The following is a 144,179-nucleotide window of genomic DNA, read 5'->3' on the forward strand; positions in this document are numbered from 1 at the left end:
ATGTGAAGGGATACCAATGGCAAGATAGCAATGTCTTCTACCTGGCTTTAGATTGTGGTTAAGTCTGACTCTGACAACAGAGACAAAGAAATATACTTGACTGGAAAAAGTTTACTTCAAAAGCATTTATAGGCAGATAAATCAATAGTGCAAATTTGAGGGCATTATGTCTAAAAATTCTAATTCACTAAAGCTTACCAAGCCTTTTTGTTTTGGCCACTACAGCATCAATTAGTGTAACATTTTTTCGTTAGTTTCTCATGTGCACTGATTCTTAATTGGCAGCATTGAAAAGGAGTTGAAAGACTGGTGGAGTTAAAGTTTTGGATTTCTGGTTTGCGCTGCACCTTTCTCTTGGTCTGATCTTGATCTTCTGCTCTGCATTTTTTTTTTTTTTTTTTTTTTTTTTTGGTCCTGGTGCCCAAGGGGCACAGCTAGGGAGAATCTGATTTCTTTGGATTTTTCAGAGATATGCATTTACTAGACAAGCACATTTTCCTCTTATGATATTGACTTTCATGGCATATCTTTGGCGGATGATTAAGCTAACAAACATTTGGTCCTTTTATTGTTCTTCCCGACACCCACTCTCCATAGGAGGTAAAGGTAGGAGTTGAGAGGTTGTGGGAGTGCGGTTTGGGATGGAGGGGATAAAGGATTGGAAAGAGAAAGTTTCATCATTCCAAATCTGCTTCAAAAATTCTATGTTTTTGACACCACTCATTTAACTATTAAACTGCTGATTTTAGATCATGGTCTGACCTGCGATGAGTGCATGAGAGTGTGTCTATGAAAGTTGTTGCCTGAAATTTCATACCAGAAGAGTTGAGCGGAAAGAACACGGGGCCAGCAAACATGAAACATGAGTTTTACTCCCGGCTGTTTACCAAGTATCACCTTCTGTGCTTTAGTTTTGGCTGTTGTCGTTGAATAGGCATTAAAATAAATGGTCACTAAGAATTTTCGGTGACATAAGAAAATGCTCATGTAAGTACAATATAAATGAAAAATAAAAAACAGGTTAGTAACTCGATGAAGAAACATGCCTAATATCATCAGACTAGTAACTGCTCAGCAGAGTCTTAACCCCAGGTCCATTGCTTGTCAAAACTCATGACTTTAATCCCTATGTACCTTAACATCAATGTGGTGGAAACCAGATGCTACATCTCAAATTACTTTTCATCACTAATTTTCTGACACCTAGTAAACTATTAGACAGCAGGGAAGTTGTTTTTGCTATAGTCCACCATTGTCACATAGCTCACACCTTTAAATATTCCATATCTTTAGGCCCTTAAGTACCCGATTTCACTGTGTTGATCAAATTGATTCACCGGAAGGAAAGCTGTATAAGGGGAAGGGGAAAAAATATATATATAGCTTACTGTTTGGCAAGAGGAAAGATGAAACTGCTAACTTAAAAGAAAAAAATGCATGTTATTTAGTTCTTTTCCTGTTTTCAATGTTTTCTTCCCCTTCCAGAAGAGTTTGCCTTGAGGTAGGAAATTCTTAACACATTGTGGATTTCTTTCCTCCTATAATCTAAATGCATATTAACTAGCACATTGAGGCAGGGTTTTTTTTTTGTAAGTCTCAATTTCAGATCTGTCATAACTAAAGGTGGTGTTTATTTGTAATTTGATTCGAATGATCAGTCTAACTCTTCAAAAGTGAAAATAAATACCAAATTTTGATAGACAGAGTAATGGCCCCCCAAGATGTCTATGACCTAACTTCTGAAACTTGTAAGTAGGTAAATTACATAGGAAAAGGGACTTTGAAGATGTAGTTTGAAGATGTAGTTAAGTTAAGGATTTTGAGATGGGTGATTATCCTGGGTTAATCACAAGAGTTTTTATCAGAGGGAGGTAGGAAGGTTACAATCAGAGAAAATGACGATGGAACAGAAGTTAGGAATGATGCAGCTACAAGCCAAGGAATACTGGTGGCCTCTAGAACCTGGGAAAGTCAATGTGTTCGGGAAGAACATAGCCCTGCTGGCCCCTTGATTTGAGTTCCGTAAGATCCTTTATGCACTTCTGACCTCTAGAACTGCAAGATACATTTGTGTTGTTTTAAGCCACTCGGTTCGTGATAATTCGTTACAGTAGCAATAGGAAAGTAACACAGGTAGGATGTTTGTTTCTAGAGTTGTAAATATTATAGACAATAATTTTATGCAAGAATTTTTAAGGGAGAATATTTTATTATAAACTTTATTACTGAGGCTTTTCACCTCTTTAAGCTAAAGAAAGCTAAAAATTATCATGACTGGAAAGTTTAAAGGGATGGACCAAAAATAGGTCCATGGTTTGCTTTTTAATCCAAGTTTAGACAAATCCGTTAATCTCGGGCACATTCAGTGCCCTACTGTAAAGTTTATCTGTGCACAACAGAAGTGAGAGGAGGACCAATGAGCTGAAAGAGAATTCAATCAATCTGCTTCCTCTATCTTTGCTTCAGTGCTTCATACAGGAAATATAATGCTGTGTCAAGTTCCAGAGAAGAGTTTCTTCTGTTCCAAGTTACTAATCCGGCTAAAACAGAAAGAGTTAAAGAAGGGGCCAGGAGAAAAGGAGTGGCCCACTGATGATGGGCTAAGAGGATTCAGCACAGAGAAGTCAACCAGAGGGAGCCTCACCATGCCCACAGCTCCTTTTATACCTGTGTGGAGAAGTACTGAGTGAAGGGCAGAAAACAAGAGAACAGAAATGCCCTGTGCTTTGAGAACTTCTGAGCTACAGCTACTACTGATTTTGAGTGTCTTCTTAGTGGCTGGTAAGTTTGAATTATCTTTGTGAGAGTCACAGGAGAATGACTGGTGAGAAACCTGGTCTCAGCTTTTCTTGAGCGTTCTTTGCCTTTCTTATGGAGCAATATAAGATAAATGCAATCACAGAGAACAGGGAGAGAAGTTGCTTCCAGATTTGTTCCACTTTATAATCCTGATTTTCCTCTTTGTCTTACTTATTTTACTTTGTGTCCTACTGAAGTACACACATCTCTATAAGTTGCTTCACTGCCACTACCATATTTTCCCTCCTTTTTTGAATGAGGCAGAATAAGTTAAATAATTTCTAGTAGCAATCTAAGTCATCTGGGTTCTCTTTATCTTCTTGTCTCTTTATATAAAAAAAAAAATAATTTCAACACATTTAGGTCAATCTTGGTGGCAGTATAAATTAGGGAAGTCGATAGCTTTCTATAACTCTCTATGACCAGGTGCTTTTAAAAATATACTCACAGTTTGGAGGTGCATTTGTGATATATGTCTTATTATTTTTAAAATGTGTATCCTGTAAAAGACACTTTCTGTGCTGGAGGACCCACTCTTTAACATCTAGGTCCCTGTGGGTGTTGCAGAGAACTTTGGGACTATTGTGGGGGTGTCCTGGTTTCACTATAGAGGGTAAAGTGTTGGTAGTCAATGTGCGAAGGAGTTTTCAGGTTTCACTTTAAGTAGATGGAAGCAGTAGCAAGGAAGTTGTGTAGTTGGTTTAATTTTTGTTTAATTTTAGAATTAAAAAAAGATATAATTTTTTTCTCAAATGAACAACTTGAAAATGTCTATCTAACAGCAAAAAGTCTGTTTTCCATATGATAATCTTGCTGGTTAACGCACACAAAATAACCATACTCTGTCACTGTACCTATTATGCAAAATTTTCACACATTTTTTTTCCTTTGATCTGCACAGTCACCCAGTGAAATAGGCACGGAAGACATTTCTTCATTTTATGAAGGTAGAAACAGAAGCTTAGAGAGATGAAATGATTTGTCCAACGCTACTAGTACACTAGAGTCACATCCCATCACATCTATAAGCATCACTACACATTTGAATAGATTAATTTCCTCGATATTTAGCTATTATGCTTTTCATTAAGGAGCACCACTATTTATAACACCACTGAAAAAAAGTTAAGCCAGTACTTGGTTATAAACTTAATGGACTATTTACTCATTAAAAAAAAAAATCAAGTAATTTGAATCTTTCAGTAGTTGAGATCTTGTTGTAGAAAGCTCTATAGAAATCTGTGGAGGGCTCAACTTGTCAGAGAAGCAGGCAAGGGGTATTTACATCAAACTGCACTATGACTTTTAGGTAAAATATAATCAATAATTTTGGATTTTAATGGTTTAAAGGTTTGAACTTTAAAACTATTTCTAATTACATTTAGGAGACACTACATACATCGAATCTCTAAGGTCTGTGCTTGTATAATTGTAAAGTTATCTAAATGTTTAGAATCAAGATATAGAAAAGCAAATTACTTTATGTGCAGTGATTTGGCATGATAAATTCACCATGAAATCATTTAGAATAATAAGAAGCAAGCCACTTGGGGCATAAATTTATGCCTCTAGTACCGCTTTGTTATTCATACTGCCAAAATTAAAGAACTCACTTTAATATACAAAAATAAATTAATAAAGGAGCAAGGGAGCTAGTGATTTCAATGTAAAACATAACATTTAAAAAAATCTATTTACTTCTTTCTTTACTAATTTGATTATAAATTCAAGCAATGTGGTAGTCGATAGATAAAGTTTATTGGGAAAACAGCTGAGGGGAATAATTAAAACACCCTAAGTTGTCTACTACAGAGCAAACTCACAACTCTGTGCCTGGTCTGCCTTCTTAGCATTCCTTTCACTCCACACCACTTCTTCCTTATTTTAGCCACTTATCTAGTTTTTCTTGTGTTCAAATTATATTTTGCTATTCAATCAATATGATTCTATCTTTTATAAAAGTCACTGATATCGATATTATGAATTACTGAAAAGGAATCCACTACTCTTTTTTTCTTCCTTGGGCTAATTTTGACCATTTATCATTATCTTCCACTAGGGGGCAGGCAGTAACAAGAAGAGATAAAAATCAAGACAAGGCTGTTTGGTTAGCTTCAGCAGGTTCACAAAAGGTGGAAAAAGAGATTAAAATGCAATTGTGAAAGAAAAAGGTGTTCTTATTAATTCCAGCCATACCTTCCTTTTTTAGTTTGTGATAGTTGCTAATTTACAAATTATAGTAATTCTTATGTGTGTTTTCTCTAAACATCCATCTTTAAGCGATCAAGAAATTAATCAGAAATCTTTATTAAGAACACTGAGTGTGCAAGGAGGAGTTTGTGTGTGCATGTGAATAGTGCCTAAAAGTTATTAGCAATCTAAATTAGAGGAATCAAGCTAAGATGACAATTTAAGAGAAAATTTTAAATCATTCAGTCTTGAAATTGTCTATGACCCTAGTAAAAATCCCCAGATGGGAGAAATTATGGTGGGTTAGAATTGACAAAGGCTTTATAGAAGAGACGGGTCTTGAGCTGGGCCTTGAATGATAGAAAAGGGACAGATACAAATTGGGAGGAGGGGACATGCAGTGTGAACAAAGGCAGAGTGGTTTGGGGAGAGAAAGAACTCTAAGCTTGCTGGAATGGAGACAGTATGTTATATGATCATAGAAAATAAGGTTGAATCTCAGGGGCCCTTGACAGCTAAACAGAGGAACTTGGATACTGTGCAGTAAACATTGAGGGGCCGTCTGTTGTATTGTGAACAGGAAAAAAATATAATAAAGCAATAATTTTTGAGAATAATATGGGAGCAGTTTTCTGTTCAGTGGGAATGACACTTGGTAAGATATTTATTTTGAAGCAGGAGAGAAGAGCTCCTACCCTTGGGTTTCTATTTTAGGAGATCCTATGATTCCACTGTGAGACATTGGTGGCTGAGAAGAGAAGTTTCTTTGCAGAGGAAGTTGTTAAATTGAGTATAGCAAGGGATGACAACTAGGAGGAAAATTCCTATAGGTTCCTGGAAATGTAGCACAATTCAGGGTTTGTGAATCATTCGTGGAGCGGAGGATCTCACAAAGAGAGTACTAACAGAGATAAATGTAGTAAATTAGGTACTAGAGATTTTTGTGATTGGGTCCTGGGAGTGATAATTCTCTCTCTCTCTCTCTCTCTCTCTTTCTCTCTCTCTCTCTCTCTCTTCCTCTATAATGAAAAGCAAGATCTGAGAAGAGCTGGGAAGAAAGACAATCTTGGATATAAATAGAGTTCTTAAACTTAAGTAAGAGGAAGGAAACCTCTGAAATTGAGAAGTAAGATGAAAAGTTAAGTAAGGGATGTTAATAAATTGAGAATAGGAATAAAGAGATGAGAGAGCTCCATAGTAGATAAGTTGTCTCCCAATAAGGTCATAAATATTTCAGTTGATGGTGCTAGTGAATAAAATAACTTAGTTATCACTTGGTTTCATGTTGTATCTGAAAAATCAGTCTGCACAATGACTAACATTGAGTAATTATCAATATACTTTCCCTCTTCCTCCTTGCTATCACTGACGCACATTTAGTAACTTCTGACTGGGATTAGGAAGCAGGCTTGAGGTTATGAAATAGCTTTGGACTGTATAACAAAACTCATGTAACAGTCACAATCAGCTAACTGTTTCTATGAAGTAACACATTATTTACGCATTAACAATGAACAAACAATTTTGAGATTTTCTTAGCTAAATTAGTTTATATGACTTGTCTGCCCCCCAAACCTGGAAACCATCTTAAGAACAAAATCCTATTTGTGTTTAAGGAAGCAGTGTAGAAAAGTACCAAAAACATGACTATAAGTTTTTAGAAGCAAACCATTTTCTTTAAAAATATTTGTTCCTTTGAGTTGTTGATGCCGTTGCAAGCTCTCCAGAAATTAGACTCTGAAATAGAGTTTAGAGTAGAGAATGTTTATTAGGGAGGACACTTGGAAGGAACATCTGGAAGGAAGGGCAAGTTTTCAGAGGGAGATGATTATCTGCAATCTCAACTCTTGGGACCCTCATCAGATACCCATGGGTAGCTGTGGAGTTAGAATGGCCTTAGAGAGGCACTGCATTGAATCCACATGGCGGGGCCTTTATACATTCATCTCAGTCAGTCATTGTGTATGGGATGCCCTGAGAAGGGTCTGCTTTAGACAAAGTAATTGAGATGATTCCTGAAGATGCTGAGAACTGAAGGGTGTCTGATAGTAGTGTTCCTAGTAGTAAGAGCAAAGAAGTCATTCCTTGAAGGGGATTCTGAGTTTATTCACTATGTCCACTATAGTTGCCATTTCTAATTCTCTTCATTCCTTCCATATTTCTGAGTTTGTTTAGTATTATTATTTCCCTTCAACCTAAAAAATTTCTTTTATTATCATTAGCGCTATAGACCTGCCTGTGAGAAGCTCCCTTAGTTTTCTTTTATCTAAATATGCCTCATTCTTGACCTATATTTTTGCTGGATATAGAATTCTGGGTTTTATTTTCTAGTACTTTAAAAATGTTGTCTTATAATTTCTGGTGAGAGGGCGACAGACATTCAAATCATCACTTCCCTTAATATAATTTATCATTTTTATGTTCTCTTTCAAGATTTTCTCTTTATTGTTGTTTTTAGACATAAAATGTGTGTAAGTATGGTTATTTTCATATTTATCCTGCTTGGGGAATTACTGAGATTCTTGAATCTGTAAACTTATGTTTTTTAGAAATTTTGGTAAAATTTCAATCACTATTTCTTCAAATAAATTTTCTTCCGACTTTGTCTCTCCTCTTCTTTTAGAATCCAGATCACACATATGTTCAAAGAACTTCTGCTACTTCATCACAGGTCCCTGTGGCTATTATGTTTTTTCTTTTCAAAAATTTTTTCTCTTTTATTCAGAGTGGATAATTTTTATTGATATTTCAATTTTGCTAACAATTTCCTGTCTCATCTTTATTCATGTATTAGGTCCTTTCATCTGAATACTTTATTTCAGATATTGTATTTTCAATTTTATGATTACTTTTTTAGTTTATTTTTTTCTGTTAAGATTTTTCTGATCTTTTAAAATTTAATTGTGAGAATATTTTTCTTTACACCACTGAGCATAATTTAACATCTGCTTTAAGATTTTTGTTAATTCCTACGTCTGGGTCACTTTGAATTTGATATCCCTTTAATGTCTTTTTCTTCTAAGAATGGGCCACATTTTTCTAGTTCTCTGAATATTGAGCAATTTTATTTGAATACTGCATCATAGAGATTCCTAATTTTATTACATTGCTCTGTTAAATTTTTTTCCAGAAAGCATTTAACTTTGTTGAACTCAAACTTCAAACTTTGTCTTTTGGATAGTGCTTTAAATCTCAGTGCTTTCACCTTTAGCTTGTCAGCTTCAAGTGTGCCCTACCATGTGTGGTTTAGGGTCAGCCAGAGAGCATTTGGTAGAATTTATACACAGAATTTCTCTCTCTCTCTCTCTCTCTCTTTCAATTTCCAGAGACCAAGGTTGCCCTCAGATTTGTTCTCTTGTTCTTCAGAAAACCGTGGGTTTTCTATTAGAGCGTTTTAGCTGTTCAGTGTGGTGCCAAATGCAACCTTCTCTAAGACTAAAATAGTAAAAATGGGGGAAAAAATAGGAACCCCACCCTTGATCCATTTCCTTCTTTCAAAGATTGACACTTCTTAAGAATTGTCTTGCTTTTTCCACTCTGCAGTGTCTTTAAATAGTTCTTCTTATATTTTTTCCAGAATTTATAGTTATTATTTGTGGGGCCTTACTTTGCCATAAAAGAAGTAGAACTTTGTTCAAATTCATAATTTTTATATCATCGTGCTTTTACTGATTGATACTGATTTGGTTAGTTATATTGTCTTGGACATTGAGATTGAATATATTGCATTATTTAAAACCTTTTTGTTTTCTAACTTTCATTCATGCATTGAATGTTTTTTTTTTTCCACTTTCCCAATGAAATCTCACTCCTCTTTCCTTAAATTCTAGATTCTTATATATGACTTTGTTGGCCTTAATGGTATGTCATGAGATTTAATTCTACCCATGAAGCTATGTCATCTTTAAGAAATTGCTTACTCTTTTTAGAGGTATTACTTAGTCTAATTTTCTTTCAGTCTTTCATATCATTTCCCCATTTTTTCAATTGGGTTGTCCATATCTTTTTTTTTATTGGTTTATATATTCTCTGTATATTTTTGGAGGAAAGTAGCCTTTTGTTTATCTTAACTCTTGCCAATATTCCACAAATTTTTGCTTGTGAACATTATTTTATATGTTTTGTTTTTGTTTTTGTTTTTGTTTTTTGCCCTGCAGAAGTTTTAAATTCTACAGTCAAAATTTTCAATGTTTTCTTTTATGGTTTCCAAGTTTTGTACCAGGTTACAAAGGTTTCTTCACTTAAGGTAACAACAGCCCCAATTTACTTGAGACTTTTCTGGTTTCCAGAACACTGAATGTCTTATGTCCCCAGAAACCCCTCAGTCCCAGGCAAACCAAGATGTTAGTCACCCTAGCTCATGTTTAAGAAAAAAAAATTATCTATAATCTTCTAGTATTTATTTATTTACTTATTTATTTGTTTATATATAAATCTTTGATTCATTTTATTTATTTTTGTGTGAGAAGTGAGATAGGAATCTCATTTTATTTTATTTTATTTTTTTTCCCAAATGGCTAGCTAGTTCTAATATCATTTATTAATGATATAAATAATCATCCTTCCCTTTATAAATTTGAATGGCCACTTTTATTAGATACTAAATTTCTATAAGAGTAGATGAAGCAATGGAAGAGCCAAAAAAATCAGTTAATTTTTTGTTCTAATTTTGATGATTTTTTTCTATTTTTGTCTGCTGAAACTTTGGGATTCCACTCAATATTTTGTTTACTGAATACTCAATTAGGTGTTGTCTGTTAATAAATTAATGTCTTTAAAAATGTAAATCACTTTCATAAATAAAAGTGTAAGAACATGAATATATGCCGTGATATCAGGATCTATTGTTGACATTATTATATTAAAAAAAATATATTAATTGTGCTTCTCATGTTTCTATATACTTATTATTTTAATTTTCTTTTATACTAACACATATAATATATATTTCAGAGTGTATGATATCTATACATTTCAAAGAACAATTATACAGTGACTATGTAAATTAAGAAATAGACGATTGCCTGTTCTAATATATGTGATAGATGGTTACTCAAGTGTCATATGAATGAAAACTACTAGTGAGACACTGATCATCACCTTAGAAGGCAGAAAAAAGAACATTTCTTTTACTTCCCACTTTTATCATTAAATTAATACACTAGTCTTCAGGTAGCTTTAGAAGAGATAAAAAAAATTCCATGGTCTCTTATTCCAATCATTCCTGTTTGCTGTTTAGAATATAACAGAATTTGGGGGAAAATATGATGCTTTCAATTATTTCTACAGGATGCTATTACTTTTTACTCAGACATAAGAAATAAAATTATAAATTAGGCTCCTTTCCTCAAAAGTTACAAAATTTATGGATATGCTGGCTGACTATCATTCATTAACTTTCACTAGTTCTCAGTTTACAACGTGAGAACCACTGCATTAGAGGTCGTCATCCTATCTGGATGACAATTCATCTTTTTATAAGGACCTCTGAAAAAGGAGACGATTTGTTTCCACAACTTTGTGCTTGAATCCTTTCATCACTCTGAAAGATATCAGGAAATAATACTTTTATGTCTAACCTGCATCCACAATATGCAGTTTTAAAAAGTGCAGTGCAAACATTCACTAACTAAAATGTTAGGTTGATATTTTAAGCTTTCTGGAGCCAGTAAGTTATGGTAAAGTTTTCTGTACTGTGTTGACCTTACCACACTGGTGATTAGAAAAAGCTATGTGCTCAGTTTAGCCAAATAAAAATTGTTCTGACAATGTAATTTGAACTTCAGGGCCTTTGTGTGATTAAGATCTCAGTCTCGTAGTTGCATTCATTTTAAATGAAACCTTGGATCTTCAATAGAGATATACTGCTTCATTTTTACTGTGTTTAAAACCTCCGTTTGTAGTGTTCTTTGAATACCTTGCATGAGTTCTTCCTTACTTGTTAAGTAGGAATGATAGTCTATGTTTTGTAGTGGGAACTAGAACACATAAATTGATTTAATTATCTAAAATGATTCAGGGAGGAAGAAGAAGAACTTATCTCTTATATCTTCCAGTCATTGCTTAATTCACAATGGTCTAGCTCTGTATTTGTTGTAATAACTTACAGTTTTGAAGTCTGAAAGTTTGAAACATTGAATGAAGAATGAGTGAATTCTATCATTCGATTTTTCTTATGTAAAATATCAGGATATTTTCACAGATTTCAATGCATTCTGTTTCATTTTTTTTTTAAGTAGTAAGTTCAATAAATGTTAAATAACAATAGAGATGATAAATAAAGATGCAAAGAACATAATAAGCAATAAGAATGACTTCTAATTAGTTCATTACCAGCATAGAGGCCTCAAGTTCTGGAGAGAAATATTTTTAAAAAATGTAAAAATGAAACTCTTCCACATTATTCTTTTTTGCAGCTATATGGTCATCTTATTAGAGCAGAGCCAAATGTTTTATGTTACAGTTTTATCCCAATTTAAAGATGCTTTTAGCTTAAAATTAAATTTATCAGACTCTTTCCTTGTTTGTTTGTATTCTCCTCCAAACATGCAAATGAATGAAAGGGCAGGACATCTGTAACTTTTTTGTTTCCTATTTCCATACATTAGAAATAATAAATAAATATAAGCAGCGATATTAACTTTTTAAGTATAGCGTAATTTAAAAACAGTTACTGAATTAGACGTTTTTATTAGAAAAGGTGAAATATCAGAAATGCCTATCTCTAACTTTGTTAGTCAGTAATGTGCAGCAGAGCATGGGATTTTATAAAGATGAAAAGGGTTTCACATCACAAGAAAACCATGTGCTCTTTCTGAGAAACTTTTTCCCCCTCACTGGAGGAAGTCTTGGGAGTATGGGTTTGCACAGTCATGCCTAGACAATGTCTATTGCGTGGGTGGTATGTGCTTGCTCAGGCATATGACAATGACATTTGGGAAAGGAAACTTGCGCTCAAAGTGAGTAAGAGATTTCATTAGTAGTAAAATCACAAAAACAGTCTTCTACTGATGATTTTGACTTAAATGGAAAAGTTTTTTTTTTCAGTGTCAATGGTTTTCATTTGTATTTTGTTTTGTGTTTATTTGTGTGGATGTACGTCCTAATGTTACATGTATTAAAATTGGATGTTTCTGATGTTATTTTTAATTAAATTGAGTAACAATTTATGTACAATTAACTGCATCAATTCAAATGATATGAATTGATGAGTTTTGACAGTTGTATATACCCTGTGAATCATTACCACAAACAAGATACAAAATGTTTCCATTATTCCCAAAATATTCCTTAATGTTTCTTTGCATCCATCCTTGCCTTCATTTCTGTCTGTAGGCATCCACTGATCGATTATTTATTACTATAGACTAGTTAGCATTTTATGTTAGTAGTACTCTTTTATACAATTATGTGATTCACTCAATGGAATGATTTGAGATTCATCATTGTGTGTTTCTTTTTGTTGCTGAGTAGTTTTCATTGTCTGGATAATTTGTCCATTTATCTAATGATTGGCATCTGGTTTATTTCTAGCTTTTGGCTATTGCAAATGAAATTGCTATGAACTTCATGAACACGTTTTTGTATGGCCATATGTTTTCATTTCTCTTGGGTAAATACCTAGAATTGAAATTGCTAGGTTGTATGATGGGCAGATGTTTGACTTTTGAATAAACTACCAGAAAATGTTCAGTGTAGCTATATTTAGTTTACATATCCCCATTGGTGATATATAATAAGAGTTTCAATTGCTTCACATTTTTGCTGATACATAGTATCAATCTTTTTAGTTTTAGCCATGCTTACAGGTATGTCATCATTATCTCCCTGTGACTTAAATCTATATATCCTTTATGATTACTATTTTTAAACATTTTTTCATGTATTTATTGGCAATTTGAATATCTTTTCTTGTGTTAGATGTTCAATCATTTGTCTATTTAAAAAAATTTTTAAATTGATTTTAAAAGTTATCTCATTGTGAAAATTCTTCACATATTCTACATACCAGTCTTTTATTAGATACATGTGTTGTGAATATTTTCTCCTAGTCTATGGTTTGCCTTTTTATTATCTTAATATTTTTCAAAGAGCAAAGGTTTTTAATTTTTGATAATATCTATTTTATCAAATTTTATGTGATTGTTCTTTATGTATTCTAAAAAACCTTTTTGTATATGCCAAAGTCACAGATTCTCTCCTATGTTTTCCTTTAGAAGTATTACAGTCTTAGCTTTGACATTAAAGTTGATAATATACTTTAACGTAATTTTTGTGTGTAGTGTTAAGTTTAAGGGTTGAAGTTCTTTTTTTATATATGGATATTCAATTATTTCATGATCAGCTGTTGAAAAGACTTCCCTTTTCCTTTAAATTGCCTAAACACCTTTGTTGAAAATCATAGATCATATGTGTGCGAGTGTATTTCTAGGCTCTCTATTCAGTTCCATTGAAGTATGTGTCTTCAGCTAATGGCAGACTGCCTTAATTACTGCAGCTTTTGGATAAAGTTTGATATTAGGTAGCATAAATCTTCCAATGCTATCTGTGTTTTTTTTTAAAACATTACTTTGGCTAGTCTAGCTTTACATTCTCATATAAATGTCAGAAGCAGCTTCCTGAGTTTTATAGAAAATACTATCAGATTTTGATTAAGACTCTATCGAATCTATAGACCAATTTGAGAACTGATCTCTTAACAATTTTGAGTCATTCTGTCCAAGAACAAGATATTTCTCTCCCCTATATAGATATTCTTTAATTTATCTCAGTAATGTTTTGCAGTTTTCAGTATACAAGCCTTGTACATCTTTTAGTAACTTTATTCCTCAAGTTTTTTTCCTACTATTGTAAATGGAATTGTTTGTTTTTAGATTTTAGTTTTCGATTGTTTGCTGCTAGAATATAAAAATATAATTGCTTTAAAATATAATTAGCATTTTATACTATGACCTTGCTATATTCAATTAGTTCTGGGATTTGTTTTATAGATTCCTAATAATCATGTCATCAGCAAATAGTTTTATGTCTTTGTTTCTGATCTATATGCCTTTTCTCCTTGCTTTATTTCAATGGCTACGATCTCTAGTAATATTGAAAAGAAGTAGTAAGAGCAGACATTCTTGCTTTGTTCCTGATTTCAGAGGGGAAATATTTCATTATTAAGCATGATTTAGCTATAGATTTTTATAGATGCCCTTTAACAGTTTTAGAAAGTTTCCTTCTATTTCTAGAGTTTTAAAAATCATAAATGAATGTTAAATTTTGTCAAGTGCTTTTTCTACATCTGTTGAATTGGTCACTTTTTTCTCTCTTTTATTCTCTTGATATTGTGAATTTCATTGATTTTTAAGTGTTCCATCAAACTGTGTTCCTGAAAGAAATGTTATATGATCATGTATTATTCTTTTTATATAGTGCTAGATTTAATTTGCTACTCTTGTAAATTTTTTTGTGTCTTATGTTTATAAGGGTTCTTGGTCTGTTGTTTTTCTTATTTGTAATGGGTTTATCTGGATTTGGTATATGGTTAATTCTACCTTCATAAAATGAGGAGGGAATTGTTCTGTCCTTGTCTATTATCTGAAGGAGTTTGTTTATTTGCTTAAATTTGTCAGTGAGGCCCATTTGGTAGGAATATTTTTATTAAATAAAATACGATTTCTTTAATAGCTATGAGGTTCTTTGGATTATTTGTTTAATTCAAAATGAGCTTTCAAAGCTATTTTTCAATGAATTTGTCCATTTCATCCAAGTTATTGAATTTGATTAGCATAAAATAGTTAATTTTCTTTTATTTTTTCATGAATATAGTATTTATATTAATATTTCTTATTCGATTCCTGATATTAGAGAATTGATTTCTCTGTTTTTTTTCTTGATAAATCTAGTTATTGTTTTATGAAGATTGAAGATCTTTTCAAAACACCAGCTTTTGATTTTGTTAATGTCTGTCTTGCTTGTTTTTCATTTTAATGATTTTTGCTCTTACCATTATTATTCTATTTTTTGTTTGTTTATTTTTAGCTACTTTTTAATTTTGTCTTTTTATTTTGTTTTAAGTGCCTTTGGGTGGATTTAAGATACTTCTTTTCCAAATAACATTTAAAATTCTAATTTTCCTATAAACATTGCTTTAGCTATATATCATGAAGTTTGATATATTTTATTTTTACTATTATTCAGTTCAAAATATTGTCTAACTTCCTTTTAGGTTTTTCTTTAATGAAATGATTATTTAGAAGTATGTTTAATTTCCAAATAGTTGGGATTTTTTTAAATGTCTTATTGTTATTGGTTTCCAATTTAATTCTGTTTTAATATGATTACATTTTTGTACAATTTCGGTTTTTAAAAGCTTTTTGAGACTTGTTTTATGGCACGGAATGTGGTCTAACTTGGTGAATATACCATGTGAACTTGCAAAAAACGTGTATTCTGCAGTTGTTGGGTAAAGAGTTCTAAAAATATCAATTAGGTTAATGCAGTTGGTAGCGATGTTAGTAATTATCTATTGCAATGTGATGAATTATCCCAAAACTTAGCAGCAGCTAGGGAAGATGCATTTTTAAAAATAAAGTACATTATGAGTCGATATTGATACTTTTGACTCAAATTCAGAACTCAGAGTTTTTACTTAAACTTATTCATTTTTATTTCTGTATCTTATCTTCCACACTGCAAAATTGGATGACGACAACATATTAACTCCTTTGATTTATCCCACAAAACATATACAACAGTTTGAAGACAATAACACTTTGTCAGTATGCAAATTACTAAAAATCTGTTACTAGTGTAAGTGCGAAAAATTATTATTTTAAAATAACATTTTATTACAGAAGATGGCAACAAAGAGGGACATTAGATTCAAAATTTCTCCAGAAAAACACTGCGCATTAAATTTTACCCTAAATGTCTCTCTGCTGGTCAGATCCACTAACTGTAGATGCACTAGAAGTATATTGCTTCATTGTGACCACTTGCTAGTTTTTTACCTTCCATAATTAGAGCCTGCCAATATCCAGCCTCGACCTAATCAAACATCCAATTCTCCTCATTTTATGGCAATATTAAACTATTTGTAGTTCTTTGAAAATCCCATATGACTTTATGACTTCTCAACACCATTCTTTCTGTGTGCAATTTTCTTTTTTCTTCCAGCTTCCTGGAAAACTCTTAATCTACTAAGATCTGGTTCGAATTTCATCTGTTGCAGGGAGTCTTCTTTTACCTCTGCTCTCTTAGAATTAAGCATAACTTTTTTTTTAGCTTCCGGACATTATGCATACTTTTATCATCACTCTGAAAACTTTACAGTATTATTGTTTACATAGTTGCTTTCTTTCCTGGACTTCAGCTCTTGGAGAGAAGAGATATTTTTTATTATGACGTTACTATGCCTAGCAAGTACTTTGCCAAGTAGTTGCTATTCAAAATATGTTTATTAGCAATTCTCACTTAGAGCTTGCCCTATAAAATTTGAAGTTAATAGATAAGTTGTTTACACGATGTGATTTCAACAATGCTTCATAAAATCCTTTTTTTTCCATACCAGCATCTAATTAACATAGCGCTTCTAAACCTTTTCTACCTACTCACTGGTGCCTAAAAAGTCTGTAACAGATAGTAAAACCCTTTCTTCCACAGAGATAGACTAAATACATATAAGCCAGGGAGAAGAAATACTTAGATTTGAATATGAAGACAGGAAAGTGACAAGGGACATTCTGGGCCTAAAGTAAAGGTATGACAAAAAGGCAGAAAGATTGGGTCAAAAGTTCATACTGGGGCAAAATTTTTTGATAATTTTGCTTGCTTGTCATAATTTGTGTTTTCGTTGGCAATTAACTAAGAGTCAAGTATACTAATATATATTTCTCTCTCTATCCTATTTCAGAGTGCATAAGCATGGGGGTAGAAGATTCTGTTACAGTAAGCAGCTCAATGCAGATAATGCACGAGGACAATTGCAGTTTGGGTAATGTTCATCTTTTAATAATTTTACTAGGATAGTGCCTGATATTTACATAATTTTTGTGATTTAGAATTTTAAATAGTCTTATATGCATTTATAGAGCATATTGTCTAAAATTCTCTAAAGAAAATACTGCTTAAGTTTAAGAGTGTTGGTAAATTTTTCATTCTGAAATTATTTCTGTGCTTATTTAGTACTTATTTAAAAAATGTGATCAGTAAACAAATCAATTTCCAAAATATTTTTTATTCAATTTTGGAAACATGTTATTACCTTATAAAAAGCTTTAAAAAATAGGTCTTAGCAGATGTTAGTAATTTATTTTTTGTGCCCTACCACCCAGCCCTACTGTCTCTCAAAATTTCCTTTGCATTATAGTTAACTTTTTCCTTATATTTTAAATTGTCATTTCTGTGATATTTCTTCTATTGAATACTTCATGTAAAAATAATTCCAATGATTTCAAAATGCATTCTTGGACTTAATAAATATCTCTTTTAATTACATTCAATTACTCACTACCTAGAAAAATTACAGAATAAACTATATTTACAGCCAACTACAGAATAAAATAAGTAAAATAACTGTATAAACTATAAATCTCAGGTGTAGGGATAATGCATGAGTGTAGTGGGTTAAATGGTGGTCCTTATAAAAGATATGCCTACCTAGAACTTATGAATGTCACTGTATTTGGAAAAAGACTCTTTGAAGATGTAAATATGTTAAGATTCTTGAGATGTGATCATCCTGACTTACAGCTGGTCCTAAATTCAATGACTAGCATCCTTAAGAGACACAGGAGAGAAGGTCATGTGAAGAGGGAGGCAGAGATTGAAATGATACATCTACAAATCAAGGAACACCAAGGATTGTTGGCAGTGACCAAAAACTGGAAGAAGCAAGGAAGGATTCTTCCCTAGTGTCTTTGGAAGCAATATGGCCCTGCTAAAACCTTGATTTCAGACTTCTGGCTTCCAGTGACCAAGTTACATATATTATTTAAAAGGAATTGGATATAATGAGTAATTAAGTTACTTTTCTACTGTAAATATGTTTTAAAAACATAATTCATATTTGTTTCAGTCTATATATGTATATTATGTATAAATGTACATTGTGAAAGAGCTAAATGATTTTTTGATGTTAACAATATAAAACTATAATCTTTCTAAATTTAAAAGAAAACTTGTTTCATATGAAGAAATTAAAGAACAAACACAGGACCATTGATCAGAAGCTTTAAATATTTGTTGTACTACTTTGGTGTATACAAAGCTCCCAACAGGACTGAGTAAGAAGGACACACTTTCTATTGATATGAATTCTATAGCGATTAGCTGCCAATGGAAATAATAAAACTCATGTATTAGCAATTAACAAAGTTTTTAAAAGTGTCCAGTATTTTAAAAATAATCAGAAGAATATTTGAAAAAATAAGCTTAAATATTTTTTCTTCTAAAACGATTTTTGTACACCTAAGAGTAAATTCTAACTCATGAGTTTTATCTCTGATATGAGAAGTTGTAAAGATAATTACTGATTTTCTTAATTTACTGATTCTTAAGGTAGTCTTTAGAAGGTGGATTTTTCTTGATTGTTGGAGAATTTGGTACTTGTTTTGAGAGACAGATTTCTCCCTGGGTCTCCATTCACTGAAAAATTATTAAGCAGAAGGTCTCTTTTACATTCTAACACACTGGGAGATCACTGAAACTGAAAATACTTGAAGAAATTATTTAAGTCATTTATAAAGACACCACTTATTGCAAGACCAGAATCTTCTAAGAGAATCCTGTAGTATCTGGACACTTATTTAGTTATATTTGATAAGTACTAATATGACCAGATTGCCAATATTCCCAGACAAGTTTTCTAAAATGAGAATCCACTAAAATGGCAACAATTTAACAGTTTAGAGCATGAAAATTATTTGCTTTGTCACTAAAAGTAATACTATCTATAGGACATATGGCATAAAATTCAAAAGATAGAAGAAAAACCTTTAAATATCTCCTTAAAGGCATCAATCAGGGCTGAGTTCTTCAAATTTTCCATTGGAAATAGACCATACTTTTAAAAATAGAGAGCAGGTCTCAGGGTTGCAGAGGCCAAAATGCCCATAAAGGAAAGCTGCTATTTGCTAAAGTAACATTTGTCTTCATGGCTACCATCTCTTGATCTTCAGTCAACTACCTTAACCGGAAATGGAGCAGGGCACATTGTAATTTTCTTATTCATCAGAATCCTTTTGGGTACCCTTAATACTTGCCACATTTCACTTAAAGTAAGGAAAGGAAAGAAGGAAAAAAGGAGGAAAAGAGGGAAAGTAAGAAGGAAGGAAGGAAGAAAGGAAGGAAGGAATGGAATTGCTACTTATAATAAAAACAGAATAGGAAATTTATTTTACTTGTGGGAGAACTTGGAGTTGTTAGTAGGAATTTAGTTTATTTTTAAAGCAAAGTAAGCAGAAAAAAATAGACTACCCAATAGGTATTTATTGTTTTTAATTATGGTAAATACGAGAAATTAGAGCAAACAAAACACTATACTTTAAGTCAAGAGTCAGCAAACTATGGCCCATGAGCAAAATCTCGCTAACTGCAATTTTTTTGTAAATAAAATTTCATTGGAATAAGGCCACACTCATTTATTTAAGTATTATCTATTACTGCTTTCTAGATGCAATGGCAAAGTTGAATACTTGCAATGCAGACTATATGGACCGCAAAGCCTTGAATGTTTACTTTTTGGCCCTTCATGGAAATGTTTGCAGACCCTGATTTTTCCCTTCCAGTACTCCTACCCCACTTTACCTACACCTCTTATTCCTAATAAAACTTTAAATTTTCCTCTCAATGTTTCCAAATGAAAACTTCAACAATATCATCACAAAGTACTCATATTCTAAATTTCCTTCTGTTTTAAACTCTCAGTCTTGGTTGTGGTCAATTTGACAATAGAAGTGATCGACAGACTCCAGAACACTTGGAAGCTGGGTGTGTTAGGATGGAAGAGATCTGGAAAGGCTAAGCTATTGTGAGTGCTATGATTTTTAGAGCTTGAGAATCTAGAATACCTAAGTCAAAGCTTGATCTGGGTAAACCTTCTGAGGTCAGCTCTGACTTCTTATCTGCTACTAGAGTATATTCTTGAGCCCAATATGAACTAAATATAATAGAATCTCACTCTTTGCCTTCCTTCTCACCTAAGCCAATAATAGTTAGCTGGCTAGAAAAGTCAAATTATTTCAGAGGTCTATTTGCTGCTCATTTCTAAGGCCTTTACTGAATTTCTTTATTATTATTTTTTTTAATGTGGTAGAACTGTGTGCAAAATTAGAATAGGAGAGCAAGAAATATATTTTTATAATGGAGGGCTTACATGAATGGTGGTCTTATAAACTCAGAGGAAGAACATTTTTAGGCCTTAAAATTATAAAAAAATATTTTTAAATTGTTGTTTTTTTAAAAAACAATAGTACAAAACAGAAGTTTTTCAGAAACCAAACGAAGTAAATTAAGACTACTTTATCAGAAACTCTGTAGAACCCAAGAGAAGGAATGCATTAGGTCTCAAGAGCTATGGAATTGGAAATTTCAGCTAGATAAAGGTTGTCATTTCTGTTTGTCTGTCTGTCTGTCTCTCTGCTTCTGCTTCTTCTTCATTCTTCCCAAGGTAGATGTATTAATTAGGGTTCCTCAGAGAAACAGAGCAACAGAATGTTGCGCGCGCGCGCGCGCGCGTGTGTGTGTGTGTGTGTGTGTGTGTTGAGAGAGAGAGAAAGAGAGAGAGAGAGAAAGATTTTAAGGAATTGTCTCACGTGATTGTGGGGGCTTGGCAAGTCCAAAATCTGCAGAGTGGGCGAGCATCCTGAAGACCCAGGGAAGAGTTACAGTTTGAGTCTGAAAGTGGTCTACTGCCAGAGCTGCCTTTCTGTCTTTGAGTAATTGGGTGAAGCCCACCCACATTATGAAGGGTAATTTGCTTTACTCAAAGTCTACTGATTTAAATGTTAATCTCATCTAAAACTATCTTCACAGAAACATCTAGAATAATGTTTGTCTCAATATCTGAGAACTGTGTCCTAGCCAAGTCAATATATAAAATTAACCATTATAGTAGGAAAAGTGGGAAAAGAAGAGGGATAAATTATTCTTTTTGGTTCTGGTTCCAGAATTCTTGAGAAAGTCTTCTGATTTGTCCAGCTGAGTGAGGCATCCAACACTGAACCAAACCACTTTAATCAGGGGATGGCATCTTGAGACAAGACTTTAATCGGTGCAGCTCACGTGCAATGCTCATGATAGGCCGATCCACTGTGGCTGCGGAAGGAGTGGGGGCAGGGTTACCCTTTGAAAAATGGTTGTCAAGCACCAAACAAGTACCTCATAAATAGGAAATACTGATTAATAGCTTATGAATGCACTTTTCAAATGTTAACATATTTTTCCATTTAGTGATGGACTGATTCTAATTTCTGGTTTGTAAAGCTTTTAATGTTATTCGGTTATGATTAACTTATTTTCTAACATATTTACATAAGTTTTTGTGGAGAACTAGTGGATTCCATCCCATTTAAGTGCCTAAAATTTACTTTTCTCTGAATATTTTTCTAGCTTCATCTATGGACAAGAAGCAGAATCATTTAAAACATCCAGTAGAAGGTAATATATTTTTTTTCTAGAAGTTACTACTGATGGGATAGAATGTTAAACTTCTTTATAAATAAGTTGCTGGTCTGGTCTGAGGGCCAGCCTTGTGCCTAATTGAAGAATATAGTGATCTGAAAGCTGTGGTGTGAAGGACCCTAAATGACCCTGTCTCTCTTTCCCAAAGCAGTTGAATTCCACTAGAAGATTATAGAGCTTTTTCTATCAGGCACTGTACTAGGTTTTATGGGAAACACAAAGATGAGCAAGACTATCAGAAAGCCCTCATGGAGCTTTATTACATAAAGCAGAGGAGATGAGTGCTCACATCAAGTGTATCAGGACTGTAGAGGAAGGAACTGTTAGCATCAGGGCTCAGAGAAGGCTACACATAGGATGCAGCATAAGTTGGGTCCTAGACAAAGAGCAGTGTGAAGGTCATGTCAGAGTCAGGAACTATGTAAGTAAAGACATAGAAATAAAATTGTGTTTGGTGTTCTCTTTCTGAAGTAGGGGGCAATGTAGGGGTTGATAAGATCGGCAAGGTGAGTCAACTTTAAAAAGAGGGCTTTAAAAGCCAACACAAAGACATTTAAACGTTTTCTTCAGGCAGTGAGAGATCTCTAAAGGGTATTAGAGTTGAGCGAATCACATCTGTGTTATAGTATGAAGTAACTGGCTGCAGTGTAAGGTATGAACTGAAATCAGGATAGTTTTGAAACAGAAACAGAAGTTAGGAGGCTTTTGCAATAATCTACATACATGGTGATGGGAACTTAAGATAGGGGATGGTGGTGAGAAAAGAAAGAAAGGAAATGCCCAAAAGCCAATTGGAATTTGTCTGAGTGCACAAGGCTGGATGAGACCAGAAGGTATTTATAGACAAAAGATCCAGAAAAGATGAGCTATGTATGACTACTGGTTTTGGAGCAAATCTGAGAATCTACTCTCTTTCCCCTCAGTGAAGTAAGAAGTGAAATCACCCTGGCTGATCACAGCAGTATATGAGTTATACATATTAGATAGGTGGCAAACCCGTTTAGTGTGGGGTAGTGACTGGACATTGTAAATTATCACCAGTTATAAAAAAAGTAAAAGGAGAGTGAAGAGAGGAAGAAATAATAGCAATATGGTAAGAACTATCATTAAAGGGGAAGGGTGATTGACTGAAGTCCATAGAATGGAGGAAGGTGAAGGAACATAGAATATTCACCGTACTTGGAACCCTCATTATCAGAGTTACTTTCTTGGATACTGTGGCCCTGTCAAAATACACATTATTATTTGACTAGCTAATACTTTCTTGATCTTGAGAATAAATATTAGGCAAACACATTAACATCTTATAGTGTTCACAAGCTCCTCAGACCACAGAGCCTTCACAACTTGCTACCTCACTAGTCTTTTATTTCTAGTTTTATCTTCAGCATCTTTCCCTTATGACACATATGTGCTTACCCACATCCAACTCTGGTTCTCTAAGTCAAGTTCTTGCTTCCTCTAAGCCTTTGTCAAGTTGGAGATACCTTCTGTAAGGGGATGCCACCCGGAGTGGTGGAAAGAGCATGGATTTAATGCCTCTCAGATCTGCTTTAAAATCCTCCCTCTTCCTTCATCCAGTTAAGTGATCTTTATTTAGCTGTGTAATTCAAAGGAGAGGAAGGTGACCAAAAGAGGAAAGGAGAGAAGATATCAAATGTAGAGTTTTGCACAAATAAGCTTCATTCACATAAAAATTTTGCCCTGCTATAGTTGTCTCTGCTCATGTTAAACTGCTGAAGTCATTGACACTCTATTACGGGTGAGTTGAAACAGATATACCTTATCACCTCTCAGTAAACCCTTAACCAGTCATAGACACATTACGTAGGTTTATGGGAAAGCATGGGCTTTCATGTTGAAAAATATTTATAGGTTGCAGGGCTTAATTTTTAAGTTAAAAGTTGGGCAAAAGGAGTCAACTTCTACATTAATCCTCATAATTAGATTGAATGTATGGAAACAAAATCTGTGGGAAAATTTCACGGTTGAATTCTTTGGGACTGTGTGACTGAACAGGAAGGAAGGAAGAAAGATTGGTTGATTTTGTTGACTTTCTGATTCTCCAAATAAAAACTAAACTTAAAAAAAATTTCCAGCTTGCTCAACCCAAATGCCATCTCAGTTATTTTTAACACCATATACTTGCCACATTTTTGTTTGTTTGAAGTGCCACCTTTAGGATTAGGTATTTAGTTCTGATATCATTGATTTATTCTCTCTCATCAGAACTTAGGAGGCCACAACCACATCACTAATTATTCCATTTTCTATACCGAAGAGCATGAGTCATAAAATGAATCTAATGGTCTCTGACCAGAACATTCATTGTCTTTGCCTTTTAGTTGAGAATTGTGTTTTCTTGGTCATTTCATAGATCTCAAAACTCCTGAATTAATTTCAAAATACTTAAAATATTTCTTACACATATAATACATAATACTAATAATACATAATATAGGAGAAAATGAGTTAATCTTTGGATCCGGTGTCATATGTTATATACATTTTGAAAATATTTAATTTTTTTAATGTAAGTCTAACATTTTTGGAATAAGACCACCAGCAAGTTAATATTCTAGTACAACTTCAATGTAATATGTTATGGAAAATTTAATACACTTATTTACCAAGCTTTTTTTTTTTCTTTTCCCAATCATTCGTGTGTGTGTGTGTGTGTGTGTGGTGTGTGTGTATGTGTGTGTGTGTGTGGTGTGTGTGTATGTGTGTGTGTGTGTGCAGTTAATGTTTCCTGGTCTGTACTGGTGAATACAAAGGTCGTGCTCCCTTGCCACCATCCTGACCTGTTGAAAGCAGAATTGATGACATGGGTAATAATCCTCAGAGACAAGCCTCCCTGCACCAGAGCCTACAGGAGAGATAAAAATGAGACCTTGGAACAAAACTGTACTGATAATAGAATAACCTGGACCTTCCGACCTGAACAGAATTTTACCCTTCAGATTGATCCAGTGGCCATCACTCATGATGGGTATTATGGGTGTCAGATCGTTACAACTGATGGGAATTTCCTTCTGGGCTATCACCTCCAAGTGTCAGGTAAGAGGCATCATATATTGTGGTATTTCCAACAACCAGATTTGGGACTGAAATAAATGTCTCTCAATTCCGTATATTATGTATTAAGACAGACGTATTTTTCCCTACATCTCTGCAGTGGCCCCTGAGGTGACCCTGTTTCGAAGCAAGAATAAAACTGTGGTGTGCAAGGCAATTGCAGGGAAGCCAGCTGCACAGATCTCCTGGACCCCAGAAGGAGATTGTGTCACTGAGCAAGAATGTCTAGACAATGGCACAGTGACTGTCCAGAGTACATGCCACTGGGCAGATAGCAATGTGTCTACTGTGTTCTGTTCTGTCTCCCATTGGACCGGCAACAAGAGTCAGTCCATAGAGCTGAGTCAAGGTTAGTAATTCTAGTTTTGTGTCTGATTTTTCCATTCTTTCTGAGGCATTATGGTAAGAAGGAAAAAGAATTGTGCAGAGAATTTCTTTACGTTCTCCCCACCCTCTGTTTTATCCTTTGCTCTTACACTATGTAAAAGGTATATCTAGAAGAATAATATAGACGTTTGTTGTAAGAAGCCATATTTTAGAATGTTTATTCTTCAATAATTGAAATAAAATAGAATTTAATGTTCACTTTTATACTAGTAATGTACTTCAAATAAATAATTGTAGTTTTAGTGGGATAAAGTATACTTTTAAACAGAAACATATACTTTTATTAGAAGGATAAAATCATCCATAAATTTTCTACATAGATTTTTTTGTCTGGTACATTTTTCTTCTCTAGGGTTTTTCTAAAAATTTTAAAAATTTATTATAACATTTATGATTAGTTCACCACTGTTCAGTTTTTCTACTTTCCCATACCATCCTACTCTCATTTCTTGTTATTAAACAATTAAATATTATTTTAATCATCACAAAGTCAAATTGTTCATAAGGTTTATAATGAAAAAGATCAGCCCTTCTGCCTCTTCACCTTTACCTCTCTCACTCTACTCCTTAGAATCAAGAACATTAAAATCTTTAGATGTTTCTTTTTTTTCTGATAATTAGCTTTATTTTTCTAAATAATGTGTTCATACTGATATTTCTTAACATATCAAATTTAGACATTATGTGCCCACCTTTTTTTTAAATGGTAAATGAGTATTTAACTTTACCTTTTCCTTCCTTCATATTTTATTATAGTAATATATAGAAATTTTGGTTATTTAAATAGCCATTGTTTATATTATTTTGAATATGTAATTTTGTTAAGTGCTAAACCAAAAAAATAAACTCATACTTTTTTTTATGAATAATTTTGGTTTACTAATTGCTTTACTCTTTTGTTACATTAATAATATTTGTACCTATTGTTAGTTATCACTAAGCTCACTGACAAAATTAGAAAATATCTATTAATACTATTTACCCAATGGTGAGATTTATTAGGTAATCCATAAATCCCATTTTTTTTTTCTGAAGATATCCTTCTAGAGTTTTTACATGTCCTTATTCTAATCTAGCCTGTTTGGTTACTAGACTGCACAGCTATTGGGTATTTTATTTCTCTTTGTCCTTTGCTTAATTTCATGTCTATTTAATCTGAGTTCCTTCTGCTTCTACACATTTGCTGATTATAATCTTTTTTACATATAAGGTTTTCCTTAACTCTTTGGTAATCCTTCACTATCCACTCATTTCAAATTGGGCATTCAAAAGTTAGCTGATTGGAAGCTATATTATCTGTGGGTGGGCTTGCCAAATAGTTAATTTTAATAGGGTGAAATAGTGGTAAATGAATTTTTTTTTTTTTGAAAAATTGGGGATTCCTTAGTTAGCTGAACATCTTACCTCTGAGGCTGTTTAGGTTCTGGAGAAAATAACTCTCCAGTCTCTTGCCTTAGAGGAATAAGCCTGATTATCAAGTGTTCTGGGAACAGGGAAGAAGAGGGGTGTGTGTGTGTGTGTGTGTGTGTGTGTGTTTGTGTGTGTGTGCGTATGTGTGCGTGTGTGTGTGTGTGTGTGTGTGTGTCCAGAACTCAATTTTTCTTTTAATTCCTCTCTTTAGTTTGGCACTTCATTTCGACCTTCCATTATGTCTGAATCCTTGATTCTGGATTCTCTCCACTTCATCTTCTCTGGGTCAAACTTCCAGTTTTCAGCTGGTTAGGGAAGATGTAGTGACCTGGTTGCACAAGGTAGAGGAGGCTAGAGAGCTACCTGTTCTCATTACAGACTTTAAAAGAAGCCTCTAACTTTTAGCCAACATGTCACCCCCCACATATCCTTTTCTCTATATTTAGTCCCTTCTACTCTAGAGTCCTCCTGGAGTTCTGCGGGCATTAAGGTTTTTACTTACTTGACTTTAAAAATTATTTGCCACTCTTGTTTCTTTTTCACCTAAACACAAGTTGAAGTCTTTCATCTGCTCTTGACTTCATCCATTTCTCTTTGTGTTTGCAAGTTTATACTTATTTTTTTTTACCTGTATTTTAGCAAGGTTTAAGAATGGAGAAGAAACAAACCTATATGCTTGAACTGCCATTTTTCAATATCCATTCTTAAAGTGCTATTAGTTTTTATTTTAAAGAGTTTAGCAGTATTCACAGAGAAGAGTAATTGTGCCCTCATTATGTATGAAATCTGAGTACCTAGTAATATGATATAATGTCATATTTATAGAATCTCAGAACTGAAGGAACTGGCTAGTCCACTCTCACCCAGTGCAGGATCTCCTCCGTATTCCTTATAGGGCAGATGTTCAGCCTCTGCTGGTACACTTCCAATGAAAGAGAGCTCGTTAGTTTGAAAGAGTAGGTTTCAGGACAATGTTGTTATTTTAAAATGTAAAACCACGTGTTTCTTTTTTGAATGAAATACCAAGAAATCCAATGTTTAAAAACAAACTCTTGAAGGAAGATCGTGGGGCTGGACAGATTTCACTTCACCTCACTCTGCTGCCCCCAGCCACCTTCATGGAACATCAAGAGCATGGTCTTAAAACCACTGCCTGGCAATTCCTTTGTTGACTTGTCCTTTTGTCAGATTGAGCTTTGTAATGCTGCCAACATTGATTGGGGTGAAATATATTGGTTAATGAAAATCGTATAGGTTTCGAGTGTAAAATTCAATAATATATCATATGTATATGCATTGTAAGTTCACTACCCAAAATTAAATTTCTTCCTGTCACTATATATTTGACCCCCTTTAATCTTACCAAACCCTCTCCTCTGCTTCCCTCTGGTAACCACCTAAATTGTTGTCTGTGTCCATGAGTCTGTTTGTTTGTCTTGTTTATTGCTGCCAGTTTCATATCCCATATATGGGTGAAATCATATGGGTCTCTATTTTTTCTGAGTTATTTTGCTTAGCATGATAATCTCAAGCTCGTTCATGCTGTTGCAAATGGCAATATTTTATCTTTTCTTATGGCTGGGTAATATTTCATTTTATATATGTACCACATCTTTAGACAATCATCTATTGAAGGGCACTTTGGTTGTTTTCATGTCTTGGCCACTGTGAATAGTACTGCTATGAACATCAGTGTGCAAATATCTTTTTGGATATGGGTTTTCAAGTGTTTGGGGTAAACATTCAGTAGAAGGATTGCTGGGTCATATGGTAGATCAATTCTTAGTTTTTTGAGGAATCTCCATACTGTTTTCTATAGTTGCTGTACCAATATGTAGTCTCATCAGCAGTGTATGAGGGTTTCTTTTTCTCTGCATCCTCTCCAATATTTGTTATTACTTGTTCTGTTGATTATATCTATTCTAAAAGGTGTGAAGTGGTATCCCATTGTGATTTTGTTGTATTTCCCTAATAGCTTAGTGAGGTTGAGCGTCTTTTCATATGTCTGACCATTTGTATGTCTTCTTAGGGGAAGTGTCTGTTCAGGTCCCCTGACCATTTTTAAATTGGATTGTATTTTTTATCGTTTAGTTGTATGAGTTCTTTATATATTTTGAATAGTAGCCCCTTATTGGAGGCATTGATCACAAATATCTTCTCCCATTCAATTGGTTGCCTCTTTCTCTTATTGTTGACATTTTGGCTGCGCTAAAGTTTTTAGTTTTTCATAGTCCCATTCATTTATTTTTGCTTTTACTTCCCTTCTCTTTGAGACCAAATTCATAATTTATCTAAATCTAAGGCCAATGAGTTTAGCATCTATGTTTTCTTCTGTGTAATTTATTGTTTCAGGTCTTATATTTAGGTCTTTGATCTATTTAGAGTTAATTTTAGTGTATAATGACAGCAGTTTAATTTCATTCCTTTTTAAAAATTTTTAATTTTCTTATGGTGACATTGGTTAATGAAATCCAATATGTTTCATCTGTACACTTTAACATTAAGGCATATACATATTTACACCGTGTGTTCACCTCCCATAGTTAGATTTCTTTCTGTCACCATGTATTCGACCCCCTTAACCCCATCTATTTCCCACCCTTCCTCCACCCTCTACCCTCTGGTAACCACTAGACTATAGTCCATATCCATGAGTCTCTGTTTGTTAGTCTTGTTCATTTGTTGCTTGTAGGTTTATATCTCACACATGTGAGTGATATCATGTGATTTTCAACTTTTTCTGTCTGGCTTATTTCGCTTAGCATGATTATCTCAAGTTCCATCCATGTTGTCGCAAATGGCAGTATTTCATCTCTTCTTATGGCTGAGTAATATTCCACTGTATATATGTACCATAGCTTCTTTAGCCAATCATCTATCGTAGGACACTTTGGTTGCTTCCATATCCTGGCCACCATGAATAATGCTGCTATGAACATTGGTGTGCAAATATCTTTTTGGATATGGGTTTTCAACTCTTTGGGGTAAATACCCAGTAGAGGGATTGCTGGATCGTATGGTAAATCAATTCCTAGTTTTTTGAGGAACCTTCATACTGACCAGCAGTGTATGAGGGTTCATTATTCTTTGCATCCTCTCCAACGTTTGTTATTACTTGTCCTGTAGATAACATATATTCTAACGGATGTGAGATGGTATCTCATTGTGGTTTTGATTTGCATTTCCCTCATAGCTAGCGATGTTGAGCATCTTTTCAAATATTTGTTGGCCATTTGTATGTCCTCCAGGGAGAACTTCTGTTCAGGTCCTCTGCCCATTTTTTGATTGGATTGTTTTTTGTTGTTATTGTTATTGAGTTGTATGAGTTTTTTGTATATTTTAGATATTCGGCCTTTATCGGAGGCATTGCTTGCAAATATATTCTCCCATTCAGATGGTTGTCTCTTTACTTTGTTGACAAATTCTTTTGCTGAGTAGAAGCTTTTTAGTTTGATGTAGTCCCATTCATTTATTTTTGCTTCTACTTCCCTTACCTTTGAGGTCAAATTCATAAAATCCCCTTTAAGTCCAAGGTCCTTGAGTTTAATTTTTATGTTTTCTTCTATGTATTTTATTATTTCAGATCCTATATTCAGGTCCTTAATTCAATTTAAGTTAATTTTTGCGTATGGCGATAAACAACAGTTTCATTCTTTTGCAGGTGGCTTTCCAGTTTTTCCAGCATCATTCATTTCCTTTCTCCACTATATGTTTTTTTTTTTTTTTTTTTTTTTGTCGAAAATTATTAGTCGATATAAATACAGGTTTACTTCTGGACCCTCAATTCTGTTCCACTGGTCTGTGTGTCTATTTTTCTGCCAGCACCATGCCGTTTTAATTATTGTAGAATTTGAAGTCAGGCAGTATGATATCTCCAAACTTGTTCTTTTTTCTTAGGATTTCTTTGGCTATTTTGGGTCTTTTGTGATTCCGTACAAATCCAATATTTTTTTTTTGTTCTATTTCTTTGAAAAATGCCATTGGGTTTTTAATGGAGATTGCATTAAATCTGTGTGTTACTTTGTGTAATAAGGTCATTTTAACTATGTTGATTCTTCCAATCCATGAACACAAAATATCTTTCCATTTCCTTGTGCCTCTTTCAATTTCTTTTAATAATGTCTTATAGTTTTCAGTATACAGGTCCTTCATATGCTTTGTTAAGTTTATTCCTAGACATTTTATTCTTTTTGTTGCAATCATGAAAGGAATTTTTTTCTTTTCTTTTTCTGAAAATTTATTGTTAGTGTATAGGAATGCTATGGGTTTTTATATGTTGATTTTGTATTCTAAAACTTTACTGTATTTGTTTATTGTTTCTAGTAGGTTTTTGTTGTTGTCATGGCGTCTTTAGGGTTTTCTATATAGAGAATTATGTCATCTGCAAAAATGACCATTTGACTTCTTCATTCCCAATTTGGATGCCTGTTATTCCTTTCTCTTGCCTGATTGCTCTAGCTAAAACTTCCAACACAGTATTGAATAAGAGTGGTGATTGTGGACAGCCTTGTCTTGTTCTTGATCTTAGAGGGAAGGTTTTTAGTTTTTCACCATTAAATATGATATAAGCTAAGGGTTTGTCATATACGATCTTTATTATGTTGAGATACTTTCCTTTTATATCCATTTTATTAAGTGTTTTAGTCATAAATGAATGCTGTATCAAGATACTGCCAAGCATTCATTTTAGTTCCAATGCTCTAGTAAAAAGGTGACTTCAGAATTAGGGTTATTTTTCCCACTACTTCTATTACAAGTTACTATTTATTTCTGAACATTCTAGATGAGAAATTCTGCTATTATTATAAAAGGGAGATCAAGATTTTACACCTCTCCTATAGGAATTGATCATTTATGAATCTTTAAAGCAACAAAATTCTGCCATAAGATGATGTCGTGCTGGAAGCCATAGAGTTTTAATTGATAAAGAAATTTTATTGTGATAATTATTTGAATAATTAATGGGTCAAAAGTGTTTAAAATAAAATCACATAAGTAAATTTTATGTATTGTGCCATATCATTTAAACATATATATCTATACGTATTTTATTTTTTTAATACACTTTAATTTTTAGAGTTGTTTTAGGGTCACAGAAAAATTGAGTGGAAAGTACAGCAAGTTCCTATACACCCCCTGCCTTAACACATGCACACCTTTCCCTCTCTCTAGGCCTCAAACCACTTGTTATAATAGATGAACCTACATTCACACATCATTATCACCGAAAGTCCATAGTTTACATTAGGGTTTTCTCTAGGTGTACATCCCATGAATTTTAACAAATGTATGAATGACATGTATTCACCATTATAGAATCACACGAAGTAGTTTCATTGCCCTAAAAATCCTCTATGCTCCATCTATTCATTTTTCTCTTTACCCTAACCTCTAGCTACACCTAATCTTTTTACTGTCTCCATAGTTTTTCCCCTTCCAGATATAGTTGGAATCATACAGTATGTAGCTATTCAGATTGGTTCTTGCATTTAGTAATATGCATTTAAGTTTCCTTCATGTTTTTTCATGGCTTGATAGCTCATTACTTTTTAGTGCTGAATAATATTAAATCATATATTTTTGTGTCTATATATGCAGGTTCCCAAATGCTGGAAAGCATAAGTCTTCTATATATCATCTTTTCTATTTTTATTATTTTGGTCATCGTGGGATCCATTTGGTTTTTGAAAATCAGTGGTTGCAGGTATTAACTGATGTTTTTTCTTCTTCGGCATTATTGGGCTAGAAAGGGGCCAGGAATAGGGATTTGACTGGGTAAAATTAAGATGTTAATATCATTTTTTTTTCTCATAATCTGAAGGTGTTAGAATTGGACTACTCTGAATGATGAGAGGAATTTTGCTAGTTTATCATGGCAGGAAAGTATAGTGAATTAGGCCATTTAGGGCAAGATTTTGGGAGAGAGAGAGTGCATGCTAATTTACTATTTGAGAAAAGAATTGCCATAATTTATTTCATGTTCCAAAGAGGGGGTGTCCCATATATTCTATTACATCTATTGCATAATTTTATTTCCTTTTCCAAAATCCAGAATTAGCTTATTTGGGTATTATTAATTACAAGCAGCTTTCTTCACTTTTTTCTGGTAGTTCATGTCTGATTTATCATGGCTTCCACCAAAACAAACAATAATTGTCAATAGTATACTGTTTTGTTTTTCCATTTTCAATATAAATAATAATGTTTCCTGCATTCATTCCAGTTTTTTTTTTTTTTTTACAGAAAATGTAAATTGAAAAAAACAGAAGCTACTCCAGTTGAGGAGGTAAGATAAAATTTAAAAGAATATTTGCAATTATTTTAAGCCATGTAGTCTGAAAATCTAGCCACACAATTTGTAATTTGCTTCAATATTAGTATTTTAGTTTAAAAGAAAAAATTCTGATTTTACAAATGCTAATAGTTAGGTGTACTTATTTTGCTAATTATCTACCAAGTATTATTTGTACACTACTCAAAATCCATATTTTCATTTTATGAACTGCATTTTACAAAACACATAATGTTTGCCTCATTTGGACATGATCTTTGGGGAAACTGAATTGGTGTTTTCTCCCTTATGAAACCATCTCTAATCCTTAACTTTCTTTTTTTAATACTATCATCTTTTCCCTCCACCTCAAGTTTTAAACCTCTTCTACTCAATCTCTTATTACTGTAGCTTACTAAGTCTTCGATCCTCTCCTCTGAAATATTTCTCATATCGCTTCATTCTTCTTCCTACTTTTATCCAAATTTTATCATCTAATATTGGGACTTATGTAATAAATAAATATTTTTTGATAAAATAGTAAAATAAAAATTTTACTCTATGTTCATATAAGGCCGGAGATAAACATATAAACATTATTGGTAGATATTTAAGCTGTGGGCACTTGTTAGAAAAACATGGGTAATTTCTGTAATGATTTTTGACTTTTTTGAATTGATTTTGACTTTGAGATCTTTCTTAGGATGAAATGCAGCCCTATGCTAGCTATACGGAGAAGAATAATCCACTCTATGATACTACAAACACGGTGAAGACACCTCAGGTGTTACAAAGTGAAGTTAATGAGATGGATCTTCATACTTTATAAATTACTAGAATCTAGCACCAGAAGAAATGAATCAAGATACAGTACAGTTATTGTTTTGATTTTCTTAGCATTCTAGAAAGGAAGACCTATTTTTGAAATGAACTTTTCAAAGATTCTTAGAAGATAGAGACATTCTAAAAGATTTGCATTCATATCCTTATGCAATTGAAATTTTAAAATCTTAGCTGCTACCAGCTAGTTCTCTGAAGAACTGATACTATTACAAAGAAAGCACATGTTCATGACAAAATATTCAGATTATTCAGTGTAGTATACAATGAAAACTGAGTTCCTCAAGAAATAACTCTCCAGGAGCAATCATCAACAGTTTTTATGTATTCTTTCAGAAAATTGTATGTGCATGTGACAAGTTTGTATAGCCATGGTATATGTGTACACTTATATGTCTACTTATATATGCATATACATATCCTTGTCAATACAGAAATGGGAACATGTTACAATGCTGTTCTATACTTATAAAAAACTAATAATACAATATGTCTTGAAGATATTTTATCTTTTATCACCAGAAGCAGAGCTACCTCATTCTTTTTGATGGATACATAAAATTTTATTGTATAGTTGTGTCATTATTTAATTAAGCACACATATAGTGATAAGTTAGATTGTTTTAAGTTTTGTTTTGCTATTATAAACAATACCATATAGTATGTTTCTTGTGAATATATGTCTCTGTATTTGTTTGAGTATATTTATAGTGTAATTTCCTTGAGTGGAATTGCTAGGTCAAAGGGTTTGTGCATTTTTAGTATTGAGTGATATGTCAAATTGTATCAATTTGTGTTTGAATGTGCCTTTGCAGTTATTTTAATATCTGCAAGATTCTCACTGTTTTCAATTAATCAGTTAGCTAATATAATGTAAGATTATTATAAGAATCATACTATTTAATAAACCAGACAGATCTTTCTGCCATATTTGAGAGAGAGAAAGAGAGAGATTGTGACAGAGAGAAAGAGAGAATGAGAATATGTATGAAACATTAGCTTCCTCTGAGCTTATTATATCTCTATAGAGGTATTGATATTTAATATCTTATGCTTAAGATGTTGCACATATGATAAACTGGAAACATGTATTTTTATAGTATATGTTCTATTTGTTATATTTATCAAATAACAATTGTTCATTGACTATATAAGCAACTAAATATGCATATGTAGGACTTGTAAATCTATAAAAGATGGTCTTATATATGTCTTATTGCTAATTCGTACACCTGAAACTTACTGGATTTCATTAACCAATTTCAGCATAATTAAAAACAAAAAAGATGGTCCATCCCCTCCATTTTTCTGTGGAATAAAATATTAGGACTGTGTATACCAATCATTTTTTGACATTATAAAAATACATTTTATTTATGCAAAATTATGAAAAAATAAGTCTGGTTTCTTACAGCGGGAAAAACATTAAAATTTTTCATCATGGTAGAAATTAAAACTATCCATTTGTTCTTCAACTATGCATTCAAAACATTGAAGACAGCTATTTTGTCTTATCAATATGTTTTTCTTCCTCCAAGGTTCTGTTGCTCCAGGCTTTACCCTTAAAATAATTTTTAGTCTATTTAGATGTAAAACTAATATAATGATATTTAGCACATGATATTTGACCAAACCATTTTGATACCATTTGACTGGGTCCAAAAAACAACCCATTAAATGTCCCGTGTATATATTACTAAACAGTGTATACAATAGACATCATAACCTGGTCCTTGACCTTTTCTTAATTCTTCAATCATCGTGGTTTGGATGCGACTCAGAGTTAGTTAAGTTCAAGAATATCTGTTTAAATATTACTGAAAAACAAAAACAAAAAAGCTACGTTTACATTTTTATTTTGATAGCGTCAAAACAGCCATGTCAAATGACACCATAGAAAAGATTTCAAGATGTTTTCTAAATTTTAAGTTATATTGCATGACGAAAAATGTATTAAAATCTTCCACTACAGGGGTGTTAAATGTGATTAAGCATCATAATCATGTGGGGAAATAAAAAATTACAGTAGCCCTCTTTATCTATGTGGGATATGTTTCAAGACCTCCACTGAGTACCTAAAACTGAACCCTAAGTGTCCTGTGTTTGTTTTTTACCCCCTAATCCATACATAACTTTTCACTTAAAGGAAGTACTTTGCAGTTTTTCTTTGGCATATCTGAGTTGTAAGCCTCACTACTCTTGTGCTTTGGGGCTGTTATTAAGTAAAATAAGGTTTACTTGAACACAAGCACTGTGATACGAAGACAGCTGATCTGAAATTGAGTTGGCTACTAAGTGACTAACAGGTGGGTAACCTAGAGAGTGTGGATACCTTGGTAAATGGGGTGATTCATATCCCAGGAGGGATGAAGCAAGGCAGCTCAAGATTTCATCACACTACTCAGAACGGTGGACAATTTTAAACTTATAAATTGTTTATTTCTGGAATTTTCCATGTAATATTTTCAGATATGGTTTGGCTATAGGTAACTGAAACCGTGGAAAGCAAAACCTTAGATTAGGGAGGACCACTGTACATAAATTCCTCAAATTTACTTTTGACCTGCTTATTCATAAAATCTAGATTGGACCATGTAGATCCTCCAGGAAGCAGAAGCTAAATGGAGTTAGGAGATATAAAGCTCAATTGAGGGAGGGAGTTTATAACTGTGAGAGATTAAAGGAGCAGAAAGTAGGATACGGGAGGGAAAGCTTTTATATCCTGATGCTGATCTGAATGAAACCAGGGAAAGGAAAGGGGAGGAAGCAGGATATAAGAGGGAGAGCCTACGATCACTACATAGAACTGTCAAAGCCTTGGCCAAACCAAAGAGAAGCCCTGGAGCAATGATAACTTCTAAGAAGAGTCTTTCATGAGTAGAAATGGCCAAATTCTGCTACTTCTTCACACATAGTCGTTGGCTGGGAAGAGTATGGTGGCCTCAGCTCAAAAGCAAAAATGGAATCCTGGAGGTGTTAACGACTTGAGACTATCAGCTAATTGCACTCCTTGCAGCTGCATGGTAAATTCTTTTTCGATGGGTGTTTTGAACAGCGCATCCCCTTGGCTGCCCAGTCCATCCTTTTACTGGTTAATACTTGTCTGTTATGTCGTCATCTGTCTCTCTTTATTTTTAACTTTTCTGTGACATTTTATTTTAGGCATACCTATTAAAAAGAAGCCATAAGTTTTCTTTTTAATATAAAAAAGATACGGTTGCTTTTTTATTAGCTCTTTGAGAATTTTAACTTTTAATAAAATAATTTAAACTATACAATTGTTTTGATTACTTATATTTTAGGTCTTATTTCTAAAATCTTATGTTATATGTCTCATTTACTATGCTTTCTACCCCTGCACTATTTTTTTTTCTTTTACTCTGCTTTGCTGGAATGGTTAATTTATTTTTTCTTTCTTTTCACTTCTAGTAGTTAAAAAATTATCTATTCGCTGTAATATACATCTTTAGTGGTTATTTTTCATTTAGGAACACCTAAAAACAGTTTCATTGTGGCCTAACAATTCATTTAAGACATACAATTCGTTAAAATTTGCACATATTTAAAGTGTACAATTTGTTAAATTTTAACAGTTTTATCCTGTGAGCCATCAGCACAGTCAAGATAATGAACTTATCTATCACCCCCCAGATTTTTCTTATTTTTCTTTGTAATACTATTCCTAAACTCTTGCTCCTTTTCCCCCTAAGACAACCATTGATCTGCTTTCTTTAACTATGTAATAATTTATATTTTCTAGATTTTTATCTAAATGTAACCATACAATATGCACTCTGGTTTTTTTTTGGGGGGTGGGTGGGTGGGTCTGGCTTCTTTCACTTAACATAATTATTTTGAAATATGTTCACACATTAATAGTTTATTATTTTAATTGCTAAATAATTTTTAATTATGTGAATATACAATAGTTTGTTCATCCATTCATCTGTTGAAAGACATTTGGGTTGTTTCCAGTTTCAGGCTATTACAAATAAAACAGTAAATATTCTTGTGCAAATATTTTTGTGGACATGTGCTTTTATTTTTCCTGGGTGAAAACCTGAGTGGTTTAACTGAATCATATGGTAGGTGGATGTTTAAATTTCAAAGAAATTATCATACTGCTTTTCTAACTTGTTGTACTATTTTACATTTCCTCCTACCAATTTATGAGATTTCCAGTTCTCCTATATCCTTACTAACTCATGATATGGTCAGTCTTTTTAATTTTAGGCATCCTAATAGGTGTGTATTGTTTTCTCATTTTGGTTTTAATGTGTGTTTCCCTAAAGACTAATGATGTTGACTGTCTTATCATATACTTATGCACCACTCATAAATCTTCTTTAGTAAGTGCCCACATATTTTTGTTAAAAAAACTAGGTAGTTTGTTTCTTTATTGAAAGTTATTTGCCTATCCTGAGTACAAGTCCTTTTCAATCTCTTTACAGTGTACATCGTTTTTTGAAAAAGAGATTTTTTAAAAGGAGGAGACATTTTCGATTTTGGTCAATTTATCCGCTTTTTTTTATGAACTATGTTTTTAGTATTGCATCTGAAAAATGTTTTCTAATCCAATGTAACAAAGATTTTATCCTCTGTTTTATTCTTAAGTTTTATAGTTTTATTATACACTTGGATCTATGATCTATTTTATGTAATTTTTGTAAATGATATGAGATATAAAGTTCATTTCTTTTTTTTTTTTTTGCTTATGGATAACCATATGGATATTCCAGCATCATTAAATGGCTTTTTAATCTTTGTTGAAAATCCTTTGTATCCATATATGTGGGTTTATTATGGACTATCAGTTATATTTTATTAAACTACTTGTTTATCGTTATGCCAGTATCATATCGTCTTGTAGCTCTATAAGTCTTGAAATCAGGTAGTGTTAGCTCTCTATCTTTGTTCTTTTTCAGAGTTGTTTTGGCTATACTAGGTACTTTGCATTTCCATGTAAATTTTATTTTTATTTTATTTTATCTTTTAGTTTCTTACTAGTCCATTTGTTTACATATTTGTATGTTCATTCCCTCATTCATTCTTTGCATTCAATAATTTATTTAATAGGCATTTTATTGGACGTATTATGTGCTCATTTTTTCTACGTAATTTATTTTAATTTTTAAAATTTAGATATACTTGGTATACTATGTTATATTGGTTATACGAGTTTGAAGTGCATAATATAGTGACTCGACCTTTCTATACCTTACAATGTGATTACTTCATTAATCCTAATAATTATCTGTCACCTTGCAAATCTATCACAATATTATTGAATATATTCCCTCACTCCCACCTTTTTGGTACCATTCATTTTGTCTCTGTTTCTATGAATCTGTTTTCATTTTATTTTTTGTTTGTTTGTTTGTTTGTTTGTTTACTGACATCAGTAAATAAAAAAACGTCCTTTGAGCAAGAGAAATAAAAGCAAAAATAAACAAATTGGACTTCATTAAATGAAAAAAACTTTTACATGGTGAAAAAATCATCATTGAAACAAAAAGACAACTCATTGAATGAGAAAATATATTCACAAATGATATAGTTAATAAGGGCTCAATATTCAAAGTATATAAAAAGCTCATACAACTCAATAACAAAAAAATAAACAATATAATTGGAAAATGGGCAGAGGATATGAAAAGCCATTTCTCTAAAGAAGATATATAGATGGCAAACAGACATATAAAAGATGCCCGCAACAAATCAAAACCATGAGATACCACCTTTTATACCAATCAGAATGGTTATTATCAAAAAGTCACCAAAATAACATGTGTTGGTGAGGATATGGAGAAAGGGAGCGCTTGTGTACTGTTGATGGGACTGCAAACTGGTGCAGCCTCTTTGGAAAATAGTATGGAGATTCCTAAAAAAAAATCCACAAAAATAAGTATACTATATGACCCAGCAATTCAACTTCTGAGTATTTATCCAAAGAAAACAAAACACTAATTTGAAAAGAGATAAGCACTCCTCTGTTCATTGCCCCATCATTTAAAATGTGTGTGTGTGTGTGTGTGTGTGTGTGTGTGTAATGAAATATTATGCAGCAATAAAAAGAAATGAAATCTTGCCATTTGCTACAACATGGTTGGATCTAGAGGGTATTATGCTAAGTGAAATAAGCCAGGCAAAGGAAGACAAATAACCTATGGTTCCATATGAATTTTAGAAGCAGTTTGTCAAAGTCTGCAAAAAAAGTCTTTTTAAATTTTGATTGGATTATGTTGAAGTGCATATTGATTTGAGAAGAATTGATATTTAAGCAATATCGAGTTTTGCAATCCATGAACACAATAGATCTCCCATTTATTTAGGCCTTCTTTAATTTCTTTTTGTAACTTTTGTAATTTTGTGTGTATAGCTTTTGCACATCCTAGTCAGATTTATTTCTACATACCATATTTCATACTCTTTAATGCAATTGTAAATGTTATTGCTTTTTAAATTTAAATTTCTAGTCGTTCTTTAATATTACATAAAATACAATTGAGTTTTGTATATTAATTTTATGTAATCTACAACCAGATAAATGTACTTAGTGGTTTTAATAGCTTTTTTGAAGATTTTTTTTCAGGTTTATTACTTAGAGTAAAATGACATCTGCAAATGAGATAGTCATTTTCTTCCTTTTCAATCTGGATGACTTTTTTGTTCTAATTACTCAACAGTAACTCTTTGTCTACTTGTACATTTCTGACACGCTATGTGTGGATTTTCCACATCAAGCAATTCTCTAGTTCTCTGTAGACAATAACTGGACGATTGACAATTTAATTCAATTCCGACACTAACTATCCGAAGTTAGCATGAACCCCACAGATTAAGGGCTCAGGACCAAAAAACTGCCCCCTGCCAATAGATGCCCACTGCAAGTAGTGGGTCCCCAGGATACTCACACTTTTGTCTGACTTGGCTACACATTGAGGGTTCCCATAAGATGAGCCCTCTCCCCACAACAAGTTCCATAATTTGCTGTAATGACTCACATAACTCAGGGAAATACTTTCTTACAATTATCAGTTTATTGTAAAAGACATTATAAAAGATACAAAGGAACAGTCAGATGAAGAGTTAGACAGAGATAGGTCTGGAGCTTGGACCCCATGGAGTTTGGGGTATGCTGGCCTCCTTAAAAAAGAAGGAAATCCTATTATTTGTAACAACATGAATGAACATCGAGGGAATTATGTTAAGTAAAATAAGCCAGACAGAGAAGACAAATGTTGCATGGTATCACTTATATGTGGAATCTACGGGAAAAAAGTCAGTCATAGAAACAGAGTGTAGAATGGTGATTATCAGGGGTTGGAATGTGCAGGGAGTGGAAAGATGCCTGTCAACGGATACAAGCCTTAAGTCATAAGAAAAATAAGTTCTGAGTATCTAATGTACAGCATGGTGACTATAATTAATAATCCTGTATTATACACTTGAAATTTGCTAAGAGAGTAGATTTTAAGCATTCTTACCACAAAAATAACAAGTACTATGTGAAGCGAAAAATATGTTAAAAAAAAAACACCTTCCAGTCAGTGACTGATGTTAGAAATGATATCCACCAACTTCCAAATACTATATTAAATCTCTATAAGAAGCACTAAAGACCATTTTTGGAAGGGCGTGAATTCTCCTAAAACTTAGGTGTAATAATGAACTACAGAATATTCTCATTACCTAGAAGTATATCTTATGGATGGATCTTGTATATGGTAATATCTTTAATTATTTTATTCCATTCCTGTGTTTTAGGTTCTGAATTAGGCTAGTAAGTTCTATAAGTTTGCAACCAACTTCTTTTTAATATTGTAAACTTTACTAACTTCAAGAGTCAAGCTATAGACCTGACTTTCAGTTCTTTAATTGAAATTTTTATTGAAATTATAGATTTACATGCAATTGTAAAAAATAAAACAGAGATAATATATACAATAATCATATTGTATTACATAAAATAATATATACAATAATACAATAATCTCTGTGTACTATTTCCAGTTTTCCCCAAAAATAATTTTTTCTAAATTATTGTATACTATCATAACTAAGACATTAATTAATAAAATGCCCAATTAAAAACTTCCAAACTTCATCTTCAAATGCACTGAGAAACTGTCTCTCTGGTGACAAGAATCTGATCCTGCTGATAAGTATGTAGTTTGGAAAGTTAACATGTATGCAATCAATTCCTACCTTTTTTATAAGAAGTTGTCATTAATCATTCCTTTGAGTAACCAAACTGAAACCAGTGTTAACCGTTTGTTAGTAGAACACATTCAAAGTGCAAGATTATTGTGTGTTCAAGGAAATGGAAAGAGAATTTATGAGTAGAAGCTTCTGCCTACTTGTCGGCTCCTTCAGTCTTTACCTCGAACTCTGCATTGCATCTGTCAATTGCTTTCCCCTACTCCTCTACTCTCTACTTTAGGGCAGCAGACAGAATATAGAATGCTTTAGCCAGAGACAAATAGAATAAAGAAGAAAAATTAATAAAGTTAAAATTATGAAGTAGAGAAGACTAACTAACATTGTCAGCAGGGTGTAAAAGCATGAGTGTGAGTGCGCAGGCCAATGATGGAGGCGGGGAGGGCCTAGTGCAGCTCATGAAGTGTCTGAGCTTGTGCAGTAAGCAGTGGCATCTCTTGTTAGTTTGCAGCAGGGAAGATATTCCCATAGGGCCACATTCAGAAAGAGCAAGGAGCAGCTGCATATACAGAGAGACGGAGCCAAGTGGGAGGTGCCTGAGAAATGCCAAGCCAGCATTCAGATCAGGAACAGCTTATAAGTGGATATGTGCTATTTAAGCCACTATAGGGGAGATTCTGTTTTGTTTGCTCTGGAGGCAGAGTGATGTTGAAAAGGCATGGTCATTTGCTGTGTTCTTTTTTACTAACTGTGGAAAATTTGGATTTGAATCTTTGCTCTGTCCCTTAGGAGTCAGATTCCTTATAGCTAACATTTTTATATTCAGGCTAACTTTAAATTTTAAAATCTGTTTATCAATTTCTAGTGCATTCTGCATTCTGACAATGTATATTAATTATTAGGTTGTATTATTGCACTAAGAATGCTTCATTTATTTAAAAAAGTATTTTGTACGTGCTTTTGCATTAAGCCAGAATGATTTTTCCAGTTACTTTAAACTATCAAGGAAGCTTTGATAGTGAGAATACTGGGCTTGAGGTAAAATATCTGACTTTGAGACTTAGAGCTGTCAGTTGCTAATGAAATTGGGCAAATTATTTCACATCAATTGCTTCATCATAAAATGGGGACAATTTTATGTACTTTACTGGGATGTTGTTAAAAAAGTGAACTAATAAATGTAAAAGTACCATATGCTAGGAAAAATAAATTACCACCAATAACAATTAAAAATCTTTTCATTAACATGTTCATTTACTCTTGGTTGTCCTCATCCATTAAAAATGTGCCTCAGTAGTTTCGTATGAGTTTATACAAATCCATTTTATCTCCAACAGGACATAATTATATTTATTCTTGTGTAATAGGAAAAACAATCAGTTTTGTTCATTTTGGCCTGTGAAGAAACTGAACTATAGTGAGATTAATGAATATTTGTCTTAAGTTACATAGTGATTACATATTGACTTAATAAAAAAGTTTTTTTGTATCATAGCTTAGTGCTCTATGATACAAGGAGAAACCAGTCCACGAAGAACCATAAAAAATAAAAATAATGTAGTAAAAGTTTTGCATATATGTAAACCGAGTTAATTTAAAGAACTTTCCTTTATTTAAAAATTATAGGAATGTTAAATTTCTAATCTTATGATTTCTAATTTCTCATTAAAAAAAAGAAATTGACTATGAAAGTTACTATTATTTTTTTTCTGCAGCCATCAAATTACCAAAGGTTTGTGTTTCTTCTTTCAGTGGCTACAATACAAGCTAAGTCCTTTGGGACCCCCGACCCTAATACCGTGAACATGTCCTCTTCCTACTCTCTCATTCTGGTTCCCACAATTTCTTCCTGGTGAAAGTTATTTTAATATGTTCTTAGTTAAAAATCTTTTCATTTAAAAATTTTTACTAATCCATGACATTCTAATGCCAAAGAACAATTAATCTAGAAGGACATCACAACAAACAAATGTTTTCAACACTTGAGTTTTGCCAGAGAATGTGCGTAGCTTACAAAAAACATGATTACTATTCAGTAGAAGCTTGCAACTACTCTGATTGTAGAACAAAGGGAATTCTAGTAAAAAAGAAGAAAATCCAATATTCACTAGGTACCCTTCCTAATTTATTTTTACGACTTCTGTTTCATCTCTCAACTCTTTGGGTTCTTATCCTTCTGGTATTTCTTCACTTATGTTTCACAGAGTACAGTCTGTTATATGACAGATTTTCCTTAAAATAAAATGTTTCATTCTTTTTAAGTGTCTGTGGTGTAACAGTCTTTTTCACTCTTTGCTTCCAAAAATCATCTGTAAATTTTCACCTCATGAGACACTGTAATTCATTCATGATCAAAAATCCTGGAGTTCAGTATCCTGTTTCAAATCTCCTTGCACTAGGTAATATGCTTTCAGGTAAAACAGTTAACACTGGTAGCAGCTGGTGGTGAAAGGTAGAAATTTAGGCCATTCTACCTGGAAAGATGCTTGCATCTGTCATCTCCTTTCCATGCCCCTGTCCTGGTTTATTATTCTCCTGATAGTGGTAACAGTTTTCGAACCTGTCTCCTGGTCTCTTTCTCTCTCTTTCTTTTTTTTTTTTTTTTTTTTGAATAATCTGTCATGACTCAACCGATTCTCTTTGTAAAATATCCCTCTGTTAAAACCACCCTCTTCTTTAAAACTTTTTGCTAGCTCTCTATTTATTATGCCTGGGATAAAATGCATTTTCTTGGCATTGAATTCCAGGCCCTCCACTACCAGCCTATCTTTCTATAGGCTCTTTCTGCTGAGCTCTTCTCATCCAACCTCACTCAACTGCTTTCCTGAACTCAGTTCATAACTTTGTCTCCATATCATCTTGCACAATACCATTTCTTCTTCAGTACTTCCACCTTAAAAATTCAGCTCAAAAATCATCTTCTGTATGACATCTGATAACTAAAACTGAGTCATTTATATCCCACTTATGCAGGATGACACTGCTTCTTTAGACAGAATGTTTTTAAGGTAAGGCATATGCTTGTTAACTTAAGGGTTTTTAGTTAATGAGTAAAGGGATATTTGATTCTTTCAGGTGAATACTATGTTTGCATGTATACTTATAAGAATGGAAGGTGATATTTATATCGAGTCAATCTATATGAGGATATCATTTATTATTTGTTTTTATGAATTAATTAAAATTTGCAAAGTGTTTTAGGTAAAAAAATATTTCCATTGGAAAACTTTGAACAGTGCCCTCTATAATAATTGATTCATGGACATCTCTATCAATACTTTCTTTCTGTGTCCAGTTAATATTTTATTATTTAAACCATTGCTTGCAAAAGCTGTGTTCTCTTATCCTCTTATCCCATTGACAATTGCAATGTTAATAACCTGAGAAATAGTTTTCATAGACAGACCATCCTGCTCCAAAGCCTACAGGAAAGATAGAAATAAAACAGGGAAAATAAACTGCATTGATGAGAGAATAACCTGGGTCTCCCAACCTGACCAGAATGCTGCCCATCAGATTGATCCAGTGACCATCAGTCATGATGAATATTATGTGTGTACTCATGTAGTGCCTGATGGGAATTCCCAACATGGCTATCACCTTCCTGTGTTAGATGAAGCACATCGATTGGCAGAATGTTATATTCAAGTTCAGGACTGAAACAAAATTTGCCCAAGATTCTGGAAGACATTCTATTCCTTGGCCTGAAGTTGCAAGATGAAGGAGCTTGGAAAAAGTAAGAAACAATTACGGCAGAATTTGAACCCAGATAATCCAACCCCAGAGCCCATGCCCTTAGCCAATATACACTGCAAGCAGATCATTAATAAATATTCACAAATTCTATTGCTTTTTAGTATTAAACTTGAAGCAATTTTTTCTGTCCTCACCTCCAGTATCCCCAGAGGTGATCCTTTTTCCAGGGATGAATATAACTGTAGTGTGCAAAGCAGTCATAGGGAAGCCAGTTGCACAGATTTTCTGGGCCCCAAAGGAGATTGTTTTGCTGAGTGTGAACCTCAGATTAATAGAACAGTAACATGCCACTAGGTAAGCAACAATGTATCTTATGTGACCTGCTGTTTTACATTTGTCTGGGAACAAGAATACAACCACTGGTGAGTAGGCTTGTAGTTACTGATCTGATCATCGAAACTTACCAAACAAGAGTCATCACCCATTCGTTTATTCTGCTATCTCCTCAGGAAATTCTAATTGGCTTATATTAAATTTTTTCATTCTATCTTCCACTTATTTTATTTCTCCTTTCCTGCTTTTCTTTCCTGTATATCTTATTATTGCATTGAGACTGATGTTTTTAGATTAATCTTCTACTTCACTATTTCTTTTTTTAACTGTGTCTACTATGTTTTTTCAATCCATCCATTGAGATTTAATTTTAATGACTATATTTTTCATTTCTAAAAATTTAGTTATTTTATTTTATTTTCTGTTCTTTCTTTTCTTTTTTAACCATGTTAACCAAGTGTTATTTTATGCTGGTTTTCACAGTGTCCTATTATTTGTAGTTACTGTGTTGCCAATTCTTCTGTTGGCTGCTACAACAGAATTATGGAATTATAGAAGAGACGGTGACCATTATGTGGTAAATGGAAATGGAAAGAATTCAGAGACCACTTTATACAAGCGATAAAATTCGAATGAGGCCTGAAGCATAGATAGGAGTTTAAAAGTTAATTGGCTGACAAAGTATAAAGAGAACATTCTAAATAAAGATGACTGCTACAAAGACAGCTATTCATGAAATTACTTGGAAGACATGCAATGTGGGAAGAGTGGATGGTGACTAGAGCAGTGTTATCAAGGAAACAGATTAGTGTTTGCCAGGGGTAGAATGAGGGAGTGGGTAAGTTAGTGACTAGTTAGTGGGTACAGCATTTCCTTTGGGGTGATGAAAATCTTCTGGAACTTTATAATGGTGATGATTTCACAACTTTGTGCATATACTAAAGGACAATGATTTGTACATTTCAAAATGAGTGAAATGGTGAAGTTTAAGTTGTTTATAGTTACCCAATAAAAAAAATGTACCTTAGTTATTTTCAACATACAAGGAGGAAATCTTTAGGGACACTTAAAATGACAGACTAAAATTTGTTTTTAATTTTATCTATTTTTTATTTTAAGATAATTGTAGTCGATTCATAAGCAGTTGAAAGAAATAGTGTAGGTAGATTCTATGTGGTTTTTACCCATTTTCCTTTGATGGTAATATTTTGCAAAACTATAGTACAATAATAACAAGGATATTGACAATGATACAGTCAAGATACAGAAAAGTTTCATCATGTCATCTTCAAATAGAAACAGTTTTCTTTCTTTCTTTCTTATGGGTATGCCCTTTATTTTCTTGCCTTGCCTTATTGCATTGACTAGAACTTTCAAAACTATGTCGAATAAGAGTTGTGAGGACAGGCATTCCTTCCCTGTTCACTATCTTAGGGAGAGAGTATTTAATCTTTTACATTTGAGTATAATGTTAGCTGTAGGTTTTTATAGATGGTCTTAATCAAGTTGTGGAAGTTCCTTTTATTCTTATTTTTCTGAATTTTTATCAATTGATATTATGAACTGAATTAAATACATTTGTTTCTTTGAAAAATGATTTTATCAAAAAATTTAAAACACCATAATGACCATAAAAACAAATAATTCTCTAAAATGGTGGCATCCAATATGTTAGCTATTTGCCATAGTTTCTGTTGACTACTTGAAATGTGTCTAATCTGAGATGAGATGTGGCCAACTGTCATGGGGGATGAGGTGAGGAGGATGTGTTGAAATTGGTCCTCCACAATGGAAGGAATCAAAAATGGCACTACTGGTTTGGTGTGTATTTGTTTTCTAAGGCTGTCTTAATGAAGTACCACAAACTAAATGGCTTAAACAATAGAAATTATTGTCTCAGAATTTTGGAGGCCAGAATTCCAAGATCATGGTGTCAATAGGGTTAGTTTTTTCTGAGGGTTGTGAGATAAAGATTTTTTTAAATACAGTCTTGGTTCTGTTTTGAGGCTTTGGGTAGAAGTCAGTCAGTTCCTATTCTTGAACATCTGATTAGGTCCACACCCAACCACTTCCTTATTTGGGTTCTCACACTCTGGGCCACCTGCCCTAATTGCCCAAGGACACTATACCAGACAATTAAGAATAGTCTTTTTGGCCTGGATCCTGCAAAATTATTTAACTTAGTCAATAGAAGGGAATCCTTGGAACTTAGTAAACTTCACTCCACTCCACTTATCCTATATAAATTGTCCCCTATAGTTTCAGCTTGCTGTTACACTGTCCCCAGTTACAACCCTTGCATGCATCTTGCTCTCATTAGGTGCTATAAGTAACAGAGTTCTGTCTTTTATCTAAGTCATTGTGTTGTGTCCTACTATCAAAGAAACCTTAAATGGCAGCCACTCTCAACAAAAGGTTCTAAAATCTATCCAAATTAATATCAGCAGGCACTCTCATTAGTGCTTTCAGAGACTCCTTCACTGTAGAGGCTTTAGCAACCCCCTCTCATAACTTCTGGAGTCTCTGGACTACCTCTGATGGCCAATGAGCTTCAAATGCAAAACTCTGCCCTTCTTGATCCTGTGCTATATACCATGAGAGCAAAAACTGCTGACCACATTCTAAGTTTTCCTGGTAGTAAAGGTTCTCATAGACTCTGAACCTGTGACCCTTCATACTCAGCTGTTGATTATGCCTTGAATCATAAAAGCAGAATCTCAAAGCTTGTCATGGCTACTGAGATTTCCTTGATATAAGATGGAACCAAACCTGGGCCCTTTGGATTATTCCATCTGCAGGAGTGGTGGTCTGCAGAGTCCTCACTCCCTTGCCAGATGCCATGGTGCTGTAGAACATCACCTCCTCTCCCAGACCTCTTGATTATCTGGGATGTACCTTGGAATTAACTGAGTTAATAGCAATAGGAGTTCCTAGCCTATAGAGATGACATTGCCACCATCACGAATGACCCACATCAACTAGACATGTGTTTACTTGAAACCTAGTACCACACTGCAGATGATATTATTCCATCCAACCCAAGATCTTGAAGTTTGAAATGACTTTGTTCTTTGCTCAGGAAGCAACTTCATCCAGGGCAGTGAGACCACCAGCCCAGCAACTTTCATTGGTTGCTTCTCCTAGGACACTGACAAATTAGACACAGGATATTTATTGCTTGTGTTCCTTTGATATTAGCAATTCTATTATGTTTCTTAAGCATTCTGTTTTCTTAGCCCATAATCCTGGTGTACTTCTTGCTCTCTGCCAAAGTGTACAACCCTATTCTCATGTCTAAAGGAAAATCTGGTAGAAGGTACTACTGTCTGTATTAGTGTAAAGGTTAATGGAGATTATTGCTTTCCCCAGTAGGCAACTGCCTATACAGTTTCACTCCTCAAGCCCCTGGGGAGAGGACCTCCCACTTTCCTGCACCGTCCCCTACCTCTCACCTGGGGTTTGCCACAAACTCCTGCTTGTATCTTTGACCATGACCACCATAACTGCTTTTTCCTAGTTACAATTGCCACAAACATATATCTTACAGAACTATCAATTCATACCCTACAACAATGTAAAACTGCTGGACATGCCACTTTGAACAAGGGAATACACCAAGATATTATTGTTATGAATAAACATAACTATACTTTTAACATACTTTACAACTCAATCAGATATTGTAAGAAATCTTGGAAATTACAGATATGTTTTCTTAGCTAATGATATCTGATGGGGGACTTGGTTGTGGACTGGCCTACAAGGACTCTTTATACTTCTACTTGTTGTCCTCCAATTTGCCTTTGTAATAAGATGTTTTCTATGCAGTTTAGGCTAACATATGTACTACTTACCAAAAGTCTCCTCTATTTGGGCAACTCAAATTCTTCAAATAATTAAGCTCAAAACTAATGTGAAGATCAATGAGTCAATTTTTATACAGTCTTGAATTTTTAAAAATGCTGTCTAGACTCAATTTTGAGGCCCTGACTAGAGGATGGTCAGTTCCCTTTCTTGTATTGAGTCCATACCCCAATTACTTTCCTTATTTGGGCCCCTCACAATCCTGGCCACTGTGCCACCACCCTTATTACCTCAGGGCCCAGTACCAGACAACAGGGGACAGCCCTATAGACAAAAACACAGACATCTGAGAAATTATTCCAATTAACCATTCCAGGAGACCTCTACACCCAACCTTATCTTGCTTATCATATGTAACATGTACACTACAGTTCCAGTTTGGTTGAACCATGTCTATGAGTATAGGCCCTGTGTGACTTTGTATGGTAGCCTGGCAGCCATCCCAGTTTTGAAGCTTTAAGAGTTCTGTTTTTCATGCCTTTGTGTTCCAGCATAAACAAACAAACAAAAAAATCTTCCTTGCTTCTCTCCTAGCTTTTGGTAATCTGCTGGAAATCCTTGTCATTCATTGGCACCACTAATCTCTGCCTTCATCTTTATATGGCATTCTTCATGAGTTCATGTCTGTGTCCAAATTTCCTCTTTTTATAAGGACACCAGTCATATTGGATTATGAACCAACCTACTCCAGTGTGGCCTCCACTTAACTGATTACACCTTCAATTACTTTATTTCCAAATAAGGTCACATTCTGAGGTGCTGGGGTTTAGAACTTCAAGATGTGAATTTTGAGGGGACACAATTCAACCCATAAAAGGAGGTATTTACTAAAGTCATGCATATATTTATCCTATGATTCTTCAATTTTATTCTTAGGTATATACTCAATAAAATAAATACATATTTAGATCAAATGATATGTACAAAATAAAAATATTTATATGCCTTGAACTGGAACAATTAAATTCACAGAGAAATGAATAAATAAAGTATGGTATATTCATACCAAAACCACAATGCAACATTAAAAAATAAATTATATGAAGAATTTTGTTTATATGAAGTTCAAAAGCTGGCAAAATGATGATAGAAGTTAGAATAGTGTTTATGGAGAAGGGATATTGACAGGGAAGGAGCATGAAATAAAGTTCTGAGTAATGGATATGATCTTATTCTAGTTTTGGAGATGATTTTCTGAGAGCATCTATATGTAAAAATTCATCAAGCTGTGCACTTAAGATTTGTATATTTTACCATATGTAACTTATTCTTCCAGAAATACTACTTCTTAAATGAATTGCTCTATAATTTATCTTATCACTTCAGTGCTGTGGGGGGACGAATGAATAATAAGCATTGGATTTTTTACTTTAGTACTCAGCAAAACTTACTGAGGTTTCCTGTCAGTGATTCAGCAACCAAAAGTACACAAAATGGAGATGGAGATAAAGGTAAACACATAGCAAACTGGTGAAGAAAAACGACAAACAATCCTGTTATCTGAGGGTAAGTAAATGTGACTAAAGAAAGGTTCACTGAGTCTACTGATTGATTTACAGTGGATTTTCATTAAAGAAGAAAAACACTCCAAATGCATACTTGGGGGAGCACTTCAACTTTGGCAGTACTCATCTCCATCATTATCATGGTGTCTGGTAAGTCTGACATTATGACATTTTCAGCCAAAAATAAAACTATATTTCAATAGCGATAAAAATGCTCTTGATCCATTCATAAGATGTTTTATTTCTCCAAGTGATAAATTTGCTGCATTATTCATCAAACCTCCTTCTAATTTGCCTTACCGGTTAACTGACCAGTGTACTGACCAGTTGACTAGCTGAGTTCACTACAATATTGGGGGCCCTGAAATGGAGTGAAACTGAACTTTTGTAACTAGACAAAATGTAGGGGTTTCTCCATTGTTTGGTTTGTATTTTTACTGTCTTACTTGAATACTTATTTTTGGACCTTAATGTTTATTATTGTGTAATTATTTTTTAATTAAGTTTATTGTGGAGACATAGGTTAGTCAAATAATATAGGTTTCATGTGTACAATTCAATAATATATCATCTGTACATTGCATTGTGTGTTCGTCACCCAAAATCAAAACTCCTTTCATCACCATATATTTGACCCTCTTTACCCTTATCTACTTCCATTTCCCCTCTTTTTTTCTGGTAACCACTAAACTGTTGTCTGTGTCTATAAGTTTTTGTTTGTCTTATTCATTTTTTGTAATTATTTTTCTCTCTTTGCTATTCCTAATATTGCTATCCCTGAGGCTAAGAAGAAAACCCTAAACTTCTATTTGGGATTTTTAAATTTTAAAATAGAGGCAATAAATTTATAGGTGCAATTTGTTTCAGAAAACGAGGATCAAGAAACATAAGAATATATAAATGATAAATAATTATTCTGAATAAATGATTTTAAGCTCTCGTCAGAATTCTTATACAAACAGACATTTATCCAAAAGCCTAAACAGGTAGAACATATGAGTGAAGTAGCTTAATTAGAGCAAGCTTGAGCAGCCGGAAACGAGCCTTTGAATCTTTTCTGTTTTTCCTTGCAATGATCCCAAAGAAGTTCTACAACATTCTGAGGAAATATGGAAATACCTTCCACAGTGCTTTTGCTGAATCATATAGTAAGAGTGTTTAGTTTTGTAAGAAACCATTAAACTGTCTTTCAGAGTTGGCTGTACTGTTTTGCATTTCCACCAACAATCGATGAGTGTTCATGTTGTTTTGTATCCTTGCTAACATTTGGCATTATCGGTGTTCTGGATTTTGGCCACCCTATTAGGTGTGTAGTGGTATCTCCTTGTTATTTTAATTTGCATTTTCCTGATGACAGATGATATGGAGCATCTTTTTATATGCTTAGTGGCAATCTGTATATTTTCTTTGGTGAAGTGCCTGTTAAGGTCTTTGGTCCATTTTTTCCCAACAATGTTGTTTTCTTATTGTTGAGTTTTAAACATTCCTGGTATAGTTTGGATATAGATAGATAGATAGATAGATAGATAGATAGATAGATAGATAGATAATATATCCCTTATCAGATATGTTTTTTGTAAATATTTTCTCCCCTTTTGTGACTTGTCATTTACTTCTTGTGACAGTGTCTCTTTTAGAGCAGAACATTTTAAAGTCAATGGAGTCCAGCTGGTTACAGTTGTCCCCTTTGCAGTCCTTTTTATCAGGTCATTTGGCATCTGTTTTCTGTTCAAATGAGCTGTCCCAACTGCATCAGTCCTGTTTTGTTATAATTCTCTGAAAAGCATGAGAGATATAGGGCAAACTTTGGGGGTAAGGCTAAGACTATAATCTGTGAGTTATCTCAGGGTAAACAGTGCAGTCCCAAGTGCCTCTAGTGATCATTCTCAGGACAAATGGGAAATGGGTTAACTTTAAGATTTTTAGTTGCTCTGAAAATAGGCTTTAACAGAATTTTTTTTAGGGATGTGGAGAAATATAGTCCTTGGAAAAATAATTTGTATATATAGTGATATTTTAAAGAATGTGATCACTCAAGTCAATAGGGCAGACTCAGAAGTTGTGTTAACTTCTTATTACTTTTTTATGGTTTAAATTTTACATGTAATTTTATCATAATTTTACCTCAAAGTGCTTTTTGTGTCTTGGAGTGATGTCAATTATCCTTATTCTGATTTTTTTCTCCCTTTCCCTTATCCTTTACATTTTTATGTTACTGTAATTTTTCAGGTAAGATAAGTATAGAATTAATGGGTAAATTGAACTTTGTTGTGTTTTCATAATTTGCCTAGATTTTTTTATTACTTTTTTTAAAAAAAATTTCCTCTTTTATTTCTTAAAACATCTTCAGCAAATTTGTTTCATAAACTACATTCAATAATTTCAATATCTGAATATCCGAATCTTATTTTTCTCTTTAAGAATAAGAAAAGGCAGCCAATAAAAGGTACATTATCTAATTTCGTGGTCCTACATTTCTTCCTGTGTATTATAATTCTGGAATGTGAACTCATGATTATGTGGCTCTGAGTCTGAGAACTGGTTTGATTAAGGAGACTTGGTGAAGGAGGATCATGATTTTCCAATATGGCAACTGATCTGAGCTTTCATTCACTGCTATGGACTGAATGTTTGTTTCCTGCCCAAATTCATATATTGAAACTCTAATCTCAATGTGATGGTATTTGAAGATGGAGCCTTTGGGAGATAAAGGTCTTAAAGGTAGAGGCCTCATGATGGGATTAATACCTTTATAAGAAAAGACACAAGGGAGCTTGCTTTCTCTCTGTCTTTCTCCCTCTCCCTCTGCTCCTTCCGTATAAGAAAACATTGAGAAGGTAACTGTCTACAAGCCAGGAAATGAGCTTTAACCTGACATAGGGTCTTCTGGTGCCTTGATCTTAGACTTCTAAGCCTCTAGAATTGTGAGAAATAAACGTTTGTTGTTTAAGCCACCCAGTCTATGGTATTTTCATTGTAGCAGACAAAACTAAGATGCTCACGTACTCTTGATTTGGTTATAGAGGGCAAACCATATTCTCTCTGACTCCTTTTCTATATTGCCCTTAAGAACACCGAGGTTTATTTAACTTTTGCCACAAATGTTTCCAGTCAGAGTCTTTTGTTTGTCATTCTGGCCTTTCTACTGTTTATGATAATTATATCCACTTTGTCTTTGACTGTTAAGAGCTATCACCTTGTCTCTGGTTATTACAAAATCCTATCATTTCCATCGTCATTAGTGAGCCCACTGCTAGAACAACTCTTACTCTTAATCCTGGCTTACAAAAGAACCATCATTGAGCTTCTCAGTGATGCCAGTGCTCTCTTCCCTTCCTGCCATTTATTAGTGCATTTTTTATTGCTTTAGTTGAGGAAGTGCTTCTGGAACTTCTGGAGAATATAGTTAGCTGTGAGTTTTCTGGATGATATCCATTCTAGCAAAATCATCTTATAAGATACAAAAGCAAGACACAACTATATATTGTCCATGATAAATGAATTTAAATACAGACACAAATAGGTTAGAAGTAAACAGAGGGAAAAAATATACCATACTGACACTAATTAAAAGAAACCTGGAGTGGCTAAATTAATATCAGATAAAGTAGGTTCCAGACCAAAATATATTACCAGAGATAAAGAAGTACTTTTTATAATAATGAAAGGGTCATTTTATCAAGAGGACCTAACAGTCTTAAACATTAATGAATCTAATAACCAAAATTCAAAATACATGAAAAGAAAAACATAGAACTGTTAAAGTTTGGGTATTGATTGATGGGGCTGTGATTCTGTTTTGGTAATTCAAATTAGTCTTTTGTTTACTTGACCTAAAACTCTTCTGCTCATACAGATCAAGTAAGAATTTATAGACTTCCTGTCTATTTCATTTCTCTTAGAGATATCACATTAGCTAGCCAATGTCATAGGTCTCTGAAGGTCAGACCACTTCTTTGACTCCACTGTCCATTACAAAAGCCACACTCACCACATCTTCAGAGACAAAGTGCCATTACTTGACCCTGCCACCCCAGAATCCAATTATCTTTCTTGCATTTAAGGATTCAACTTCAGTGGCAGCAGTTCTTATTATGATTTCTGATCTACAAAAAAGAGCAATGACAGAACCCTTGAAGAATGTTGGGGTTTTCTTCACAAATTTATTTCTCATAGTCATGGTGAAAGGTCACCCAGGGTGGATGAGCCAGTCTTACATGATAAATCTAATTTAACATTTCAATATCATTAGTCTTTAGATACCTCCCTCTACAGTATACCAAGGCAGTTCAGGAATTAATTTTAATTTTGTATAGGCTACCATTTGGTCCATGCTTTAGTGCACCAAATAGATGAACTGTTAGAGCCCTTTCTAACCCCTCAAGCTACAACGTCCAACCTAGAATGTTTGCTTAGTGAACCCATATCAATAAATTTAGCCTGGTCTAATTTTATGTTTCTTTTGTCATTATCCCACACCATTAATATTCATTTCCACACTTATTTTTAGGTTTATAAGTGCATCAACTGAAAAAATCATGTAGTGCGTAATGCATCTCCTTGAGGGTCACACTTTGTACCTCACTCTTGGGACCTAGTTATAGGTCTAATTATAGGTCTAGATGTGAAGAAGAGTAAGGGGGGCAGGTCTGAAGAGAAAAGCAATGTCTTTCCAGGCAACTACCTCAAGAGAGGCCATTAGAATTTTTGAGGTGAAGCAGGGTTAACTTCTTCTGGTGGCATTAAAAGGGCTGCTTTTATGGAAAAAGAAGACTTAGGAGAATTTAAGGGTTTGCCACTTCCAACTTCACTGGAATCTGTTCATATAGTCCTATTCTAACTTCCAGGATCCCATTCTTTCTCAATCAATATCCTCATTTTAACAGAAGATACTCTGTAAATTCTGGAATTTGTGTTATTCAGTCAGTCACAGAATAAGGTTTTTTTTTTTTTATTGTTTAAAAATTTTTAAGAAATCTCAGCCATGCTGCCAAAAGAGGTAATGGTTTCTTTCAAAGCAGACATAGGAAGGAACTTTCAGGTCATTTATACAGAGCTTGAGATGGGAATTTGATGCCCTGAACTCATTTATTCCCCCCTCCCACCCCACTTTCTCCAGTGCAGTCAGGAGAAACCAGTTAATCTTATACTAAAATGTTCTAAAGCATCAAACACATAGTTACCTATACCTTTTATAAGTATTTAGTTAGGAGTATCCAATGGTGATATTTTGCATTTCTCATGCTGTGGATTATTACTGCCCTCTTTACCACTAGAAGTAGTATCATTAGTCCCTTTAAGTTTAGTTATATTAGAAATCCAATTCCAAGAAACCCAGAACAAACTCAGAAATATTATCCTTAGGAATCTGTTCCTCTAGATCCACTCTTGGTACCAAAATCAGTAGTAGTGAGGACTAGTGAAACAATTAGTAGGAAATTTGTGTGTGTGTGTGTGTGTGTGTGTGTGTGTGTGTGTGTGTGTGTGTGTGTGTTATTTCAAGAAACTGGTTTATGCAGTTGTGAAGGCTGGTAAGTTTAAAATATTTTAGGGTAGATCAGTAGGCTGGAAATTCATGGGCAAGAACTAATGCTGCAATCTTGCGGCAGAATTTCTTCTTCCTCAGAGAAACTTTACCTTTACTCTTACCCTTTAGTTGATTAATGAAGTCATCAACTATATTGAGGATAAGGTCAACTGATTGTAGATGCTAACCATAATTACAAAGTGTCACCTAGATTAGTATTTGAATGAATGATTTGGTATAGCCTAGCCATTCTGATACATTAAAACTAACCATTACAGAAGGAAATACATTATTTTTCAGGTGCACATGGGGTATTTACCAAGGTAGACCACAAAATGAACCATAAAACAAGTTTCAATAAATTTAAACTCATCTAAGTATTTTTTTTAAATTAGATTCTAGGTTATGAAGATCAACAATAGTCTTATGGTTTCCTTCTCTTTTGCCATTTTGGCTTTGGGGGAATTTTTCATACCGTTTTGCAAGTTTAGTGATATATTCGAAACAGGGATTATTATAGTTCATCTAATACTTCTGAGTATTTTTTAGTAGAAGAGTTTTGCCTCTCTTTCCCATGATAATTCTGGAAGTCTAAACTTGACTCCTGTGCCCTCCATTGTGAACTCTTCCATTGATTAGAGGTGCGTGTGGGCTTATCTATTATAATAGCACCGAATGAATCATTTATTCATAATTATGTAAAAAATTTTAAAGCCTGATAAGGTTTTTTCTTAGCTATGGTTATCACTTTTGATTTCTTTTTTTTTTTTTTTAGGGCTTTATTATTTTTTCTGGTGATGATTAATTAATTTAAGGCATTGAAAATATTTTGTGATTACCTTATGTAAAATCAGGGGATTTTTCTCCATTTAAGTAAGAAAAATGTCTTATTTTTCTCTATATTTCTTCTCTAAATATTTTCTAACTTCAGATAACAACTCATGCCTGGTGACACAACAGAAAATTCAGAGCCATCTAAAACTACCTCTTGATGGTAAAGTACTCACTCATTAGCTAGTTCTGTGGGAGGGAGGGTTTGATCATCAGCAGAAATATTTGTGTGATCAATAGCCATATGAGCAATTGTAGTAGAAATCCCTCTGTACACTATTGCTTGAAGATCATACAAGGACCTATTTAGCCAATTTAATTCAAGAAGAAGAAGAACAACAACTCTATAGATTTCTTCTTAGTACAAAGCAATGTGCTGGTAAAACATAGATTGCAAAGATGACGAAAACCTACACCCTTCCTCAAGTGGTCTATATAGTCTAGTCTTAGAGGTAGATGGAATACCATGAATTATATTCAAGGCAATAAGATGAGCACTATAGATACAAAATCTATTAGAGAGAGTAGCTTTTGAGGTGGCTCTGGGAGGATTCCACAGGGCAGAAATAATGAGAAAAGAGAGGCTAAGGAATCACTGTAAACTAAGGTACAGGTAGAATACATATGAAATGTTTGGTCAATGGAAGCAGTCTGGAGTGGCAGGAGTTTAATATGTTTGCTGGAATGTAGTAAGAAGTGAGCGTGGAAAGTCCAGTTCTATTTATACAGTGGTAGATGGTAGAAAAGATAATTATGAAGTCAGTAGATGAACTGAATGCATTAAAGCATAGAAAACTAAAATTTATACATGATTCCAAGAACTAATTTTTTAATGGGCAAAAAAAATTTACTAGTTTAAATGGGATAAAATAAATCACAAATATACAAAATGTGGGGAGAAAATGACATATAACCATGAACATTCTCATATATCTATTTGTTTTTTTCCCCATGTTCATGGTTTTTTAGTTTTCCCTTTGCTATTAAATTAGAAAACTTGGATGAAATAAATTTTCTAAGAGAAAACTAAATAACCAACTTGGCTCAATAAGAGATAGTAGACATAAATAGATCAATAATCATTGAAAAAATTGAGAATTATCTCCAGAAAACGTATAGCCTGAGATTATTATATAAATCTTTTATATCCTTTACGTCTTTAAGAGATAGATAATATATATCCAATTTATGTTTTTCTACTAGTTGGAAAAAGGAGAAGTGTTTTCTAATTTTCACAAGCATAATTCTGATACCAAATCCTAACAAAGTTAGCATATAAAATAATTTCTAGGCCAAGTTCACTTGTAAATGTAGCAAACTAATTCTATTGAACCAGAGCCCTAAACCTATGACCTCATTGAACTTTAATTACTTTCTTAGTGATCCCACCTCTAAATATAGCCACAGTGAGGGTTAGAGCTTCAATGTATGAATTTTGGGGGATCACCAACACCTATATTCCCCCCAAGTTCATGTTCTTTTTGCTTACTGTGTCACTAGTCCTTCCATGCCATCGGTCCTACAAATTTTAACTCATTCCAGCACCAACTCTAAAATCCAAAGTCTATTTAAATATCATCTAAATTAGATGGGTCAGAAATAAAAAATTTTATAGACAAATTTAGTGTATATTAAAAATGGCATTTAAAATTAATGGGAAAATGGTGGACCGCTTAGCAAATAGTATTAATTCAACTGGATGACGATTTAAGAAACAATTAAGTTAGATGTTTATAGTACATTTTTACTGGATTAGTTTTCATTCTGCTCCAGCCACACATGTTTTCTTACTGTTCCTTGAACATACTAGCCATGGGCCTTCTCCAAGGCACTTTACATCTGCCTGGAACATTTTACCCCAGATATTTTTATGGCTAGTCTCTCACTTCCTTCAAGTCTTTTAAAAAGCCACCCTATAGTAAAAAAGCAATCCTCAATTCCTGTGGTAACCATTCTCTAAGATATCCCCCATGATCTTCATACCCTTGCATAGTCCTATCCCATATTGTATCAGGATTGGTCTGTATACTCAGAAGTGATGGTATGTCACTTCTGATATTAGGATATTAAAGATATTTTGGCTTCCATCTTTGTTTCTCTTTTCTTGGATAATTTTCTCTGAGGAAGCCAGCAGTGATGCCACAAGCTGCCCCAGAGACCCACATGTTGAGGAACTGAGGTCAATAGCCAGGAGGAGCTGAGTGAGGGCTCCTGCCAAAAGCTACATGAGTTAGATTAGAGCCAACCCTCTAGCCTAGCTAAGCCTTCAGATGACTGCAATCCTGGCTGAGATCTTGACTATAGTCTCATGAGAAGAAAGCTTGTAACAGATCCACCCAGCTAAGTTGTTCCTAGATTCTTGATCTCAGAAACTGTGCAAGATAAAATATAAAGTATGGGAGTGGCTTTGGAACCAAGGAACATCTGGAAGGACAGCTGGAAAGACTAAATTGCCTTGAACAGTCTAGTCTCTTCATAGGAATTTTGAGTTAAGGAGGTAGCTGGTGAAGGTTTAAAGGAAGGTGGGAAAATCTTACTGGAAATTGGAGGAAAGAGGGGTCCTTGTTACAGAGTGGAAGAAAGCTGGCAAAGTTGTCTGCAGTAAGGTGAAGGTAGAAAATAGACTTAATGAGCTGGGTGCTCTAGTAGGTAGTTTCTGGCTCAGGTGTTGAAGGTTTGTCCTTCTTGATGCTTACAGTAAAATGCAAGAAAAAAAAAGATCTGTTAAATAATGGACTCTTAAAAAGGAGGCAGACCTTGCTGGTTTTGAAGATTCCTAGCCTGGCAAATGATGTTAAAAGTAAAAAATGGCTTCTTAGCAAAGCTTAACTCCAAGGCACTCTCAGAAAAACGTGACTTAAAGGTAAAGACAAAGATGTGAGAGTAAAATTATTTGTTAGGACCTCAAGAAAATAAAAAGAATTTACTAACAGTACCCTTCGATCAGACAAGTGGACTTCTACAGAGTTTAAGGGTATGCCTCACTAACCCTCCCAATAAATAATAAAGCTTCTGAAAAGCTAAGGGCGTTGTCATCTCAGCAGAAGCCAAAGACAGAGGAAGACTTATTTCTAAGAGATTAGCGGGTGTGGTTGTCTTCTAATTGAGTGAACCCCAGTAAAATTCACAGTGTATCCAAAAGTTTTTGAAAGAATTACGTCAGCAGAAATGCATCCAGTTTGTAATGAAATTAACAAGAAAAAATAAAAACAGAATATTGAGCCCTATAATTCTACTGGCACAAAGTAGGCTAAGAAAACTACAGTGCCGAAAATATGCTAACTTTCATAAGAAAGGAAGACATGGCTCAAAGGACAGGACTAAGAGTCCAGTAGAGAAGCTAAGAGTCATGGAGAATAAATTTTGGGCAGGAGTGGGGCTATGTCTTAGTCAAGGAACCTAAACATTTCCCTGCTGGATTTCGGAACTTCTGCAGATTAGTGAATTCCATGTGCTTCTTGTTCCCCGCCCCCTCCCTTATTAATTGTAATAAACTAAACCAATTATGCTATGATTTCATAATGTCTAATGTTAAAGATGTAATAGCTGAATACCCTAAGAACCTGAACTATGTTGCAAATGCTCAATTACTGTGAATTTGACTTTCTCAGTACCAAATGATTACCTTCATTCACTAGAGATAAAACAATGATGTATTATTGGGCATAATTTAAAAACCACACTTGAACATTGAGAAATGCTATCAGAGATAAATGAAAAGAAATAGGTTAGAAATCCATTTTCTTCTGGTTTCAAATTGAACAATTAGCTTCCCAGTTATTGAGTGTGATATGTTTGTTTTCTTAGCAGAAATCTGAAATTATTTCCCGATGAAAATTTTTGGAAAATTTTCTGGGTCCATATTTGGTCTAAATATCCAGTACTATTTGACAGAATCACCAAATTATCACTACCATTCCTGAAGACCTACCATTGTAAGCTAACAAAGATTAAGAAAAGAAGGCTATTTAAGTAAAATTTGACCTGTGGCTCAAATGATCCCTGGGATATAAATGCCTCGGAAAGGGGTCGCGATCAAAGTCATCACTCATATGAATATAACATAATTATTAATTCTAAAATTATATTTTATTTGCATTATTTAAAAATAGTGATTAAATTCTTAAAAGTTGATAGTTTCAATGAGTGTTAAATATCCACTTAGTTATAGAAGAGTGCTAAAATTCTGTGTCTTTAAGTTCCATATCTCATGTTGAATTGCTTGGGAGTGTGTATGACTGAACAGGAAAGAAGGAAGTAAAGAAGGAAGATCTGTTGATTTTGTTGACTTTCTGATTCTCCAAATAAAAAATAAACTTAAAATATTTCCAGCTTGCTCAACCCAAATGCCATCTCAGTTATTTTTAACACCATATACTTGCCACATGTATGTTTGTCTGAAGAACCACCCTTAGGAATAGGCATTTAGTTCTGATTTCACTGATTTATTCTCTCTCATCCAAACTTAGGTGGCCACAACCACATCACTAATTATTCCATTTTCTATCCCGAAGAGCATGAGTCATAAAATGAATCTAATGATCTCTAACCAGAACATTCATTGTCTTTGCCTTGTAATTGAGAATTGTGTTTTCTTGTTTCTTTCATAGGTTTCAAAACCCCTGAATTAATTTCAAAATACTTAAAATATTTCTTACACATATAATACATATTGTTTACCTAATAATACATAATATAGGAGAAAATGAGTTAATCTTTGGATCTGGTGTCATATGTTATTTACATTTTGAAAATGTTTAATTTTTTTAATGTAAGTCTAGCATTTTTGGGATAAGACCACCAGCAAGTTAATATTCTAGTACAACTTCAATATAATATGTTATGGAAAATTTAACACACTTATTTACCAAGCTTTTTTTTTCTTTTCCCAATCATTCGTGTGTGTGTGTGTGTGTGTGTGTGTGTGTGTGTGTGTGTGCAGTTACTGTTTCCTGGTCTGTACTGGTGAATACAAAGGTCATGCTCCCTTGCCACCATCCTGCCCTATTGAAAGCAGATTCGATGGCATGGGTAATAATCCTCCGAGACAAGCCTCCCTGCACCAGAGCCTACAGGAGAGATAAAAATGAGACCTTGGAACAAAACTGTACTGATAATAGAATAACCTGGACCTTCCGACCTGAACAGAATTTTACCCTTCAGATTGATCCAGTGGCCATCACTCATGATGGGTATTATGGGTGTCAGATCGTTACAACTGATGGGAATTTCCTTCTGGGCTATCACCTCCAAGTGTCAGGTAAGGGACATTATATATTGTGGTATTTCCGATAACCAGATCTGGGACTGAAATAAATGTCTCTAAATTCCATATTTCATGTGTTAAGACAGATGTATTTTTCCCTACATCTCTGCAGTGGCCCCTGAGGTGATCCTGTTTCAAAGCAAGAATGAAACTGTGGTGTGCAAGGCAATTGCAGGGAAGCCAGCTGCACAGATCTCCTGGACCCCAGAAGGAGATTGTGTCACTGAGCAAGAATGTCTAGACAATGGCACAGTGACTGTCCAGAGTACATGCCACTGGGCCGATAGCAATGTGTCTACTGTGTTCTGTTCTGTCTCCCATTGGACTGGCAACAAGAGTCAGTCCATAGAGCTGAGTCAAGGTAAGTGCCTATTTTTTTTTAGAGTAGTGAACTTGATGTTCAACTTTTTCTTTTATGGAAGATTATGAATGACCAAATAGAAGGTGAAGAAAACTTGAACTCCTAAGTTGTAGATATTGTCTAAAACTTACTTGGGAAATACATTAGTATGCTAGAGAATTTATTCATATTTCTTTATCAAATAGAAAAAGTTAATTTAATAATTTCTTACCACTACATTCTCTAAGTATCTTATAGTATGGAGGTCATTAAAATATTATTTGATAATTTAGTGATCTATAGGCTTTTACTTTGAGATTAATTATTTCTTATAGATAGTGGTCACCACTTTGTTATCTTGAGTAAGAAACAAGTTTCTTTCCTCCTCCTTTGTCATCTAAAACTAGTTCATCAATTTATTCACCAAACATGTGTCAAATGTTATTTATAGGTTTAAAGTTGGTGATACAAAAATGAATAGACAAGGGCCATATCTTCCTATTGTTCCAGGCAGTATAATCTGGTAGGAGCACAACTTTTGGTGTAACATGGCTTTTCATTTTCCAGCTGTGTGATCTTGAATAATACTTAATTTCTCTGTCTCATGATCTCTTCATCTGTTAAATGAGGTTCATGGTACTACCTCATAGAGTTATGTGTTAATCGAATAAAATAATATGTATACTGACCATAGTGCCTAACACATAGTTGGCACTCTATAAATATTAGCTATTATATTTATTATGTTAGCAAATATTAATTATTAATATTAATAAATGTTAGCACTTATATTTATTATATTAATACATATTATCTATTATACTTGTACTCTTTAACTATCACTCCCCAATCTTACCATCACCCTCAGCTTTAGGCAACCATTAACCTACTTTCTATTTCTATAGATTTTCTTATTTTAGACATTTCATGTAGGTGGAATCATGTAATACATGGCCTTTTGTGACTGGGTGTAAAAGACAGACATGGTTCCTGAACTCTGTCATGAAAGAATGATGCATTAGCAACATTCGAATCATAATCTAGAAAGTGTTTTGATTTTGATAATCTGTGAACTTCTAGGAATATTTATTTTCAAAGGCTCTTTTAAACTATTGACTCTAATACATTTATTAGAAGAATTCTTGAAATGACTTTCCCCCTGCCTGCGTTGTCTGTGTTTAAAGGTGTCAGAACCCTGAAATCGCCCATGTTGAATCTACTGATAATTCTCTATGTGAAATTCTCTATTTTCTTGGCTATCCTGGTCATTAGGACATTCATCTGCTTCCAGAGGATAAATGGTTTCAGGTAGGAACTAAAGACAGAAAAATATAGACTGATTAGAAAGAAAGCATCTCATTGTAAGACTTTGAGTTTACAACATCCTGGAAAAGCTTGATGCATTTTTTGACACATTTGGTTTGTTCCCCCAAACCCTCTCTTGACATCAAAGCTTTGTTAACAACTGAGAGCCCAGGCACAGGGGTCTGGTAGCACTGGGGGCAAGAGCTTCTGATTAATTGTAGTTTTTCCCAGGAGAGACCTATTTTATACTACCCTTTGAGAATTCCATGGGAGAGATTAAGTTTAGCTGGGGCTCCTTAAGTGTTTACTCCCCAGTTTCTCTAATTCGGAAGGTTAGTATTTATTCCTGCTTAATTATATATTTTATGTTTTTTCCTAGAGCATGAAAATAAAAAACCTGGAAGTCAATTTAGATTTGATGAGATTTCACAAAAAAATAGCCAGCTGAAATCAGCCTTCCAGTTCAACATCCAACTCAACGGCTCCAGTTACTCTTGATACCTTTGTGTTTATGAGAACTGATGTGATAGTTTGCAAGGCGTATTTTGTTAGCTTACAATCCCTTACCTTTTTATTTTTTATGCCTACAGCACCTGGTCCTCCTAGGTGCTCTCCCTTCCAAATACTAACCAGTCCCGACCCTGCTTGGCTTCTGAAATCAGATGAGATTGGGCTTGTGCAGGGTAGTATGGCTGTTGCAAGGCCTATTTTGAATCTATCTACATCTATATCTATATCTAAATCTAAATCGATATCTATATCTAATCTATAGTTACATCTAACCTATATCTATAACTACGCCTATATCTGTATCTATCTATGCAAAATATATATATGCAAAAATGTATGTACATGCAAAACATATATATATATGCAAAAGCTTGCTGCCTGCTAACATAAATGCCTAGGGTGACTCATCTACTTTCTTCTTTGCCCTAGCGACCCTGCTTCTTATCCTAAAGAAGAAGATGACTTAGCCAAAATTAAATAACAATGCTGTGCAGTTTTCTACACCTCTACAGTCATTTGGATGGCATTTTCATCCTTGCTTTTTGTTTCCTCTGCCCACCTGAGATGTTAATGAATGTTACAATGGCAGGAGCCACTATAAACACTGCCTTCAAGACAGCCTGTAGCTGACTTCCCATTCTTTTCTTTTTTGCTAGCAATTAGTGAGGCAGATATATTGCTTGTTTGGACTGGTCATTGAATAAATAGCCAGGCGTTATTTCTAGCAGTACGTGCATGTCTGAAAAAAATTATAAGCTGATCTCAAATAAGGAGATATTAGAGTCATTGGAGATAGAGCTGAATATCACCTAACCTTTTAGAGCTTCAGTGTCTCAAGCTCTTTCTCAAGTCTCTTTTGTCTGCACTTCAGGCTGGAATGAATTAGTGGTGGTAAGAGTAACAATGCTCGATGAAATCCTGACATTTTTAGAGCCCCTGTAAAATGGAACTCTATCTTCACTTTTCTCTCCTTTTTATTGTAATTTTCTCAGGGTTAAAACAGGGCATAGAACAGAAAAAAGTCTAGTACCACAATTCTGTAACAGACTCAAAAATACTGTGGCATAGATTGCTAGTTCAATAGTGCTCATCTTCCTCTTTTCCTTTGCGGTAGACGATTGTATTCATGACTCCAAATGTTCACCCCTCCCTTTATCCATATAATTTATCAGTGACTTCAGAGTTCTTTCTACAAAGAGAGTGCATATTTTTCCACTTCATATAATTTACTTTGGCTAATCAAATGGGGGCACAAGTGATAGTGATAGTGATAGTGATTGATAGTGATAGTGATAGTGATAGTGATAGTTTTGAGTCTAATTCTCAGAGTTCCTGCCTGTTTCTACATGCTACTTGGTGGGAACACGCCTGGACTGGTATGCTGGAGGATGGGAAACATGTAGAAAAGGGCTAAGTTACCCCAGTCTCACCCCAGACAGTCCAATTGTCAGCCATCTCCAAGACATGTGAAGAAGCTCAGTAAGATCAGAAGAGCTGCCTACTTAACATTTGAGCACTGTGGGCCCAGCTTCTACTGGGCTCCTAGACATTTAAGCAATTACTGCCATGGAGGTTTTATGGTTGTTTGTTACACAGCACTATTATGGCATTAGGTCTCTGATCCATTGCTTAATAACATAACTCTAATATTATTTAGTGTGGGGACATACTTAGCTAAAAAACATTTCTCAGTTTCCCTTGCAACTGAGTATGACCACTGACAAAAGTTTTCTCAAATGAAATGCAAGCATAAATCATGTGTGATATTTTAAAGAAATATATTTAGGAAGAAAGGAGACATCTTCTTGTGTTTTGCTGCCTTATCTCCTGGACTGCAACATTGGTGTGATGACTGGAGGTCCAGCAGCCAACTTGGGCGAAGGGGGGCATTGAAGATGGAAGCCACGCACTATCATTATGGAAAAGAACGATGGAAAGATCCTGGGCCCTGATGACTGTGGAATTGACCATACAAAACTTAGACCACTTATAGTTAAACATTTTTTGTGTGAAAGTGAATAAATTATTTTGTTCAGGCCACTATTATTTTAGGGTTTACTCCATATGCAGCCAAACTTAATCCTAATTGATACAAATATCTAGTTTGCCAATCTCAAGGTTCGCTGTCAGTCTTACAACAGAAGGTTATGCTTTATTCGTGTATATTTTCATGGCCTATTTTCATTTTTCTTCTAGAGAAAATGAAACACATAACTTTAGAACATAGTAATCATAATTATGAGAGCCATTCTCCAACAGTTCCAGAACTGCCTGTTATGTAAACTCAAAGGATGCTGTGGTAGCAAAGGATTTGGGAACTGAATATGCAAGGATCTAATAGCCAATCTGTAGACATGGAGGAAATATCTGCATTGTAGAATTGGAAAGATAAAAATACATTGCAAGCTCTTAGAGAGGATATGAGTAGGAAAAACAGAGGAACTAAAATCTACTGGATTTGATTTTGTTAACACTTTTCCAGTGAAAGGACTCTGTCACTCTTGGGAGAGTTTTATCTGAATTCGTGCTCTTTCTCTGTTGCATTCTCATTGTCATGATTTTCTGGGTGATGTTAGATTGGAAAAGTAAAAAGCTACAGCTTCCCCCAACTTCCTACTCCTGTATAAAGATTAAAAATATGTTTTTTTTTTTAATTTTCTGAACACATATATGCATATATATAAATCACAACAAAATAATTAAGGTCTTAAATTGAGGGAAATTGGGAGTAACTTTTAACAAAACACAGTTAAGAGCCACTAGATGGTGCTTCATCTTAATTCTTTTAACATTTCGAAGCAAGTGAAAATCTATTAACTTCAGATAGTAATCCTGCTTTTTTTCCCCTCTAATTTTCCATACAACTGCCCCTCCATTTACTAATTCTTTAGATCTACTTAGGTGGTTTTGAAACAATAGCAGAAGAATTAATATCAATGAGAAAAGAGATTTTTTTTCAGTTCCAAAACTTGAACTGTATTATCCCTGTTACTTCATTTTCGTAGAAACATTTTGCTTATCCAATGAGATGGGGTGGATATTAATAAACTCATTTCAGGGAAAGGGCAAATATGAGGTTCTGTTAGCGGTTAAACCAAGGTTGATACTCATGTATTTCTTGAACTGGAGATTTGAGATCACTGGATTGCTAAAAGACAAATAGCTGCTTGTTAGTATTAATTGCATAAATAGCTATAAATAAAATTATCTGGCCTTCTTTACTTCTTGGGTCCAACCCCATATTTCCTCCCCCATTATCTTTTAGAGGCATATATGATATTCTAAAACTGAAAGGAAACTGTAGATAAATGAGGCAAACTTCCTCATTTTATGAAAGAGGAAACTGAGACTCATAGTAAGTGACCATTTGTGTTACTAAGTAGCCAGCTGGAGTGTGAACTTACTTCACTTGCTAATGAGAGTATTCACAAGTGAACTTTACAGTTCGTTTTGTTTGGAGAGAGACTTGGGGTTCAAGAGAGAATTTATAAAGTCTTCATAAGAATCACAAGATGAAAAAGTAAAACAACACATAAACTATTCATTAGATTAATTAATTACTACTTCAAGGAAGAATTAGATATTATTGCTGTTACGAAACTAATTTAATGTCAACACATACCAAGGACATTACATGCCCATCTTTGGTATGTGATATCATATCTACACTTTTAGAATACAAATACCATAGAGAGGTTTTAAAAATCTGCTTGTATAAATCTTACTTTAGTCCTTTCTACAATGTGGAAGCAAGAGAAGAGGCAAAAAGGGAAAGTTTGTCTGTTTAGGGAAATATATCAAAAGCTTAGCAGGAAAGGATACCAAAACAAAGGGAACTAAAATGATAAGAAAAAAAGTAAGTGTTCTCTCTGGGCTCCAAAGATAGGAGTTTTGGGGGCCCTTGAGGAATCAGGTAAAAGAAGAAATATATTAAGCTTTCATTACAAAGAGAGAGTGGGTTGGTCATAAATTCTCTATGAAGAAATAGTGAAACAAGAGGGAACTCCGCCATATTCTGGAAAACACGATTTAAAGAGACCTATAATTGGCAGGACTGGTGGTAACAAACCAAGGATGACCAAGAATTGGTTTGAGATTCAAAGTATAGGGTAAGAGATGATAAGCAGCCAGCAGAGGAAGGCAAACACTCGACCAGGCATCATCAAAATGCTGGAGAGGGTAATGAAATCCCCCAAATTGCACTGGCCACAGCTTCAGTTATTTTATTTGGACATTAAAAGAAAATATTTTTCTAAAAGGCTGGGACTCTTGGAGACCATTGGGAATTGCAAGGATGATTAGGCCAAGAAACTCACAGTCTATCTATAGAGTTATTACTTGAACTATGAACATTTAAAAATACTATGTCCTGGTAGCAGGGAGAAGTACATTATAATCTTTGAAGGTTCTGGCTGGAGTCTAACATTTACCTGTCTACTTCCCTTTGGCTCATAGCTTATAATTTTCTGCACTAGAAGAAAGAAACAAGAAATTAAAGAGATATACTCAGAAATTCTTAAATTTCTGGAGACTTTTCACCTCTTCTTAGGAACCTGTAAGCTCTCTCCATTACTAAACACCCATAAGTCAGAAAGATGGTTCAGCAGATCTGCCTAATGGCTGTGTGTAACCAGGCCCTCTTGAGAGTTAGGGCCCACAGTGCTTAGGTGGGAAGCAGCACCTTGTTATTTTTTTCTCCTGGATGTGTGTCCAGCTGAATTTTCTAGGAGGAAAGCTAAGAATTTTCTCGTCAGTACTAGTCTATACGTCTACATTGAGAGCTCTATTCCTCACCAGCTTCCCCCATTTACCCAGACGTAGTATGCAACTGAAGAGGTATCCCTCAATTTAAAGGGACCCTAGATTTATACTGTGATGAAAAGAATGACACTGTATCTCTAATGACAGTGTATTCCTAAGGGTTATCATGGCGCTTGGCACTTCTACAAATTGAATGGATGAATGGATGGCTGATGGAAAAAATATAGTCAGCCCTGGAAATCAGGTCTAAAGGGCTAGGATCACAAGTGATTATTTAAGTTTCTTTGTCTAAGGCTGTCTATGGCACTCATATTGATATATCCTGAGTAAATTAACTCATTCACTCGTCAAATATTTATTAATTACTTGGTATATGTCAGTCATAGTACTAACTCTAAAAATAAATGCCAAAATAAAATGTGAATCAAATATTAAATAAAGTATGATCCTTGAAGATTTTGCAATGAGGAAAATAGATATATAAGCAGATCATTAAAATCCAGTATTAATGCTATAATAGAGGTATATACACAGTATTAGAGCAATCCAAGGAAGGGATACCCAATTCTGACTAAACAGAATTGGCTTGTAGTTCAGGAATAACACTGAGTGAATGAGGAGGGTTTTAGCAATAAGACACAGAAAGTAGGGCTCTGTTTAGGATATTAATAAGGATATTTATTATTTTACGTAAGAAGTCATCCCAAGTTGGGCCAGTTTCAAGTCTGGTTATTTCAATGGTTCTATAAAGTTTTGAGGGACCTAGATTTTATTTTCATCCCTTCCATTGTCAGTGTTTGCTTCATCTTCAGAATGGAAGTGAGAAGAAGGCAGCCACTCCAAAGCCCTACAGCAGGTCCAGAGGAAGAGAGCTGACAATCTCTTTTTCAAAACTCATCTTACTAGTGAGGACCAAGAGTACCTCTGTATGCTTCCTCTCTTGTCTGATTGGCCAAGGCCATAGGACATTTCTGTTTCTAATGTCTGGCAAAGGGGTTAAGATTATGTTTATGTTGATTGGGCCTTCCACAGAGCTGGGTGAAAGCACCATTTAGCAGCACACATCCAGGTGGAGAGGAGTGGAGACTTGAACAAAACTGGGCTTTGTTAAGAAGGAGGAACTGGAGAATGCATGCAAATACTTGATGAAGGAGATGAGCTTTAAAAGATGCATAAGAATGCTGCATGTGGACAAGGGTAGAAAAGAAAAGCATGCTAGGAAGAGAGGCAGCATGGGTAAAGACAGGGAGCTGGGACAGGGTGTGTCTCCTTCAGAGCAATGGGGACACTGTTGGTATCATCTCCTCACACAAGTCCTAATATTTCATTAAGTCATCTGGGGACATAAGATTGCTCTTTTATTAAGAACGCCAGGAGAGTTTTGCAGCTCTAGCCACTCTTGATGAATTTATAACGTTTTCTAAACAGAATGTCCAAGTCTTCTGACTGATTCACCCAATGCTGATTTTAAGATCAAATAAGGAGCCAAGAACACTGGTTTATACATCATGGAGAAAGGAAGAAGAGCCAGGGGAGTTCAGGCTGGAGCCGCAGTGGGTTTGCTGGATGATGTCAGTCATCTCTGAAGGGAAGGACTCAATTTCTGGGCTGGGTAAAGTTGGCAGAGGTGAGACACATTTCTTTATTCTTGTTTCTCCTCAAGAGATATGAAGATAAGTCTTGGTCCTAACCCAGTTGAAGACAGGGTTCTGAGAACAATCTTTATAAGTCCTTGGGAAAGTTGTTCTAGAAACACAAAGTCTTGTTATTCATCTCACCTACTTTTTGGATGCACATATTTATATGTTGAAAGGTTTTGACAACGTGTTTTTTTCCCTAAAATTCTCTTACCAAAGAAAGAGACTCCACAGATTTCCATTTTTTGTTGTGTGTTCTCTACTCTAAAGTTCCCACACATTCAGAAGAGAGTTCCTCAGAGGTATGGTAATCACCAGAGAGGAAAGAAACGATTATCTCTGTACAGGTAGAGGGAGGCTATGGGACTAACTGAGAGAACTGACATTTTAATAAGAGAGAGAGAAAAAACATACACAGGCTCAAAATCAGAAAAATTAATTTAAATAAAATAGACTAAGACAAAAATTGTGAAGTTCCACCAACGTAAGACTCTTAGGTGAAGAAAAATGACTTGCTTTCCAAATTGCTATTCTTACTTGCCTGTTAAAGCAATCTTCCTGGGAAAACAAAGTTGCAAGGGATAATGAGATTAATCATTTACTCTTGCTCCTTAACACGATGAAAATGTTTGAGTACATCACATCTTTTCAGTTTCTCTGCTATGTTATCTTTATGAAAACAGAGAGCAAGAGACCTATTGAGCAGGTGGATTGCGACTAATCCAAGAGTTTTGCATTGTTTCTGAAGGGCATCTTGTCTACTCTACTGCTTCTTGGGATTCCATGAGGGCAATGAAACCTGGAGAGGAAGGAGGTCTCTTCTTTGGTGGGTGCTGTGTGGAGAGGACATGCTATTGAAAAGACTAATTTTGTGTATTGCCACCGATCCTTAGAATGAACATAAACACTTTTGTAGACTTGAGTGATGTTCTGTGGGAGATGGGAGCCAGGCCAGGTTATGTATTTTGTGTCTGACTACAAGAGTTCACAGTTTATTTATAATTTATGCACTTCCAATTTAAGATTTTTGGCCAGAGGATACCCTCTGTGACATAACAGCTTTTAAAAACTCTCCTACAGACTTCCCCTATTCAATGTAATGGAAAATCACAATGCAACACCATTTACAAGACATTGAAAACCAAGGAGTGGCCCAAGATGTCAGCTCCAAAAAACTACAGTAAATGTCTTGGGACTAGAAAGAATGATTAAACAACTAACATTCCAGCAAGAAGCATCTGTCTTTTGTCATTCTCCCCAAAGCAACATAAAATGTGCAGAGGAAGGCAGCCATTTCAGTGGGGGCTAAGGAGGTCAGCTATTTGTAACATTTTCCACCATTCCCTTACAACTAAAACCCAAATCCCCTTACTTTCCAACTGCCTATCAAAGGAGGGTGTTTGTTGATGCAGTCCAAGGAACCCTAATCTCTATCCATGGTAACCCATGGCAGCCCCTGCATCCTGGAGGATGATTAAATGACAGAGCCTAAGGAGGAGCTGGATGTGAAACCTCCTGCCTTTGCCAAACTTGCCCGGGTATTTAACATTTTTTTTAAAACTTTTTTTCAGATTTCTATCCAAAACATGCTTTCCTTGGCCACCTCCCCAGAGGACTGCGAAGTCATAGTGCATAAACTATCCAACTCTTACCTCTGCAGAATGGTAAAACAGACTTGAGACTTGCAGATTGCAGCTGTTCTCCAGCAAGGACTCTTGCCAGAGGAAACCAGCAGATCCACTGGCAGTGTACACGCACACACTGGAGGGCTGCAGAACAATCCATCTTCAGGCTGTCAGCAAGTCTGAGGGCGAGGCTATCTCTGTTCATGCTATTGTACCAAATCTTGACTTAACTCCTGATAGTCAACAGTGTTCTCTTTTTCTTTAATGACTGCTTTTCAAGGAGACTAGGAAGTGTTGAACTTACCACTATATTATTTATGGGTAAAAAATTAGGATAATTCCACCTTACCTTTTCAATCTGGTCTTCTTCTGTTTACTCTTCTTATTCCTACCCACATACGCACTATCTAGCTTTCCCAGAACTTTCTCCTCAGTCCTTGCTGGCTGCATGTTCTGCCTGGCTTGTGCTGTTCCTCCTGTGATGAAGACATTTAACTTTCATCCTTGGCTTTCGAAAGGCTTCCTACTCTCCAATGTTACTGCCTCTGTGAAACCTTTCCAGGTGCCTTGTTCTGAGCTAGGCTTTGCTCCACTGTAGTACTTCTTTTTATAGTACTTTGTGGATTGTTAAGACCCTTGGCTTTATAGGTATTTTGTGTATCTGTGTCTCCAGTACTAACTTGTGAGATACATAAAAACAGATGTCAAGTCTCAATTATTTTTGTATCTTCCAAACTGCTTAGCACAGTGTCTTATACATAGAGAGTACTCAAGAAATGTATGCTGAACTTGAATTTCAAAACTCAAAATAATAAAGACTGATGAAGCTATGATAATTAGAGGGATAATTGGATGCATTGGACTATATGAATAAAATAAGTTTCATACGAAAAAGATAAAGATAAAGAATGGGAGAATATATTTGCAATACATGTAAGACAAAATATTATTACTTTGAATACATTGACTCTGACAAATCAAAAGAAAAAGATAATTCTGTAGAAATGTGGGCAAAAGATATGAATAGCCATTTTACATGATAGGAAATATAAACGTGTAATAATCATATGACATGACATTCAACTTAAATAGTAATCAAGGAAGTACTAATTATTAAAAAATTCAAGATTCCATTTTTTCACATCAACTTGGTAAAATCAAAAATTTTGATAGTGTTAACTAAGAGCATACTGTATGGAAAACGAGCAGTTTCTGACGGGAGTATAAATCAATACAGTTATTTCAGAAAGAAGTTTGTGGGTATGACCTGTAAATTCACTTTTCAATCTTCATTCAAAGTACTACTGTTCATGTGTGTACAAGAAACTAAATATTACAATATGGTTTATAATTGGAAAAATGGGAAACAAAACTCATTACTCTTCTTTATGGGAATATAATGCTATATAGCAGCTAAAAAGAATAAAGTTGCTTCCATAGAAAGTCCCTTTCTGACTACCTAACACACCATCCCATCTCTAACTTTTAACCCTAGTTTCTTTTTCTTTATACCTGTTATTTCATGTTATAGTACTTATGTACTTGTGTATCTGACTATTATCTTTCTCCCTCTCTAACATGTAAGATTGACGAGAATACAGACATAGTCTGTTTTCTCAGTGCTATGCGTGCAGCCTCTCATACATATTGCCTGGCACACATTAAGGGCTCAATAATGGTTGTTGAATGAATAATGTGGAGCTCTCTATATAGCAACATGGAAATATCTTCAAGGCATATTAATAAGAAGAAAAATTAATATACAGAATAGAACATGTAGGACAATGTAAGTGATGTAGAATAAGTGCAAAATGATTTTTTTCAATATCTTCTATTATTTCTTCTTTTCATCCCCTCCTATTGCAAGGTTGCCCCTCCTAGTCTCATCACCTCAGTGGAAAGGGTATATTTGGGCAAAAGATAGGAATGTCATATGTATGTTTCTTCTTAATTCTGGTTTTTAAAAGTGTAAATTCTCTTAGAACAAAGAGAATTCTGAGTCTTCTGCTCCCACCGTACCCTACAACCTAAAAAACAAAACAAAAACAAAATAGCAACCCAAACCCACTTTGATCTGAGGGAGAAGGACAAATGGGGCAAATGAGAGTATAGATTCTCTGGGGGAGAACTATTTGTCCTAGGCAGAGCCCAGAAGGTGAAAGGCCAGAGGGAATTTTGGCAGAAGAAGGCTTGGATGGCAATGCAGGAATTCTCTTCCTTTAACAGGCACTGGAGGTAGACCAATTTCTACTCTTCCAGTCTGATGTGGCAAAAGCAGTCCCTAGTTCTAAAGAACTAGGTAGATGAGAACAAGGGTTTTCTCCATAAATGCCTATAGGACAGATGACTTGGAGGACCTAGTGTTTCTTTCCCTAACCACCACCAAATTTAAATGTAGCCATGATGAAAGAGAGGAGAGAAGGGTCTCATGGATTGGAAGAAATTTTTTTCATACTACCAGAATGAGTACGTTAAACATTAATGATCTTCCTTGTAACCCAGAGCAGAGGCTGAGCTTTATACCTATACCTATATCATCTAATAGGTACACACACACACACACACACACACACAGACACTCACACACACAAACACACAGAACATATGGAAGGCTGCAAGGATTCACAGAAGACTTGAACTGTGGGTTGTATAAAGGGACTTTAGCTTGATCTATAAAGTTTGGATTTTCTACTAAGAATGTATCTACATATTTTGTAATTAAAAATAAGAATTCCAAAAAAATAAAAATGAAATTTAAGACAATCCAATTTTCTTTTTTTTTTTTTTTTTGGCCAAAAAGTAGGTTAAGAGTTATAGGATTTTCCTAAAGCTGTTCAGAGGACCAGAGTTTAGAGCTGACAGTTTAGGTTACTAAAGGGAACCCAATAAGGCTGGGGTAGAGCTGGCTAAATTTGACTTGTAGGAAGCTGTGATTTCGCATTTTTATTTATTCTTCATATAGGTAATTCCTCTGGCTTCCCTACAGATTTTTCTACTAGCCTAAAAATACCAGGATTTATGAGAATTTGTAAGTCAAAAATTAATCAAAGGCATATGAGAAGAAAGATGAAACATTAAATCCAAGTCTATCATGAATATGTCTGTTTAATTATGTGGAAAAACAGTATAAAAATATGGTATTTATGACTGTCTCATACTTTTATAGCCGGTTTCAATTTTGAGCATGTTAAGTTGTGCATAAATTAAATCTCATTTTCCATGTGCCCTTGTTTTAACTTGTATGATTTTAAAATTAATTTTGTTTTTCATTTCTTGATGATTTCTGTTTCTTGAAGTTTATGAATGGTTTGAAATAATTTTTAGTAAGTTAATAAACATGTAATTCTAAAGCTACTAACAAAGACAACTTAGTTGAAAAACATTTTATTTATATATCACGAGTATTTGAGGATCCCAAACTCCTGGTGAACTAATGCATAGCTATGATGGTTTATCTTGAAGAGACTATGCCCTTTAAGCTTTTTCCTTCTACATCATGGCTCAGTTTCTCCATGCCAATTAAATTGTGCCTTTAAAAAGATAGATTCAATTGGCCAGAATGACGTAATCTCTTTCAATCAGTTCCTCTTGACAGCAGCCTTTTTATGTATTTGATCCCTTTGAATTTTCCTTTACATCTACTATGATGCAATATGCATAAAGTAGGTGACCATTTAAGCACAAATGAAATTTATTAAAAAATATTGGGTAGCTTACAGGGTCTCTGTGGCTGGAAAACAAGTATTGGGAAATGAACAGGAACAAACAAGTTTAATGAAGAAGGGCACTGCTGCCATAGCTGCTGGACCATAGTAAATTCCATAGCGTAAAATATCATCATTACTGTGAGAAAGTGCACCTGAAAAATCATGCCTGAGGCAATTGTCCAACAGCTGCCAGAGGAACAGGTGAAGTAAGTATCTTACATTTTCCAGGCCTGGAGTGGAAGGAAATGCTCTGCCTCTCACCAAGATTCAGAAGGTAGAAAATTCATAAACATAGGAGAGAAGTTCAAAGGCCAAGGAAAAATAAAAACCTAATTCATGTCTATCACAGGGATTAAAATGGAACCTTTTTGCATTTACTGACCCGAAGAGGTTTATAAACACTGGCTCTCCGAATATTGAGTTTTAAATGCCTACCTGCGTGCATTAGTTTTCCATTGCTACATATCAAGTCACCCCCAAAACTTAGCAGTTTAAAGCAAAAAGAAGCATTTAATATGTTACCCACTTTCTGTGAGTCAGGAATCCAGAGGCAGCTTAGCTGGGCGGTTCTACTTGGGATGTCTCATGAGGCTGCAGTCAGGGTATCAGCTGGGGCTGCAGTCATCTGAAGGCTTGACTGGGACTGGAGGACTCACTTCCAAGAAGGCTCACTTACATGCAGACAGTTGATGCCAGGGTTTGGCAGAACTCTGTTCCTCTCATATAGACCTCTCTACAAGGCTGTAAACTGTTCGTGAGCCAAGGGAAAACAAAGCAGAGACTTAATGTTTTCTATGACATTTCTGCACAATATTCTGTCAGTTATACAGGTCAGTCCTATTTAGTGTAGGAAAGGACTACACCGGGAGCATGAATATTAGGAGGAGATGATCATCAGAGGCTGGCTACCACATTAGGCAAGATATCTAGTTAATTGCATAATCGAAGTGGAAACTCAAATAGATCCACTACCCATATTACTCGGAGACACGTAGACACCAATTTATAATGAAGTTATCATAATTTCTTGATTCAAAGGCCAAAATCTTGGCTGAATCTACTAAGTTATAATGATTAAACAAACCCCAGAAGTTGAAAGCATGTTACAAAATAGATTCAAGATTTTTTTTCAGTTGAAGCCAATTTGGAATTTCTTCATCAAAAAATATTTCCTGATACCCTTCAAAATTTGTCAGAATAAAATAAGAAATTATAAAATTAAGAGGATTAGTTTTTAATGCATTATCTGGTTGGAATCCCATCTGATTGAAAAGGTTTTAAATTATTTTAAAATATTAGGTTCTGTTCACCTAGAATTATGAGCAGTCATGAAGTTTCGGACATGGATGATAAAAAATAAAGACCATTATTTTACACGCTAGGACAACCCTCACAAGCTTGACTCACTTTCTTGTTATTCTATTGCTCCACAAGATCAGTTGAGAAATAAAGAGAATATTAACAAGTTTTCCCTTCTTTGGCCCTAAGTGAAATTATTTGCATACATATCTCTTTGGGTTTTTAATAAGTATTATTGAATTTAAGATGCTAAAAAATAAAGAAAACTAGACTTATCAGGGAGATCACTTTGAAAGTTTATAGATGTCTAATTTCCATGTTGTACATCTGAAACTAATATTGTATGTTAACTGTAACTGAAAAATAAAAAAAAATTAAATTAAAATAAATAAAAAAGAAAGAGAAAAACAATTCCTGATAGCCAGCTTCTCAAGCTTAGACAGAATAGGTTAACATCTTGAGGTGAGTAGATCTATAATATAATCTTGTAAGAGTTGGGGAATTTACTGAGCTCTAAGTTATGTTAATCATTTTTGCATTGCAAATTGGCATTAAATTAGAGGTATCTCTCAACTGAAATAAAGACATAATAGAAGGTCTTATGAAGTTTCATGTTGGTTACAGAATGTAAGGAGATATCCTTAAATAGGGAAGAAGGTCTCCTTAGAGAATTTATGTCAGCTATGTGCTGAAGCTAGCTCTTATAACTTGAGAGATTGATTGTTAAATGTTCAAGAAATTTACAAACTGGTTTTTAAACTATTGAAGCAGGACATTGTAGAAATACTTGCACCATGCTGCAAATCAGGGCTCCCTCTCTACCCCTTTTGCCACGGAACCAGTTGTTATGGGCTGAATTGTACATCCCTTCCCGCCAAATTCATGTGTTGAAGCTCTAATCCCCTAGTACCTCAGAATGTGACTATTTGAAGATAGGGCTTTTAAAGAGCCAATTTTGTTAAAATGAGGCCATTATGGCAGGCTCTAATCCAATCTGAATGGTGTCTTTATTAAAAAAGAGAATTGGACACACAAAAGGATACCAGAAGTGTGCATGCAGAATGGAAAGACCATGTCAGGACATAATGAGAAAGTGGACATCTGCAAGAAGAAACCAACTTTGGTGACACCTGGATATTGGACCTCTAGCCTCTAGAACTGTGAGAAAATAAATTTCTGTCGTTTAAGCCACCTAATCTATGGTATTTTGTTATGGTAGCCCTAATTGATTCACCAGTTTACCAGGACCTATAGGTTCACAATGCAGACCTCCTGAAATGTTGGTTTTAGAGTTTACAGCAATAGGTGGTGGTGTCGGTGGTTGTGGTAAAAGCTGAGCTTTATCTGAAGAGAAAACTGAGTGGGCCTAGTGAAGGCAATGGTCACAAATAGACTTAATTAAGGGAGATATTCTGGGATTAGAGCCACAGAGATTTACTTACTTACTTACTTACTTACTTACTTACTTACTTACTTATCACAGAGACTTACTTACTTATTTATCACAGAGACTCTTTTAAAATGTTTATTGTAGTCCTGAATGGGATGACCTACAGCCTAAAGAAGAAATTTAAGGTTTAATTAGGAAAAGGAGAGAGAATCCAGTACTTATAGAAATATCCGATTTACATACCTTAATCATTTCATCAATCTGTCCAGCAAAGTACTTATTAATTGTTTTATCTATTTTATAATCAAGAACACTGAAGCTCAAATTATAAAGTAGTAGAGAGCCAAAGTTCTAATTCAGGTTTTCCCACAACACTGTTACTACCTAGACCTTGTAGAAAATTGGGAAAGGGGAAGAAGTGTAATTGTTCTAGGGCCAAAAATCTCCAGAAGGAGCAGGAAGGTGTTACTAAGATATTTAAAGTATACAATGATAATATGATATATGTATACACTATGAAAGTTTTCCTAGTGAAGAAAGACATGATATTCAAGGAAGGAATATCTGAGTAAACAAAAACTTCCTCACCAAGAGAAGAAAATAGGCTGACCTAAGAAATGGGTTTTGTATCTAAGTTTAAACTACAGAGCCAGGAAATTAAGTACATGACTAGGAAAACTACAGTATTCTAGAGGCCAAAAGACATTTCTATAAATTAAACCTAAGCCATCACATGTAGTTGACAGGTCTACAGCTCTTATTGGAAGGCCCAGAGGTAATAGATAAGGATTCCTTTCTGGCTTGAGACTGATTAAGAGGGGAGGGGCAAGTGCACGCTCTTTCAACTTAACTTCACTCTCATTACCTTTTTAAAACTTTAGTTCCTCAAAATGATGTTCACTGTGCATGGAGAAAGGGCATCGAGGAATGAAACATTTGCTCTCCAGCAAGGGTATATGTTTCTGCAGAACAGGAACTTGGTCCTCTTTTGTATGTTTCTTGACAGCATGACATATTGGATGAAGAAAATTACTTTTCAAATAAACGTGTTAAAAAGACATCTAAAATCTCTGCTAAAAATAAAACTGGCATCAGTTTCTGTAGGTCTACCTCTATGGTCTTATTGCACAAACGTGTGTTTCAGATCTTAAGCTATTCAAGACATGCGTTTTGACCTTTTATTTATAACAAATTGAAATGGAAAATGCAACCAAAAGGCTTAAAGAATTTGCCTGAGGACCACAAATGGAATACATGCAGGCCGAGAGATGGCAAAGTTTGGAACCCAGGAATAATCAGGAATTATTCATTCAAGCTGTGTGGCTCATGGCTGTGTAGTAGACTTTCTTCCTTCCTACTATGTAACTTACCCTGCAGAGGATCTGAGACCTTTAGCTCAAGCTTTGTTAGAACTTAAAGCATTGTTTTGTTTTGTTTTCATCGTGGTTTAAAATCCAGAAGATGTTGAGGTAAGGGCAACTTTTGTTTTGTTTCTTTGTTTGTTTCAGCATTATTGAGCTTAAATGACAAATAAAATTGTAAGATATTTAAAGTATATAATGTGATAATTTGATATACATATACACTATGAGAGGATTTCTCCAACAGAGTTAATTGACACGTACATCTCCTCACATACTTTTTTCTTTTTTTTGAGAACCTTTAAATTATGCTCTTTTAGCAAATTTCAATTCTAGTATTCAGCGTTGTCAACTGTAGTTATCATGTTATAGCCTAGAACCTAAGACTCTATTCATCTAATAACTGAAACTTTATATCTGTTTACCTAGCCTCTCCCTATTTCCCCCACCTGCTAGTCTGACAGCAACTTTTCTACTCTGTTTCTATGAGTTTGACTTCTTTCTTTTCTTTTCTTTTTTTTGATTCCACATATAAGCTATATAATGCAGTCTTTATCTGGCTTGTTTCACTTAGCATAATTCCCTGCAGGTTTATGCATGTTGTCTCAAACGATAAGATTTCCTTCTTTGTAAAAGCTGAATAATATTCCATTGTATGCATATACCGCATTTCCTTGATCTATTCAGCCGCTGACAGACTCTTAAATTTTTTCTATTCTTTAACTATTATGAATAATGCTGCATGGAACATGGGAGTGCATTACTGCTTTGAGATTATGATTTCATTTCCTTTTTGTATACCCAAAGTGGAATTGATGGATTATATGACAGTTCTATTTTTAACTCCTTGAGGAACCTCCATACTGTTTTCCATAGTGACTGTATCAGTGTACCTTCCTACCAACAGTGTACAAAGGTTCCATTTTTTCCACATCTTGACCATCATTTGTTATCTCTTGTCTTTTTGATAAGTCATTCAAATAGGTGCCAGGTGATAGCTGATTGTGGTTTTGATTCAGATTTCCCTGATGATTAGTTATGTGTAGCACATTTTCATATATCTGTTGACCATTTGTGTATCTTCTTTGTAGATCTGTCTCTTCAGGTCCTTTGTCCATTTTTTAAATCGTGTTATTTATTATTTTGCTGTTAAATTGTAGAAGTTTCCTCTAAACCTGAGATATTAATATCTTATAAAACACATGGTTTATAAATATTTTCTTTCATTCTGTTATCTTTCATTTTATTGTTTGCTGTGTGGTTTTAGTTTGATATAATTCCACTTATTTACTTTTTCCTTTTTTTGTTGGCTATGCTTTTGATGTTATATCTAAAATATATTTATCAAGACCAAGTTAAAGAAGCTTTTCTAGGAGTTTCACGATTTCAGTGTTAATCCATTTTGAGTTGATTTTTGTGTTTGATGTAAAGTAGGGGTCTAGTTTTATTCTTTTTCATGTGGCTATCCTATTTTCCCATCATCATTTACTAAAGAGACTAACCTATCCCTTTTATTTATTCTTGGCTCCTTTTCAAAAATTAATTTGTCACTTTTTTTTTTATTTGTGGGCTTTCTTTCCTGTCTCATTGATCTATATGTCTGTTTTTATGCTAATATCATACTGTTTTGATCACTATAACTTTGTTATATGGTTTGAAATCAGGAAGTATAATGTGTCCAGCTTTGTTCTTCCATCTCAAGATTGCTTTGGCTACTTGAGATCTTTTGCGGTTTCAAATGAATTTTAGAATTTTTTTTCTATTTCTGTAAAATATACCATTGAAATTTTGATAGAGATTGTATGGAATCAGTATATTGTTTTGGGTAGGTATGGATGTTATAACAACATTAATAATTTCAATCCATGATCATGGAATACCTTTGATTTATTTGTGTCATCTTCAATTTCTTTCATAAACGTCTTTAGTTTTCAGTGTATAGATCTTTTACTTCCTTGGTATTATTCATAAATATTTTATCTTTTTTGATGAAATGATAACTGAAATTGTTTTCTTAATTTCTTTTTCCGATAACTTATTGTTAGTGTATAGAAGTGTAACTGAATTTTGGATATTGATTTTTTATAATTTTTCTGGATTGATTTTTTTCTAACAATGTTATGGTGCAATCTTAAAGGTTATTTATATATAATATTATGCCTTCTACAAACAGAGACAATTTTACTTTTTTCTTTATGGCTTAGATGCCTTTTTTTCTTGCATGATTGCTCTGTCTAGAATTTCCAGTACTATATTGAATAAAAGTGTCAAGAGTGAGCACTTGTTTTGTTTCTGATCTTAGAGGGAAAGCTTTTAGCTCTTCGCCATGATGTTAGCTGTGGGCTCGTAATATATGGCCTTTATTATGATAGGGTACATTCCATCTATATCCATTTTGTTGACTTTCATTATTATGAAAGGATATTGAATTTGTCAGATGCTTTTCTGCACCAATTAAGATGATCATATAACTTTTACTCTTTATCTGTTAATGTGGTATATCACACTGATAAATTGGTGAACTGTTTTTACATCCCTGAAATAAACCTCATTGATCATGATATATGATATATACATATTTTTTCCCCTCTTTGATTCCCATCCCATCCATTCCACCCCTAACCTATGGATGTTGCTATATCCCTTTTAAGAACTGGATCTCTGAAGGCAGGGCATCTCCCCCCACACACTTGTGGCATGCACCTGGGGCCTGGTCCGTGGCTCCACCTGGGATGTAAACTCAGGACCTTCTGTGTGTAAAGCAGACATGCTAACCACTACACTATGGAGCCACCCCCAATATATGATATTTTTAATGTACTGTCGAATTCAGTTTGCTGATAGTTTGTTGAGAATTTTTGAATTTATGTTTATCAGGGATGTTGGACTATATTTTTTTTCTTGTAGTGTCTTTGTTTGGCTTTGGTATCAGAGTAATGCTGACCTCACAAAATCAGTTTGGAAGTATTTTCTCCTCGTCATTTTTTTTTTTTTTGGGAAAAGTTTGAAAAGGATTGGTAATAATTTTTTAAATGTTTGGTAGAATTCACCAGCGGAACCATCTGGTCCTGGCTTTTTCTTTGCTGTGTGGTTTTTGATTACTGATTCAATCTTTTTATTACTAATTGATCAGTTCAGATTTTTTATTTCTTCATAATTCAGTGTTGATAGGCTACATATTTCTAGAAATTTATTCATTTCTTTTAGAACATTCAATTTGTTGGCACATAATTGTTCATAGCAGTTTCTTATGATCCTTTGTGTGTCTATGGCTTTAGTTGTAATGGCTTCTCTTTCATTTATAATTTTATTTATTTGAGTATTCTCCCTTTTTACTTGGTAAGTTTAGCAAAAGGTTTGTCTATCATGATTATCTTTTCAAAAAAATATCCATTTAGTTTCATTGTTTTTTACTACTGTCTTTTATTTCTATTTTATTTATTTCTATTTTGATCTTTTTATTTCCTTTCTTCTACTAACTTTGGGCTTAATTTGTTCTTTTTTTCCTAGTTCCTTGAGATGTAAAGTCAAGTTGTTTGAGTTTTTTTTTTTTTATTAACGTAGGCATTTATTGCTATCAAGTTCCCTTTTACACAACTTTTGCTGAATCTCATACATTTTGATGTGTTGTGTTTTAATTTTCATTTGTTTCAAGATACTTTTTTATTTTTCTCGTGAGTTCTTTTTTGACCAAATGGTCTCTCAGAAGCATGCTGCTTAATCTCTACATATTTGTAAATATTCCCATTTTCTTCTTTGATTGATTTCTAGTTTCATACCATTTCAGTCAGAAAAGATGCTTGATATAATTTCAATATTTGTAAATTTATTAATACTCATTTTGTGATCTAATATATACTCTATCTTGGAGAATGTTCTATGTGGGCTTGAGAAAAATGTATTCTGCAGCTATTGTATGGAATGTTTTGTAAATGTCTGTTAGGTCTATCTGGTCTAATGTATAGTTTATGTTCAGTGTTTTCTCAATGATTTTCAATCTGGACGATGTATTCATTGTTGCAAGTATGTTATCACAAGCTCTGAGAGTTGTTGTATTGTTATCTATTTAAGGCCAGCCTTTTATAACTGTTTTTTTTTTTTTCAAGAGTAGGTACAACAGTTTTGCAGTTTGTGATACAGGTTAATATATTCTTGTCCTGTGCTCAGACAAAGAGAAATGTTATCAGGTGAAATAAGAGGGCTGTTGAAATCCAGTGTTCAAATGTTTCCTAGCTTGGAATACCGAAAACCAGGATGTGGAACATCTCAATGAAAGGAAGAGTTTGAATTACCTTCTGTTCCAGAGGAATCCTCAAGATAGTTATGAGTACCCATTCCAAATATATTTGCCCATCCTTGCTTATAGATGCAACACCCTTCATGAAATACTTTTAGAAACTCAGTAGGTGGACAGTAGATAAATAGAATATGTTATTATAACTGACGATGTTTCTATTCCCTTCATCCTTTCCAAGGAGTCTATATAAACATCTAAAAGACTCTTGAGCATTAACTTCCACCTTTCTAGTCTCAACTTTAACAATTTTATTTCCTTTATTTTGTGAGTTAAGAGAGTGAAAAATAAAATGGAAGTTCTGATAATGAGTTCTGAATTCTTTTCCTCTTCCAGGTAATTTGTAGGGATAAAATACTAGAATTTGTTTATGGAATGCTTTCATTATAGAAATCTACATGGCTTAGTGGAAAAAAATCCCAATCAAGAGCCTGAAGACCTGTGCTCCAGTATCAAGTCATAGGTATTTTGCTTTCCCATACTTTAGTTTGTTTATCTGTAAGGTGAGACATTTCCATTAGATAATTCTTACCTCAGTTTCTTCTCCTCTAATATCTTAGGCTTCTGTTGCACCTGGACATAACTATAGAACTTTAGAAGGAAGGGCACCACACCCCAAATCTAGGGTTTAGGTATGACTTTGTACATTTTGTGGTTTTATTTCCTCATCTCTAAGAAATGAAAAGTAATAACTGTCATTTGGTCACAGGAATGATGTGTGGTTAGATATTTCCTTGTGTAAGTGTACAATTTATAGGTAACGTGATCTATATAAATAGGAGAGCCCCTCTCACAAGATATTATAACATATTAAAAAGCTAGATTAAAAGATTATAGCATCTGTTTGAGAGAATACAAATAGATGAAAGAATAGAATAAAACACAGGAAGAGATTACTCATGCATTAGTAGATAGTTTATTTGAAAGAAGATATAAATAACTAATACACCCGTGAAAAGATGCTCAATATTACTACTAATTAAAGAAATATAAAGACAGCAGTGAGATACCATTTTCCTATTATTAAGCAACAAGTGAAATATTTTTTTATTAGTTTCCAGTATACAGTACATTGGTTACACATTTATATAGTTCATAAAATGATCCCCCTAATTGCTCCTTCTCTCCTCTGGTTGCATTTCCTATGCTGTGCTCATCCATCCAAATTAGTACAAATTAGAAGTGCTAATTTACACTTCTTTCACTGTGCACCCCATTATCCCAGTGCCCCAACCCACCCCCTGTATGTCACCAAATTGTCCTCTATATTTGGGAGTCAGTTTTTGATTAGTTTTTTGTTGTTGTTGTTCCTTAGATTCTGCGTATAAGTGAAATCATATGGTATTTATCTTTCTCTGTTTGACTTATTTCACTCAGCATAATAACCTCTAGGTCCATTCATGTCATTGCAAATGGTAGGATTTTATTTTTTTTAACGACTGAGTAATACTCCATTGTATATATGAACCATAACTTTTATATCCAATTGTTTATTGATGGACATTTAGATTGCTTCATATCTTGGCTATTATAAATTATACTGCCATCAATCTTGGGGCACATAGATCTTTATAAATTGTTGTTTTGGTTTTCTTTAGATAAATATCCAGAAGTGCAATTGCTGGGTCAAAAGGTATATCCATTTTTAATTTTTTGAGAAACCTCCAGACTGTTTTCCATAGTGGCTGTACCAATTTGCAAATTTACCAACAATGTATGAGAGTTCCCTTTTCTCCACTTCCTTGCCAACACATGTTGTTCTTTAATTTATTGATGATAGCCATTCTGACAGGTGTGAGGTGATATCTCATTGTGGTTTTAATTTGCATTTCTCTGATGATTAGTGACCTTGAGTATCTTTCATATGTCTGTTAGCCATCTGTATTTCCTCTTTGGAGAAATATCTGTTCAGGTCTTGTGCTCATTTTTTAATTGGATTGTTTGTCTTTTTGTTATTGAGTTGTATGAGTTTTTTATATATTTAGTATATTAACTTCTTATCAGATATCATTAGCGAATATGTTCTCCCAATCAGTTGGCTGTTTTTTTGTTTTGTTGATGGTTTCCTTTGCTGTGCAAAACCTTTTTAGTTTCATGTAGTCTCATTTGTTTATTTTTTCTTTTGTTTCCCTTGCCTGGGGAGATATATCTCAAAAGAAATTTCTGTTAGCAATATCAGAGAGTTTACTGCCTATGTTTTCTTCTAGAATTTTTATAATTTTTGTCTTACATTTAAGTCTTATATCCATTTTGAGTCTATTCTTGTATATGGTGTAAGAAGGTGGTCCAGTTTCTTTTTTCTTATATCCATTTTGAGTCTATTCTTGTATATGGTTTAAGAAAGTGGTCCAGTTTCTTTTTTTACGTTTTTTCTTTTTTCTTTTTGCATTTATCTGTCCAGTTTTCCCAACACCATTTATTGAAGAGAGTGTCTTTACCCCATTTTATATTCTTGCTTCCTTTGTCATGTATTAAGTGAGAGCATAGATGTGGATTTATTTCTGGGCTCCCTTTTCTGTTCCATTGATCAATGGATCTGTTTTTAAGCCAGTAACATGCTGTTTTGATTACAGTAGCATTGCAGTATAGTTTGATGCCTCCAACTTTGTTCTTCTTTCTCAAGATTGCCATGGTTATTTAGGGTCTTTTACGGTTCCATATAAATTTTAGGATTATTTGTTCTAGCCCTCTGAAAAATGACCTTGTTATTTTGATGGGGATTGCATTGAATTTATAGACAACTTTGGGTAGTATGGCCATGTTAATGATGTTGATTCTTCCTACCCATGGTATATGCTTCCATTTATTTGTATATTCTTTAATTTCTTTTTTCAATGACACAATTTTCAGAGAATAGGTCTTTTACCTCCTTGGTTAATTTAATTCTCAGGTATTTTATAGTTTTCGATGCAATTGTAAATGGGATTGTTTTCTTAATGTCTCTTTCCAAGAGTTCATCATTGGTGTATACAAATGCCACTGACATCAAATATTTATTTTGTAACTTGCTACTTTACCAAATTCATCGAGCAGTTCTCACAGTTTTTGGTGGATTCTTTAGGGTTCTTTATATAGTATCATGTCATCGGAAAATAGTGAGAGTTTTACTACTTCCTATCCAATTCTAATACCTTTTATTTCTCTTTCTTGTCTGATTGCTGTGGCTAAGACTTCCAATACAATGTTGAAGGGGAGTGGTGAAAGTGGGCATTCTTGTCTTGTTCCTGATCTTTAGGAAAACACTTTTAGCCTTTCCCCATTGAGTATGATGTCAGCTGTAGGTTTGTCATATATAGTGTCTATTACATTGAGATATGTTCTCTCTATTCACAATTTCCTGAGAGTTTTTATCATAAATGCATGCTGGATTTTGTTGAATACTTTTTCTGCATCTATTGATATGATCATATGGTTTTTATCTTTTTATTTGTTAATGTGGTGTATCACATTAATTGATTTGCGGATATTGTACCAACCTTGCATCCCAGGAATAAATCCAACTTGATCATGATGTATGATATTTTTAATGTATCGCTGAATTTGGTTTGCTGATATTTTGTTGAGGATTTTTGCATCAGTGTTCATAAGAGACATTGGCCTATAGTTTTCTGTTTTTTGTAATGTCTTTATCTGGTTTTAGAATCAAGGTATTGGTGGCCTCATAAAAGGAGTTAGGGAGCCTTAGCTCTTCTTGAATTTTTTGGAATAGTTTGAGAAGAATAGGTGTTAATTCTTCTTTGAATGTTTGGTAGAATTTGCCTATGAAGCCATCTGGTCCAGCACTTGTTTTTGGGGAGATTTTTGATTACCGATTCTATTTCATTGGTGGTAATTTGTTGATTCAGATTTTCTGTTTCTTCTTGACTCAGTCTTGAGAGATTGCATGTTTCTAGAAATTTGTCCCTTTCTTCCAGATTGTCCAATTTGTTGGCATATAATTGCTTGTAGCATTTCTTATCATCCTTTGTATTTCTGTGTAGTTTGTAGTTATTTCTCCTTTTTCATTTCTGATTTTATTATTTGAGTCCTTTCTCTTTTTTCCTTGATGAGTTGGGTTAAGAGTCTGTCAATTTTGTTTATCTAGCTCTTGGTTTCATTAATCTTTTGTATTGTGTTTCTAGACTCTATTTCATTTATTTCAGCTCTGATCTTTATTATTTTCTTTCTTCTATTCACTCAGGGCTTTGTTTGCTGTTCTTTTTTTAGTTCTTTTAAGCATAAGGTTAGATTGTTTATTTGAGCTTTTTCTTGTTTCTTGAGGTAGGCTTGTATTGCTATGAATTTCCCTCTTAGGACTGCTTTCACTGTATCCCATAGATTTTGAGTTGTTGTGTTTTCATTTTCATTTGTCTCTAGATATCTTTTGATTTCTTCTTTGATCTTATTGATTACCCATTCATTGTTTAGTAGTATGTTATTTAACCTCCATGTGTTTGTGTATTTTCCAATTTTTTTTCTTGTAGTTGGTTTCTAATTTCATACCATTGTGATTGGAGAAGATAGTTGATATAGATTCAATCTTCTTAAATTTATTGAGACATATTTTGTGTCCTAACATGTGGTCTATCCTTGGAAATGTTCCATGTGCACTTGAGAAGAATGTATATTTTGCTGCTTTGGAGTGAAACACTCTGAAAATATCTATTAAATCATCTGGTCTAGTGTGTCTTTTAGGCACATTGTTTCTCTGTTGATTCTTTGCCTGGAAGATCTGTCCATTGGTGTTAATGAGGTGTTAAAGTCACCTACTATGAGTGTATTACTATTGATCTCTCCTTTTATGTCAGTCAATAATTGTTTTACATATGTAGGTACTCCTATGTTGGGTGTGTATATGTTTACTAGGGTTATGTCCTCTTGATTTATCAATCCCTTTATCATTATGTAATGCCCTTCTTTGTCTCTTATTATAGCCTTTATTTTAAAGTCTATTTTATCTGATATAAGTATTCCTACCCTGCCTTTTTTTTTTTTCATTTCCATTTGTGAAATATCTTTTTCCATCCCTTTACTTTTAGACTGTGAGTGTCATTTGATTTGAAGTGGGTCTCTTATAGACAGCATATGGATGGGCTTTGTTTTCTTATCCATTCAGCTACCCTATGAATTTTGATTGGAGCACTTAATCCATTTATATTTAAAGTGATTACTAAAAGGTACATAATTATTGCCATTTTATTATTCGTATTTGTTATTTCTATTTTCTTTTCTACCTCTTCTCTTTTCACAGAAGTCCTTTTAACATTTCTTGTGATACTGGCTTGTTGGTGATGAATTCCTTAACCTTTTTCCTGTCTGGGAAGATCTTTATCTCATCTTTCATTTTAATTGAAAGTCCTGCTGTGTAGAGTATTTGTGGTCATAGATTTTTGTTTTTCATAACTTTGACTATTTCTTGCCAGTCCCTTCTGGCCTGCAAAGTTTCCATTGTAAAATGAGCCCACATTCTTATGAGGGTCCCCTTTTAAGTAACTAGCTACCTTTCTCTTGCTGCTTTTAAGATTCTCTCTTTGTCTTTGACCTTTGGCATTTTAATTCTGATGTGTCTTGATGTGGGTCTGTTTGAATTCCTCTTGCTTGGGACTCTGTGCTTCCTGAACTTTTATGTCTAATTCCTTTGCCAGGTTAGGAAAGTTTTCTGTCATTATTTCTTCAAATAGATTCTCAATCCCTTGCTCTCTCTCTTCTCCTCCTTCAGGTACTTCTATGATCCAGATATTACTATGCTTCATGTTATCCTATGGGTTTCTTAAATTATCTTCATTTTTTTTTTAATTCTTTTTTTTTTTTCTTTTCGTTGTTCTGATTGGGTGCATTCTGCTACCTTGTCTTCCAGTTTGCTGATTCAATCTTCTGTTTCATCCAATCTAATGTTGAATCCTTCTAGTGTATTCTTCATTTCAGTTATTGTATTCTTCATTTCTGTCTAGTTCTTTTTTACGGTTTCTATGTCCTTTTTTATGCTTACTGTCTCTCTGTTGAGGTTCTCATTGTGCTCATCCATTTTCCCTAAGTTCATAGAGCATCTTTAATAACTATTGTTTTGAACTCTGTCTCTGGTAGGTTGCTTGCCTCCATTTCATTTAGCTTATGTTCTGGAGTTTTCATTTGTGGCATGTTTCTTTGTTTTCTCATTTTATTGGCTTCTCTGTGTTTATTTCTGTGTGTCAGGAATATTTGTTTTGTCTCTCAGCCTTGGCCAGATGGCCTAATGAGGAAGGTGTCCTGTGTGGCCCAGTGGTGTACTCTCCCCTATGTCGGGGGCTCTGGACATGATCTTTGTGTGGGTTGTGTGTGATCTTCTGCTGTCGCCAAGCCTTTATTGTTGTTAGTACATCAGTGGATGGGATTAACACTCAGGCTGATTAATTGTGGGAATTAGTTATACCCACAGGGTAAGAGCTGCTGTGTGGGGGCTGAGTGGGATTTGCCCTTGTAGGCTTGTGTACTTGTTGCAACCACTGTTTGTGTGTACTACTAATGGAACTAGTCAGGAATTACTCTGTTGTGGTCTTGTGCCAGCTTCTGGATGCATTGGTTTTGTGTCCCCTTGGAGGCCGGGGGTACCCAGGACGCCAATGTCAGCTGCTGCTTTTGATTGCTCAGGGTACCTGGTGGGAACCGTAAATTGATCTGCAGATGGTTGTTGCCTATGCTGGATCTACAGGTAAGTGGAAGAGACAATGCTTTAAGCAGTGGTCGGTTATCTCCTGTCCTTGATACAGCGGTTTAACAGAGGGACCAGTGTTCTTCTAGGTCTGACACTGCCTGTCAGTTGCCCATAAATCTCTGAAAGTGGAAAAGCCTCTGGGTGATTTGCATGTTGGGTGGTGCAAGGAACCTGGGAGTCTCCTGGGTCTATTGAATAAACTTCCCCTTTCCACTGCAGTGTCAGTTTTTACATACCAGTGTCTCTGTGGCTCTCTGTACAAGTTTCCAATCATAGCAAGGTCAGCTGCTGCCCACTTAAGGCACCACCCCAGGGTAGGGGCAGCTGCCTATCACTGTGCAGTGAGCGCTTTGTGTATTGGATGGGGCAGGAGCTCAGGGAGTCAAGGGCCATCAAGCCAATATAGACCCCTGATTCCCTTATTGCAGCTCGTATAGGCAGCAGTGGTCTACCCACAACTGTTTTCCCTGAAATATTCACACTGCACTAACCAAGGTCTGTTGCCTGTGCAGGCTGCACAACACCAGAGCCAAGCAGGGCAGGGCAGGCTGCCTGTCAATAAGTCACAGGCACTTTGTGGCTTGGGTGAAGTGGGATCTCAGGGAGACAAGAGTCATCCAGCCGATACAGCCTCAGTTTTACTGAAACTTCTGTGCCTGAGCATTCCTACTGTAATTACAGATCACAGTGAGACCAGCTTCTGTCTAGGGCGGTCCCACAGATTCCTGTGCTACCCAGATGCGATATTGCAACTCTTGCAGGCAGCAGAGTTCAGCCTGCAACTGATTTCTGTGTCGGCCTTTCAATAGCCAAAGTTTGTTGCCTATATGGATTGGGAGACAGGCAGGGGGTGTTTGGGGGTGGGCAGGGCAGTGGTGGTTCACTGTCAATGGGACACCTGAGAATTTGTGGGTAGGGTAGGCAGGGTCTGAAGGAGACAATAGCAATCAGATCAAGGCAGCCTCAGTCTTGCTGCAACTTTGGTAACCATTCATGTGTTTCCGCAGAAGTCCCAGATCACAGCAAGACCAGTTGCTGTCTGAGACTGGCCTACAGATCTCCAAAATCTGCCCAAGTTCATGTTGGCAGCAGTGATCTGCTTGAAACTATCTTGGAAATGCATGCTCACAGTGCTGGCTGCCAGGTGCGAATGCTTGGCCCTGAATCAGCACAGGGTGTGACAGCCATCCAGCAAGAAAAACCCCAGACAATCTGCAGGTTGGGTAGGATGGGCTGATCTCCTCAGGCCAGAGCTTCCTAATGGCCCTGTGGGAGAGAGGTCTGCACAGTCCAGCTGGTGCAGTTTGTAGGTTGCCCAGTAGGGGCCTGGACTAAGGCACAATGATGGCTGCCCTTCCAGTCCTTGTTCTGGCACCAGGTAATGCAGACTTTCTTGGTATGAATATTGAATGAGCCTCCGACCCACCGCCAGTGTCCCGGGTGAGTGTCTGCAGGTCAGAAATTCTGTGCGCAGGTCCTTCAAAGAGGTGTGCAGGGTTTCAGTCTACTTCTGTCTCACCCCAACAGCCGGAATCTCCTCTGGTTTTTACAATCAGAGTTATTGAAATCTCTTCTTCCCTGGATTGAGACCCTGGGTTGGGGAGACCCCAAATGAGGTCAGGACCCCCCTCTCCCTCAGGGGAATCTCTGCAGCCGCACTCTTCCTCCCAGTGATCCTCCACCACCTGCAGGTACAGGTCCAGCCCCATTTGTGACTTTGCCCCTCCTACTGGCTTTAATTTGTCTCCTTTATTTTATCAGGCATAGGTGTTACAATCAGCTGAACTTCAGGTGATTCTCCATGTTGATTATTTTGTAATTTGGTTGTAATTTCAATGTGGACCTGGGAGGAGGTGAATCCTGCTTGAAATGTTGCAGAAATCTTGTGAAACAGGACCAGTGAGAGAAACCAAGCACCACTCAGAGACTTGGAGAAATCAGGTTTATTAAGCCAGTGGTCCCAGAAGAGCTAGCTCTCTGAAGATCTAGGCCCTGAGCTCAAGAGCAATTTTGCTTTTATATCTGCAATGTTATAGTTGACATAGGCTGGTTGGTTGATTTGTACTCAGACGATTATAGACCACAGGAGTTGCTGTGGGTTACATGTGCTCTCAGGAGATGCTATGGACTACGGGAAGTTACAGAGCATGTGATTTTTGAACAGGAATTTAGGTAATAGGTCTGTTATCAAGACAGAACAATCATAGAGGAAGTGAGTCTTCAGTTGATCTTGAGATCACTCTGCCCTTCGGCCTATGCAGCAAGCATGTTCACAGAGGCAGGACAAAGAGCTAATTACAAGGTTAGCCATTTGAACAGAAAATTCTTCTTTATTACTAGTCTGTAATCTTCCACCAAAGCCAAAATATTTTACATCAAATGTTGATGAAAGTATAGGGAAGTAGATTCCATGATACTCTGCTGGTCAGAGTATGAATTAGTATAAACATCTTGAAAGGTAGCTTGATGGTGTTGTACATGCTATGTTCAATAATTACTTTTTAATATTTACTCATGTCCCTAAAAAGTTTTGGTCAAATGTATCTATCATTATGTATCTATAAAAGCAAAATATTTGAAATGACTCCCTTATAAGTCAATAGGTAAATGGTTAAACAAAACATATTATATTTATGCTATGGAGTACTACGCAACAATTAAAAACATGGACATCTGCATTCTTACATAAAACTATCTTTAATGTACATTGTAGAGCAAAATGCTAGTTAAAGGATAGTTTTATTACTTGTGTATGAATAGGTACTAACAAAACTATGTGTTTGATACATAATACATTATGTATTTAAAAATGTAGAGAAATAATTTCTAGACGTGTATACAACGAATTAATTATAGTAGTCACCTTTGAGGAGGGGAGTGATGATTATTAAAAATATTTAAACTTTATAGATTTATGTTTTTTTGAGTAAGAATATATTTATGTATTATTTAGAAATTAAAGAGAGTTAATTTTTTTTCCACTGAAAGAAAATAATGAATTTTCCATCCAACTAAACTAATAATTAACTCATTATTGTCCTCCAGACAATGTTATGTAAACTTTAGTGTATACCTCATGTTCTAGAATATCACGCAGTTCACTAGGTTTGAGCCTTTAAAGAACTCAGGCTTTCATGAGCCTTTCCAATAATTTATCCAATGGTGTTTATCCAATGGGAATTATTTGATCTTATTGAACTTGATAGCATAAGGTCAGAGAAGTTGGTGGCATTTCTCCAAAGATGAACAATTATCTTAATCATTGCTGTGACTAGTGTTCTGTTATAAAGTTGCTGTTTAACTGCATGTAAAGTGTTCCTTCGGGGAAGACTGTAGAATTCCAGAACCTACTTATAATTCTTCTACTGGATTTTTTTGATGGGTATCCATTCCATTAGAAGGTAATAATTTGAGAAAACACACATGCATACTTAACAATGGTTATTACTTTTAGAAACAGGAATGTAAAATCTGAAGCTTGGGGATACACAAAGACAAATGTTGCCCTCTCAACAATCCTAGAAAGTACAAAGAGAAGATATTATTATGCCTCATTTTGCACAATAAGAAAATGAGACTCAGAAAAGTTGAGAAATTTATCCAAAACCAGACTGAAACTAGTAAGTATAATTAAGATTTTTTCTTGACTAAAATCTAACATGTTTTTCATTCCATTGTCAGACCAATCATCTTGAAGCAGGGATCTAAAATTTGAAGACACATGTCCAAATTGATATATTGAGACAAATAATATTTCATTTAATATTTGTTGAATGCTTGATATGTATCTGGCTCTGTTCCAAATTCTTTCATAATATCCACTTAAATCTTACCAGAACTCTGTGAGATATGTATTATTATCCCCGCTTTATGAACGAAGAAATGAAGAAATCAAACAGTTTACTCATGTTGAATCTACCACTAGAAAGTGGTAGAGTAAAATTTTAAACCTATAGTTTCTAGCTCAAGCAAGTACTTTTCTCATTAATGTTAGGATTTTAGTATTCTCCCCCAAAGCTCTCATCAGCAGACTGTGTGATCTTTGAGCAAGGTTACCCTCAAATAGAAATGTGTCCTTTAGTTAACTACCTTGTTGTGAGATACTTGTCAAGCAAATCACTGTGGGTTAGAATGTTTTTATATATGGCTGGGAACCATCTGGTAATATTAGCAAAATAAGCTATTTCTAAATAATGTCACGTGTGAGCCAACAAGAGATCCATTCTTTCACTTCTTCTCAAGAGGCCTCCTGACCTCTTCTGTTCAAATGAGTGAGAGGGTTCCCCTTACACTGACCCAGAGTAATTTGTTTTAATAACGTCTGAGTGCTCTGAGGTAATGGTCTCATGACCTCAACTAGTGCTTTTAAAGAAGAAAGAAACATAAATAAATAGAACATTTTTATTTCTTTTTTTTCGAAGTTCAGAAATAACTAGAAAATGGACTATCCAAATAACAAATTAGAATGCATATTACCATAAAACTCAGGAAAGTGATTTGACTGAAAATATTTAGTTACAGGGCAGATTTGAAAGTGGCAGCCATCTGGGAGAAAGAAAGAGCAAGAAAGAGAATCCGAACTGACTTTCCTAGACTGGTGATTTATATAAATCATTACGACATTATTTGTGAGTGTTTATTGCACACCAGGCACTTTGTGTGTGGTAACTAATTCCATCCTTATAAAAATACTGCGAGGTAGATTTGCCTTTTTAGTTCAATTTTATAGATGAGGAAATCAAGGCTGGAAAGTGGCAAGGCTGGAATTCAAACCCCAATCTATCTCTGTCTTAACACTGAGTGCCCCTTCTCCACTGGCTCTCGTGCCGAGGGCAGGAGCATGGAATCCACAACAGTGAATTTCTGAGCATTGCTGTAGAGGGGCCCCGACTATAAATTTGGGACAGTGTGACATCCTTCCAGAATGAGATATTGTGAGTTACCTCTATCATTTCATCTGAGACATAAGCTCTCAGAAGCTTAGGCACAGGATGGTTAAAAGAAGGCAATGTGTTCCAACGATTAAGAGTAGGCCTTTATTTTGATCATTTGAAGAGAATTTATTGAAAATCTCTAACTCACAGTTTCTGTGTCTGAAAGCATGACAGATACTGCATTTGTCCTGAGCCTTCCTTATAGATTAAATGAGATCACATGTGTAGGTACTTGTGCATAATACCACAGTATTGTTAATAAGCATCCAGCTAGTGGTGGTTACTATTACACAGTCATAATGAAACCCTCATCTAACTGAAAACAGTGCTTTAATGCTGCAACTTCTCGATGGAAACATACCTCCTCCCTGCCTTTAGAGGCACTTGTTGAGAATTAAATATTTTTTTGAAAATGGTACAGTTCTGTGAAAGGAATGAAAATTAGCTCTTCTTTCTCAGTTCCCCAAGTGGAAGTAAACTGTTGATGTTGTTGGGCAACCCAGGTACACAAGAACAGAGTTTATTAGGTTGAGCCTTGAAGACCAGTAGAACCTGAAAATATAACCCGTTCATATTGAGATGATAGAAGGCAGCTAGCCCAATGCTGCCCCTGGCAGAACATTTTGTTTGGCCACAATGTTTTTCAAAGTTACAGAACACTCTAGTTGTATACAGCATGCTTATTCTTTGGCTTTGCCCAGCTCTATATCAAAGCTTATTTGTCTACCCCATGGACACCCCTAACACACACACAAACACACCCACTATACACACTAATGCTTAAATTGAGCTAACGGCTCATAAGCAGAAAGCGGCTTTGTAAAATAATTGAGGAATTTTTTTAGACTTCCCTTGTCAAATGTGATCTATTGGTGTCTGCCAGAGACAGATACTTTGCTTGGAATGTCATAAATACCTGTCTGGTTTTCCTCAAAGGGAGTCAGACTCCCTTAATGTTAGGACATTTTGGTCTTCTTTAAGCATTTATTTTAAAATAACAAATAAATCTAAATGTTTGGATGAAATATATATATATATGCGAAAGGCCACAAATGGGTTAAGACAATCAGAAATCTTAGTTTATAATCCTGGGCTATTCAATTTACTAGTTATGGGAACTGAAACATGTCACTTAATCCTTCTGAGCCTCAATTGACCTCTTGTGTAAAGTCAGGGTGCTAAAAAGAAATAAGCCAGAGATCCTCTTCGACTTCAAAGTCTGCCATTCTCAGAAGGATATCAAGGGTTTCAGCAGAACCTCTGAAGTCACATGTCAGAGTTTAGGCCCCACAGGCAGTGAGGCAAGGTGTCTGCTTCTGAAGGTCTGCTCTCATGCCACCTGGGCCTAGTAGAGAGGGAAAGAGCGGCTGCTCCTTGACCTCATTTTCCCTATTCCCTGCTGTCTGTAAACAAGTGGCACGAAGGAAGTGTGAGTTCTGGTCAGTGCCAGGGGTCCTGCTGCATCCTGCTGACACAGAAAGCTCTTTTTGCTGTTTTCAAAGGCGGCTGCTTCTTGCAGGAGTCAGGTAGGGCAGGGCCTGCCTTTGGCTAACTAACCAGAATGATTAGTAACATTTTTCTGAAGGGCAGGGGTTGGGGCAGGAAAATGTCTTCCTAAATGTTTATTCCTCAGAGATGATTCAGAACTGTGTCCTAGCAGTCATGTCTCCTTTCCCAAGGGGTGATTCCAAGAACAACATCCCCAAACTCAGGATTTTCTCAAGTTCATTACATTTCAAACTCAGGCAGAGTCTTGGAGTCTTTCTGAAGTGAAGTGCCAGGGGACCCATTTTAAAAGCCCATTCATTTGGGTGAAACTCTTACTACTTCTGGAATATCTTGTTAAATACATGTTTGGGTGTTTTGTTGAAATGTTAATTTGTGTTTTCTTTCTATGGTATGTTTTCCTCTCTTGCTCTCTCAGGAAGGGAGCTTTGCCTTCAGAGCCCCTGCCTTGCCTCAGGGTAGGTTTGTGTTGTGCATGCAAGAAGCAAAAATGACTGTAGACAGCGGCTCTTCCTGGCTTCTGTATCTCCAAGCAATGATTGATCTCCTTGAGAGCATTATATGAGGAAAATGGGAGAAAAGTGAGATTCCCGAGTAGAGGGAATGGAACTCTGGGGGGAGAATCCCACACCACGGAAGAGATCTAGTTTGAGACAGGACTCAGGAAAACTGCACCTGAGGAGGCCGGACACTAACACAAAGTGCCTACCTTAGCTACACTTTCTCTACCTACACATAGAGGAAACTGGAGTCACCAGACTCTGGAGAGTAGTAACACAACCTACACAACGGATATTAGCAGGATGGGCTGGACTGAAAGGCCAATGATGTTTGCCTCTATTTCTGGGAACCACACCAGGCTCCTAGCTTATAGTTGGCAGCTAAAAAGGAGAAGACATCTCCCCACCAATCCCAATAATGGCAGAAGTTAGATTTTTCTACGATTTCGTGAAGGAAGAGGCTCAAACTTGGATTTAATTTGAAGAAAGTAAAGAAACAGTGCACTTCCCTCCCACCCAAGTTTGTGGTATAAGGTTCATATAGACTAAGAATGTAAATGACCCAGGGAACTAAAGTACATAAAATCCATTTACTTATTACCAGTTATTAATAATTTAGAGCAGATTTGCTCATCAGAATAGTCACATTAGAGCTTGTTCTCTAAAAGAGCAACAGAGGAAAGACAAATTTTGCAAGGGTTAAAAGAGGTAGCAACTCACTGCCAGCAGTTAGTAAAAGCATTGGGGCTTTTTAATGGGAGATTCTGGTACATGACTCTTTTTGCATATCCATAGACCAACTTTTCCCACAAGTAGTTTCTCTTCCAAAACTAAACAGTTAGCATCTGGGAAAACGAGCACTAATCAGTGCTTAGTAATTCCTGTGTGTGCCTGGTCTTTCAATTTTTAGGGCACAGTATGTATAAAACTCTTTATTTAAAAAGAAACTTCCATGTCTGGGTGATACCTCAGGATAAATAGTTTTTTTCATTTTTCTTTCCCTTTTCAAAAAAAGATGTTTTGTCCCTGCAACATCTTTACCAATGTGTGTGACCTAGATATCTGCTAGTATAGGCAGCCCCTTTTTCAACGTTTGGCTAACCTCAACATCTCTATATTTCTCTAAACCAGTAGCAACACAAGAATTATTGAGCAATATATTACTCATCAAAATTCTGGTAAAGAAGATAAGGAATAAAGTTTTCTTTATACACTCAATAGCAAACTCTTTCACAATACCGCTAAATATCTCTGTTCCCCTAAGTTCTCATTTTGCTACTCAGAAAACAGGGTGTTCTCCTTTTCATTTTTTCCAAACATGATCCAGTTTCCTTTATTTTGCTGAGAAATTTAATATTTTCTCCTAAATCCTCAGTCCCTGCTCAGCTAGGTGCTTAACGAAGCAAAATGGTCTATAGTGAGTAGGGTCCCACCCCCTTTGAAGGAAGTTTAGCAACTATTTATTACTGTTTAAATATGTACTTGAGCGACTCTGCCCTACTCTCATTCCATCATGTAGTTGGTTGAAGTTTATTTTCCTGGACATATAGAGTAATATCTCTTAGTAGAATTCTCATAAATATAATTTTCTCTGATGGATTCCATATTGTGACTGCTTGTCAGGGCTGTTAACTATTAGCAAATTCTAGGAACGCCAGGGTGTTGAAAGTTCAAGGTAAATTGAGAAAAGATGCTCTTTTCCTGAAGGTGGCTAGAATGTTCTGACTTTCTTATATTCTGAAACAGTCTGATAGTAGGAAGTAAAATTCCGAAACAATGCGGTTCTGGCTTCTATTGTTGTATAACAAATTATCCAAAATTTCATGGCTTAAAACAGCTATTTCATGGGTCAGAAATTTGAGGAGAGCATCCTGGATAGCTCTGGCTTGGGGTCTTCCAAGCAGTTGGAATGCCACTGAGTCTGCTGTCATCTGAATGCTACTACTAAATCTCTCATCTTTGTTCTGTCAGAAATTCACCTGAGGAAATGTGGCTCCAATTCTTAAGCTGGTCAGTAGAAAGACAGTGTGTAGACATCTGAGGATATACAGTAGATGTTCTCATGGTATTTTAAGTTCATAGAAAGGAGAATACCTTCGTTTAGGCTAAAGTGGTTGATTGGATCTAGCTGTATCTGAATATGGTCCTTCTATTCCACTAGTTTCACCTACATAGGATCAAGGCAGTATTAGATCTTTAGTCAATGGAAACCTACATGATAGGGATGTGCCACCCTATCTATTGTATCTATCTCAAGCTACTACTCTGTTACCAAGCCCACAAAACACCATCTGCTCAGATTAGGTTAAATTCGTTGTATATCTGAGGAATAGTTTAGACTTGATTATACAAAGCTTGCTATTAGATTTGTTCCATGCTATAAATGGGTATCCACTGTCCTAACTGATATATTCACTGAGAAACTCTTCAGGCATTATTGATTATCAGGTGGTCTTCTCAGCTAGAATACAGAAAATGGCAAAATGTGTGTGTGTGTGTGTGTGTGTATTGAATATGTAGTGCCTTTTTTCACTGGAGAAATTTTAGAATTTCCTCTTTTATCATATCCAGATTTCTGAGGTGTGAGAGTCAACACTGTTCACTATTTGAACAGTATTTTTTTCCTAAATAAAAATATAACTCCAAATCACAGTGAGAGATTTGTTTATATTTCCACATAACTGAAGAGTTCAACTTTATTTCATGAGATCTTTGAGCTCAGAATAGTGGAAAAAACAGGATACTGTATCTGGCAGAGCTATGTGGCAGTCTTGCAAAATAAACTCCCGATAAGGCTATAATCCCTTTGTTGGCATAACCATGCTTAGATTTGAGACTGGAAAAGTCCACAAAGGACTTTCATGTAACATGAGTAATAAATTTATTATGCACATATTCATAAGGGCACAAGAGAGGGAGATGTTAGGCCCTTCTCTAAATACATGATATCAGCAAACCTTTAAAGTCAAATTGGATGTAGCTCTAATTCTGAGAAATCTGAAGTCCTTGTCCTACTTTCTACTCCTTGAGAGTCAGATGTGTGTGGTTAGCAGAGCAATAGGGAAGAGGTAATATATCTTCTAGATTAACTTGAATTATGAGGCAGATGTACGCTCATCATTTGGTTATGAGGTTAAGTTCAGTTTGACTGAAAATTATGTCCAAGAAGCAAATAGCAGGTTCTTGGCCCACTAATCCTACCTACTGGTTGGTTGGACGATGGAGAGGCGTTGCCTTTGAAATTTTGATTCAAATCCTTGAGGTTTTATATTGCTGGAAAGTGCAACATGCTAAGGTGAACTTCCATTCTCAAGCACCAGTCATATAAAAAAGTGATTTTCAGAGCCAGAGAGGGCCTCACATTGCCAAGACCGTATTCACTGGCACCCGATCAAATCCTGTCCCATGAATCCTCTGGTCTGCAGGCAGAAGATCTGTACCTCAGCTGTGGCATTCTATTCCCTTCTCTCAGTCTCATCTACAACTAGAAAAACCTGGGAGGAGTTTTAAAATTCTGACCTTAGGCTTAGTTAACTCAATTAAATCAGAAGTGCTGGGGGCTGGGGCCCAGGCATCAGTAGTTTTTAAAGTTCCCAAGGGATTCCAATATGCAAGTCAACTTGAGAACCACTGTTCTCAAGTTCTACATTCAAAGTTATTGAATGAACACTATTGATCTCTTAACCTGTGGCATGTGGCAGTTTGTTGGAGGTCCTAATCAGGTTTGGGGAAATGGGCTATAGTAGGAGTATGGGAATTTAGGATAGGACTAATCTCCTTCATTGTAGATTCAACACAGCTGGAATCAGCTGAACTCACAAACCCTATCAATAGCGGTCAGTTCACAGGCATTAAAAAATAACAAAAAAGCCTGGCCCAGAGAGCTGAGTTTTGCTATTATCTCTCTCTCCTCTTTTCTCAGTAGTGTTCTACATGTTTCCGGTCACTACCCAGCCCCAGACTGCTGTCTGTCTATGCTCTTATTTTTAACTAAGAAAAATAAACTTTTGTGCCGCCTATTCCCTGCTCCCTCTGATAAGGCCAGCAGCAGCTGTGTTCACAAAGATGTGGAAAATGGATCTGCTCCAATAGTCAATCAAAGAAAATTATGCTTGCGAACTCTCTGTGATGGGGCCATTGAGTGAAGGTGATAAAGTCCATTGTATTGCCTTTTGAAACTGGATGAACAGATGTGAAAAAAGGGAACAAGGATTCTGTAGGAAGTAATATATGTAGTTCTGTTGCTACTTATCTCCTAACTCAATGATAAAGAACTTAGAAAAGAAGGGCCTTTAGAGTTGAAACTCTTTGGCATTCTCTCATACTAGTTCCTTGAGGCTGGCCCCTGGTAAAATCCTCACTAAAGGGAAGATGGCGGGGGAGAGGGTCTCATCTTCAAGTATCTTTGTATTATGTCCTGGAACACTGTAGCTCCCTTCATCCATTATTTTCACATCTATTTCACTGGGGAAATCCTCTTTCTCACTTACAGACAGAGAAATAATAAACTGCACAAAATTCAAAAAAACCACAAAGGCTGAAAATTCCGTGCAAACAAACTAGGCAGAAGTTTCAAGTGGAAGTAATTGCTCAGATTCTTGCCTTTCCTCAGAAGCCTGGACAGGGAATTTTCCTCTGTTCTTAAATCTCTCTCAGTGCTAAAGCATGAAAACTGATCCTACTCTTGGAACACACATACAGAGCTGTTTTTTTACACAGTTGGGGCACGTGCTTCTTGATTAAAGATGGAGTGTTATGTCTGTTTTGGGAAACAATTTCTTGAGTTATGCTTACATTATAATTTTTTGCTCCAATTAATATTTTTTTGTTTCTTGAGGCAAACAGTTTCTTGTGCTAAATGATTTCATTAAGTCGATGAAAATGCTATATATATCACAAGAGAACAATATATGTTCATTAAGGAAAAAAGACAAAAGCATTTTTGTTTTGAACTTTTTTAATTAAAAAATTTTTAGTTACAGTTGACATACAATATTATATTAGTTCCAGCTGTACAATATAGTAACTAGACATTCATATAACTTATAAAGCATTTTTGTAGGGAAGATTATTAAAACAAGCCAAATTTAAGACACTTCTCATTTCTTTGTTACCACAACATCCTCTAGTCAATTTGTTGCAATATAGAATAGTGAAATAGCCAGCTACCAAGATTTGCAACTACAATCCTGGCTCTGTCACTTACTGGCCAGGTGACTTCGAATAGGTTATTCAGCTTTTCCAAGTCTCGATTTCTACACCTATAAATAGGATTTAAAAAAGCATCTACCACATGGAGTGAATGCAAAGATTAAACTAGATTATAAAAATAAGGTTAGTATTGCTAGAATATTTAAAGGAGCTCATTTTAGTTTAATGCAGAAGCTACTTTTTACTTTTAGAAGGAAATTTTATCTTGATTTCAGAGATCAGTTCCTGATGGTATTAACATAACTTAGTTTTTTCTTGATAAGTAAACAAATTAAAATCCACAATTTTGAAAATTAGGACACATTTTTTATTTCTTCATGAGAATAAAAATTTTATACGTCTTTTTAAATAAATGTTTAGCCTTATCGATTCTAATATAATCCAATTAATGAATTTTTTTTTCCCATCTTGCTTTAGATCTTAGAATCATGGAGTATTAGTGCTATATGGAACTTTAAAGGGCATCCTTCCAGGTGTAGCTGCTGGGAGTCTGACACATTCAGGCATTCAGCAGGAGGGAGTCCTGTGAAGACCTGCCTTCATGGTCCACCGCTACTCCCCATCTCTACATGTCTCTGTTCTCTCTCTCTCTCTCTCTTTCCTCTGACAATTCCACTCTCCCAAGATAAGCAATTCTGTCACCCTCATTCCCACTACCCAGACTCTTTTGCATCCTTGTGCTCTAGGAGCTTTAGTCCTGGACTGGATGCTGATGGAGACGCTTCAACTCAAGTGTTGCTGACTATGGGGCAGGGGACAGAATTTGCATTTTAGTCAATGAGAGAAAGCAAAAGTGATGGGTCTATTTAATTTTTGTATACTTATCACCTAGAATTATGGTTTAGTTTCTTGCTCATTTGTCCAGGATGAGTATTCACTTTTTGAGGAGACAACACAATCTAATCTTATAGTATGAAAAGATATTATTTTTGATATCAAGGCTTTAACTCTTCTGCTTGTGAAAACGTTACCTTAATAGCCTTAATAACATGGTCTGCTGTCTGTAAGTGGCTCTTTTTGCCATTCCCAGAGTCAGACACAGCTTTAGGAGGACAGAGAGCAGAGATATTATTTTTTTCTTCATTAGTTGTCATATCCCTTGCAGATAGAAAAGGGCTACGCATAAAGACTAGTTCAATGTCAATTGACTGAAATAATGGATTTGTTTATCTTCCAAAATTTGCATCCTGCCCTCCACCTATTAGAAGAAGGAACTTTTTAATTCATCCTGCGATACATGTGCATGAGCGTACATGTGTGGACACACACACACATACACACACACACACACACACAATTGCCCACGCACAGAGTTTGGGTATTTCTTTGTAGGGTAACAGGCCAGAAGTTCTTAGGTCCAGGCTACTTTTCACTCTTGGAGACCATCGATTGGATGCAGAGCAGTACAACATTTGCTTTACGGTTGAAGTTGATCATATCCAAGGAAGCAATGGAGGAGGTCTGTTATGAATCTGAAATTCTCTTGAGCTTTCCCTTAGGCACTTGAAATAGTCTGTGAACTTCCAGTTCTTATGTCTTGTGTTTAAGGCAGGAAGAAGAAGGAAGTTCTGATTAGAAGGAGGAAGTGCTGTGGAAACAAAGTGGAGAGGTTTGGAAGTTCCAGAGCAGGGGTATTTCCTGTTTTAAATTGGATGTCCAGGACAGGGATCTTTTATGTTGTAGCTTCATCTGACTTTTACTAGTATGGTTCTATCTTTTCTAGAAAAAGTCAGTCTGGCTTTTTTCATAGTTAGGGGCTCTCACATTTTCCTCAGATCTAGGTAAAAGTCATGAGAGTTTTTTCATTCAGAGTTTATCTATATTTCAATGAGTAGCAATTCTCTGTTTTCAAAGCTAGAATTGTTCCAGACTGCATATTAGACAGCTAAATCATTCAAGATTTAAAAAAATAAATCTATTTTCACCAGCAGTTTTAGTTTGATTAGTTTATATCAACATATCTCTCATCTAAATATTTCTGTATTAAATAATTTTTAAAATAGAAAAGCTACTGTGAAATAGAGGTACAGCTTAGGGATTTCCAACCATTGACTTCATGCTAATTTTATGCTTACTCATTATTTAAAACTTTGATCTTCTGAGCATGCTATTTTCCTAAGATGATGGTACTATATAAAGATGATTACTTGGTTGCAAGGTTAAGTGTTGCCAACATTTCACATAAATATTTATTCCTTATTTGTTATATTCCATCTCTTTTTATCAACTCCAACTGGGATAGCCCTCATTTTGCATCCTATTCCCATCCTCCCCAGTAGTCACATTAAGTCAGAGCTAGACTCCTAGGTCCACCTTACCTGTCCTGTTCTGATTAAGTAAATCGTCGCTCTTGCTGAATCCTTTAAGCAGAGTAGTCGAGACTTTTGGGTAATTTATTTTTCTCTGAGAAGATCAAAAGCAATTCTCACATAAATACCAAGTCATATTGTTACCTCAGTTTGCTTTGTCCTTCATTTAATGCACACCGGGGGAATGTGTCTAAATACACTCTTTTTCTTAGTATTTCTTATTAAAAATATTCTTTCTTTTTTAATCCTAGTAATAAGTCAGGACTACTTGTATGTTTTGAAGTAATTTGGAATTTGTATTTAGAGATAAAAAAGTAGTTGAAGTTCTGCTCTATTTTTCTGGTGATGAGTAATTTTATAAAAATTAGACCGCTCTTCAAGTCTTTAATTATCTATGTGTTGCTGATAGAAAAAGCCATTGCTATTTCAATAGGTCATAGAGAAGACAGTTGAGGAATTCACTGGCAAACTTTGGAAGTTGCCTTTTACAGTATTAAATTGTGAAATGTAGGTGAGTCATTGTCAGATTATTGCTACAAACCTACGATACTCTCAAATGATTTTTATATAAGATTTCAAATGAGGTTGAACAAAAGACTTCTGAGGAGAGAGACACATACATAAATCAACCACAGTGTCCATATGTGGTGTTATGTGGGGGAATTCTTGTATAGCATCAATACCTCTTGGAATGTATTGAATTTACGAATGTGGAACATTTTTGTTGGAGCCTGTGTATTAATTCTTAATATCACCATCACCTGACTGAGACCAGAGTTTGCTCCAGTATTTACTATGGGACTATAATACTATCAACACAACAATATGTCATATGGAATTATTAGCAGAGAAAAACTATTAGCCAGCCAATGCAAAGGTTGAACCCTTGAACGAAAGTTTATTGACAGAATTACTGTGTGTTAAATTCTTTCCCAGGTACTGGGGATACAGAGATGAGTAAACACAAGTCCCTACTTTCAAGAAATTTAGAGTCCAGGCCAAAAATTGCTGATATAAGTCATGTGCTTCAGTGTTTCATTCAGAGCAGCATGACACTTTTTTCATCCAAACCTAGATGCTCAGTGGACATACTCTTCCACACAGTCTTTTACGAAGCCATTACCAAACTATTGATAATACTGATACTGTAGAATACATTTGTTAAACTCTCACCTGCAGGGGCACTGTGATATTGGCAGTGACTGTTCCACACTGAGGCTTGTTTGGTTTATTTATTAAAGTCTACAGCATTTAAAAATCAAACATAGTTTTAGGTAAAACATTAAGCTGAATTAGTCATGTCCATTCAGACATAATCTGAACTATTAAAAAGATCAATTTCCAGAAAGTTTATTCTGTATAAATCGCACATTAGTCTTAAGTAGAGTATCTTTTCTTTTTCTTACTTTTTTCTTTTTTCTTTTTGATTTTTATTGTTTGATGTGAAATGTTTTTGTTCGCAGATAGTAAATAAACTTTGATCTTCTCCCCGCTCCCAAAAGATAATGCTAATACTATGTTACCACTAATAAGAGCTAATGGTGACGGGGCTGACTTTGTAGCCAGAGTGCTATGATGCCCTTTCCATGTATTACCTAATGTAAGTTCCACAACAGGTCCAATAAGCAGGTGTTATTAATCTCATTTTAAAGATAAGAAAATTGAGGCTTAGAGGGACTAACTAACTTGCCTACATTGACATGGCTAGTAAGATTTAAAGCCAAGGTTTTAACCCAGGCAGTCTGAATCAATTGTGTTCTGTTTACATTTTCTAATACTGCCTCTTCTATTCCATCTCTAATTAAGTCCTTCAACTGTTTTAATGTTAAATTCCTCTTAAAAATATATTTCTTTTTCCCGAAAACAAAAGCAACTAAATTCCTTTGCTGTGTATAATTTTTTTAGATTTTCTTTTTCAAGCATATGTCTTTCAGGTTTTTAGTTTTTTTATTCATGCATTCAAGTATTACTAAACAAATACTAAGTTCCAAGCTTAGGGCTAGACATTTGGAAAACAGCAGTGAATAAGATAAAGAAGTTTCCCACCTCCTCATGGACCTGATATTCTGAGCCTTTCTGAGTAAGTGTCCTGGTCTTTAACTCTAGAAGTCTGTTCTGGAGACTTTATTCTGTGAATTTTAGAAAATAGGGCACAAGAGACACTGTTCTCAGGAGACTCATGCCAGTGGGATTGAACTATGTACCTACCACTGCTACTATACCCTTGTGCCAGGGTTCATGTCCCACAGCCTAAAAGGGAAGGTGGCTTTGATTTTCATGATTGTGGCTTTAGGTCAATGAGATCAGGGGAGATTAGTGGATCAGATTGTTCTTCAGGATGTAGTAAAAATTGGGTGTTGGTACTTCAAGACAAGGCCAAGGGGAAGAGTTGGAAGGATACACCTTCAAGTTCTTGAGTCTAGAGGTATAAGATTCTGGCCATGACTATTATTATTGACCCAAACTGATTCTAAGATCCTCAGGGTCATTGCGAGCCTCGGTGAAGGAAGTTTCTTAGATAGACAAGTAGGTGGAGAGTGAGACAATAGATACGATGGATTCAACCATATGACAGGGGGTTTCTAGGCAGGCAACCCAGGTTTCTTATAGAAACAGTTATAGATTATATTTATGGAGAACAAGATAAAAATTTAGTTAATTTTGTGGTTCAGCTCTCTGGGAGCAATTATATTATACAATTTGGAAGAGATTGACCAAACACATTATATACAATGAACATGTACACAAGTTTGTGTATCCCTAGATTCATATTTGTGAAAATGCAAGGTACAAAAGACAGTTGTTTCAGGGGACCGAAAGTGAGCAGTGGGACTTAAGAACCAGAAAATAAAATAACGTCTGAGATGGGCTTAACAGTTTCCTGGCATTCTAAATGTAAATAGCACAGTACATAAAATACACTTCTGGCCCCTAAGAAATATGATTAGAATCAGATTAGAAGTCTCACATAGGTGAATAGCCTGCCCATATTATGTGAAGACAGAGACCAGACCAGGTAATTTAAAGGACAGGTGTATGTTCCTTGGGAAGAAGATATCTGAGGTTACTGCTTCTTCCTTTATTCAGTGTGGGAAACTTGTCCCCTGGAATGGGCAGGCAAGGGATGGAACACTGGAGGGTGTAGAATGACTTAGATGAGTATAAGTAATTTGTTGGCGCCATTCAAGATTCATGCCCATTTATTAGTTCAATTCTTTTTATTAACTCTCTTTCAAAATCATTTCTTCGAATTTAATTCTGGGAACTTCAAAGTAAGAATGGGACCATCAGAAAGACTGATCAGATGTGTAGTTAGGGATTATTATAAACCACACTCCTCATTACCATTGTGCTGCCCAGACACAAGATTGGCCCCAAAGTGTGGAACAATGCCTTGGGGACTGAAATTCAAAGGTTACTAGGGTCCAGGGGAGAGAAAGCAAGGTCATTGTAACATAGATTTTTTTATTATTATTATTGTGTGGTATATCAGAGAGGCCAAATTTCTATGGAAATGGAAGTTCCTGTTAGCAAATATAGCACTTCCTGGTTAATAATGAAGGCCATGATAATCAGCCATGGTGTGGCGATGAGATGGCAAAGACAATCTGAAGCAAAGGGAAATCTAGGTTATGATCCTGGGCTCTGGGGCTCCGCATCTAGGTGCTGGATTTTTCTAAGGGGACATGTAGACCCCAATGGCTCAGGACAACATGGGATGGGGTGGTGTAAGGAAAATCTGAGGTATCTGTGAGTGCACTGGATAGAATCTCAGCCAATAGATATGAAGAGGGTCAGTTACTAGCAATATGCTTTTCACCTCCATGTACCTGCTACCTGCTGAGAGCCAGCATTCTAGGTCTCAACTTTGGTTAATTGGCTTTAGGCATGACTCCTGCTAAGCAATCAAGAAGAACAGATTCTCTATGTACCCGCCACAATCCCACCTTATGGAAGCATCTACAGTTGCTTCCATAGGAAATACAATGGTGAGATTCCCACCTACAACTCTGGGTCAGAGCACTGTTGAATCTCAGGAATGAGAATGATTGCCATTGTAACTTTAAACCTAGAAAGTGCAGTTAATCTTTTAAGCCTCTTTTCTTCTGTAGTGCCTGTTCATGGTTGCTGTTAAGTTTAGGTTCTTAAAAAAAAAAAAAAGTAAAGCTATATTGAGCATCTACCACAAATCAGATGCTGGGCCAGGCTCTGTCACCTGTGTTTCTTCATTTACTTCTGACAACTCTGTAAAGATGGTTCTGTTTTCTTTATTTTGTAAATGGGGAAATGTGTCTCATAGACGTCAAGTAGTACGTCTAAGTGCACAGAGCTAGTAAACAGGCAGCCTAGATGTGAGCTCTAGCCTTCTGATGTTAACTCTAGGCATATTTTGGCATTGGTAAAAAAAATGAAAAACTCTTGGTATGAAAAATAGACTTGTTTCATTAGAAGATAACATAAATAAGTAGCTTTTTGCAGATTCTGGCTATCGTCTCTTCTGATATCTTTTGCTTAACTGCTCTGGGACAAGATCGCCTGGAGAAGCAGAATATGAAATAATTTCCACCCGCATGCAGAAGGCACATATGAGACAACAGTCCAGACCTCTGGAAACAAGTTTGATTAGTCCAGCAGAAGGAGAATAAGGAGGCTCTAACAATGGGACTGGGCATATTTATGGGTTATCTTGAGATGAGGACAATATGCAGACCGAAATATATAGAAGGCAGTTCTCTTGGAGAAGTTCTGCATGGGCAAGTCAGGGCCTCTGTACAAGGCAGGCTGCTGGGGTAAGGTTCAGTATAGAAAGACAGAGACCCAGATTCATTTATAGCCAGATTCCTTTTAACCTGGTCTGTAATAAAGTGATAGTCTGAATTGGGACATCAGAACAACACTGGTTTACAACTTTTGAGTCCTCAATTTGGACAATAAATGTATGTGGTTATGTAACATATAAGGCCAGTCATAACCTGGCTCCTATTTATTACCTGAGTTGCATTTCTTGCCTTTCTTCCGGCTCTTCTGTGGCTTCAGCCATTTTGAGTTATGTTCAGATCTTTGGACCTGTTCTATATTGTTCAACCTCTGGGCCATGAACTTGCTATTCCTTCCTCCAACATCTCTGTCCACCTCCACACACAGTCTTCTTCTTTACTGGGTTCTCACATACTTGTTTTTTGCATCAGGCCCTAGCTATCACTTTCTCTAGGAAGCATTTTGTGTCCCACCCTCCCATCCCCAGCTTGGAATAGCTGCCCTCCTACATGCTTCCATTTCCCCATTCTCGTATTTATCACAGCTGACTGCAACTTCCTCTTTACTGAAACTTCTCTCATTAACCTGTAGTTTTCATGAGGCAAAGGATATCTCCAGTAAAGACCAGAGTGCCTGGCTCATAGCAGGGCTTCAATAAATGTCTTTGAGCAAAGGCTGAGGCCCTGTTTTCAGAATTAGGGGTCAAAGTCAAGGACAGTAACTGGGGCCAGGATGCAGATGGCTGGCCAAAAGTGGCTTAAATTTCTCCTTCTGGGCCTGTCTTTTATAGCAGAAAGGTAAGCCTTTGGATGGGGATTGAGGGTACCTCACTTGGATGCTGGGGTCCATTGGGGCCTGATTTCAGAAGGCAGAGAAACAGGGACATTCATCAATGTCAATTTGGCTCCAAATTGGAGAGAAAAACCTCAAAAGATCCATTCCCTCCCCTGAATGCAATGGGACCTAGCTTTATTTAGGCTTGATCTGCATATGTGGGAGTAAGGGTCGGAGTGAGATGGAACATTCTTTAAAGGGAGAAAACATGGATGGATAACAAGATACTAACAGACCCTCCTTGTCTGGCCTCTAGACCCAGTTCTCAAGCCTCAGCCTATTTCTTGCTATTTTACTCATCCCAACTTCACACCAGATCCTGTCCACAAAACCATTCTTCCTTCAGTATCAGTTTTCAAAATGGCTCTTCTAGCAGATGCTCCTAGTTTAATTCTTCCTTGCCTTTGCAACATTAATCCTTGCCTTCTAAGGTTTCATTGTAAACATCATCATTCCTCAGGCTGATCCAGGATCCACTTTCTAACAATGGACCTCACAGGCATTGGCCTCTTTTCCTCTTAAGCTGGCCAATGAACAGCATCAGGTCCTTCAGATCCCCATCTGGCCATGCCTCATGCTAGTTCTTCAGTGGGGTCTGGATCAGCCTCCAGCTAGGATTTTTATATTGTATTCCAAAGTTTTTATTTTAACCAATATGTACCTTATAGTATCAAGAAATGATGTGGACAGGTGAGGATGATCTCAGCCTAAGTGAGATCAGGAGACTAGGGTGTGAACCTCCGCCTGCCCTTTACTGACTAGTCACTTCTGCAACAAATATTTATGGAGAACCTACAAGCTATCAGTTTATTGGTCCATGGAAAAAATTACTTTGAGTAAAAAATAGCAAGAAAGACATAAACAATATTTAAAAATTAGTTACCTCTTATGACAATTTAAATATTTTTCTATCTTCTCTAGAATCTAAAAATTCAAATACCTTGGCAGATGTTGCTGAGACCAGTGTGAGACCCTCACTTAATCACTAATTTTCAAAGCAGAAAAATGCCTATAATCTTGTTCAGAGCTTCTTTTGACCCTATGGGCTACAAACCTGCACAAGTCCAAGTGCCAATTTCATTCTCTTACAGCTTCAGTAAAATTAGTAGCTTCGGTTTCTTTTCAGGAGAAAAGAAATAGCTCAGCAGTGGGTGAGGAATTGTAGGAATTACTTGGTTTCTGCTCTTAAAGTTTAATAAACTCTTGTAACATAGATACAGAGGGGTATTTTGGAGGCTATTGAATTCCAGACCTGGATCTGAGATTTCTGGCAGTCAATAAGTGTACTGTTTAGAATCTTTATGCAAGGCTGGATTTCAGTGACATCCTTAAGCAGGCTTCAGAATCTCCCCTCACTATCCCTGGGGAGCCTGAGACACATGCCTCCAAAATCTATCAAGTATGTATCATATTTTGCCAATCAAATATTTTTCAAACACCCAAGTCCCCCAGGGGCTCCTTCTGGGATGCTTATATCTTCTGGTACTAGCAGGTATTGGACCTAGAGTCCAGGTTATGTGCTGATAGTGCATGGTCCTCCAGAGAAAATATGGGCTTAAAAACTGTATTAAGTAGTGACAGTTATGGCATTATTCAGGCCATAGAGAAATCTTTGACAATAGAACTTTCTGGACAAGGAGACCTTCCCACTCCATCACTTGCATCTACAGCCTCTAGCAACACCAGGGCCCTGGGCCACTTTGAATCCCTTCTGGGGTGATTCTGATGCCTCTCAGGTTGTGAGCCCACTGTTTGATAATCACTACAGGGGTTAGGGCTCTGGAGTATGGAACAGCACAGATGCTTAAATCGGCCACGTATCTTAGAGTTGTTTCTCCACCCAGCTTAGACAGAAGTTTCCCAGACAGATGATGTCAGTGCAACTGGAGAGGAGACTTGTTAAAATATGTGCTCTTCCTGGCTGAGAAAACTTTTCCAAGAACGCTCAAGAACTGAGGGTGAAAATGTAGACTGGGGCAGTCATACTGGAGAGCAATTAGGCAGTACTTGGTGAAATTAAGTGCTTATACCCTAAGACCCAGCCAAACTTCTCTGGAGTCTACACCCCCAAAAAACTCAGGCACAGGTCCATTAAAGGATATGTACAAAGGTATTCAATGAAGCACTAGATATAGAAATTATAATGATGATGATGATGATGATAGCTAACACTTGCCTGATGCTTACATGTGTTCAGTACTTAACATGTTCTCAGCACTCTATAGGAAGTTTCAGAAATGCAAACATTGAGGAATGGGGAACTTGAGTAAATGAGCTAAATTCACATAGTTGTGAATGGGATTGATGCTAGACAACCTGGCTTCTAAACATGTACTCCTAACCATTATGCTTTATGGCCTACTTCCATGTACATCACTGGAGAATGAATAGGTGAATGTGGAATATTGTTCATTGAGCACATGGATAAATCTTAAAAGCATAGAGATGAGTGAAAGTGAAGAAAAAGAATTTCATAGTCCACTATTGTTTATATATATATATATATGTAAAAGCATATGAAGACAACATAACATCATAAAATTTCAAATATACATACACATCCAAGTACACATTAGTGAGTATTTGGGGTGAGGACAAGTAGGAGGCAAGAGTGAAGAGGAAAAGTATAAAATCAAATAAAACAAAGGCAAACAAAACAAGAAGAGGCCGTACCTGGAATGATGATTGAGTGCCATGAGCCAAAGAGGCGCTTGACCCCACTCTCTCCTTTGGAGGTTCATATTTCCCCACTACAATCCGCTTCATGAAACTATACCCCATCTTTGGGGAGAACAAGAAAAGTCAAGTTTGTTCTCATTCTCTTCCTCAGGGCTCCATCTGGTGAGCAGCAGAGCCCTGCAATATGTATATGTTCTACCTGGTGTTTTACTCTACCTTAAGGTATAAGTTTATTTCTTCCCATTTTACAGATGAAAAGTGAAGCAGTTCAGAGAGATAATGACCTTGTGGGTTAACCACAAAAGTGATACTTGATCCAGGTCCCTAGCATGGAGGCTCAGCCCTGTGGTTTATAGAATACCAGCTGTAATGATCCTGGTAACCACCAATTTCCTCTGCAGAAAACAGCCATCATTTCCAAGAATCAGAGGAATTTTCCCAGTACAGTTTGATGAAGATCTCCAAGCAACAACTATACATTTAGGGATGATGATAAAATTATTTTAATAAAAATTTCCCTAAGATTACATAAGAATAGAGCATTATTGCAAGGCTTTTGAGAGAATTATTTATTTACATTTCATGTATCTGTAGTAGAGGCTGATCTTAAGACTCAACCTTGTTAGGACAGGCCCACAGCTACATGGCATGCTTGTCTTTTTATAAGCATCTCTCTGTCCATTCCTGCTGGAGTGTCTAAAAATGTGAGTTCCAGTATTTTTAAATGAGTTGAGTATGGGCATAGCTCACATTACTGCATATCATTGTTTCCTGCACAGATGGAGAATTAATTCATAGTTTACACTGTAATCAGACAGACCTCAGGGAATGATTCAACAAGATGTTATTTGGCAAATACACTATGACTATAAAATGCAATTACCTCATTTGTGCTCTTTGAGTCAGGTTGGCATAAGAATTTGGCTTCTTTCAACTCTTGGAGGTTTTATCCTAACACTAGCTCTGACTGGGAGACAAACTGGCCATGAAACTAATAAGACAAAGGTCTGGGGGGACAAACATACAGGATTGTGCAGACCAAACTGTGATTGCTGGTTAAAATGGAGCTCTTTATAAATTATGTACTTGCTCTTCCCCCTTAAAATTTTATTTATTTGGGTTGACTGTCTTTTCCTTATTGAGATGTATGATTCTTAAAATGCTTTTTATTTAAATCCTTTATTGGATACATGAGTTGCAAATATCTTCTACCATTCCATGGCTTGTCTTTTCATGCTTCTAATAATGTCTTTTTTTGAGCAATTCTTAAATTTAATGAAACCTAATCGACCTTTTCCTATGAAAGTCAGTTGTTTTTGTAATCTGGTTAAGAAATCTTTGCCTACCTGATACCAATAGTTTAAAGTTAGTAAATTCCATCAACCCATATCTCAGTGTTAGAAACTAAAAACTAATAAGAACTTGGCATATTAAGAATTCTGGTGCACAATTTGACAAACCAAACCATTTGTGTTATCCTTCTAAATGGTGTAAGTTCTGTCCCTTGAGTCATGTTCTCACCTTCTCCACTCCCCTAAATCTCAGACCCTGGTTTAAACACTTGCTCCCTGTTTCCTTCTCTGTTAGCTTCCCTGTTTGTTCTATTTCAAATGTTCATGAGGTTCTTCTTTGAACAAAAATTATTAATATTTACTAAGAGCTTACAATGTGCCAGACATTATCATTTAATCTCATGAAAAACTCATTAGATGCCTACTAACACATTTTCAGGTGAAAACAACTGGGAGGTCATGGTCTCTAATAGAAAACTACAGAGCCGAGACCTCAAATTGAGGTCTACATGATCCAAAGTTGGTGCCATGTGCCTTCATATCATACTGCCCCATCCTAGCCTTTAGACTAGATTTTTAGTCCTGGTAGGTGTCCCAGATTTTCTATCTAGGACAGAAAGGACATTTAGAATTACTTTTTACCTAAGAATAAATTTAACCAAAGAGATAAAAGATCTGAAAAATATAAGACATTGAAGAAAGAAATTGAAGAAGGTACAAATAAATAGAAGCATATACCATGCTCATGGATTAGAAGGAGTAATGTTGTTAAAATGTCCTTACTACTTAAAGCAATCTCCAGATTCAATGCAATCCCAATTAAAATACCCTTGTCATTGTTCTCTGAACTAGAAATGACTAATCCTAAAATTTATATGGAATCACAAAAGACCCTGAATAACTAAAGAAGTCTTGAGAAAAAGTAGGTAGGCAGTATCGGTCTCCCTGATTTCAAATTATACTACAAAGTTGTAATAATTAAAACAGCATGGTAATGGCATAAAAACAGATATATAGATAAATGGCACAGAATAGAGAGCCCAGAACTGTTTTTTGATTGACCAGTTAACTTCTGAGCAAGAATTTCAAAAGTCTACAGTCCAAAAGGATCCCCTCCTTTTCACTTTAACCCAAGGTGGAGGTGATCAGATCCTTCCCTTTGCGTGATCCTCATAACTTTAACATACCCTATTTTCCTTCCCCTTGCCTCACTGCCTTCTACCTGTTAGGTCCACTGAAGCGGCTTTCTTCATGGATACAGCTCTCTGCATAGTGAAGGGTAGGCAAGGAGCAAGTCCTATGTATGACTCCAGGGAAGAAGTCCTCATGAGTTAAACCTTGCAGAGAAATGCAAATGGGGGCTCTGAGAATGCATGGGAAGGCTCCCAGAGGTGACTTGGGAAACTAGGCTGTGAGATGAGGGGACACTCTTTTAAAATGATCTATTATTACATTAAAGCATTTCTATTGCTGCTGCACCAAGAGAGGTGCAAAATTTTCATTCCTGGCTTCTTGCAATACAATCCAGACCAAAACATGTATGTAAGCAGGAGGCTTCCAAGAAAACCAACCTCATGTTTGTCTTGTACTTTCCACTTTTGTATGTGTTAATGTAATGAACTCATGTGATCCTTAGAAAGATCCATGTGAGGTCAAGAAAGCAGGTGCAGAGGAGTCCATTTTTTAGTTGTACAAGCTGATGTCTAGTGAGGCCAAATAACTTGCCTAAGATAGTTCAGGTAAATGGCAGCAGGCCCAGGACCAGAATTTCAGTCTCCACATTTCTAGTTCAGTGTTTTTCTAATGGATCTTGCTACCTATATAACAAGAATCAGTACTGTTTAAATTAATGCATCCTAATCACTGTTTAAGTGCCAGGCATTTTGCTGTAAGTTCAGGAGACATAGAGAGACCATTGTTCTCAGTGAAAAGTGTAGTGGCGAAGATAGAAATATTTAAAATCTTTATTGAAATGTAACATATAAGGAGAGAAAAGCCCACAAATCACAAGTATTCAGCTCAATGAACTATTACAAAGTGAACACACCCATGAAATCACCACCTAGATCAAAAATTAGAACAGTATTGGCACTCCAGCAGTCCTATTCATGTTAGGGGTGCTAACTGTTAAGTATGCTAAGGCAGACCAAAATTATGATCAATAGTTGTAGAAATTAAATTATCAGAGGGCAATGAAGGCAGAAAATGTCATCTAAGGATGTTTTCTCGGTGGGGTGAATTGAACAGCAGTCTAGTGCAAGTAATTGTCACAGGAAAGTGTCAAAAGGTTGGGAGGGAAGGGAGCAGGCGGGAGGCCACCTCATAGCCTCATAGGAAGAGCCTCAAAGGGGGCTGGAGAAGAACTGGGCAGCCCACACCCCAATGAGGGCCTGGGCAGCCCCAGCAGCTGGGGAGACCAGGGGGCTGCTGCAACCTCTTACTTCTCCTGGGTGTGGTGACAGTGTCTCCCTGGATGAATACTTTTCAGTTCCCCTCTCTCCCAACACTGTCAACCTCATTACTGCATGCTTTTGCAGAGTTTCTATGTTGGTAAGAAAGGTGAGAAAATGTCAAGTGTACCTAAGTGAAGGGAGTTAGAAGAAAAACTTGTGGCTTTAGCTTAGCTGCTTAGACTATAGCTTTCCTAAGGTACTTCCTGAGGTCAAACACTGAGTGAAGAAACCACACACATACACACCCCTTACACAATTTAAAAAGAACCAAGTGGTGGATGTGGTTTAACTGGACATTTCCTTAGGAAAGACTGTTGCAGTGTTTGTAGAATAAGTGATATAAGTGACTAAGAACATAAAACTTCAGGTTTCCTCATGCTTGAATTATAACTGCTTATTATCTAACCTAAAACTGGAGGCTCTGTCTATGTGTGTTATTATTAATGTAAATATTCAAAGCAGGAACTCTAAAATAGGAAGCTATGTAGAAAACAGGTGGGTTGATTACTTCTTCATTAACTGTTTACATCCAACCCAGGGAAGAAATAGAAGTCTGGTTGTTTTTGATTTTCTTCCTGTGGACATCCACCTGGACTGAAATTTTCCAAGAAGCCTCCTTCAGATTAAGGGTGGACTTCCTGGCATTTACACCACAGACAGCAGATGAGGAGATTTTAGGCGTTTAGGAAAGTGATGTTAGAAAAACGATGTAGGAGAGTGATGTAGAAAAACGTGAATGTAGGATGTGGTATGGTGGGCTGTGTGTGCAAGTTTGGCAGAGCTGCAAAGAACCAGTCTATTTTTAGTGCCCGCCCAACCCATCTGCACTTCCCCATCACTACCCTATTCTTTCCAGCTCGCCTCTTTCAAGCAACTGGTATCACTGCACTGTTATCTTGGGCCAGGTTCCTATCACAAGGGTTTTAAACATTTCTAATGTGACCATGGAAAAAATGTTTTGCTTACAAAGAGGCACACACACATGTTTTAACAAGTTTGTGAGATAAATCTACCTATTCCATCTATTTTATATTTTGATATTTTCTATTTTATTCTATTTTTTCATGTTTATGAAATGCCAAACTCCACCCCCCAAGCTAATTTTCATAACCATGGCTTTTCATGAAATATTGCTTTATCTCATCCCAGGAAAGGTATTATAAGTAAGCTAAATTTTTATTTTGTTTTGCTTTGGTGTTTGGTAAGCATTAAGGTTTCACCACTGCTTGAGCTTTTCACATTTAAATCATGAGCTCCATAAGGCTTTCTCAGCAGCCTGTAAAGGTGTAAAGGAGAGAGATACTATGTAGACCTTCAATTCTCTCCCGTCTAGGAGGGTGGTCCCAGGACTCTTGGGTGCTGCCGTGCAAGCTATGTGAGAGGGACTTGCAGGAGTAGTGGGTGCTCTTTAAAGCATATATAAGTCAGGCAAGAGGGTGAAATGGATAGGAGGTGCAGTAGATTTTCCAACATTTGAATTCTGAATTACTTTACCATGTAGAGATAATACTACAGTAAGTCCTTTGAAACACAGCATCGGTATGATTGATCATTGTAAGTTTAGCCTTCGTTTACTTCAAGAACAAAGAAGAAGGGCTTGTGGGCTCAAGTTCATGGGTTGCCCGCCTTCTTTCTAGATGGAGAGTGAGACGGCACTGGTATGGCTGAGGCTAGTCGTCAGAGGTTAAAAGGACAGTTTAAAGGGTTGATAGGGAGCTTCTGGAGGAGGAAGAGAAGTGACAATGAAAGGAGTGATAGCAATAGCTCAAAATAAGGCTATAATGGGAGTGTGGAGTGAGAAAGCCAGAAATGTGGAGTTCAGCTCATAACAATGAAAAACAGGCTAAAACAAGAACATAAAGGGAATTAAACATGGATCCTAAACCAGTGCTGTATATGAAAAAGAAAGGGGGACTATTCTCTAGTGACTCTGATATGAATAAATTATCAGCTTTTTGTTGTTGTTCAACTTCCATTTATTAAGTAAGCATTTTCTCAGAGATTTGCCCAACATCACACGACTTAGAACTGGAATTAAATCCAGATTTTTCTGTTCCTAAATGCCATGTCCTTTTCACAAAATTCCCCTGACTCCCAAATGATTTCCAAACTAGTAAATCTTGTAGGTGGGTGGTTTTTGTGTGTTTTTTTCTCCTCCCTCCATTTTTCATATTTTAAATTTTTCTTTCTAGTGGCCATGAATTACTTCTATAATTAAAAGCAAACTCAATATACTCTATTCTTTTAAAACAGTACCCACCAGGGAATCATTTCCAGCCTCAGAAGAAAATAACATTCCAACTATCTCAAACTTTGCCAGCACTGGTTTAGTCTATTTCTAAATATTTTTTTCATGTTAAATGCATTTCATATTGGAGATATTCCTTACTCTAATAACCACCTTCATTTGGATATACTGGAGCCATCTTTTTATGCTCAATTTCATTTTATTCTTCCCATTAGGCAAAACACAGCTGAAGTTTCTAGCCTTTTTTTTTTTTTTTAATTGTAAAAAATTCCTAGTAGAAGAAAATGACTGGAGTGAAAGACTCTTACTACTGGGGGTAAACAGTAGTCAATACAGCAGTGATTGAAGAGTTCTGATCATTGAAAGCATATGTTCATAGAACAGCTTTCTCTTTGTAATAAAGTGGATTCAATAAAGTTGGATGTAATTAAGTTCAGGAGAGAGGTCTGAAAAAACAAAGAAGCTTACCTTTTTTACATTTTTTTTTTAAACCAGCCTCAGTTCTGGCCATTTTTCCCTTTCTCAAAACAAATAGGCAACCTTCAGAATGCTTTGCAAACAATGCTTTTGATAAGAGGCTAATATCCAAAATACATAAAGAATTCATACAACTCAACAACAAAAAATACAACCTAGTTAAAAAATGGGCAGAGGACCTGAATAGACATTTCTCTCAAGAAGACGTACAAACGACCAACAGATATATAAAAAGATGCTCAACTTCACTACTTTTAGGGAAATGCAAATCAAAACCACAATTAGATACCACGGTACAGTTGTTAGAATGGCTATCATCAACAGGACAAGTAATAACAAGTGTCAAAGAGGTTGTGGAAATATAAATTGGTACAGACACTATGGAAAACAGTATGGAGGTTCCTCGAAAAATTCAGAATAGAATTTAGATTACCATGTGACTCAGCAATCCCTTTTCTGAGTATCTACCCCCCCCCCCCCCACCAAATTGGAAAACACTTATCCATAAAGATATATGTACACTGATGTTCATTGCAACATTATTCATGGTGGCCAGGTCATGCAAGCAACCAAAGTGTCCTCTGATAGATGATTAGCTAAAGAAGCTGTGGTACATATATACAATGGAATATTACTCATCCATAAGAAGAGATGAAATAGTGCCATTTGCTACATGGATAGATCTTGAAATTATCATAATAAGTGAAATAAATCAGAAAGAAAAAGTCGAGAACCATATGATTTAACTCATATGTAGGATATAAAACTGAAAGCAACAAATGAACAAGACAGAGAATCATGGATACAGACACCAATTTAGTCATTCCTAGAAGGAAGTGGGAGGAGATAAGGGTAAAGGGGGTCAAATATATGGTAATGGAAGGAAATTTAACTTTAGGTGGTAAACACACAATGCAATATAGAGATGGTATATTATTGAATTGCACACTTGAAACCTATATAATTTTATTAACCAATATCACCCCAGTAAATTTAATTAAATAAATAAATAAGTGGCCACAGAAATCAGAGAGAGATAAAATTGGCAGAATTCATATATATATGTACTGCATGAAAAGATTTTAAAGGGTCAAGTTTGATAGGTCTTAACTCTTCTAGACTCTGTATGACATCTCCTGTACCGTGAGCCCACACCAAAGGCAAAGGGAATGACTGCATTTCTTTTAACTGTAAGTGGGATTTTAGGAGAGACTTTTTTTTATTGTTGCTAAAACTTCTCATGTATGTTCAGTACATCTCCAAGAGGATGATGGCATCATGTCTGTTTTTATACTTGAACATCATCGGTGTCCTAGATCATTTACTTGTATACTTCTTAGTAGCTTTTAGTTAGGTAGGCAGTGGGATGTCATTTGGTTTCGTGGCTACAGCTCCTAGCTCAACTTTTTTTCACATAGTAGGAACTCCACAAGAATTTTCTTGCTTAAATTAATGGTGGACTCTGGTATTCTTCTCAACTCTAGCATGTAGGAAGCCCAATATGACTCAAATAAATTCAAGGAGATAGAACACAGAAAATCTGTAGTGGGGTAAATGGTGTCCCCCACCCCCCAAAATAGAAGCTATGCTTGTCCCTGTTTCCTGTGAATGTGACTTTGCTTGGAAAAAGAGTTTTTGCAGATGTAATTAAGTAAAGGATCTTGAGATGATGTCCTGGAGTATCCCAGTGAGCCCTCAATCCAATAATAAGTGTCCTATAAGAGACACACACAAAGGAGAGGGTGATATGAAGACAGAGGCAGAGATTGGAATGATGCTTCTAGAAGTCAAGGAGCACCAATAATTATTGGCAGCCACCAGAAACTAGAAGAAAGGCATAGAACCGATTCTCAGAGCCTTCAGAAGGAATCAACACTGCTGACACTTGATTTCAGATTTCTCACCTACAGAGCTGGGAGAGAATATATTTCCGTTGCATGAAGCCACCAAGTTTATGATCATTTTTAATGGTAGCTGCAGGAAACTAATGCACTAATGCAGGATCTAAAGAAGTTCCAGAGAGATCACAATATGTATATTTTAAAGTTCAAACATCTTTATGGAACTGAGGATGTTACCGTTCCATAGTGTGGATAGGTAGGAAGGCCAAACACGGCAAGCCACAGTGTCTTACCCTGGGCGGCATGCTCTAATGAAAAGGCTACTCAATGAGGACTTCCTGCTTCAGCCTGAGCAAGTTACTCTTTCTCCCTGTACTTCAGTTGCCTTGTTACAAAATAGACATGCTCTTGCTGCATCCCACATATCCTACAGAAATGTCTAACGCAGGCAGGAGGGCCATGAGTCTATGGAACAGGTGTATGCGAAAGAGAATAATCTGAAGTCTGGCTAGTAGAGCATTAAACAACACAAGATGTTTAGATTTAGTAGTAGCCTTTTACCAGTGGCTTTATGGCTCCTATGTAACTTTAGAGAGGGGGCACTTGCTCACTTATTTTCCAGACAGACTCAGACTGAAGCTTATACATCATTTCACGTATATGAAGAATTAATTGTCTTCAGCTGACAACACAGCTGTGTCAGCTGGAGTGCCTGCAGCTGAGTCAATATAAATGGTAACCAAGAATAGTCTAAGCCAGAAATATGGTCTACCCTGAAAGAACATCAGTCCCAAGAGAGGCCACCTGAGGCTCTGGGTTTTCCCATGGAAGTTTAGAGCTTTCTCCTGGGCCCCACAGACTCAATCATCCTTGCTGTTCCACAGCTGTTTTGGATTCAAGCAGTTGCTGTCTGAAATGATAGGGATGCTGTGGAGCCTCCCTCTACTCATCCTAAAGGGTGGGATCCGAGAGCACCCAGGACAGGCACAGGCCCCACAGCAGAGATGGTTCTGAACTCCTAGGACAGCCCTGTTCCCACCTTTGTCTAGGTGCCAGGGAGTTGTTAACTTGCACTGAGCAACACTTCCTTGATTGCCCAGTGTATGCAGAGTCTGTTAATGGAATTCAGTTTTCTGAAGGATACACTCCACAGATCACTGGCAGCAAATAGACAAAGGTATGAAAAGCCCGCAAAACTTATCTCACATAACCCCTCCTGACACAGGATCTAGCATCTGACAGTCGGAGTTGGGATCCTGGCTCTGCCTTTACTCACTGTAGGACATTACTTTTCTAAGTCTCAGTTTCCTCATTTGTAAAATAATACTATCTAACACATGATGTTGTAAATATGAAATCAGATAATATAGATAAGGGTCTTAGCACTAGAAGTAAAGGCATAAGGCATAGTAAACACTTCAAAATGTAAGCTTTAAAAAAAGGCTGATATCTGTGTCATTTTTTTCCTCCCCTTTTGGATGTCTTCCTACAGGGCTCATAGTCCTCGACCTTTCAGCAAACAATTTCTGATATCCCCAGACTTACTTTCCCTAATTGCACTCCTCAGACAAAAAATAAATAAATAAAATTCCCTTTCTTTTCTTCTTTATTTCCTTGAAGGAGAAATTGTCAAGGCCCTTCCTATATCTCTTTGGCACTCATCCTCTCTCTCTATGCTGACAGATTGCTACTGCAAAACCATGCTCAAAGTGGCAGGAGTGACAAACCAAGAATGTCAGGAAGTTAATGATCCTGGGAACAGCTCTGGTCCCTTACATGGATGATAAGTGAATAATAGTCTAAATGTTCCAGTTAAAAGGCAGAATAGATTTTCAAAAGCAAGATTATACTATGCATTTCCCACAGAGATATACTTAAAATCTAAAGACACAGACAGGTGGAAAGTAAATAGTTGGAAAAAGGTAAGCAGAAGGCTAGAGTGGCTATGTTGGTGACAGATAAAATAGATTTCAGAGTATCACCAATAATGAAAAGTGACATTTTATAATAATCAAAAGGTCCATTTATCAGAATAATCTAACAATTATAAATGTGCGTACACCTACTTAACAGAGGCTTAGAATGCATAAACCAAATATTGAAAGGATAAAAGGGGAAAATAGACAATTCAACACATAATATAAAATTTCAACTTCCTGGGATCTAATTGCTAAGGACCCTATGCAAAATAATGATGGTGATGATGATGATAGTAATAATAAAAGACAGGGAAGATCATAACAGCATTATAAGGCAACTTTACCTAACTGACATTTACAAAGTACTACATACAACTGCAACATACACATTGTTTTCAAGTACACATGGTATATCACTAAGAGAAATTGAAGAAGACTTAAATAAATAAATGGAGAAGTATACAATGCTTATGGGTTAGAAGATTTAATATTATTATAATTTCATATATCTTGAAGTTTGTCAATGAAATACCAATAAAAATCTCTGCAAACTTTTTGCAGAAAATGGAAAGCTAATTCAAAATAATATATGTAAGTGGAAAAGATCTAAATAACCCAAAAAATTTTTAAAAAGAGAACAAAGTTGAAGGACTTATTCTACTTTATTTCAAGGCTTATCATAAAGCTACATAATCAAAACGTTTGGCACTGACAAAAAGGACTGTATATATATGTGTGTGTGGGTATGTATACATATATGTGTATATATATCAATAGAACAGAATAGAGTCTAGAAATAGACTCAATTGATTTAATACAAATGTGTCAAGGTGATTTAATGAGGAAAAAAGTCTTTTTAGAAAAGTTTATGCTGGATATTAATATAAGAAAAATTAATAAACATCAACTCTTACCTCACAACATATACAAAAATAAACCTGAAATGGATCAAAGACCTAAATGTAAAATCTAAAATTATAAAACATTAGAAAGATAGGAGAAAATCTTCGTTACTTTGGGATAGGCAAAGATTTCTCAGACAGACTGAAAAGATCACAAACCATAAAAGAAAAAGTGTGTAAAACAAAATGAAAAACATTTGTTCCTCAAAGGAAAGCAAAAAGGCAAGCAATCAAATTGTATAAAATGTTTGCAACACAGACATCTAACAAAGGACTAGTTTCCGAAATATATAATTTGAGGTTTTTTTTATTCACAATACTTCTGATATCAGCGTGTGGGATTTTCCACACCAACAACCAGTTCTCCAACTCTTTGGATACCAACTGTGTCTTACAATCAAATCCTGGTACTGACTACCCAGAGTCAGTGTCAGATTCCACAGGTTTAAGGGCTCAGTCCTACAAAGTTGGCTTACCTTCAGAAGCCTGTCACAAGTCCCAGGTTGCCATCTGTACTTCTGACCAGCAGACTATAATTTGGGAATTTCCACAATCCCCTCCTCAGGTTTAATAATTTGCTCACAGAACTGGGACAGCCTTTTACTTCCTATTACTGAATTATTGTAAAGGCTCTACCTCAAGAACAAATGGAAGAGATGCACAGGGCCACCCTTCTAAGACCTCGATGTGTTTACCAACGTAGAAGTTCTCCTAGAACCATTGTTTAGGAGGTTTTACGAAGGTTTCATTCTGCAAAAGTGATCAATTAAATCAGTGGCCACAGTGACTAACACTATATCTAGCTTTTCTCTACTTCCAGGAGGTTAGGAGGTGTGCTGAAAGTTTTAACACTCTAAGCATGCCTTAGTCTTTTGGGTGACTAGTCTCCATTCTGAAACTATCTAGGATCCCCCTGCCACCAGTCATCTCATTAAGATACAATAAACACTCTTATCACTCCAGATATTCCAGGGGTTTGAGGAGCTAAGTACCCAGGAACCTGGGACAAAGGCCAAATATTTTTTTAAAATCATATTGCATATAAAAACCCTTAAAACTCAATAATAAGAAGACAACCTAAAATGGGCAAAAGATTTAGAAAAACACTTCACGTAAGAAGATATATGAATGGCAAACACATGAAAATATGTTTCATGTTACTGGTCATCAGGGAAATGCAAACTAAAACCACAATGATGTACCATTACCCACCTATTAGAATGGCTAAAATTAAAATCACTGACCGATTGAGTTTTGAAGATGTGAACAACTGAAACTCTCTTGGACTACTGGAAGGAATGTAAAAGGGTACAATAACTTTGAAAAAAATTGGCAGTTTTTAAAAATGTTAAACTTCATATATAAATATCACAATTGTCATATAGCTACCATATGACCCAGCCATTCCACTCCTAGGAAATCAAAGATCTATAGCCCCAAAAGACTTGTACACAAATGTTTATAGCTACTTTACTTTTAGTAAGCAAACCTAGAAACAGTCCAAATGTATATCAACAGGTGATGGATAAACAACTCGTGGTATATCTATACAATGGGATACTACTCAGTAGTAAAACGAATAAATTATTGATGCCCCTTTTACTCACATCTTCTACCACAGCTCCTTCTCTCAGATAATACTCCTTAGTCAGTAATTCCTATTTTTCTTACCCACTGCCCCTCAATTTTAGTACTTTCCAGAGCTCCAGCCCTAGACCCTCTCTCCATAACCCCAAAGCCCTGTACTCTTTACTTTTTTTTTTTTCATAAAATAATCTTCAATAGCTTTGAAATCCAGAGCCCAGATTGTTAGCAACTTAACACTGGTCTCTTTTCAGGGTGGGAATGCTCAGTCATTAGACACTGCAGGGGGAAAGGAGAAGTGTTTGCTTTCCCTCCTGGGGGTGGAAAGTGATGATGGGAATGGAAGGAGGGCAGAGAAAGTTCCCTTCCTCTTAAAATTGGTTGAATCACTGTTTCCAGTGCAGAGAAGCAAAGAAAAACATACAAGTAGTAATGTTTCCATATTAAAACAGGTTAAAATTCATACCTTTATGTTACCATAATATTGTCTTTTGCATCTCTAGAATAATTTCTTACAATTAAGGGAGAAAATTATGGCACCCTGAGAGTTCCATATGTTTTGGCTTCTGTTTGCCCTCTGCTTAGTGTCCTTGGTGTCAGTGATTCTATTATAGACTTCTCTTTTTCTGTGAAGTTTTCTGAACCCCGGTCACTGAATCTGTGCGGCCTCAGTTCAGGAGCAGAGCTAATGGTGGCAATTTTTCACACTGAGAAGCTTGGATGTCTTTACAGTGTGGAAATGCAAAATCAATTGTGACTTTATTAGAAAAATCCGTGGATTGGGCTGCAGCAATTAGTGATAGAAAAAAAGAACGTTTTGCCATCTGTTGAGCCGACACTTGAATCTTTAAGGGGTGAAACTTTACTTGGTTTGCATGGGGCAAAGACTGAGTTTCAGATTTGCTTGTCTCTTATTAAGAGGACAAAAAGAATGAATTCTCTCCTTTTCACATTCAACCAGTTCATTTTAGACCACAGAGTCAATTAATATTCAGTAATGTGTCTAGGCTTGAACAGATAAAAATAGCCAAGCCATTTCATTTAGAAACAGACTTCTGTAAGCATGAGCTTATTATTCCTGCCACCACAACTATCTGTGGAGAGGGGACTTTTTCCTACCAGTGATCAGCATATGGGATGGCGGCCACCATCTTTACAAATTTACTTTGTTTTCTGAAATGTATCCTTTTGGGCTCTGCTTGTCAGTATCCTTATCCACCTGTTTTTCTTTCTACTGCACTTTTACCTCCACCCCACAAAAATATTAAAATGGGTTAAATATCTGTTAAATATCTCTTCTCTCTGTTAAGGAAATATTCTCTTCCGGTAAAAGATGTAAATTCTCTGGTCATCAGTGTTGCCATGATCTGCACATTATGAAGCCTCATGTGGCTATTTAAATTTAAATGTATTAAAACAAAACAAAACAAACAAAATAAAAGATAAAATAAAATAATAAAATAAAGCAAATCAGTTCCTTAGTTGCACTAGCCATATTTCAAGGGCTTAATAGTTTTCTGTAACTAGTGACTACAATATTGAACTGCACTACTCTAGAGGCTAGATTGAGTAAAGATGCCATATGGAAAGCCATTTCAAATTCCGGTTGGCTGTAACTATTATTTTTGGGAATTCTATTTTTATCGTAACTTTAGGAATTCTCATTGAGTATAACTAAAAGGACTTTGTTGTTGTTTTGTTTTTGTTTTCCAAATAACTCATGTTTTTCAATCTGTGAAAAACTCTTGGAGAGACAACTAGAGAGTAATGATCCAAAAGTTAGATAGTCCTGGCTCTAGTCCAGACGTCACCTCTATCAGCTATATGACTTCCCTTACTCTCTGAGTATAGCTTCTTTCCTATGAAATGGAGACAGTTATGTTGCCTGCTCTGCTGTTTTAATCATCAATAGGCAGGGATTGTGTTTATCTTTGAATCCACAAAGCTTAGAACAGTGACTGGTACACAGCAGGGGTTCAATAAACATTCATTGAGCTAAACGGTGAGATAATTTACAGAGATTCCCTTTGGAACTTTAACTTGTTCTTCAATATATCAGTATATAACTGGATGGAAGATTTTACTCACCAAAATTTGAGGGAAGGTGGCCTTGACTATATGAAACTTGGGGAGAAGAAAAGATGTCTAAAGAGGATTTTTAGAAAATTTTAAGGAAATTGCAACAAAGGTCTAGTAAATTCTTGATATCTTTCTGAGTCAGAGTGATGTGGTTGAAATGTCTTGGCTGCACCTGGCTTCAAAGCAAAGTCCAGGCCTCCTTTTATATAGGTTGCAATCATACGAGAGTAAAGATAGATCATGTAAATTAGTTTTTCTTAGGACTTTTAAATTATAGTTTTCTCTTTCACTCTTTGTTCCCCACAAGTCCCACTGCCTCAAGTCTGCATCAAAGTTTGTACTGCAGCTGTAGTTCTGAGATTGCTTAGAGATAATACAGTAATCCCCTACCCTGAAGAAGTCTGCTTTCCTTACAGGTATTATATACAAAGCTATCACTTTTTATGAGCGCTCATAATCCCAAATGCTGCAGACCACTGACCAATATACCTAACAAGAGTCAGATTTTTGTTTAGCAGCTTCTATATTAACAGGGAATCAAACCGGCCAGCCAGATGTATGTGCAGTCGAATTCCAACTGAAGGAACACAAGCCAGGCTGTCTTGGCAGATTGGAAGAAGGGTTGTGTTACTCTGGGAAGACTTTCTGGAAAGAAGAACTGAATGTTCAAAACAGATTAGCACCCTGACAGATTGGGAATGGGTTTGAGGATCTTTGTGGCCAAAAGACTATGAGGATTACATTGTTCCTTGCTTTTTTTCTGTAAAGCAGAAGTCCAGATGTGCCGAGCTCCAGGGATAAGCCGGCCAGGCACATGGCCTGTTTCAACTCTATTTTTATTTCACAGAAAGGTGGAAATCATCTCTCTGTATTTCCTCAGTACAGAGGAACCTGGCTCAGTGAATTGTCAGTCATTAAATATTACCTTTACAGAGGTGATTTCACATATATTCATCTTCATTAGATCGTATGTTGTGACTCTATGTACATTTGCATGTTTTACAAGACTTCCATCTGGGACTCAACATCCCGCAGGATGTAATTAAAGTGGTAAATGGCCCAGCTGTTTCTTTTCCACATCTGGCTTCTATATCTAATCTTCTTTTTTTAATTTAATGAAAGTGCTGTATATGTGGGGAGGTCTGATGAGGTCTTCCTTCCTGGTCTGATATTACTTTTATCTGTTATTGCTGATATCCTCAAATTACATTCTAAAGAAGATAGAAAATATGCTCTCCAAATGTAGCAGGTCCAATTCCGTAAATTCGATTTAAATAACAAATTACTACCATTTCAAATCCTTTTCCTATCCCTTTCTTTTTTCTTTTGAGGATAGTGATTCCAGATCTGAGTTCCTTCAAGCTGTCAGAAGCTCTTTCACAGATAGTTGGTAGAATTTCAAGTCTTCATATTTCTATGCTGGAATATTATATTTCCTTTGGCTCTTTAGGATGCACAAAAGTCTCAATCTCTTTGGTCCAGTGGTAGCAATGGTCACACATAGGTGATTGGTCAGTCTCAAATCCTAGGCATTGCCTCACCCTCCTTTTCTAAAACACACAAGCACAGCTCATCTTAGAAGACCGTATGGTCCAGACAAAGGCCACTGGAGGGACAGGGAATGCAGAGGCCTGGGTTTGAGTTGTCAGCAACTAGCATGTGTGTTTAAAAAGTGATTTCGCCTGTCTTTTTCTCAACTGCAAGTTGATGAAGCTGGACTAGGTGATCACGAAGGCTCTGCTAGCTCTGGTACTACTTAAATCCACTAAGCCTGGAGAACACTATGGCAAATAACAATAGGGGGGGGCAGAACTCATAAAGCAATTGCATCTCCTTACTGCAAATGCAAAAACATTTTAAGTAGCAGACTTTAGACTTCTCAATTGCCTCTTCTCATCTAGTTTGGAAAGAAATCAGAAAATAAAAGATATCATAAAAAAACACTTGCTCAAAAGTGCTTCTTTTAATGAATTCCTTTAAGAAGTATCCTATTTCTCCAGAAATAATAGATTTATTCTTTCCTGCACCTCCCGATTCCAGGAAATTTCTAGATTCTCTATGTTGTTGGCTATTTGATAAAGTATTTGACTTGTTGTATGAGATTATGACTATTATGAAGTTATTTTTAGATACTCATATTTGAAAATCTTCAGACATTCTAAATATGATTTTAAATGTTAATTTAGATCTTTTTTTGTGTGTGTACATATCCATGTTTTGAAATTTATAGTGTCTATCAACTGAAAAACGAATCAATTTCCCAAAAAAATGGAATTCAGAAAGTGTAAATTAAGTCTACTGGCATTTTTTGTTGTCTCTTCCCAGGTCCACATCAAGTCTGTGTGTCTCATTGCTCCTTGTCCTGGCATGCCTTCTCACACTCCTGTGTCCCATCAACATATGTACCAGTTTCAAGCAACAGCTTCCAGCTCACTCTCACGGCCTTTGTTCCTGACAGAATTCCTATGAAACCTTTGGTCTTTATACTATAACCTTTCATTTATTCGGTTTATCCAAAGAATATTTCATATGCCTGACCCTTTGCTAAGTAGTGAAGATGTAATAGTAAATAAAAGAGAAGTAGTCATTAAACTAGTAAGAGATGATTATTTTGTTAACAATTATAATAGTGCTACACAGAAGGAGAAAGCGCTCCTTAGGAGCATAGAATAGGGAATCTAACTAGTGGGTGAATATGGAAGGAATATCAAGAAAGAGCTCACAAAGGAAATGATGTGTCCTTAGACTTAAAGGAGGATGAGGGGGTCTCTCAGTAGAGGGTGAAGTGGGGTGGACATGAAAGTGGGGAGTTGAGAAGGAAGCTCACAAGTCTCATATAAACAGCAAAGTTAGTTTTAAGTCTTCAGTTTCCAATCCCTTTCAGCAACTCTGCCACAAAATATATCTCCTCAAGACACACCACATTTTTTCAAGCACAGAACCGTCTTAATTCACATATGGGAAAGATTCTCCAAGTTAATTATAATTATCTCTGGGGGTTGCTATTACAGATGATGTTAATTTTCTTCTTTGTACTTTTCCATATTTTTCATATTCTTTATAATGACCATATATTACTTTCAATAGCTTTTAAAATAGTGAATTTTATTTTTAAAGAAAAAATTCAGTGGGACAATGATTTGTACATTGTGCTGATTTTGAATGAAAAGACCTCTCATGCATAAATTAGTTGACATAAGGTCTGGGACAGCTTAGGGTCTTAAATGCCTCTCCCCCTTTTTTATCTCCTAATCCTCAGCACTGGACATGGTGCTTAGCATATTGCTCAGTAAATATTTGTTAAATGGATCCCTAAGCAAAGCTTTCAGCTGGAATTATGGGTATTGATTATGAGACTGCTAATCTGTAAGGAGGAGGCGAAAACTGTACATATTTTAGGAATAGGCAGCTGTTTTTCACCCTGGCTGTGACATGGAATTGAGAAAGGCCTGCAGACTTTCTGAGCTCAAAATTTTCATCTTGTCTTAATTAATCTGGGGCCCTAAACCTCTGAAGTAACTAGACATGAACATTTGTGATATTTAAATACCTTTAACACAATTCAATGGGAAAAATATAGTCTTTCATAAAAAGTTTTCTTCTCAAAAATTTGTATTAGAAACTGAAATTCTAACAAAATAAACTCTGGTTGGTTGGTCTAGATAGCGCTCATGACTTTCATATTGGCTGTGGAAAGTCATTAGAAAATCATAATTTTGGGCTTTCATATCCATTATCATCCAAAATGAGTTAGTATTGGCAAAATGTATCTTCTTGGCTTTAGAGACACTATGATCCAAAGAGGGGAGCATAAAGGCTGATTAAGGTTTCTTCAATTAAAAACAGAAATGAGAAATCTATGGGGGAGGACAGATAGAATGACAGTACGTTGGAGTAGCAGTTACTAATTCAAACCATACTAAGGTTGGCAGAACATAAACGGCATCTATCTGCCACATAGGAAAGAGAAGTGGGCCAGGAGGTTTAGAGCAAGAGGCCGGAATCCTTTCTATCTTTTAACACTTTCATGAATGAATTGCATGCCCCACCTTCTTCATGAATTCCCCAGGGTAAGTTAAATTTCTCATCTTGACAGATGACCCAAGGGAAATATAAACCCACTTTGACTTTCCAATGGGCCCTTGAGACTCTGCTTTTTCAGGGTCTTCATTTGCTCAAGCTCCCCTTGCAGTACCAATTCTTGTACTCAAGACAAATTTCCTGGGGATTCCAGAGTCTTTCCCAGTACCTAAGCTGAAGTTGCAGCATGTTCTTCCAAGCATATTTGCTGAAGAGATCTCATTCATTTATTCTGAAGTTCACCTCTCTTGTCTGATCAGGTCAGTATTCCCACCTATCTGACTCTTGTAAAGACCAAAGATTATCAAGGGGTTTGCAACCTCTTCATTGGTTTCTTATGCTTTCCTGTCTTTGAGCTTGAGGAAAGCTGACTTTGGATGATCACAAAATCAACCAAAAAACTAAAACTATAGTATCCAACAGAAAATTCTGCATTTTTCTCAAAGCATGTGAAAAATATAATTGGGTGGAACAGTGGAAGGTTATAGATAACTCATTACAGATTGTCCTTTCAAACGTCAATGTAATAATAAATTTTTGGCCATCACATCTTGGAGATTTTCAGGAGAGGTGGTCATGCTCTTAAAAGTCTGTACAATTGCCTTTTATTTTTTTCTAACTTACTAAATACTTGTTAGTTTTGGTCACTTCCATTCAACCTGTTTCTACTACTAAGTGTTCACATTGTCAACTATTAGAAAGATGGTGGTTTTCAGGCTGTGCACTATGGGGCACCAGGAGTCTGAGAGAGTGTCTCAGGGGCTATTGTGTGGCCAGGGGAGGGTGCATGAATCAGGAATCAGACCACCTTGTTTCTGTCTTTAAATAGTTTGTGTTTGTTTTAAACAATGAAATCCTGTTTAAAACTTTGTTTGGAGATCAGTTCTTTAATTAAAATTAGTTTGAAGATCTCTGAGCCAAATATCCAAAAATCAATGTGTAGTGAACACGCCCATGCACTCGTAAGTGTTATGGTAATAGAAAATAGAATCAGTGAGATTATGTTCTTCTTGGTTAAGTTCTGTACAGAAGAAAAACTGTGCTCGTTTATTTAGTCATTCATTCTAATGTTGTTCTAACATTTGTTTTGTGCCAGGCCCCGGAAAAACTATCCTGCTTTCATGAGATGACATTGTTTTACCTGTAGTCTAATGAACAGATCTTTAACAAGAACAAATAACACTTAAACTTTTAAGTGCTTATCATATTTCCTAAGTTATACTTTTCCTTTCCCAAGCTTTCAATTTGAAAGCTTGCTTCAGTTAAGGAAAACAAACCTCAGAGAGGTTAAAATCTTTCTTTATGGTCACTAACCCAGTAAATAGCCTTTCTGCTCTCTCCTGCCCCTCTCCGGCTTGTCATCTCAGACAGGGCACACTATCCCTGAGTTCAGCTGAATCACATATAAAACGTAGATAAAATTTTATTTCCCATTTCATATGATTGCAAAAATTAAAATGAGTTAATGTGTGATAGCACTTTTCAAGGTAAAACAACAAAGATTATACTGATATAAGGTGATGGATTATTTTCATTGGATATTGTATCTGATTTTGCATTCTGGGCATTGCTAATCAGAAGGTCAGAATCAATCATCACATAATTATGAATCAAGCAAGGCACTGGCAAGTGGAAGGACTACAAGTCAGGATAGTGTTTCTCAAACTATCTGGGATTAAAAACCAGTCAGTTATTTTAAATTCCCAGTTATTAATGGATGAATATATAAAATACAAGCCCCTCTTTTTCAAAAGATTTAAAATTATTATGATAAACTTCTGAAAAAAATTTCTAAATGCTATTTTCAATTTCTGTATAATCTTGTCATTAACCAACAAGAAAAGTCAATAGTGGTATGTAAACCACACTTTCAATTGTGCTGCTCAGGAGATCTAGACTTAATGAAAGTTAGAATTTTCAAATTTCTGTACAGAGCTGTTCTTGAACCTATAAATATAAGCCCAAAATGAGCACCTAAAAAAAGAGAATGGGAGAGGAGAAAGGTTCTTTACATTCTATTCTTTATTGTCAAGAGAAATATAAAGAGGCAATTTTGTCCAATAACAATCATCTCATGCTTTTTGTGACAGAAATGTCCCAATAAGGACCATAAAAACAATTTTTATATAGTAGGTTTTGTGCATATTCATTAGAAAATTAGAAATTGAGGTGCAAATTCATTAGAAATTGAGGTGAAGTTGAAAGATTTTGTTTTCTCCTCTGTAAAGTGGGAAGTTATGTAATGTTCATTCTGATGTTAACCATTTGTTATTTTGACTTGGAAGCTGACTCTGTGTCTAGATATAGTGAATAACCAGAGTAATACCTCTGTTGGCTTTTGGCTGCATCTTCCTGGCCAGGGGCCTCTCCTCCAATGCTGTTCACTTGTTATCACTCATGATTTTTTTGGTAACAATTCCCATATCTTAGTTATCCTCTTTATTCTGCTTTTTATAATGTTTAATAGAGTCACAAGTGGAGTATCATACTTTTTCAGAAGATACCATTGACTAATGTATGCAGAAAATACCCCTGAGTTAGACACATTAAGCCACATACAATGAGCACCGTGGTAGTTAATGTTTCAGAAAGTTCAAAGCCGTTTACACAAAATGTATATTTTTGGCTCCTGGTAGTCTTCATTGCTGACCAAAAGGTTATAGTCAACAGATTTTGAATATATATTTTTGGAGTTTTCTAGAATAATTTGAATGGTTCCAGTAGCAACACTTTGTGAGATGAAAGCTTAATGCAGTCTCTGGGGCCTGTTCTTTTAGAAGTAAAAGTAGGTTCTTAGAGGCCACATCCTGCTTTTATACCACATGTAAGTAGGTAGTAAGAATAATTAACATTATCATTGGTTTTTGTTTATCTCCTTCTTTCTACTGCAGCATGTATTATAATGGTTTAACAGCAATAGAAATTTTCTCTGATTGCCCTTCCTTAATGTTACATGAAGACATATTTCACAAGTGGGCCAAATAAGGAGTAGAAACTAGAATAGAAGCACAGATACACACTGGCCAGCATGGATCAGACCAACCCTTTTGGTTGTTTGCAGCTGGTGACCGTTCTGATTGGCTGGTGTCTGTGCCATTTTAGTTGTTCAGAGTTTTGAATACCAACTCTGGACGTACAATGACTCTCTGAGAACTAAACTGGTGAAATGTAATACATAAATGGATGCAATGAACTATCTTCAGAGATATAGCCTCGGGTAAGTATAAAAGTACTCAAATTCAAAGTATAATCAGAAGGTAGCAGGAGTGGAATGTGTCTAAATCTAAGAAAGCTCACCTAGATAACTCTATCTAAACGGGAATGGGACAGTGCTGTCCAGTGACCTGGTAGCTATAGTCAACAGCCACCTCCTTCTGCAGTTCATGTGAGAAATAGGCTTCAAAGACAAAACCAGAATACATATGCTTGCTTCTGTGAACTTTTATCTCAAATTCCAAAGAAGAGGCCTGGTGAATCAGGCTGAGAATTCAGAAGCCTTCTTCTGATATGTTTAAGGAAGGCCTGTCTTTCCCATTTTCTTCTGGGCTCAGACCAAAGCATCTGTTTCCTTTATTATATCATGCTGATTGCTAAGAAAAGAAAAAAGAAGAGAAAAGAAAAGAAAAAAGAAAAGAAAAGAAAAGAAAAGACAAAAAAAAAAAAAAAAAAAGCAATACAAAAGCCTGCCAGGGAAAAAGGAGGGCCAATGTGCATCTCCATAAGGGCTATGGTACACCAGTCTGTCTAAACTTCCCATCCCATGCCCCCTCAGGGTAGGATGGACCACAGCCAGGAGATGCTCATGGTCATCTATTTTACCTGGTGGGTAGAGGCAAGACAGACTCCCAAGGAAGAAAATACTGGGGAAAAGACAACAGCCTTAGTGCAGCGGCTCAATGTCCAGATATGTGTGGGTTTGGATGTGGAGAAGTGGTGGGAAGAAGGAGAGAGACAGCGGAGGCCTCGTGCTTCCCCTGGAGGCTAATTGTATTTCACCCTGACTGAAAAAGAAACCCAGTATTAGAAGGCTAGGGGCTCATGAAACCTAAAATAAAAGAACAAGAATCAGCAGTATTCTCTCAGTACTATCCAGGAAAGAGAAAAGTACTAAATTTGGTGAACAGAGCTGCGTACTAGAAAAGAAATGCAGATCCATAGTTCTTAATGAACAGTTTTGAAATCCAAAAAAACTCTGAAAATAAAAGCTGTTTTATGATGACTCATTTGGTAACAAAACGTGACCTGAATCATTATGAGACAATTTATAGCCTTATCTCAGTGTGAATTTTGTTTTTTCTTTATTACAGATACAGTCACAGTCATGTATTTGATTATGAGACATTACCGCAATCCCCACTAGGGTGTTGTAATGTACAAATATGAACTATTTACTTCTCTAAAATCTTAAAAACTATGAAATCTGAGGTACATCTGACCCAAGTGAGCTAAGGGACTGTGGACCTGTGTGTCATAAACGCTCAGTACTGCGTGGGCTTCAATCTCGGCTCAGCCACTCATATGCCATGTGACTGAACAAGTGATTTGCCGGCTCTACAGTTTGGTTTCTTCATTGTAAGGTAAGGATATTACTAGTTTAGATATAAAATGAGGTTATGCACAGTGTTCAGCACAGGGCCTGGCAGATGATAAACATCGAATAATATTAATGTTTATTACCTTACTTTATCTGAAAGAGAGCATACTTCACCTTTCTATGATTCATAATCACCAAGGAGTCATCTGCCTATCAGCTACCAGGCCCTCTGTTACCAGGAAGGTGGAAACTTGGATAATGAACATGAGTTTTTGAGTCGCTAATGATCCATTGTAAATTAATAATTTGATACTCTAAATTCAACCTCATTCTCAAATATTTAACAAAAATCAAATGAAACAAAAACCAGAGATAGCCTCACTTCTGAGCTAATTAAACACCTATAACCTTCCTGTTTTAGTTAAAGACAGCCAAGAGCATTTTAATTTGGGTAAATTGAAGCAGAGGAATTAAGAGAATAAATTTTTTTGACATGAACATTATAATTTTATGAGAGTCTTGGCTACTGATCTGTATTAATTTATAATGTGGTGAGAATCCAATAATCTAGAATAGAATTTTCCAAAATGTTTTACATTGAATACTAGCCCCGTGAGAGGTTCTGTGAATAAAACATTTTCCCAAATTATTTTGAAGTGAAACACTTCTTTCAGGGAACATTGATTAATACCCACAGAATTAGTGTTAGAACAAGTGCACTTTGAGAAATATTGTTTTAGAGAGTATCAGCTTCTGGTATATTTTCCAGATAGTTCCTGGCTGCCAGGTGATTACAAGGGTGTTAAAATTTAATTTTTTTAAAAGGTAAAACCATTACCCTTATATAGATATAAAAAGTACATTTCTAAGATTGTATTTAATTTAATGAAGGAATCAGCAAAATGTTAAAACTGATTCAAATGAGACTCTGAAGAACAGACACATACATAGGTAATCAGCAATGCTAAAATAAATGACTGATGTAGAAAGGTATTTACTATCTATAGGACAATAAAATATATCTTTTTTACAGGTCAGAAATAATTATATATCTATTAGACATAATTTATTTGTATTTCTATGGAGAAGGATTATTTTCATTGCTCTCAGTTTCTCTAATTTACAGAGAGTTGTATAATAGTCTTGTCAAAGACAAAGAGAACATCCACATTGAATTAAATCACTCCCAGAGTCTACTAGATAGGTTAACAATGAGCATTCCACTGGAAGGACACTGTGGTAAGCAGAATAATGCCCCCACCCCATACCTCAGATGTTTATGTCTTAATTTCCAGAATCTATGTATACGTTATGTTATGTGGAAAAGGGGAATTAAGGTTGCAGATAAAATTATGTTTGCCAATCAGATGACTTTAAGGTAAGAAAATTGTCCTAGGGTGGGCCCAATGTAACTACAAAGTCCTTTAAAGTGAAAAAGGAGGCAAAAGAAGGCTCACAGTCAGAGCGTTGAAGGTAGCACACTGCTGGCTTCAAAGATGGAGGAAGAAGACACAAGCCAAGAAATGCATGTGGCTTCCAGAAGTTGGAAAAGGCAAGTAAACAGACAATCCCTCAGAGCTTCCAGAAGCAATGAAACTCTGCTGACACTTTGATTTTGGCCCAGTAAGACCCATTTCAAATTTCTGAGGACCAAAATGATAAATTTGTGTTATTTTAATTTACTAAATTTGTGGTAATTTGTAACAATAGTAAGAGCAAATAATAAAAACACCCAATAACCTCTGCTCATTTCAGTCTTTTACAAATATTCCTAATAAAGGGAAGTACCGGACATTGTAACGGATTAATTTTAAAATCCCATAAATGCTTCCTTCAATGTTTACATATTATTATGCATAAAATTACATGATAATATAGATGAATATATTTAAAACATATATCAAATAGAAAATTATAAGTACAATAAAAATATAATTCAAGCTATTTGGATTAGATGATGAAAAGTCTGCAACCTTCTTCAGACTTTTAACAGAAATGAAGTATTATTGCTTTTGTTTATAATCAATAAACACTGATAATACTACAAACTCCTGCTAAACAGCAATCTGTAGTAGGGAACTAAGTAAGGCTCTGTGTTTCAGGCTTTTTGCCTAGATCAGGTACCCACACAATCCTGCTCTGAATTCAATGTCCTCTGCCTGCTGCCTGGTGGGGCTTTTGTTGTAATGCAAATCAACGTATTTCAGGAGCCTGTGAGTTTTTCCAGAAAGATTTAATTATAATGAGCCAGAATCCAAATTACTAATTCAAAAGAAGTCCTTGTAAATTGTGCTCCACCTCCACCCCTTGCCCAGGAAGGAGACACTGATAAGATTCTGCAGAAGGCTCAAGAAAGTGATTTGAAAATGCAAAACAGAGAGTAGATATGGTGATAGTGGGGTGTGTGTGTGTGTTAGCAGGAAAGAGTTACTAAATATGCCTCCCTGCAAAGAGCAGTAGATAATGCAATACCACACTTTGGGTGACTTTTGCTGGGTACAGCTCTACGATTGCAGGGATACGTGCAAACAGGGCAGTTAGTCTCGAAAGAAGCGAAGATTCCCCAACTTGCCACCCCCAGTTTCTCTCCAAGGTTGGCAAATTGTGGGACTTTCTAATTTCCTCAAGGCTCCAGAAAGCCTTTGATGTGAGTTGGTAGTGTACATATATTTGTTCACCTTTAAGAGGTCACCTAGCTAACCAAGGTGACGGACACCAAGCGATACTCATTAACTTCCACCCGGGGCAAGAGGCAGAGTGGCTATGGCTTCCCGGAATCAACTGAAGCCACAAATTGTAGGAAGAAAATTGTTGTCACAGACTACCCAATTTTCACCTGCCAGTCAATGTCAGGTGCTGATCCAGGACCAGACTATGTGAAGCTTGGGAAACTACACAGAAATATTGCAGGACAGATATTGAGGAGGTGAGGCACTCTCCATTTGTTCTCTCCTGGGCAGTTGATTCCAAACTGGCTTAGAAAAGAAGAGAAAAAAGCATTTGTGTGAATTGGATTGTTGGTGAACAATAATGTTGAATTTGACTGGGTAAAAGTAAATATTTGAAAGTGTCTAGATTAAATTTCTGCCATCATTACAAATGGGGACTTAGAATCACAAGATTCATGTGAAATTATGAAACAAACTGTGTTTTTAAGCTCCTGAGCTAGGTGGACAGTTGTAATTGGGAAAGTTGTATCAGTTTCTATAGGATGAAGAAAGTAACCCAAGACAAAAGTCAGGAGAAAAATTATTCCAAGCATGTGAATGATATTGAAGCCAACATTAAGAAGTTAATGTGTAGAGAAAGTGACTCGAAGGGTGGAGTGATTGAATTTTCTGAAAAAGTAGAAGCAATTGACTCTCCTCAAATCCATCAATTATTGGCTGTTTTGTTAATCTCTTTGGGAATTAATAATACAGGAGCTGAAGAAATCTGGAATGTATTGCTGGAGACTTTGAAGTCCAGGCTACCATTTGAAGCATTTGGAAGCAAAAAGGCATTAGGGAAGCTAACCATTGACCAGAGAAATAGTTTAAAAATGTTTGGAGCCATCGCTTTTCATGTCAGAACAGCTGAGCCTTGGCAAGGGATGAAATGCAGACCACGAGAAGAGGAAAACTGAATTTGACAGGAGAATTCTTAACCAGTTGAAAAGGAATTTAACCTGAAATATGAATGAGAGTGAGAAAAAAAAGTACACAAAAAGCTCTAAAAGTCTGGGATTGACCGATAGGACAATGGAGAAACCATAAAAAGTGTTTAGTTATTCTAATAAGAAAATACTGAGGAAGAGAATCAATAAGTACATTTATGGCCCTGCCTCACTATGTACCCTGGTGCTTAGAGAATGGGTACTAATTAATAGAACTTGACAGTTAACACAGGTGGTCAATGCGATTTCATGAACATCATTGTGAAGACAGAGGGATGAGGTTTATGAACATGATGTATACTGTAGAGTGTGATAACTGAGACCACTCAATCTGGTGTAGCCATGCTAGGAAGCAAAAGTGGCAGCTCTTTGTCAGATTTCCTATATGTTTGTTCAGAACCCAGCAACTTGGGTTTGGGGTATACATCTCAGAGAGTCTTACTCAGGCCCATAAAGATATATTATAGCTGTTTTTGTGATGATAAGGAACTGGAGGCAATCAGATGTCCATTTCAGGATAGTAGATAATCTAAGTCATGTGATCGATGAATACCACGGAGCATCATGCAGCAGTTAGAAACAGCAGACTGGAAATACATACACATACACACTCACACACACACATGTTTATAAATATAGTGCCAGGCTTGGGGACCCAGAGCCTTCAGAAAATCAAAGGACCCCACTTTTAGGCAGAGAGCTGGAAACCATGCAAGTAATTGCTGGGGATACAGTGGCATTACATTTGATGGGCATTAGAGGCCATGTAAACCTTACGATTTTTCTCTTTTAGTACCTGAAATTACCATTTCATTATACTCCAGAGAGTCAAGTACGATCTTGCTTAGAGAGGGAAGACAGTCTTAGTTTTGCCTTAAAACAGTTTCTTTAGTGCTACTTTAATCATTTATTTATTTATTTATTTATTTATTTATTTATTTATTTAGCTATCTATTTATTTTTTGCACTTCAATTTTTTTTTTCTTTAAAAGGAGTGAGTTGTATAGGAAGATTAAATGCTTTATAGACAAGAAAACTGTGCCGGTGACTCATTCATCTTCATCCTCATCTTCCTTCTTGTCCTCGTCCACATCTCCCTTGTCCTCCTCCTCCTCCTCCTTCTTCTTCTTGCTCTTCTCAGCCTTGACGATGCCCTTTTTTGTCACGTCATGCTTTCCTTTAGCTCAGGGTGCAGTGATATCCTTTTCGTATTTTTCCTCCAGCTTAGCAGCCTTCTTTTCACAAGGCTGCTTGTCATCTGCGGCAGTGTAATTCCACACCTCTCCCAGTTTCTTTGCTACATCACCAATGGAGAGGCCAGGGTGTAGAGTTCTTATTTTTGAAAGTTATGCCACATTTCTTCACTCAGTCAAGAAATTTCGATACTTGAAAATAATATAATTTTATTAACCAATGTCACCGCAATAAATTTAATTCGAAAACTATCGATTCTTCAGTATCTTTTTGTTCACCTGTTCTGTCTTCTCTTACCTTCCCATCCTTTTCATTCCTTTCTCTTCCTTTCCCTTCTCTGTCTCTTTTTTATTTTGTTTAGTTATATACTTACCTACATCTTCACTACATATCAAGTTTGTTGAAGAAAGATATATTTTTCTCACCTTTTCCATCCCTCACTCGCTAATCTAGCAGAGTATTTTGCATATAGCATTTCATGATACAGATTTGGTGAGTTAATGTATACATGAATGTATCTACTAAGCTGTGGTTACTAATTTGTTTCTTACTGAAAACACCTAGGGAAAAGTCACTGCCTCTGGTTATCAGCTGGTATAACTGTCCAAACTTATTGTCCACTCTCTGGAAAATGTAACAGAACAGGTCTGCTATATAAGGCTGGAAATGAGTTCTCCTTTTCCTGTAACTTATTCACTGCTCAGAATTTCTTACTTTCGCTTTTCCTTTTCTTTACATTTCTGATAGTTTTTTTTTCCAAAGAATAGAAGCTTTTGATAAAATTAATAAAAGATAATCATTAATTTAGTAACATGCAGACTCTCAGTAACTTTAATAATTTATAGGCCTTTATATAAATTTATTTGATACATTGTTCTTTTTCAACCTAATGACTTATACTTGATTTAATTGATTTTTATTGGCACAGAGATGGAATATGGCTGTCTGTAAGTAAGGGAAGGGGTTGGGTTGGGTGGAGCTAAGTGTGATTGGAGAGCCATCCTTGGTTTCTGAGTTTGGTTTGGTGCCAACTGGTGGAAACTCGAGAGTTTCTAGTTCTTTTCAGTTCATCGAGAAGATTGTTTTCAGAAAATTCATGTGTCCACATGGTGTAAGAAAAGTAAAATTAGTATATGTAGCTGGGCTAAACTGGTAATTTGTTGCTTTGAGTCCTCACTGATAAGCTTCCTATCTCAGATGTGTGTTACTTCCCTGCTGGTCTAGATTTTTAGGGTTTCTCACTGGAGTATCTATATAGCTAAAAAAGACTGTTTTCACCTTGACTTAACTCTTGGCTCATGTACAAGCTCCATCTTTTCATAAATCAGTCCTGAGGTAGGTTCCACTGACCTGATTTCTTCCCCTGTTGCACCTTGACACTTTCGTGAAATGAAGGAGGCCTCTTTTAACATTAATGCAAGAAAAATTTGGAGAACATGGTGACCGCTTCAGTGTGAGCCTTCCTG

The 144,179-nt window shown here is 35.6% G+C and overlaps 2 protein-coding genes and 1 non-coding gene across 9 annotated transcripts; 2 read left to right on the forward strand and 1 right to left on the reverse strand.

The window, feature by feature from the left end:
• The first annotated feature begins 2,482 nt into the window (after positions 1 to 2,482).
• Positions 2,483 to 36,867, forward strand: CD200R1 (CD200 receptor 1). Its single transcript, XM_016150700.2, has 8 exons — positions 2,483 to 2,781; positions 16,889 to 16,969; positions 21,586 to 21,633; positions 24,400 to 24,717; positions 24,836 to 25,084; positions 32,131 to 32,236; positions 32,776 to 32,818; positions 33,507 to 36,867. Exons 1-8 carry the CDS (start codon positions 2,715 to 2,717, stop codon positions 33,630 to 33,632), a joined length of 1,038 nt encoding a protein of 345 aa, XP_016006186.2. The 5' UTR covers positions 2,483 to 2,714; the 3' UTR covers positions 33,633 to 36,867.
• Positions 36,868 to 43,516: 6,649 nt separating this feature from the next.
• LOC118602373 lies at positions 43,517 to 43,790 on the reverse strand. The gene has a single exon (XR_004950710.1). It is a non-coding gene; the product is annotated as a small nucleolar RNA U85 (small nucleolar RNA).
• A 7,415-nt stretch (positions 43,791 to 51,205) lies between these two features.
• On the forward strand, positions 51,206 to 73,839 carry CD200R1L (CD200 receptor 1 like). 7 transcript variants are annotated; one of them, XR_004950484.1, is made up of 6 exons: positions 51,206 to 51,351; positions 57,660 to 57,722; positions 62,502 to 62,819; positions 62,938 to 63,186; positions 71,214 to 71,368; positions 72,950 to 73,037. XR_004950484.1 is itself a non-coding variant. In XM_036219391.1 (6 exons), the coding sequence occupies exons 1-6, from the start codon at positions 51,288 to 51,290 to the stop codon at positions 64,854 to 64,856; spliced, it is 825 nt and encodes a 274-aa protein (XP_036075284.1). In that variant the 5' UTR covers positions 51,206 to 51,287; the 3' UTR covers positions 64,857 to 64,963. The 7 variants fall into 7 exon arrangements, 6 of the variants coding, with proteins under 6 accessions (XP_036075284.1, XP_036075286.1, XP_036075287.1 ...); XM_036219391.1 differs by lacking the exons at positions 71,214 to 71,368; positions 72,950 to 73,037 and adding exons at positions 64,350 to 64,473; positions 64,850 to 64,963; XM_036219395.1 differs by lacking the exons at positions 51,206 to 51,351; positions 71,214 to 71,368; positions 72,950 to 73,037 and adding exons at positions 52,397 to 52,507; positions 64,350 to 64,473; positions 64,850 to 64,963.
• The last annotated feature ends 70,340 nt before the right edge of the window (positions 73,840 to 144,179 follow it).

The sequence above is a fragment of the Rousettus aegyptiacus genome, unplaced genomic scaffold (assembly GCF_014176215.1).
Source record: "Rousettus aegyptiacus isolate mRouAeg1 unplaced genomic scaffold, mRouAeg1.p scaffold_m13_p_4, whole genome shotgun sequence".
NCBI lineage: Eukaryota > Metazoa > Chordata > Mammalia > Chiroptera > Pteropodidae > Rousettus > Rousettus aegyptiacus.

Coding starts and splice junctions, on each gene's coding strand:
- CD200R1L (XM_036219391.1), top strand. CDS start 51,288: ATGCATACTTGGGGGAGCACTTCAACTTTGGCAGTACTCATCTCCATC. Junction 51,352..57,659: donor CATCATTATCATGGTGTCTG/GTAAGTCTGACA, acceptor TTCTAACTTCAG/ATAACAACTCATGCCTGGTG. Junction 57,723..62,501: donor TCTAAAACTACCTCTTGATG/GTAAAGTACTCA, acceptor GTGTGTGTGCAG/TTACTGTTTCCTGGTCTGTA.
- CD200R1 (XM_016150700.2), top strand. CDS start 2,715: ATGCCCTGTGCTTTGAGAACTTCTGAGCTACAGCTACTACTGATTTTG. Junction 21,634..24,399: donor TTTAAAACATCCAGTAGAAG/GTAATATATTTT, acceptor GTGTGTGTGCAG/TTAATGTTTCCTGGTCTGTA. Junction 25,085..32,130: donor GTCCATAGAGCTGAGTCAAG/GTTAGTAATTCT, acceptor CTATATATGCAG/GTTCCCAAATGCTGGAAAGC.